Source organism: Crotalus tigris, unplaced genomic scaffold (assembly GCF_016545835.1).
Source record: "Crotalus tigris isolate CLP2741 ecotype Arizona unplaced genomic scaffold, ASM1654583v1 scf7180000024401.5802323, whole genome shotgun sequence".
Classification (NCBI taxonomy): Eukaryota; Metazoa; Chordata; class Lepidosauria; order Squamata; family Viperidae; genus Crotalus; species Crotalus tigris.
Genome location: NW_024100569.1, coordinates 979004 through 1123182, shown reverse-complemented (window position 1 = coordinate 1123182; position 144179 = coordinate 979004). Strand labels below are relative to the sequence as shown.

At 38.2% G+C, this 144179-nt stretch overlaps 1 protein-coding gene across 3 annotated transcripts; it reads right to left on the bottom strand.

The window, feature by feature from the left end:
- Positions 1–24056: 24056 nt before the first annotated feature.
- Positions 24057–143098, bottom strand: NR5A2 (nuclear receptor subfamily 5 group A member 2). Of its 3 annotated transcripts, none has more exons than XM_039329568.1 (7): positions 142786–143098; positions 124055–124173; positions 122160–122301; positions 116698–117347; positions 65978–66097; positions 55492–55639; positions 24057–28838 (listed from the first exon to the last, which is right to left on the bottom strand). In XM_039329568.1, the coding sequence occupies exons 1-7, from the start codon at positions 142847–142849 to the stop codon at positions 28591–28593; spliced, it is 1491 nt and encodes a 496-aa protein (XP_039185502.1). In that variant the 5' UTR covers positions 142850–143098; the 3' UTR covers positions 24057–28590. The 3 variants fall into 3 exon arrangements, with proteins under 3 accessions (XP_039185502.1, XP_039185505.1, XP_039185504.1); XM_039329571.1 differs by lacking the exon at positions 142786–143098 and adding an exon at positions 129966–130449; XM_039329570.1 differs by lacking the exon at positions 142786–143098 and adding an exon at positions 125831–125975.
- Positions 143099–144179: the final 1081 nt, after the last annotated feature.

Here is a 144179-nt window from a genome sequence, read left to right as displayed (position 1 = left end):
AGCAGGTTGTCTTGGCGTATAGCTGTCCACATTTCTTCCCAGGATGTGTTTTCTATATGTCCTGTGTCTTCAAGGTGTCAGCTTATCAGACCCTGGCATAGCCTCCATATATTCTTGCTTGACAGAGGTCAAAGCTTGGGTCTTTCAATGAGTCCTTGGAGCCAAATTGTCAAACCAAATGCAAGCTGCTCTACTTCCTGTTTATGCTGCTGCTGAGTTACATATCCGGACTTGCTTGTCTTCAGCTGCAGGTTTTTCCATACTCCTTAGGAGATCACTTTCTTATAATGGTTTCTTATCACTTAAGTAAGCTGCTGGAAGTTTGCTGAATCCTGTTTTACTTCACCCATGCTAATTATTGAATTCACTCAAACTATATTGCATTACAAAAGTCAACTCAGCAGAAAAGATGTTAAAAGAAGTATTTTTACTTGAAATTTATACTTCTCAGTGATACTTCCTAAAAGTAGAAATTAGGTACAAGTTGAAGCTTTAGATGTAGATGAAGAATATTCACTATTTTATAAATGGCAGCATCCTTAAAAAGGTTGATTATACAATCCTTACTGCTTCAACTTTGTGTTTTGCTGACACCCCTGACTATTTTAATCACATTTGTTTAGATCTGGGTGCATTCCCCAGTTAGTATATCCCATCCTACACGTGGGCATCAAAGTTTTCAGTTAAGTGATAAAAGAAATTCCTACTTCAGGTGTTGATGGGGTAAACCATGAGGACTGTAGAAGAGAATATCTTTAGCTCAGGGTTGAAGTGTGGAGTCTTTGGTGCTCTCTGAGTTTGGTTGTTTCATTACCCAACTAGGTAACATCATCTCTCTGAGTGGGGTGGTTGCTTTCTGTTTCTATAGAATACCTTGCCCTGCCAATATTGGTGGTGTGATTTTTCTTTGATTAGAGTATTGCTTATCTGCTTGATTGTTTATCTCTTTATTAGTTCCTTGATTAAGGGATGTGGATTCTAGTCTATAAGAGCTCATTGATTTACTCATAACTTCCAGGAGCTGAGGCTTGCAGACCACAAGCAGCCTTAGCTGTGTACAGCATCATTCCAAAAACTGTTATTAATATACAGTTATAAAATGACAAAAGAAAGTTAAATATAGAGGGAATCATAATATTAAGTGTATTTAATTGGATTTAATATTAATTCCATTTCACTGAAACAAAATGAAATTTGATTCTTGTCCAGGTCCAATCAATTTTGGGGAGCATAATTCCTGGCATATCCTTCAAATGTGAAGTGTGACCCATTGTCCGAAAATAGGTTCTATATCTCAATCCTAGTATCTCAGCATCTCTTTTAATTTGGGGGTGGAGGGTATACCATAAAGATTCTTTTGGAAGCATATAACATAAGCTACATCTTTGAGCCTAGTTGTCCTTCATATATTTTGTGTAAATATACAAAGGTGCAAAACTTAACAACTGTTTCACTTAGCAACATAAACTTTGAGCTCAATTGTGATCCTAAGTCAAGGATTAGCTTTATAAGAAAAACACAGCAGTGCTTTTGAAAATATTTGTCAACCAACTCCTTGTTCAGACATAGAATACATTTTAGTGCAATCATGGCTATTTTACATTAGAAATTTACTTATAAAGGGGTAGGTGCATCTTTCTTACATAGGAAAACATCATATACTCTAAATCACATTTGTCAGTTACAGGAAAAGATAATATACAAAGAAAGTTTCCTTTTGAGAATTACATAAGTAGAAAAAAATGAGATTATTTTTTAATGTTTTCTTTTTTACTTTCCAGTTCCCAAACAGTCTAAAAACTATGCAACAAAATCAGTATAACTAATTCTCATCTACCCTGATTAAAGATGTGTTCTCATTAATAAATCAAGTAATGATACATCTTCTCATTAATCCAAAAAGAAAATTAGATGATTCGAGACATATGGGATTAATTTCTTTAAGATATAACTATAACTTTTCTTGGGAAGCTACAATTAAGGTTGAAATCTCTTTGAGATGGCATTTTGATTTATAAAAAAGAGAAGATTAAAGTTTGAAGGATTTTATTAGTTGAACAGCAAATATAATTGACACCTGGTATCTGCCCAGAGACTATGTAATAAAAAGGGCAAGGTAATGTGGGCACACAGAGATTGAAAAAAATCCACACATCTCTTCCTTCCTTCATAAATTGTGACCCCCAGATTTCATATTTAGCTGTTTGAAAGAGTCATATGTCATGTTTGAAAGAATCTTCTACTTCAATTAAATAAAAGTTTCCAGGTGGTTCCAAACCCTGTCGTTGAAATGCAGTCACAATAAAGCAGAATAGAGAAATTGTAACCGTTGGTATTAAAAAATTATGAAAAATTTACTATGAGAATTAGAAACACCGGAAAATATTGCACTGCATTGCATTGCAGTGCATGTTGAAAGATAACATAATAACAAGACCCTGGCTCAGCATACAACAATCTTGGTCAAAAGAGAGGGAGTGCCCCAGTGGCAGGCAGAAAGGAGGGTGCCAGTGGGTGCCATAGATTATTTGATTTTTTTTCTACCACAGTTCCAATCAGCCCTGGACAGAGTCACCACTTATATTTTCTGCAAACTATTTTGAAACTAACATAGTGACTTCTTCAGTTGTCATACCTCAAGCATTTTGACAAATGCTTAGGCAAGAAAAACCAAATGTACAACTACAAATTAGGTGAAACTTGGTTCAGTAGCAGAGGGATCTTGGAATCTAGTGGACAATAACTTACCTATGAGCCAGCAATGTGTTGCAGCCACCCAAAAAGCCCAGGCAATCCTAGACTGCATTAACGGAGGGATAGAATCAAAATCATGTGAAGTGTTAGTACTGCTTTAGGAGGCCTTGGTAAGACCACATTTGGAACACTGCATCCAGTTTTCGTCACCACAATATAAAAAAAAAGATGTTCAGAGTCTGGAAAGAGTGCAGAGTCTGGAAAGAGTGCAGTTAGGGGGCTGGAGGCTAAAACATATGAAGAATGGTGGCAGGAATGGAATATGTCTAGTCTACTGAAAAGAAGGACTGGGGTGACAAGATAGCAGCGTTTCAATATTTGAGAGGCTGCCACAAAGAAGAGAGGTCAACTTATTTTTCCATAACACCAGAAGAGAGGACAAGAAGCAATTGATGGAAGCTTTTTCCTAAAAATAGTGTGCTTTAGAAAAATAGGTTATTTGTTTTAGGTTATTTGTTTTAAAGTCTGAGTCTAGACTAGATTTCTCTCATCTAATGCAGATTGGGAGTTCAAGGCCCAAAATTCTCAGCCAGCATGGCCAAGCAATGTGTTGGCTGGGAATTCTGGATGATTATATGTAACTTGTTTGGAGACTTCCAGTTGGGGAAGGCTGGGCTGGATTTTCTCTTAATAATTAGTGCTGATCACAAGTACCCCTTTGATCTTCTGGCCATTTGTCACAATGCTTATATTTCTTTTATAATAAAAATGTGTAAGGTCTTTTTAAAAGCAAGCTGGAATGAAAACAAACATATCTACCGGGTTTGGCAGGCAGATGAACAATTTGTTATGAGTTTCAAAGCCTTCCTCTTTCATCAATGGTAGGATAGAAAAGGAGGCTGGGAAAATCTGATTTCCATTTTTATAGTTGAATGAGCAAGTTGATGGACAATGTCAGGAACATTCAGGGGTGTGCGGTCGATTTGTTTACAAGGGAATCTCTGGTCACAAATTGGGTGGGGACAAGAATATATTTTATTTGGTGGCCCAGAAAAACAAAGTTCTCCTGTTTATTTCCTTTTCCCTTTCCTGTTGATGATTTGGAACCAGGTTAGATGAGAGAAATAAGAAATATTAATACTGCCAAGTAATAAAAGCTGAGCCCATTCTCTGTCTGGTTACTTCTCAAGTGGTATCCCACCAAATACCCTTCTTGGAAGATTAAGCTTCAGACCTTGTGGCAACCAACTGTTCCTTTTTATGTGATTAGGGATAAACCCTGAATTATCTCAAGGTTCTTCTCCACAATGTCTTACTGACTTCCATCATAGTGTTAAAATTTATTTTTATACTGGCTTCAATTCCAGTCTTGCAGACCTTTTAAAGGTATCTATCACTATCATTAATTATTGTTGATTCAATATTGTTAGAGAGTTGGGAGGGGTTGATAAAAATACAATCACTGATACCATTAAGATAAACTACAGCATAGTGTAGTGCTTTATAGTCTTATGTGTTATGTTTTCAACTGATTTTATTTTTTAAATTTGCTCATAAAATTCATTCAAGTTTCTTGCATTTTCTGTATTAATTTCAGTAGCTTTGCTAAAATCTATTTCTTGAGAAATGCGGTGCATTTCTATAGTTCAATATGTTTAGTGTTGTCTAAATGTGCGTAAGTTCAACATCCAGTTTATTTTCTAAGTGAGCAAGAAATATGTTTACTCATTCAGAAACTTCTGTTTACAACAAAGTTCTTGCATTGAGTAAGTATTCCAAATAGCTAGAAAATCATCCAAAGTGAATAATTTTAAAATGCTATCCTATACTCACTTATTTGGAAACAAAGTCACTGGGGTTGTACTGTTACAAGAATGGTTTGTTCTGTGGTTTATTCTCTACTCCAGCCTTTCCTGTTGATTATTTGATTTGATTTTCCTAAAAAGTTAAATTCATAAGAATAACAAAATATATACTACACACGCAGACCCTTTGTAATTTGAAATGTTCCCTCCCCCAGAGGGATAAATAGACTTCTCCATTTACCACTGACACATGTGTGAGGAACAGCCCATAATGTGATTGAACTCCATTGATTTTTCATAAAAGTTTAATAAGATGATACAGGTCAAAAGCTTTGCAAAATTTGCAATAAATTTTGGCAGCCATTTGAACCTAACTTCTCTGGGAAAACTGATATAAGAATAGTACTCTGAAATGTTTGATCCTTGCTTTAAAAAGTCAATTACACTGACATGGTCTCTCATCAAATAAAATTCTTCGGTATTGAGATTTCATCCACTGGATAATAGATTCTTTTATCCAATCATCTCTATTATATAAAGCCATCTTCCTCGGAGTGCTGTAGATGGCCCCAAAGGTATTTTTGTTTACAACGTTTATTTGTTCTTTATTACAGTTATGCCTTCTCCTTCCTCTAGGAACTACAATAATGAAGAGACTTTCTTCTTTTTGTATTCAGAAGAATCACCTAATGGAACTAAGGAATAGCAACTACCTCTAAATACCCAAGAAATCTAATGGCTAAATACAACTTAGGATGTTGTATCTTGGAGGCTGTTCAGCCAAAACTGTTCTGATCACTATCTTCAGTTGGAGAGTTGAATTATTATTATTTCAGGTTCTTGCTGGTTTACTTGAAATTGAAAGAAATCTTAATTTTTAATGATTTATTTAACATTTAAAATTTATACAGCACCCATAATCAATGAACACTCTGGAAGGACTCTGCAGAGTTTAGGGATGCGTTCATTCTCTAATAGGGGAGGTTCTTTTTTTGTTCAGAAACCTGCACTTACATATATGGAAAATGTTGGGCTGAACACTTTCATCCTTTTTCCCCATGAAAAGTTTATTTTATGAGATATACAGTATATTAAAAGTAGCTGACAAATCTGCCGGGTTGTTTTTTTTTTGTAAATTGGATTATTAGTACTTTAGATTTAGTTATAATGTAGGTAATTACAGATAGTCCTTGCCTTATGACCACAATTGAGCTCAAAATTTCTGTTGTTAAGCAAAATGGTTGATAAGTGAGTTTTGCCCCCATTTTACGACCTCTTTCCACAGTTGTTATGTGAATCACTGCAGTTGACAAGTTGGTGACACGGTTGTTAAGTGAATCTGGCTTCCCCATTGATTTTGCTTGTCCAAAAGGTTGCAAAAGGTCATCACATGACCTTGGGAACAGCAACCATCATAAATATGATCCAGCTGAATTTTGATCACATGACCCCGGGACTGCTATAAAGATCGTAAGTGTGAAAAATGGTCATAAGTCGCTTTTTTCAGTGCTGTTGTAACTTTGGACGGTCACTAAATGAACTACTGTAAGTCAAGGACTACATGTGTAACATTTTTGTAGAACTTTTAAAAAGTAGGGTTACCTAACAGCACTTTTTGATAGTTTAATTGTGTGCATTTGCTTGGGTATTTTGAATGAAATACCCAAGCAAATGATTGGAGCAATCATTTGAGGCCTCAATAAGGCAGTGAAGACAGTTTATGAAATTGAATTAGACATTTACATGAATTCTGGAATAATGAACTTCATTGTTCTTTTTTCTGTAAACCTGTAGAAGATTACTTTAGAGAATATGAAATTAATTTCTTTTGACTTAAAACATTAGAAAAATTGTTGTATAGTGGAAATCTTTGAGTTTCTGGGACACAATCTCTTATACTGGAGATACAATTTAGAAACAGATTAAGGCAGTGATGGCGAACCTTTTAGAGACTGAGTGCCCAAACTGCAACTCAAAACCCACTTATGTATCGTTGGTTGCTGGGAGGGCGTGGCCCATTGGGTGGGCGTGGCTGCGGTGGTAACGGCAGACTGGGTTGGACTAAAAAGTTCAATCAATCAATTCCAACTTTGCGAGATCTTTTTTTCCCGCGAGAAGTTGAAATTGATTGATTGAACCTTTTTTTTTTTTTGCACACGGTGGCGGCCTAAAGCGAAAAGGTTTTATAAAACCCAGCTGAAAGCCTAGGACTGGGGCGAGGGCGCGCGCGCCCACAGAGAGGGCTCTGCATGCCACCTGTGGCCCTTGTGCCATAGGTTCGCCACCACGGGATTAAGGCATTGGTTTGATTGTGTCCTAACAGTTTATAGAGGTAGTCCTTGTCTTACAACTATTTTTTAATGACCGTTCAAAGTTACAACGGCACTAAAAAATGTCTTATGACCATTTTTCACACAACTGTTGCAGCATCCACCCCCATGGTCATGTGATCAAAATTCGGATGCTTGGCAACTGGTTCATATTTATGACATTTGCAGTGTCCTGGTGTCATGTGATCACCTTTTGTGACCTTCTGACAAAGTCAATGGGGAAGCCAGATTCACTTAACAACTGTGTCACTAACTTAACTGCACTGATTCAGTTAAAGTCATTTCTAAAGCAGTGTTTCTTATAGTATAGTCCTAGGATGCCTGGGGTCAAGGGTCAAAAAAATACTAGAATATTAAAATCCTATCAAGCAATCATGCGAAACAACAGGGGCAGCAAATGTGTCAATTTTAATTTTCCATATGATAAATATTGATAAATATAACCCATATAGACCAAAGCATTTTTGATCTGTATAATATTTAAAAGTGGGAAGGGGGTCTTGAAAGAAAAAAAGTTTAATAAATTTTATTCTAAAACAGGTTGTTGGAATGGGCCAAGAAGCAGGATTCAGACTTTAAACAGAGCAAAGTATTTGAATTGGTCCTTAGTCTTCATGAGCAGTGTGTTATGCTAACTCTCAACTTCCTGAATGGGTTGCCAAACAACTACAGCTGGAGATAGTAGGAACTTTTGGCTTACTGATAACAGCGATGCTGGCGTGATGTCCCTTTCCAACATCTATCCGGAAGGCATGTCTTTGCTGAAACTTGTGTGTTGCTGAAAACAACCCACAAACAAGCAGAGGATGCTAACACTAGCAGGAAGGAAGGCTAAGAACAGACAAAAAGGAAACAATTTCACTGGGAAACTCCAATTATGTTTGCAAACTTGGATTATGTTTTGCGAGAAAGAGGAGGAGGAGGAGAGATGGGAAATGGCCTTGAAAGATCACATGAATTAAATTTTATGGAGATGGCCTTATAGCATGATTATGGCAGCCTTTTCCAAACTGGGTGCCTTCTAGATGCAACTCCCACAATTCAAGCTAAAGCTGAAAAAATTATAAGAAAAAACAGAGGGAGAGGAAATCCAGCTTCTCTGAGTGGTAGGAATGTGTCTTTCACAATGGATTTACCTTCAAGCAATGCCTCTGACTAAAGAGCTTAGCAGCGATTTGAATATTCAATAAAGCTCTAAAGCTGATGTCAGAGATGATACATTAGCCATGGTTTCTCCAAGTCCTTCTTCTTTCCTTCATCTCATTGGTTTTTCCCTATATTGATTGGATTTCCACTCTTGATTGTAGTTGGGAAAGGTGGTGGGGCGAGAAGGCATTGAATGGGGAGAAGGTGCAATAGCTGATTTGTCTCCTGCTTTATAAAGATATTTCTCTGTATAAGGCTATTGTTAAACTACAGGTGATCACTCAGTTTAAATTAGTTTCCTCCCAGTCTGCTGCAGGACATTAATTCCTGTAATCCCATCCTGCTTGACTAGGCTCTGTGGCAGATGGAAATCCAGCACATCTAAAAGACATGAGTTTGGGCAAGTGTTCTTTACCTTCTGGGCAGCAATGTAGATCAAGTATGGTAACAATATTAGAGTCTCCTTGGTTATGCTCTCAAGAAGAGTTTGAAGATGTAAATCTTGGTACAATATATATAAGGAAATGCGTGGTACTCAATTTATGACAATATATTAGGATTAACTTAAAAAAAATGCCTGGGTTTCTCTCCCATCTTTCAATTCTACTATATTAGCTTTTAAGTCTATAACTCGATTCTTCTGCAACATAGAACAATTTTAGAGATTAGCTGGTGTTAATCAGGGGCTAAAATGTAGATGTAGGATTAAAAGAGAGTTTCACACCACAGTGGAGTATCGATCATAGAACTGGCACATTGGGGTTTTTTTTAGGTTGAAATTCAGTTCCCAAACATCTCATATCAAGTCTAGCTTGATCTGGTATTGCTGCATAACATTAAATGTTGTTTTTTTTTTTTAATTGAGATTTTCTAGATTTTCTATCTTTAAATGAAAAACTGCATAATCCTTAGAAAGCGAAGACTGAGAGGTGGATTGCATTTAGTAGATTGAGTTAATTATGTGTTTGTAACACACTGTATTTATTTAATGTTTGTAAAAAAAAATCTTCCTTTCATATAATCTGGTTATCTCTTTTTCAGCCTCACATTTGTGTTCTTGGTTAGACTGTCTTAATTTTTTAAAATTCTACATTTCAGCAATTCTTCATTTCCCCCCTCTTAGATGTTTTTCAAATATAAAAGGGGTATCCATACTCTAAATATGCTTGCGTATAATACTTCATCCAACTTCCTACTGCTGTATCCATCCATCAGGCTGTTGATTGGTCTGCCAATGAAACAATGCAAGGAAGCATCTTAGTCAGAGCAGCTTAGATTGCATAGACTGTCAAACTTATTTAAATAATAAGATGAATTGCTGAAGAGTTTATTTAAAGAATTCACTTTTGCCTTGTTCCCATTTACACTGATGGTGAGTCTTACTGTTCACCTCTATAGGAATGATTGAATAGGACCAGGCTGGACTGGATTTATACCATATTTATGCTGATATTTTAAATGCTATCAATTAACTATTAATTCAGTTTATACAGTCACCTTTCTCAAACATATGACTCTAGGTCAGTGATGGCGAACCTTTTAGAGACCGAGTGCCCAAACCCCTTATTTATCGCAAAGTGCCAGGGCCACATCAGCATTGTGGTGCCCTCAGGAAGGGAGGGGGGCATGGCCTACTGAGTGTGCGTGGCTGCAGTGGTCACAGCAGACTGAGTGGGCATGGCCAGGGTGGGCGTGGCCAACTTGATGTTGCTCATGGGGGGATCCTGTGAGGGCTGGGCAGGATTGGGGGAGATCCAGGGAGTCTCTGGTGGGTGGGGCAGTGGGCAGGAGGCTCATCCTGCGGGGTGAGGCAGGGGGTAGGGGGTGCCATTTCTGTGGGACAAGAGGCAGGGGCAGCTGCTGCCTGACACCATCGGCCCCTGCACACAGAGGCCAGCGAGTGCATGGGGGCCTGCTCTACCACCTTTACTCGAGCTTGCTAGCCAGCTGCTTCGCCTCTTTTGTGCTGGGTGGGGCTGCCGCTCTGGGCACCAGCGGTGCCCTAATGGACCTGTGCGAGCTGCAGCGGTGGCAGCAGGTGTGCCCACAGAGAGGACTCTGAGTGCCACCTCTGGCATGCATGCCATAGGTTCGCCATCACTGCTCTAGGTGCCGAAAACAAAATTAAAAGCAAGGTAAAGATAAACAAATAATAAATATAGGAGTTAAGAGAAAAAGCAACCAATACCATCAAAGTACAAATCAAGTAAGGTACAGTTAGAATAGGTCCCTAATGCCTCTGTCTTCTTATCCTGACTGCACACAGTAGATTGACATAATGAAGTCCATGGTCCTAATTCAGATTCAGATCTACCAAGTTACCAATGACACAAAGTGAACTCATCATATTAGTGATTGCCCAACACATTCATTTTCTTATCAAGCTAAGTCACCCGTTGCTACATAATAGTAATAACAGCAATTTTTCCCACATTGATATAACAGTTCGTGCATCTGAAGCATTTGAAGAAACACAGCAAAGCAGCTTATGGTGGGAATGACTGCTGGAGTAATGGTCTGATTAAAAAAAAGAAAGTGAGTGAGAATGTTCAAATGTTTTGGAGCCCAACAGCTCACATAATATTTTTGGCCACGTGGGGAGTTCAAAACATCTGGGAATAATAAAGTACCCTAACTTACTTAATCTCCCAAATAGGCACATGGTACAGCTCTACTTTTGAAGTACTGTACATCTGAATTTTTTTCTTAAATCTATTTTTCTTCAAAGATCCACCTAATATTTTGGGGGGAAAAGTAATTTCAAATGTAGTGTAACACATAGTGGGTATGACATTAGATGCTTATCGACTATAGAACAACAATGATAAAACTCTTGAAGTAATTCTCATAATTTCTATTTTAATCTTTGCCACATTATCCAGGGGTTTTTGTCTTCAGCATTGCCAAGTAGTAAGCTGCTAACATTTGTACTGCGGATTTGGGAAAACGATTCTATTTTATGTGCGTGGGTTTGTATGTGTGTTTTCTTAAGAGACTTTAAAATATCAAATATGTAAAGTTGCATCAGTATAAACATATTATTGGTGTAGGAGTATTTTTGCAATACATGCTAAAAGATTTTTGGCACACCGTAATTGCAAACTTTGATAGGTGGGGTAGAAAATAGGGAGTGCAGTTTTGTCACACAAAGTATCATTGCTATCAATGGAGCTTTTTCATTGGCTTTATACAGGGCTTTTTTTTTTCATAGAATGCTCAGAATGGAGTTCTGGCACCTTTTTTGGATGGAATCTTGTAGGGTAGGTAAGGCGGGTTGCATGACGTGTGTGAGTTCCGACACCTTTATTTTTTATTATTTTTTTTTACAAAAAAAAGCACTGGCTTTATATAGATTGTAGTGGAAGCAGACTCAGGCTGGAAAAAAAAATCCCATTTGTCAGAATTCAGTGGAATGCATAATATTGCATAGAGTCTGACATAAAATTTTATGTCTTTGGAACATTATGTAAACAGGTGGTGATGCCTTCCCTAATGCACTTAGTAAATTAGATTTTCTGTAGAGCTTTGTTCCTGTTAAGATGTACTAGTTTTTTAAAAAAACATTTTTCTTGAATAATCATAATGTTAACTACTAAAAGAAGACACACTAACCTTTTGAGAAAACTAAGACCCGCACAATTTATTCTGATCTTTCTAAGTATTGCTAAGTATTTGAGTAATATAGTGTCAAACCTATGGCATTCCTAGGATGTATTAAACTCATACTTCACAAGTATGCCATAGTCCTGAAGATATATTAATATTATACATCATTAAAGCACTATTGCTCTTTTGACATATAGCTCAAATAGTGGCATACCTAGAGCATCTAGTTTTGATAGACCTGGCAAGGTAAGTATTTTTTTTTTTCTGCAAAGGAGATGCACAAATATAGTTAAATTAGATCTGTGTGGAGGAACTAACACCATACATGACTTTCATAAAATGAAAATAAAAAAAGCTAGAACTAAACTTAGAATGCCTGCCTGAAAACAAACAAAAGACATGCAAAATAAAATTTTGTTTCCTAATCAACAGTGCATATCTTATAAAGATTTCCACAAAGATATCCAGTATCTGAATAGCCTCCTATGGGTAAAATACAGTAGAAACTTGAGGCAGAATCAAGAATTCTTACTGGGAGAATTTTACATGAAAATGTATCTAATTATCCCCTCCCACCCTGTAAGGTTCTTTAGCTTTTGTTGAGGTTGCTGCTGCTACTGTTTTACAGGAATTGTAAAACCCTAGTCATTATCCTCTTGTGACACGTATGCTAATACTGTCAGGATGTGCAAGATACCTATTGCCCTTTATATGATTGAGAGAGAATCGAAAGCATCCTTTCTAAATACCACCATAGTTCAGAGTAATATTTGAAGTTGAATTAATATCTTTAGACTTGTGCCTCAGTTGTATCTGAGTATTGTAATGTGCTCTATAATAATCTAGTAGAAGAGAATATGTTCAGCTACTTCCTATTGTGGAATCCTTACTCTCTAAGCTTGGTTGTTTGATTGTAGATATTTCATTACCAACAGATAACAACAGCAATGCTGGTGAGTCTGGGGTTTACTTAGGGAGGTGGGAGTGTGGTTTTCTCCTTGGTAGTACCTTGACTAATCTACTGTTTCTAAATACAGAGCAAGCCTCCCATTCACAAGCACTGATGATGCTACCTAGCTGGGTAATGAAATGTCTGCAAGCAGAGAGCATTAAGAATTCCATTCTATGTAAGGTGCTTTGCAATGATCTTCAGAAATTTCTACTTTTCCAGGATAGTAGTTCTGCTTGGTACATAGCTGCATGAGCCTATGTACTATGCCCATTATTAATGCATTTCTGGGTATTACTACAACTCTAAATAAATGGTTCCAAATTCCCATTTCATCTCACATGCCTAATAAAATATCAAGGAGGATTTGAATTCCATTTTTTGCATTGCACTATGGGTGGATGCTAACTTAGTTGGGATTTGTAGACATAAAATTTTCTAGAAACACCCCCTCCCACCCCAGTTATCTAATTGGCTTCTTTTTTTAAAATTTCTCAATCAACAGAAATGAAGCCATTTTACTGCTGCTGTTTGTATTACCTAGGTCATCTTTCCATTCATTGTGGTGTTTTGAGCCGAAGGCTTTACTTCATCTGCTGTGCCATTCCTAAATTAGTTACTTTTTTAAATTTTTTAAAATGATTTAAATATTGCTTGCTTTCTTGAGTGGGTTAATATTTTTAATTGCTTGACCCTTTATGAAAAAAATATCAGGTTACGATAAAGTTGCAATCTAAGGATTCCTGGGAAAAGATTCCAGGATCCCAGTCATTTTCTGTTCTGTCTGCAGAGAGGGAAATCACTAAGGATCTGCTGCAAACCTCACTGTTACGGGGATGAAAAGCTTGTCTGGATCTGCTAGAAAGGGATCAAATGGATCAAAAATAACAAGGCAGAAGAGGAGGACAAGGAAGGAGAAACTCTGGCAGTAGCAGCAGCAACAATAATAGGAGCCTGGCTGGGAATTAGGCTCTGGCGACGCTTCAGTCTTGGATCTTCTCCCTTCTCAGCTGGATTACTTTCCTCAAGGAAATCTGCAGCTTTGTTGTGCCTCTGATAATTGCTTATGCATTTTCCCAGTTAAGTTCAACCTATGATGTGTACTTGTAAGACACTTTGCCTGTTTAGCAGGAGAAGGCCATTGATGCTACTCATAAGTTCTCTACTGCATCTGAAGCAATAGCCGCAGAGTTAGCTGTAACATCTCTGTCCACATTATTCTGATGAAAACCACTTCTGTAACTCATACCTGACTCTCTTTTGCCGATTCTTTAAAGATGCTTGGATTGCACAGAGTGTGCAAAATTTTCTGCTTCTAAAATAGCTTTGTCAGTACGTTTTTATGATAGCATGTTAGTCACACCTGAGCTGCTTCCCTTTGGAATATGAAAAAAAGAAGAAAGAGTGTACGAGAGAAAAGACGATTCTAATCACTCAAATTACGTTATGTTGCTCTACTTTACACATAGATTTCTTTGTTTCCCCATGTTTAGCTGCTGTAGCTTAGCTAGGGGACAAAGACAATGCTCTACAGAGTACTCACGACTTTTAATCACAAAGAAAGAGAAAAGACTGCCATTCAAAAGATGAAAAACGGGGGGGGGACCTTTTGCTTTTCAGTTTCATAGGTACTTCCCCCCCATGTGGTATATCCTTGTAGATAACACAGTGGTTCAAAGTAGTCCTTCTCCACATAACTCTACTCGACATATGTGTGATGGTTCTTGAGAGCCTCTTTTTTTGGGGGGGTTTTGACAGCAACTTGAGTAGGGTGATAGTTACAAGTAGCTGTGATAGGTCACAGACAGCTTTGACAGTTTGGCACATGTGATGATGTGAAGCAGTTCCTTCGGCCTAACAGATGCTGTTCCGCTATTCTCTTTGATCACTACATGGCTGCTTAAAGAGGTCCTGCTGATGTAAGTGTGTCATTTTCATTAAAGAGGCGGATGATTTCTGATATCAAGTGACCACCTCTGGGACTGAAAGAGCGGGCTGTGTTCCACAGGAAGAAGGCGTGTCCTTCGGGCATGTGATAGACATAATACAGAATTCCCTCTACCCTGTTTCTGATGGAATGTTTACATTGAAAAAAGAGAAGGGATTAGCAAAATGCAACCTCTTTGGGAGAATGTGAAAGACCTCTTGAAGTTAGGCTAACAAATAAACATACTGGCAAGTATTCTCAGTGGAAGGCCAGATTTCTCTTTTCCAAGTTTGTGGAGCTTAGATTAAAAGATGCAAATTAATCACATAGACCTGGCTTGGGATCAGACCACGAGGTTTCATTTTGAATAGACTTTTCTTAGCATAGCGGCAGTTTACCTCTTGAGTTCCATGAACAGTAGAAAGCTGATATAAATAAAACCACTGATATTACAATGCTAAAGGGAAGAGGGCAGCATCTAGATTGAAAATAAAAATTAAAATGGTTTAGGTTTGCTCAGACACTTGACGAATATATATATATTTTCCAGCAGCAAATCCCATGCATGAGTATCAGATCTTGTGTTTGAAAAGGGATTCCCTTGTCATCCCCACATGGCCTCTTATGGGAACTAGAAGAACTGACTGTTTGAGAAGCCCAGAGCCAAAACTGTTTCATTGTTCGATCCAGATGGTGGCGCTAAGAAAACCTGTCAAAGCAAGACTAAACCTCCAAGCCAATCACCTTCATTGTCTACAGATGGGCATCATCAAGTGTTAAAGATCCACAGATGAAAGTTCGATATTTCTGTTTTCCAATTTGTAAAGCTTCCCAGAGTTGCCTGGAAGGAGATATCGAAACAAGAAATAAAAGAAGGAAAGAAGGATGGAGGGAAGGAGGAAGAAAGGAAGAAAGGAAGGAAGGAAAAAAGGAAGGAAGGAAGGAAGGAAGGAAGGAAGGAAGGAAGGAAGGAAGGAAGGAAGGAAGGAAGGAAGGCCACAAAACCAAAATAGGTGCAAAACAACTTTGGGAAAAAAATTTAGAGGGATTTTTTTTTTAAAAAAAAAAAATCTTCTGAAGAGCACCTTTCCTTTGCTGCTTTAGAAATCCTATAAGATTACACAGGGTTGCTAAGTAGTACAAAAGCAGGAGCTTAACCAATAAGACAAAACCTTTTGAAAGTATCGATAGAAGAGAATATCTGTAGCTCTGGATTGAATTGTGGGCTCCTTGGTGCTCTCTGAGCTTGGTGTTTTTCTTGATGTTACTTAGTTTAACAATGAAACATCTGCAAGAAAATCAAGCCAAGCTGAGACAGCATTAAGAACCTCACTTTCTGTAAGTGCACTGAACTGAATCCACCTGGTCTCATATGTCCCATTTTTTCCCCTGAGTGTTCAAGATGTCTCACAAAAGGATCTGCATTAATTTATTCACTCCCTCCACCCAGCTCTGGGAGTTTGGTTGAATTGAGAGAATATGACTGGCCCAAAGGCATCTACTAAACTTTGTGATCTAGATGGAGACTTGAACCTAGCTCTCTCCATCTCATATCATAACTGCTAACTCTATATTGGGCATTTGGATTCCAAGCTATATTAAAAGACAAAATGTTAGAAAAAATGCTATCTCTTTTTTGTGGAGTGGAAAAATCCAGCATATAGCAATACCGATTCTACTGAAACTGATCTTCAGAGGGATCCATTCTAATTTTCAGGCCTTTTCTTTCATAGGTTGGATCCAGTTTAAGAAGAATCTTGCACAAGATTATGAAGAATCTTGCACATGTGAAGCTGCCTCTCCCTCTTGTTGAACCCCCCCTTCTTAAATATTAGAAGGAAAAGTAGTAACTTCCCAGGCGAAATGCTGTCATCCTGACCAATGACCCTGCCTTGTTTTTTTGGCCAGATTAGTCATCCACCTAGCCTGATAACTTTTATGTGTTGTTTTTCCTGTTTTGACATTTTCTGACAATTTCTTTATTTGTGATTCCAGAGCAAGTTTCCCCTTTTCATTCTTGAGTCTATTTGTTGGGTGTAAGTATGTGTAATGGTACCTTCCGCTTGTACTCAAGATAATTCATATAAGTGATTTGTGGTCCAAAGAGAGAGAGAGCGACAGAGAGAGAGAGAACATGTTTTAAAAAGGAAGGGGAAGAGAATGTCTTCTAGGAAGAAGGAATCACAAAGACGAATCTGAGGAGGATGAGCAACAGGAAAGTTTTATGGGGCTCTAATTAAAATATTGGGAAGAGGATGCGGAAGAAAACCAAAAAAAGAAAATAACTTTATTTATTATTTATTTATAAAATTTATATAGCTGCTCATCTTATACATGCAACCCTGGACAGGGTACAATAAAACAGAGCAATTAAAAACAAAACTTAAAAAACTGAATAATTGAAACATAAATTTAGAATGCAAGCACATTTTATGCCAGGATTCCAGAAATGGCAAAATTCTAGTTTTGCAGTCCTGAGGGGACATTTCATAATTGGAGCTCTAAATGTGGAAATCAACATGGGAAAACTAAAAAACAAATGTTGTAAGCTTGTTAATATCTACAGCTCTCTTTAATTTTTGGAAATTATCTTATGGAAAATTTCACAAGCTTTTAACCAACTTTTTAAAGTAAAAATATTGAATCAATAATTTATCAGGTACAAATAATTAAGTCCACAAGTAGATGTAACAGTTAAATTAAGGAAAAAAATAAAATCAAATAGAAGAAAAAAAAAACAAATCCTGGAGATTATATACTGTAAAAGCGAAAAATTTAACTAATATTTTAATTCCTCTTCTTTGTTTTTTGAGAAGAAGGTACTGCCAATTACTATTAGAAATGAAGTGCAGTCGTATATAAATCATTTAATACTAAACAGCAAATATCATCAGTTTCTAAATTCGCACGCATGTCAAATATTGTCAGAACACTAATTCTGTCCCAACGGTGCTTTTCTTTAAAAGGCAACTGGACTTTGTTTTTTTGCTTGAAGATGTTTTGCTTCTCATCCAAGAAGCTTCTTCAGTTCTGCACACCATGCAAACCATGCGCCTTTAAAGAATAAGCAAAAGAGGGTCAGAACTGAAGAAGCTTCTTGGATGAGAAGCGAAACATCTTCAAGTAAAAAACAAAGTCCAGTTGTGCCTTTTGAAGAAAAGCACCTTTGGGACAATCATGACTTGGATGACTGAGTATCTCCACAGACAATACTAATTCTGACACAACAGATTTCAAATTTTAAAAAAGTAGCATGTAATTCTATCAATATTCAGATTTGGTAATATGATTCAGTTATAATCAGTTCCTGGAACTCTTTACCTAAAATAAACTTCTCTGATTTGCTGCCTTCTAGTATGACAATGCTGCTTGGAGTGATGGAAGTTGCTGCAGTCTAACACATTTGGAGGAGACCAGATTTGGAAAGGCTGCTCTAGATCAGGGGTCCCCACCCCCGGTCTGTGGACCAATACCGGTCCATGGCATGCCAGCAACTGGTCCACACCATCTGTGGAATGCAGGCAGCACACAAAACCATGCATTCTCCGGTCTACAGAAAAAACTTTCACCACAGAACTGGTCCTTGGTGCTCAAAAGGTTAGGGACCTCTGCTCTAGATTATCTGTTAACCTTGAACCATTATCCCATTAAAAAAGCCCCCAAACCTTCCATTTAACCATGTCCATTTGTCGGAGACTGCATGAATAATTCTTGCAGTATTCTTGGCACTTTCCAGGAGTGGTTTATCATTGCCTTCTTGAGTCACCCAGCTGGTTTTGTGCCTAAACTAGGACTAGAAGTCCTGGTCTCTCAGTTTATAGCATGATGCCTTAAACACTACATCAGTACTACAGGTAGTGCTTAACTTACGACAGTTCAAACAGCACTGGAAAAAGTGACTTATGACCATTTTTCACACTTACAATTGTTGCAGCATCCCCATGGTCATATGATGCAAAATTCAGATGCTTAGCAACTGACTCATATTTATGATTGGTTGCAGGGTCACCTTTTGCCATCTCCTGACAAGCAAAGTCAATGTGGAAGCCAGATTCACTTAACAATTGCAGTGATTCCCTTGACAATGGTGGCAAGAGAGGTCGTAAAATGAGGCAAAACTCAATTAAAAACTGTCTCAGTTAGCAATAGAAATTTTGGGCTCAATAGTGGTCTTAAGTCTAGTACCTGCACCCTCAGTAACCCATTACCTATCCTTTCATGTCAATGAGATTCTTCACCAGGAGGACTATGCATTTCACTAGGTCAAAGTTTCAACAGACCTGGCTTATGCAACCTTCTGTTCATACAGAAGAAGACAATGACTTCTAAATTGCTTCCATATTGTGAAGCACATGAACACCACAGCTTCAGATGTAGGCAGTATGTTCAAGAAAAAAGGAATTCTGTTTTGGAATGCTATTTTCATTCAATGGGTATAAAGAGACTTTTTGAACTTCATTCTGCAAAAAAGTAAGAGTGGAATAATTAATCATTCTAATGTCTTCTTCCTCAAAGTTGGATATGCCAAGTAAAACATATAATGTCAGATACAGACTAATAACTGTGACATGATATACAGCTCTTTAAAACATAGACACATATTTTTGCTAATATTTCAGCACAGTTGTAATACAGTTTGCTGTATTGTTTGTATTTCTCGGAGATGAAAAGAGAATCAGGTTAAACACAGTGTAAATGCATCTAATGAATGTTGTGCTTGAAGATTTTGTAAATTTTCTTTGTCTTTTCTCCATGTTATGTCAAAACAGAGTATCCGATAAGATGATTGAAAAGTTTAGGTCATCCGGATGAATGCTTTTAATCTGGGATATTGATACAGATTGTTTTTTGGACCATTTTATCCTCTAGTCCAATTCCTCCAATGATCTTATGAACAGAGTTGCGAGGTCAAAAAAGCAATTGATAGACATGTTTAATAACTCCAATATTAAACATGATTTTTTTTTGCTCTGTACCTCTTATTTCTTTATCCTAGTCCTACCTACATTTTGAGATATGTCTTAAAACTTGCAATCGGATGACCGTGAAGAAAGCTTCCTGCTCAGAGACCCAACAGAGTGGTGATGCTGATTGCTGGCAGATGCCCCGACAATGAAACTGCTTCTGGGGGCTTAGATTCAGATAGCAAGTTGGAGTTCCTGGCACCAGCCCCATCTGTCTATCTGGCAGTCTCTCTGGACAATTGTTTAGAAAGCTCAAGAAATGTCCTTGGCTCTGCCAGGGATTCATATTGCTAGGAGGTTATTTGAAACGTCTGAGATTGCTACCACTGTTCATTTATCTAGTCATTTCTTACTCCCTCCTACTGTTGGTCGTGTCCCATAGGGAAAACTGAGAATAGGCTTTTGAGTTATATTTACAATGGAACCTTAAGCATTTGTAATACACACACACTCTCTAAAGTAATCCTCCAGAAGTTCTTTCTCAGATAAGTGGATATCTGATTCCAAGCTTTAGACTGTGCATTGAGCATGATTTGTTTAATCAACCTTTAATAAATACACCATATGGTAATTCAGAAACTATGGCTTTACAAGCCATTATGATCTGATTCATAAACCATACAAAGTCCAAACTAAACAAACTATATTACAGTTCAGTTTAATGGTCCCTAACCTGTGTTTCACAAGCACACTGCAGGCCATTCCTGGGCCACTGGAAAGTAATGCAATCTCAGCTCATGTACTACTTATGCATCGTGAGCAACATTACATTATTATTCACACTGCAGTTTGATTTACAAATATCCAGGCATAATATAATAGTCTTTGAACTGTAGCCTGTTTTTGAGCAAGCATGCTGAATTATTACAACATAACTATTTTTTAAAAAATGACAATGTTATGTGGTGCACAGAGTCTCCAGAAACATTCAGTGTAAAATGTAAGTCTAATCTGGCCTCTGCAACCTCTCGTTCCAACTTTTTGACAGCTTCACATGATGTTGCAGGAAAAGGCTCCTAAAATAGGAACATAGGAAATTGCTTTAGTTAGACCATTAGTTCATACAACGTAATATTGTCTACATTGACAGTTGCTCCCCAGAATTTGGTTTAAGTTGTAGAAATGACACAACACAGGTCTTTTAATGACTGTCTTTTTTTTTTTTTTGCAAGGTGCCTGTGTGACCATGAGGAGCTTTGGACTCTTTGCAAGCATTTAAAAAATATTTAGTAGCAGAAAAGTCAGTATTTTTCAAAGTCTGAATTCAAATTACAGAGTTTTAAAAATATCTGAATTATAAATAATATAGTACAGCATAGATTCCTACCCTTATCACTGCTTTTTGTTTGTTTTCTGGTAAATGTACCAAGTCATTGATTGATTTTTGATTGATTCTGATTTGATTGATTAAAATGGCATCAAGTTGATGTCAATATTTAGTAACCACACAGATTTTCGCTAGAGATTTTCCCTAGACAATAATAATTACCCTTAATTCAGATTTTGCATTTTTGTCTTGTTTTTCTTTTAAAGGCAGCAATCTGTTCTTACCAGGAAAGATCCCCAAGGCATACTTCTTAATCTGACAAAATTAGAAATTAAACAGACCTGTTTTACAAATAGGGGCTGCTACATAGCTTCTAGAAGAGTTTGAGAATAGTTCTTAGGAGCTAGGAATTTGGAGAGAACAGCAAGGGAAGCCTCCTTGCAAACATGGTGTGATCTAAGTCTCATTTGTAATCCAGAGTTTATTTGGATCTATAATGGAGGAATGGATTTTGAAGATGGCGGAGTTTGCAGAAATGGCAACATTGACTAGTTCGAGCAGGGATAAAAGAACAGGTACCTTTATAATAGACTGGAAAACTTTAATGGACTATTTTTCTGAAAGTAAAAAAAATGAAATGGTGATTTTTGGATTTGTTGATTAAAAGAGACAGAAAATATGGGACAGAAAACACAGTCTGATGTACTCATAGAGAGGAAGGAGGAATAATAAATTGTTTTGTAACTGCTGTAAAAAAGATTGGAAGTAACTACTTTATATTTTTCTTCTTTATGTGTACTGTCTCTCGCACTTTTTTCTTAACTCTCCTTTATATATGGTTTTAAATTTAACCTTTATTCATGTAAAAGTCTTCAATGAAAATTAGATATGTAACCAGAGTTTATTTGGTATAACTGAAGAGGTAACAATTATGAAAGATGAGCTGCATAAACAACAGACACATTATTTATCTCTGATAGAAGAGAATGTAGTTCAGGGTTGAAATAAGGGGTCCTTAGTTCTCTCTGAGCTTGGTTTGTTTCCAAACTAGGTAACATCATCAGTGCTAGTAGGGAATGGGATTAACTCTAGCACCAATAATGTTATCTAGTTTGGGTAATGAAACAGCTCCAAGAAAACAACCAATGCAGAGAACACCAAGGATCTCACATTATTTAATCTGTTCTATAGATTGCATATTAGGTCTTCAATCTAGCAAAGGGAGAACTAAATGTTTGAATAACCTCCCATATTGAAAAGCACCTCCATAGGAATACATAAGTACACCTCTTCCTCCATATAAACATAAGAAAATGATGCTTTTGAGTTTCTGGTTTTTAAACTCAGAAACTTATGTACAAACGAGAACAATTTCCCTCTGTCAGTGGCTGAACCACAGTGCTTGTACCTTGTGAGCCTGTTGAATGTGAGTGTTGGCTCTGAGTCATGTTATGATATATTTGAAAAGGCAAAGATGGGACTTTAATTTCTTACTTTTTAAAGAAATTATAAAGGATTTTTTTATTGTAGTCATTATTGATCACAACAGTGTGAGGTCACAGTTGCCAGTTCTTTAGCTGTTGTTGGTCTTCATATGCATCTGAGTTCTTCCAAGAACTGAGGATGTCATAATGTATCTGGATTATTATGGTTTGTTGCAGTCAGCCAGATGTTTAGACTGGATTTGGCATGTTTATTCACCTAGTGAGTCCTTCCCAAGGACCTGGGATAGGCAGATATTGTCTGATGATATTTAAGGTATCATCACAGGATGTTAGCTGTTTCAAGCAAAGCTGCCTTTTCCATTTGACTGATGGGACTGATGGTGATTTTGTCAGTGTTAATGGTGTTCAAATGATGCTTCATATGCTTTGGGATTGCACCCAAGATACCTATTACTATTGGTGCTATCTTTTCTTTCTTTTGCTACAGTTGTTCTACTTCTATTATTACTCTGCTTAACATTGCCTGGGGGACAAATATGTACTGTAGCTCTCCAGATGCTGATTCAATTCCATGGTTGCTAATCACTACCAAGTTGGATTGTTGCAAACTATTTCCTCTCCAAGAAGTAAATTTCTGATAGCATTCATAAGTCTTTCTTGCCCAAATAGGTCTAACAGTAATGGTTCATTTTCTCTGTTCTAGTGACTACTGGCAAGGGCTTGACTACCAAATGGAAAGCTCCTAGGAAAATCAATCAAAATATGGCATAAAGCTTTTATATCTTTCTTCCTTCAATGAATTTATTTTCTTCTTTCCTAGAAAGAGAGAAAATATAAAGGGCAGTGGAATCAACACAAGCAAGTTATAACATCCCGTTCTGGACCTTAAGAGTCCATTAGTAGTATTAGAATCCTTGCACATGAAAGACCCTACTAGAAACAGTCAATGTTATAAGGTGGATCAGTATCAATCAATCAAAATGTATTTATGGTTCAAGAACAAACATGTTGATCAGTGTGAGAAAACCAGGTAAGTTAGAACTACTTGAGTCATATGCATCCAGCTTTCAATACTTAGTTCCTCTCCTGGTTTTGGTAAACTGTACTTTGCTGGCAAGAATCAAAAGACAAGGGAATAAGAACTTACCTTCTGATCTAAAATGTCTGATTGATGACTGGCATTGCTTGATTGATCAAAGCTGGCAATGGTCTGGTACGAAGGCACCAAGAGGATATTGCCAGGAATCAAATCAGCAACACATTTCTTTTCTGAGAACTCTAATCCAGCTTCTCCTTCTTTAACCGCTTTATAATAAATCAGCCCAAAAGCATTGGTCTACTTAGTCAAATTTGTTACTACTCTTGTCCAGAGGAGTTTTGTCAGTTTTACCATCTTAGGGACTTATGTTCAGGATATATATATTTCCTGAAGTTGGGTTATATATATATTCAAGTAAGAGCAGAAAACCCATGGATGTAAGATACGTGGTATATATACATGGCTAGAGAGGATGACAGATGTGAGAGTGGGCGAACAGAAATGGAGAGTGGTTGGATCCAAGAGGAAGGAAACAGAAACTTCGGAGGGCATCAACACAATAAAGAATGTGGACCTTTTAAGAAACCAGATGGAGAGACTGGATGGACCGGTAACCAGGTCAAGGAGCTGAGTGCAAAGCTGCCCGGCAGCATAAGAAGGACTCCCAGCAGTCTTGCATCATGCTCTGATGATGTCGGTAGTGTTGACTGATGAAAGACTTAGCTTTTAATTAAACAAGTTTTGTTTTTAGTATTATCTTGGTGTTTGGATTATTTTATAGCATATATATATATATATATATATATATATATATATATATATATATATATAATAGTTATTAATGTTTTAGTGATATCAGAAAAACAATTTTAAAGTAATCAGAATGGCCATATCAATATTTATTGAAATTCTGGAAATAAAAATCCATTAGTGTTGAGAAAATTCCTGGCAAGGACTGACATGAAACAACATGAACTTCACAGATACATTCAGAGAACAAGTAACTAACTGCACAGTTTAAAGAGTTGCATGGATTCAAATGCCAGGTAGCTGCAGAACATAATGGTAATACAAATATTCAGACACTACAGTTGTCTGATTACAAACACTGAAACAACAATAAGAAACCAGCCAAAGCAAAAACCTTTGCATTTTAGTCTGCTTTTACTAATATGTAATCAATAAAGCAACTGTAAGTTAACTGTCTTGTTACAAAGTGGTTAACAATTAAAATTTATTTTGCAAACTTGGGCAATCAGATGAATTCCTGGAATCTCAGATGTTGGCTAACCTGTGTGATAATTTATTTGTGACTTTGTTCAATAAATATTCTTGGCTCTTAACATCCACGTGAATGATCTGGTTGTGTCCACTGAAAATTGTGCTCTGTTAGTGGTTTTAGTTTGTTTTCAGCTTTAAAATGGTATCTGCCACGGTGTTTCGACAAAAAAAGTTAAAGATTTTACAAGACACCCATGTGAAAAGTTTGAATTAAATATTTTTCTAATTAGCCTTAAATACCACAGATGATTATTTGAATTTTTAAAGGAATCTTCCTTGTATTCATCGGAAATATAAAGAGAACTATTAACATAAGTTCCCTAAGATAGAGCTGTTAGTAGTTGCCACTGGAGAATTATAGGAGAATTCCAGAGTACTGGGCTTCATCAACTTTCTCAGCTTCACATCCCCACTTTAATGACATGTACAAGAATTCTAGGCTCTTTCTAATTAGAAAATAATTGTCAATATTACTTCAACCATATTAACGTATGTAGGGCATTAAAGATGGAGATATTTAAAACTTTTGAAAAATGAACACATTTGACTTTTTGGTACCAAGATAGTATATTAATAAAGTTTATTTAATATACCGTGGGCCTGGATACCAAGAAGTATGCAGCCAATAGCTTGGGCTTACCTTGTGAAACTTCTGTTTTTTGCTTTTTCTTTCAACAGTAGATTCTCAAATTTATCTTGAAGCCCCTTTAACCACTTTATAAGTTTTTATTTGGCATGAATATTCCAAAGTCCAACCTATTCATATCTGTAGAATGAACTGAATGAGCTGGGACTTGACTATTAGGCTACTACTTTGATTTCTACTTCTACTAATGTAGCCTCTCAGTACAACTGAATTATCCATCTTATTAATAGCAGGTAATTGCAGAAATAAGGTAGGAGTAACTATTTGTATCCAAGAAATATCCTTTTATATAAGCAAAGATGATTTCTCCTTTGTCTCTTCTGACTCCTCTCCATTAAAAGACTGGCATTTTAAAAACAACCAAATTCACATGGTGATAAAGTAGCCTAAAGCTAATACTACAGACATAAGTGTTGTCTTTGGTATATAATGTCCACTGCTTAAAAAAATATCCAGATAAGAGTGCACCTCTCTATGTTCACGTAAAACAAAGAGAAGTGCTAATCACAAAATTTACAATAAGATTTTAAATAAACAATGTTTAGGATTATGAAAATGTATAAACATTTAATCAAAAACCTGATTTTAAACTGAAAAGTCCTTTGAATGTCCCTGAACTATGAGTTGAAGACATGCTGTAATAAACATATATATTTGGTTTCTTTATTCTGCCTATATTTTTATATAAAGATGAAACTGAGGAACAATAAATTAGCATCACAATTGGCTACAATGGAAATGGTGTTATACAATATAAATAAACTATTTAAAAGCCAGCAATCGTCATGAAAACAAATGGACAAATAAACAAGGCTTGTGGATTAGAAGTTTGATACAATTTCTACAAGTGATTGTACAGCCAATAACCCAAACAGAAAAATAAAGTAATTAACATATATGAGATTCCCCTTTTGATTTTAGTGTCTCACGACATACAGTAATTAAGTACTGGTAAAGCTAGTTACCAATCTAGAAAGCAACATTAAGGAAATCATGGTTTTGCAATATTATCATGGGATTTCTCCCTCCCCCAGGACCTCACAAATGTAAACACAATAAAGTTTATTTTCTTCAAAACTGTAAAGTATTAATACTTCCACCCTAAACATATTCGATCCACATTTGTACAGTTACCATTCAAAATTCTGAAATAAGGCAAAGCTTTCATTATGGTGGCACATTTCATAATACTGATAACTTCATGTTGGATAGAATTATTTGTCCTTCTCTGATATTTGTTCTGCAGCGGACTTTGGTTTTACATAGATTTGGCAGTATCGCTCTTCATTTAGCACACCAAAGATTTTTGCTTTAATTCTTGTTTTTAAAATGTGTTTTCATTTCCAAACGATGCAGATTTTTCAGACTACCACTAATAAGAACCAATTGCTGGATTTCATCAGTTGATCTATTTGTATCAATAGGACTAGTTACTGACTTTCAAAACTTTTTGACCCCAAAGTAAGATAAAGCTGAAGAACTTGGTTTTCTGAATGGGTAAAGTGAGAGATTCTTAGTTATCTAGGTCATAGTTGCTTCAACGGTACCTTTTTCTTTGAAAGGCAACTGGGCTGTTTTTTCCTTGAGGAAGAAGAAACATTTTGGATAAGAAGCGAAATGTTTTCTTCTTCTTCCTCAAGTAAAAAACAGTCCAGTTGCCTTGCGAAGAAACAAGCACTTTTGAGGACAAGATAATATTATGGTACTTGGTGTATTGTGCCTCCTCGCATAAGGGAAGTTCTGGACCTTTCAAAAATACATCAAGAATGTGAGATTAAAAAGGAGACATAGAGATCTGGATAGGCAATCAAAGCAGAATGAAGGAATTAGTTTATAGTGAAGGCATAAATGGATACCTGTTGGGACCAAATTCTGACAAAAGTGTGTTAAAGCCAAACATTGGCTGGACTAGCTCAGAAGCCATGACTAGCTTCTGCAACTATCATCCTCAATCATCTTCCAGTTCTCAATGTTTCAGAAGGTTCTGGGTGTTTTAAATTTCTCATTTAAATGCCTCTGTTTCCTATTCCTCCCACAAACGTTTACTGAAATTTAACATTGTGCCTCTTCCATTGCCAAGAGTTAAGGTTTGAGGACCTGGCAAAATAAGAGTCCCAGGAAAAAATTGGAAGATGGTTTTCTTAAATCTGAAAATGCCTTTATCGGATACTTATTCCCCCCACCCCAGCTCCAGTTCTGATTATCTGGTTTTAGATATGAATTCAGACTACTGTCTAGTATGGCCATCTAGACACCTTTAATTTTTTGCTCCGTAGGCCAAATGGGAAAACTAGGATGCAAGGGCTACAATAATGATCTGAAGACTCCAAAGTTATGCTAGCCTGCTCTTGACGTGCATGTGCACATGGTTCATGAGGAACCTCTAACTGAGGGATACGTGGGAAAAGGAAGAAATCACAATGAAGACAAGACAGTGGGATATTAATTGAATTCATTAATCTGGAATTCTCTCAAATCCAGGTACTAGATTGGAGTTCAAGCAAAAAGATGCTACTGCTTGATGTTTTATTTTAGGCTGTGGTTAAAGAGTAGCCATAACCTGATCTGGCACTAAAAGCTTTGAGAAGTCATTCCAATAATATTGAATTTGAGCCTGGAATTAAAGTCCACTATCAATTGCTTTGGAGCAGCTTTCTTCCCAAATTTGACCAGTGGTAGAAGAGAGAGATACTGCCTGGCTGAACAACAAGAACCCAATGACAAAAGTAACCTTAGAAAATATTAAGAATGTCACACCAATTTTATGAATAAAATTTTCTTCTCATAATAATAATAATAATTTTTCTCATATTTGATATCTGCAGGTTGGACTCCCAGACAGACAAAAATCCAGGCTGTATTTATTTGCTTGCTTGCGACACTATTCTGTATGCATGTGTGAGTGTGTGGCTCACTCCAGATTTTTAATGTAGTGTAGATATACAGATTCCTCTTGGAAGGAGAAGTAAGAACTCAGTCTTTGGAAAGACGACACAGGGAAACTGCAGTCTTGCATCCTTTACAGTGTTTTCAGTCTTGCTAACCAATGAAGGGTTGTAGTGCATGCAGATCCCCTTGATCTGTTAGCTGAATAACACAGATAAAACTTGCTGCTAAATGTATTCATAGTGGTCACTGGTAAAGTTTAAAAGTATAAGCATTGTTCTTTCCATTTTTATTTATTTATTTATTCTTTTACCTTTATCGACATGGAGGTTGGTAGCCTTTCCGCTGGCAAATCTCTTTTTATTCGAGTGATAAAAGTCCTATACAAGTTCCTTCGGGGAAACGGTGTAGCATTTCATTCACAGTTGGCAATGAAAATACCCTGATACATCACTTATTTACTATTAAGTATTTTGATTATTATAACATTTTTTTTTTATTTTGCAAAGTTTCTTTAAACCGAGTTATTTCAATTAGTGTCACTCGGAGAACTTTTAGAGTATTTTTCTTTCCGGAAAAGCAGGAGCTGTATCAAAGGCTATCATTTATGCTCTCTTTGCATGCAGCATTTCAATGAGAAGGTTATTACATGGCACATCCCCGTTCAGGTGTTTATAGTAGAGGTACTCTTCGGCCTGCATGCTGATTGCCCGGATTTCTGGGAGTCTCAGCAGAAGCTGCCCAAATTTGTCTGTTTGCTGTGGATAGTTGCACATGGTATAGTCCAGCAAAGCAGCGTTCACTTGCTCTTGAACACCTTCTACCAGCTGGAAGTTCTCCAGGTTTTTGACATCTGAATAAAAAAATAAATATAAAATAAGATTACGAACATGGTAATAATCATGGTGTTTAAACAGGTAGCCCTCAACTTACAACAGTTCATATAGCGACCATTGAAAGTTACATCAGCAGTGGAAAAAAAGTGACTTAGGACCATTTTCACACTTAGGATCATTGCAGCAGCTCCGTGGTCATGTGATCAAAATTCGAATGCTTGGCAACTGGTTCATATTTATGACGGTTGCAGTGTCCTCGGGTCATGTGATCAACTTTTACGACCTCCTGACAAGCAAAGTCAATGGGGAAGCCAGATTCACTTCACAATCGTGTTACTAACTTAACAACTACAGTGATTCACTTAACAACTGTGGCAAAAAAGGTCGTAAAATGGGGCAAAATTCACTTAACAAATGTTCAACTTAACAAATGTTGGGTTCAGTTGTGATTGTAAGTTAGGGACCACCTGTACTTAATTATTAAAATGGTATTTCACTAATATGTTTTCCTCAGCATAAACAAATGTTTTCCATGCCCCTGAATATTAGTTGAATCCCTCTGCCAAGTTTTCTGAAGACTAAAAGTATGAACAAACCTCACCAAGTCTAACTTTGGAATGTCATGTTGAAATTCTGCATAAAGCTTAGATTGTTGAGACATCAATGGATTTTGTACAAGGTCATCTCTTTCTTTTCCATGTATCTTGTGGAGAAAAAGGTTGAAGATGCCTAACATTCAGAATTGTAATATATAGTTGGCAAATGAGTCCCCTGAGAGGAAGGCGTACCTTTAACCCAATATATTACACAATTCATATAATTCTGTATTAATTCTTCTGATCCAAGGTGAAATCTGTGTCCAGGGCATACTGTAGTTAATTCTAATAAAAAATGACAGGCTTCTTGTTTCTTTTTTGACATTTTTCTAAATTATTCTGAAAGACTTTGACTTGTCCATCCTGATGCTAATGAGCCATCTGGAACATTCCAGTGATTGCCAAAACAACCTGCCTGACCCACAAATGAGTGTGTGCGTGTCAGTTTCTGAATCTTTCTCCCTACTGGATGGTTGTAAATACTTCAGACTCAGAATCTAACATAGTTTGCAAATATTTTCATTTATTATATTTATTCCTCTACTTCACTATCAACTACTCTAAATTCTTGGTACAAAGCGATGCCCAACAAAGCTTTTTCCTTACAAGCTTACGGCTCTTCTAAACTGTCTTCAGTCCAGAATTTCTTATAGTAACCTGAAATAGAATTCTGGAGCTCACTCAGGCATAATCTTTGTCTAATAAAAGTTATGCCAGCCAGAATACCAAGACTGGCATTTTCACCTATATGCTTAATTTCTTTGGAACAAAAACCTCTTTCAATTTTCCTTTTAGACTCAGCACTGTCTCCTTTACTGTCTCTGTCCATGAAATGACAGGTAAATCCAACCTTTAATAACATTTTAGTAGAGGGAAAGCAAGAGTTGGTTTGATGTAGTAGTTTATGCACCAGGCTAGAAATCAGAAGACTGTGAGTTATAGCTCTGTCTTAGACCTGGAAGTCAGTTAGGTAATTTTGGCCCAGTTACTCTCTCTTAGCCCTAGAAAGGAGGCAGTGGCAAACCACTTCTGAAAATATTAAGAAAACTTCAAGGACTAGAGCAGACAATGCTAACTTGCAGACATAAAATAATAATAAAAAAATACGATTGAAACATTTTTATACATCTGCAGGATTGTACAGATCCATGTAAATAAATAAATAAATAAATAAATAAATAAATAAATAAATAAATAAGTAAGCAGGTATTAATTGTTTGACTGTGTGCTAAAGAAAGTCACTTTGGACAAGTCTCCTTATTTGGGTTGTCAGGGTTAGGGTTACCCAAAAAAAATCAAATATTTTTCCATTGCATGTGAATTCTTGTGAATGTTCGCCAGTTTCTTCCTCAAATCAATAGAACCGTATTTCTTTTATTACTGTATGTGCTGATTGTACAACATGATGCATTCATAAATTTAACAGCCAATCCCTATGTGCACTTCAGCCCACAGCAAAATCCTTCAAAACAATGAAATCTGCATGTATATAGATGGCACATCTAGAAGGGTCCTTCATTTGTAAAGTATTCCAGCCCTTGAAGGTCATGTTACTAAACTTCAGGCAAAACTCTATAGCTATTGGTAATAAAGGCAAAATCAACTCTAAGGGGAAAAAGTAACCTCTTATCCTAGACTGATCATGCACTCAAATACTTGATGAGCACTCAATTGCAGTGACTCATGATCCTATTTTATATTGGAATTCATCTGTAATTTTGCACTGAAAAATATGTGGCTTTTCTTTTTTTAAAAAAATGCCTTCTGCTTTTTTTCTTTTTTCTAAAAAAGCAACATAATGAAAACAACAGTTTAGTAAGACTCACTGAAAGGAAAATATTGAATAAACTGTGTTTCTGAAAGAACACTTAATGGCTCTTACCCAGATTACCTTTAACCCAAAACTCATACTAAGATTAGTTATTAAACTACTTGAATACTCTAACTTTAACCCTGCTATGCCTTAAATTGTAGATTAACTGATCTTAATTAAACAGTGTGATTATGTGATAAAGAGTAACAAATTTGGACACACGCAAAAATACTTGTTTAACTGAGGCTTTAAAATGTCAAAGCTGCAAAGAGCTTTGATTTATTTACAGAAAATGATTCACCTTCTGGAAGAAAAATGTGAAAACATAATGGTAGTCTTGGGGAAATACAATGCATTGCCAATAGGACTCTTTTGGTGTCAGCACTGCCAGGAAATCAAATCTGTTACTTTAACAAAGTAATCTTTGAAACTTAAAGCTTTTTTTTTTTCAGCATCCAAGTGCTTGGTAAATGGAGGCAGAGAACTGAGAATTCATGAGTTATGTATAATCTAAGAAATCAGCATTTCAAGTTCTGAAAAGCTTGTGACAAAAAAAGGGGGGAAATACTGTCTTTCTTGCTGTACGCACTTTCAATTCAAAGTACAAGAAAGGGGAAAATAGTATCAACCTCTTATCTCTTCCACTTTATTCACTCAGGGACTAATTACTGATTTTTAATATGAAACTGTCTTACTGAATGTTCACAGTGGGACACATCTCTTTTCCCCTCCTTACAGGAAAGTAAACCCTGAAGTCTTGTAGAATATATTGTATTTTTGCAAACTCTTGCAATAGTATTTTTTGTCAAACACAGAATATATCCGTTCTATAATTTACTTCTAAAGATCAGGGTTTTTTTAAAAAACAAAAATTAAAATGCCATTCTCAGTTATGCATTCACTCTAAAAGTCTGTCAGCATCTCCTTAAAAACTCCTATTTCTGACAGTTTATCCCTTTCTCACCAAATAAAGATGCTCAGCTCAAAGTCTGCATATTAAATAAGACTAGAAAAAGAATATGATCCCATTTTTTTTTTTTGTAAAAACACAATAGGTCTTAGCCTTCAGAGAAGAAAAATATTTAGGTTTCACAGAAGCTTCCTTTCCTCATATTTGAAGCGCTGAAATTCAGTGCAGAATTAATTGATAGAAAACTCATGTAGTTTGCAAATTCTGAAAAGGGAAATTAAAAGTGAATGGCAAGTTATAGTTTGAAAAGTGGCTGCTGTGCAAAAGTTGATAAGAAAAATAACTATACTTATTGTACAATTTAGATATCTGACTGCTATTGTCAAGGAACCTAAGGTTATCCATACTCACTTATGTTGGTTTATAGTTGAAATGCTAATGGCCTCTAAGAAATTGATGTCTTGTTTTATATCATTATTTAGAAGGTTGCCACCATCTTCTTAAAAGATTGGCACAACTTAAAAAAGCTAAATTAAAATCAGGGGGAAAAATGCCTGTTAACAAAGCACAAGGCTAAAACAAGCATTAAAAAAAAAACTTGAGGAAAAAAAGGTTTCAAATTTCCTCTTAAACTACAATAAGGAGAAGACTTGTTTCTAATTGAAGGAGTTGGTTGCTTACTATGGGCTCTGCCAAAGGAAAGTAGAAATTACCATTGACGCAACATGAACCTATACTGAAGGCCAGTTTGATGTAGTGGCTAAGAGATTATGAGTTCTAATTTCACCTTAGATACAAAGATAGACTGACCTTGGGCCAGTCACTCTCTTTCAGCCCTTAGGAAGGAGACAATGGCAAGTCAATTCATGGAAAATCTTGTCAAGAAATGGCAGTCTCATGTGACCACACCAACTCAAAGGTATAAACATATATACATGCATGTCCTGCTAATGAGCCAAGAATGTGGGGTGGACCATATAGTAACATATGAACCTGTAAAGCTTTTATGAACATAAAGAATTGGTGGTGGAGGGCAACTGTGAAGCTGTTTCAACATGGGGAAGTGTGGAACCTCAAATAAATCCTATTCAACTACATTGCTGCCACATTCTGGACCATTTGCAATTTCTAGATTCTTTAAGAATTGTTCTATGCTCTTCTCAGTCTTAGAATATCAGCAAATGAATAACCAGTTCTGAGCTCTGAGGTTACCAACACATGACTATTCAGCACATAAAGGTCAAACCCAGACCTCTTTTGGGGTAAGGACATCTCTGTTTTATCAACCAAATTGATAAAAACACTTTACTACTGATATTACATGGTCAAAATATAGCCAAATATTTCAGAACAACACCTTCATAAAGGATGTTTTGGTGTAATCTGGTCTTTCCTTTGACAGCAAGAGCACAACAAACAAACAAACAAACAAAACAAAAAACCAACCGCCCCACTATGATTATGTATAATATTTGCATGGATAACTCATGCACATTGATGCAGATTTAGAGAATATTTAAATATTCACACCATGATATGATACTCAGTCAGCTTGCTGTCCAAATACAATTTTTGATGTGCAGCTTCAAGGGCCCCACTCTTCCTACTAAGCACCTTTAAAATTGTAAAGGCCCTAAATGTAGGGCATTTGCTTCAAATAGAGTTTGGTCCTCTGGAAACTGGGACACACCGTTCTCCTGTATGTTGCTGTTGTTGTTCCTATGAGATAGTTCCCACATAAAGGAGTGGAAAGTTGACACAAATGAACAACTTTCATATAGGTTGGTTATACTTCAGATACAGGTGTATTATGATGGGAATAGGGACTGGGATTGCCATTGCTAAGTGATGCAGGCATAAAGTGTAATGTCAGGTAATCACATCACCTCATGATGGCAATCCTGGGCAATCCCAATTGCCATTGTAACCCCAAGATTTGCAGGTAATTAAGCGGGAAAAGTGAGAATCTCAGGGAAGGAGTGCAGGGGAAAGTGCAGGCAGGGCCTGGGAAGCCCAACAGAGGCCTCATGTGAGTTATGGGAGGGCCCGGTGAGGGAGAGCTGGTGCGGGCCTTGTGTGAGTTGCAGGGGGCCTGATACTAACTCTGTGCCAGTTGTGAGAGGCTGGGGGAGGTTCTGGGAGGGCAGGTGCGACTGAGCATGGATGTGATATCTGTATGCTATGATTGGAGAAAAACTAAGACAACTTACTGGAGTGTCCTTCCCTTCTGGCTTCCCCACTGATGTTGCGAGAAGCTAGTAGGAAAGGTTGTAAATGATGATCATGTGACCATAGCTCCCTGCCACAACATAATTGCTGGCCAGGCACCTGAGCACTCAGATCATGATCTTGTGATTGTGAGGGGTGCTATGATGACTGGAATTTCAAGGACTGGTTGTATGTCCATTTTTTTCAGCAGCGACATAATTTAGAGAATGAGTCAAGGACTAGACTCAAATAACCAAAGAATCATAAGACTGAAAGGGACCTTGGAGGTCTTCTAGTCCAACTCACTTCCCAAGGCAGGAGACCTTACACTATCCCAGACAAATGGTTGTCCAATATTTTCTTGAAAACCTCCAACTATAGAGAACCCACCATTTTGGGAGGCAAGCTGTTCCACCGATCGACTATTTGTAATGCATCACATATAAAATGTATATATTGCCTCTTATGGACTGTGTACCATTAATTAACTGCTTCAAAGGATATCTTCTAGTTCAGCAGATGTCAAAGTGTGATCTTTCAGGAAGTCCGCAAAGTCAATAATGTTAAAATTATTCCATTTAATTTGTAGTATCATAAATATTCATAGATATAATCTGCAACAAAAATATTCTATGACCGATGAGCTCCTAAAACCCTTATGAGATACCTTCCTCTGGAATCCATATTTCTAAAACATGCCTTTAAGCCACTATTTAATTCCTATTTTTCTGTATGTTGGGTTGTTGACTGTTGTACCATGCAAGGAATAAGAACACAAATTCACCTTGAATTGTTGCTTAGCTGTAGTTCCTAGTAATATTCATCAAGCTAACTAAAGTTGCTAGGAGGGGTAACAGCAATAACAACATGGAAAACATGATCCACATTCATCTGCTATACAGATTTTGTCCCTTGAGTGGATATTAACTATTTCTCAGAATTCTGAGTAAGAGCAAGGAAAACTCATTGGTGGACAATAAAGTTTCACAGACAACATAAGGTAGAAAGAGTGGACCAATGGAAATGGTACATAACAGAATATCCGGAAAGCTATTAGCAGCTCTTCAGGAAAAAATCAATGAAAAAGACATGATTATGATGATACATTGGTCTAAGGCAATTATGTCCTTTATGAAAAATGTAACATAAATGTAAATGCATTAATTATGTTTCAAGAGGAAAAAAGAGTCAAACTCCCAGAAAGTGAGCAGGAAGCTTTGACCAATGTGCAACTTATAAATTATGCCAGTGGTTCTCAACCTGTGGTCTGCAGACCCCTGGGGTGTCCATGATGTCATCACAAAAGGCTTGAAGAAATGTTATGATTTTAATCTTGAGTTAAGTCAATCAATCAGAATAGAGCTGGAAGGGATCTTGGAGGTCTTCTAGTCAACCCCCTGCTCAAGCAGGAGACTCTATACCATTTCAGATAGGTGACTGTCCAGTCTCTTCTTAAAAGCCTCCATTGATGAAACACCTACAACTTCTGAAGGCAAGCTGTACCACTGGTTAATTGTTCTCACTGTTAGGAGGTTTCTTCTTAATTCCAGGTTGCGTCTCTTCTTGATTAGATTTCCTCCATTGTTTCTTGTCTTTCCTTCTGTGCTTTGGAAAATAGGTTGACCCTGTCTTCTTTGTGGCAGTCCCTCAAATACTGGAATACTACTATCATGTACCCCTAGTCCTTCTTTTCTCTCCAATAGCCATACCTAATTCCTGCAACCATTCTTCATATGTTTTGGGGGTCCATGGCCACAAAAGGTATTTAAAGGGGGTCCGTGGTAAAGAAAAGGTTGAGAACCACTGAGTTATGCTAAGTAAGAAACAAGGATGATGGTCTTTAAGATTTATCCAGAGTCACTCACCAAGAAGAGCGAACACACAAGGTGAACAAGCTGGCCAAAGAAAGTACAGATACTTAATATGTTTATTACCTGCCTGAGCAAGCTTTGGACACTATCTCTTTTATTGTGGCCATAAAATATTTTTGAAGTTCAATGAAATGTTAAATAATACTTAAATTGTTTTTAGAGATTTACCTTTTTAAAGTGCTTTACAACAACTCATGAGTTTCCATTCAAGCAGAAATAATAGGCTGGATTCAATGATACTTTCTCTGAGATGCAGAATAAGATGCTTACACAGTAAGGAAATGCTGGAATTATTGGGCTGAATCCTATTTAACTTCTAACTATTAAGGATAGTTAGAACCACAATTTGTTACAGACCACTTCACAAGTCAAATAAAAGCACACTTTACAACACTTTATGGCATCAAGCTGCCAGGTGTATTGTTTAAAATTATATTTCATTTTTCTCTCCTTTTTTCTTTTTTTAAAAAAGCATGGGAAATGGTACTTTTTTATATGACAGATCAGCTACGCCACCTTTCCTTTGTTAAATTGGAAATGCTATGAACCAGGAAAATGTCTTTTGAGGTCAAAGGATGAGAGTTACTCTTTCGTTCACCCCTAGAACATGTTTTCCCTAGCAGCATTTTGACCGTGGTCAGAGAAGATACGAAGGAGAGAAAAGAAATGGGAGGATTTCATTGTCCTCCCTCCCCAGGGTATTAGTGAAACTATTCAAATGGTTGGTAGGATTGGAAAATAGGACTGGAAACCATACTTGGGATTTCCCCCCCCCCCTTCTCCCTCATCATCCTGCCTTCCTTGTTTGATAAGCCTCTTAGATCTATCTGATAGCATTTGCCTTTTAAAGCAGTGGTCCCAACCTTTTGGGTATCAGGGACCGGTTTCCGTGGAGAAAGATTTTTCTGCAGACCGGAGGGGGCATGGTTTCACATGCTGCCTGCATCCCACGGATGGGGCTTCACTTGTTTGCACGGCCCAGTTGCTGGCATGCCGTGGCCCAATGCTGGTCCACAGACCAGGGGTTGGGGATCCTTGTTTTTAAAGCTAGATTGAAATAATGAATAATATGAAAAAATTCTTTCTGCTCCCCTGGCAGAATAGTGTTCCCTAAAGAAAACATGGAGCTAACAGAGTTGTCCCTTTTGTCTTATAAAGACCTTATATAAAGATTGCTTAGAGCAGAGGGTCCCATAAGCAGAGGGTCCCAATCTTGGCAATTTTAAGAAACCTGGACTTCAACTCCCAGAATTTCCCAGCCACCCATGCTGGCTGAGGAATTCTGGGAGTTGAAGTCCACACAATTTAAAGTTACCGAGGTTAGGAACCCTGGCTTAGAGCACCCATTGAGGCTTGTCTGGATTGTGCAACTGAACAGCAGTAAGAAAAGGGGCATAGCTGTGATTGTGAAGCTGCAAAAGCCATCCTGATTTATTTTTTTTTACCTTTGCTGTAGTTACTTTGAACTGGAATTGTAACTTTTAATTATTTTGAATTATTCTGATGAATTTCTAAGAAGAAATACAAGGATTTCCATTTACTTTCTGAAAACTTTTCTCTAGATGCATTTTTCTTACATTAAAGCAAAGCCTCTTTTTAGTATACTGTGTGCGTTCATAAAATCAATCTATATCTATTAAATTAGGGGAGGGGTAGAACTGAAGAACACAGAAACAGCTTTTCCTAAAAGGGGGAAATCTTACCAGATTGGAAAATAAACCAAATATCAATTTTCTTTTCATTTTCATTGATGAACTCTTGTTTGTTTCCCTTTTCACTCTCTTTCCCCCTGCTTCCAAATTTTTTAATGCTCTTGGAATAAAGTTTGGTTTGTTCAGGTAGTCCAGAGTCAGACTATGAATAAACTGACATTCTCATATAAAAGAGAATTTAAAGAGGCAGATCCAAGTGGGGATATATTAAGCCAAAATACAAGCTTTAGTTTCTGAATTTAGCAGGCACTAGATGTCTGGCTTGCCTCAGGAAAAATTCAGCTAATTGAATGAGGAAAACAGCCTCCGGTGTGATAAAAATTACAAGAGTTTTCAGTCAAACACTTCTTGTTATAAACATTAGCTTAAAGGCATTCTTCTGGTTCTTGGGAAGAGAATGATATTTGCATATCATTATGGCATTCAAGCTTTTATGAACTTGGCTAAATACGTTGGCTTAGATAATTATTTCATGGGACTGGGAATTCTATCCTGTTGGTGACTTTACCAAACAATACGAGATGATTCATTAGACAAATCTGAGAAGCCACAGGTGTTACATGCTGAATGCAGGACATGTCAAAATGAGTGAAAGGAAAGTTTATATCCATTTTTTTCTCAAATGAAAATTGCATGCTGGTTTCTTGATTCTTTCTTGGGTTTGTTTTAAAACTCTTATGTACCTTCTTGACCATTTTTTGGGGGAAAATTATTATTTTAATTCTTTTCCCACATTTAAGCTTTGAGGAGGATGATGAGGTGACGTCGTGAAAGCAAACATTCCTGTCAAAGCATCCACAAAGTTTTTTTAAACAGTTTCAAACAGCATGCATACTTTAAAAATCTTTTGGAGAAGTTTGGGAGGATTAAGAAAGGATGCCTATCCATATTACACTACAGTGATATCAAGATGATTTAAAAAAATAACATCAGTAAATAAAAAATAATTTACTGTTGCTTCAGTTTCCTCTAAATTTCAACAAGCCAATATAGAAATGGTCTGGTTCTAGCCAAGGGTCTTTTATCTATCAATTGCCTAAGCTACCTTTAATTCTGTTACAGAATTGGAAGAAAATGTTTCATCATTTGTAACCCCAGTTTGCATTAAGGTAAGAATGATTAAGCTTCAGGAATTATTATGTGGTTCCTCTTCCTTGAAGGAATAAGCCTATAAGCCCATGGTGGCAAACCTATGGCACACGTGCCACAGGAGGCACGCGGAGTCGTCTCTGGTGGCACGCGAGCCATTGCTGGGCCGAGCTGCTCCCTCCTCCTCTCCGTGCATGCGCAGCTTTCCATAGAGCTGCACATGTGCAGCTCTCCGCACATGTTCAGTCTGGGACTAGGCAAGAGCTGTGGGGCCCAGGAGCCTCCCCCATGTCCCCCCACCCGCTGAGCAAGTTTGTTTTTGTGTGTGCGCATGTGTGCAAGTAAGGCATACAAAGGTCACCAATTTTGTTATTCCATTCCCTTCTGATACATGAACAGCTTTTGCAGAAGGTTGTCTAATCTTCTGAAGCAGAAAGGGGGCCCAGCGAGGAGCCTGTAGGCTGGAAAAGGTTCATAGTATGTGCGAAACACACATAAGCCCTTGGATCTTGGCCTATGTAAATTAAAAATGTATGTAATTGCCATGGGAAATATATAAATTTGCCCTATACAGAGAACATGTAGAATAACCACAGAAAGCTGACACTTATATGGTGGGTTATTTGGGACTGGGTTCAACAAAATGAGTCATTTAAAAAAAGAGCTAGAAATAACCAGTTTTTTCCATATCCTATTCCAAATTCAGAAATTCTGCTATACTCCTTATGATATTGTCAGATACACAATATAATCTTTCTCTTGCTTCCATCAAATGAGTGGTGTTAGCAAAGCAGTACCAGTTCAGGTGTCCTAAAGAATGAGATTTCTATATTTAGCATCTACATGTAAGATTGTGTCCATCAGCTCACAAAATGTTGGAGGCAACTGAGAGACTGAGCAACAAGATATTGGAGAGTCTTTGATGCTGCGTTGACGTTATTGTTACTACTGCTACAATGCCACTGTCAAGGATTTATGGGGCAGGGTTAATACCAAAAACAGAGCTTCACATTCTTACATTTTAATTTTATGAATGAGTCACCACATAAAAATTAATGGAGAGAGTGGTCCCTTGAAGTGATGTTACCGCTTTAAAATATTAATCATAGAAAGACAAATGTCTATACAGACAATGATTCCTAAGGAATTATCTGACTTTGAACACTGAAATAGCAAGAGAAATTTCCCTGGTGTCTCCAACTACTTTAAGTCTTTAGGAATGATAAGGTGTTCTTGAATGTAATCTCAATAAGTGGTAGAGTAATTCTGAAACATGGATGAGAATTAGCAATTCAGCAATCACCACAGAGACAAAGGAATCTTTCCCTACATGCTGTCCTACACAATATATTAAAACATATTAAGTCCAGGAAATATGGAAAATAGATAAAACACCCTCAGATAGCATTGGTAGCCCAAATTCTTTCCCAAGGCATTCCATTATTGATGCCAAATGCAATTTCCACCGTTACATTAAGACATTTTAAAATGAATCTTTGACTTAGTTTCTCCTAACTCTTGCTTGTCAAAGTACTCAAGACTGAGATGATTGCTCTGCTCTTACTAGAATAAAGCACCCTTTTGAGACCAGTGAACCTCCCTACAATTAAAGTGTCCAGTTCAGGCCAGGTGAGTGTGGCTAGAAAGATTGCAACACAATTTACAGAAAAAACACCATCTGCCGTTCTTATTTAGCTTTTTTTGTTTTCTCTTTAATCCAAGTTTCATTGTGGGAAAGACAGATTAGTTTTGCTCCTTGACTCAGGGAAGAACTGTTAGCTAAGCTAACCTGACCTAGCTTTGGTTGTCTCCAGAATTGGAGATGGTTGATGTTTCAAATTCAGACATCTTTCATTTACACCAAAATAACAGACATTTATTGTGTACCTTGCAGTCAGTGACTATTTAACAGCAAGACTCTCACAGCGTGGCCCTCTTTTACTTTATGTTCTCAGTAATGAAAGTCCACTATTGATTTTTCTGTAGCTGCTTGTAACTATTATAGTTGATACATCAATAGAAAAGGAAAGCACAATGTTTCATAGGGAGGCAGAAAATCAGAGGATACACCATGCTGAGACTGTAAATCATACCATAATCTCTAGAGTTGATAGATGGTTACCGCTAACTTGAAACCCATGGCTTTTTCTGAAAAGACTAGCCTATAATCACCCAATATGTCCTAACAGACTGAATGCCCATAATAGCACCAAAGGACATAACACAATCATTCATTGTGTGTGCATGTGTGTGTTTAGATTGCCAAACTTTGTCTATTTTATATAGGAAAAATCAACTCACTATGGTTTTATATCTTGCCGCCCAAATAGGAAGGCAAAATTAAATTAATCAGAAGAAATTACTGGTGGATAAAATGCTCCTGAAATTTACAAATTTATTTAGATCTGGATGTTTCTTCATGAATCTGAATATGTCCTTTTAAAAAGCATTAATTTAGAAGATAATTTTTTCCACCCAGCAAAATGGGCATGACGGAGTAATTATAGGTTCAGAAAGTTATGGATTCTACTACTCTTACTACTCTTCTACTACTCTTATGGATTCTACTACTTACTCTACTACTCTTTCTTCCTGAGCAGAGTTGTGTTCCCTGCACAGAGATGGTCCACAATATGGAGATTCTCTGAGACCCAAGACTCTTGTTCCATGGCCAGGTGAAGCAAAAGAGCCTTGGCTTAGATCGACAGGTTATGCAAATTATAGCCTTTCTTGGATTGGAAAACTTTTTTGATGGTCACTCATGGCTTTATAACCTTATATAAGAACAACTGCAGTATACTCTACATGATGTGCCTGTCTTTATCTAGAAGCTGATCTAGAATTTATCTTTATCTAAATTTGCTGATCCAGAATACAACAATCCAAGTAGTAACTGGGAACAGGCTGTTTGCTGATGACACCGCTACAAGATTTGGGAGTTGCACTGATTGCCAGTAGGCTTCTGAGTGCAGTTAAGGTACTGGTTATTATTTTAAAAATTGTTTATGGCTCAGGGCCTGGGTATGTGCAGAATTGGCTCTCTGGGTGGAATATGCCTAGCCAGTAAAACTGAGTAGATGAGGTTTGTTGTTCCTCTAGAGTTGACATAGAACTCTAAGTATTCAGTGGTATTTCCAGACATAATAATGGAGGGAAATTGGGATGTGGCTCTTTTTGTGCTCTCTGGGGATAATATGAAACTAATAATGATGTCTAAAGATTATTGGTGATTAGGAGAGTTTTGGTTATTTTGTTTTATTTTCTTTGACTGAGAACTTGATTGTGACCTGAATTGTACTTTTTAAATCTTAAAAATTGTACTTTTTAAATCTAATCAATGCACTCTAGAGTATATGTTACAGATAGAATCGTTTTTTAAATTGAAGGCACATATGTGCCCTGTATATAAAGAAATACATTTTGATTCAACAGAGAAGATAGGTCTATGGGTGCAAATCTATGGATACATAAATCTACTGAATTGATTTCTGCAGTAGAAAAGCAGAATTTCTTACCACGGCTGTAATCTAGATTAAGACTCTCCAGAGCAGTTTATTCAAAAATAAATATGCCCAATCCTAAAGTTAGAATTTCAATAATCCTAAAAATGCATTGAAGCCCCTTCTAATAATTAATTAGCACAAGATAAAACCATTAACATTGGATTCATTTAACACTAATGTAATTTTGTGTTTTAGCCAGTATTTAGCTAAAGGTTGATTTTTAGAAAGCAAAAGCTGACAAAATGTGGGGCATATGTGACAAAGGCATTCCAATTTTTTTTCTCTTAATTACTGATGCAAATTAAAAGAGATTTTAAGATCTTTAAGGCAACCAAATTCATTCATTCATTCACTCAGTCATAGCAGCTTGCAGGTCTCTGAAGAGCTATTAAAAATCGCTAACCATAATTTTCTAACCACCATAGCTTTTCTACATGGGCACATGTCAACAGAGCTTCTCCCAGTTTGAGTAACCAGATATGGAATATTTGATCCCTTTTTAATTCTGATCTGGCAGCAAGTGAACAGGAAGGAGGGGAAGCTGATCTCTGGGTTACAAAAATTAGAAGCTCACTTGCTGCCATATTTGTATATTGTATACTGTGTACTAAAAGCAAGAGCTTGATCTCTGGCTTTTAGAAGCTTCATTTCTAAGTAAAGCTTGAGAAAATCTGATGATAAGTGGCTATGTTGGTCATTAGAAACCAGTGAATGTTGCTGAGAAATCTTCGAAACAAATGAAATGTGTAACTTCTCATCTATCAGTGTTTTATCTCCCGGTTGTCCTAATTCACTGTTTGCCTTCTAAGACTTTCATGCAGTTAGTTGGTAAATATACAGAATGTCAGTCAATATACAGTAGAATTGTATATCTCCTACTCGTAATGAATGAACACTTAAAGCAGACTAAAATATATATTATTTATAAGTCACGGTATTTAAAATTTTACATATGTAATCCATGCTCTATTAAAAATTCTTAAAGGGTTTCGATATTCTGTGTTTGTCCTACATGTCATTTCATGCACCAACCTGCCCGTGAAGAGTTAGGCTGAAAACCTGGAGTTTAACAGGAATTAAACCTCACTTGCAAAAGACTGTGTTGGATTCTTTACTAAACATTCACTGGAAATTTGCCAATGATCTCATGGGATATTATTCATTTATTTATTTTAAATAAGAAAATATGTACATACAAATGGAATTGTCATTGGGTAACATATCTGACTAGCTACACTAGACTAGACTAGAATGGTATTTCTGATTAGAATATCAAATTTAGTCATGTAGTAGTAGTTTAGAAAAAAATGTGATAAAAATCTTTCCCTTGGGGTACACAGGACAAGAAAAGGTCCAGTTTGCCATACTTTATTTTTAAATCTGCCATTGTTTCAGCTTTGTTGCCATTAAAAACTTATATAAGATATGATCAGCAAAATAACTTTTAAATATTTTATGGTAAATAATTATGTGAACCATTTCCCACCACAAAATAAAAATTAAGCTTACCAGATTAGCTCCACTATCATAAAATAGCAGAAAAATCAATGAGTTTTGAGAAGAAATCATTAAAGTCAAGACAGAAGATTTTCTAATTAAGGAATGGGAATAAACACAAAAGGGGATAAACTATTCAGAATAAAAACAATATAAGCAAAGCTTTCAAAAATGAAGCCACACAGAAGAATTGCAATATCGTTTTCGACAAGTAGAGAAAAAAAAGATGACTTTGGTTCAACTGCGTAATTTAACAAGTGATATAATTCTATATTCACAGTATTCAGACAGTGTAGGTGATGGTGGTTTAAATTTAATTTTGTTTGTTTGCACAAACTACTGACAAGTTTTGCTATGTGAACACTGAGGCTTTTTCTGTGTTCAGTAAGAGCCTGTTGTTTACCATACATAATGATTAAATGTTTATCATCTGTACAAGTTCCAGTTGTCTCTTGTTAAGTGAGACGTGGATCAATAGTTGCTCTGCAATTATTTGCTCATTGATAAAGCCTTCATTTCTTAAATGAAGTGCATTTATCTGTAGTCTTGACAGTGATAAGAAAACAGTACACATCAGTAGGTTGCCTATCCTAGCATTAAGTGACCAGACATGGGTCAAAAAATGTTCTAACTTTCCTTGTATTGGCATTTCACTTTACAAGCTGTTCCAGTGCAGGCCCTGACAAATCATCCAGGCTGACTTCAAGTAAGGAAAGCTAGAAGGACAAATGGAAAATTTGGGAGAAAAGAAAACCAGGACTGAATTCCTGTGAACATGGCTGTGGCTGCCAGAACGAGGACAAGCTAAATAAGAGAAAAGGTTAGGCATGCCCAAGCAAGAACAGTCCAAAGGAAAAAAGGTTTTATTTTTTCTTAACTGCTTAAAAGAACACATTACAGATGGTCCTCGGTTCAAAGTGACTTATGGGAGTTTTTCACACTTACGACTATTGCTGCATCCCCGTGGTCACGTGATCAAAATTCTGATGCTTTGCAACTGGCTTATCTCTTAAGACGGTGGCAGTGTCCTGGGATCCTGCAATCCCCTTTTGCGACCTTCTGACAAGCAAATTTAATGGGAAAGCCAGATTCACTTTACAACCGTGTTACTAACTTAACAACTGTAGTGATTCATTTAACAAGTGTGGCAAGGAAGGTTGTAAAATGGAGCAAAATTCACTTAACAAATGTCTCACTTAACAACGGAAATTTTGGGGTCAATTGTGGCTGTAAGTCAAGGACTACCTATAGAGCTTTGCAGTGGCTGAATGACTGTCTCTCCCAGATTTATTCCCCAGGGCAACCTTGGCTCTTTTATGACTTGTGGACTTCAACTCCCAGAATTCCTGAGCCAGCATGGCTCAGCATGGAAACATCTCCATTTCTCCTCAGCATGGATGGCTTAGGAATTCTGGGAGTTGCAGTCCATGAGTCATAAAAGAGCCAAGATTGCCTACCCCTGCCTTAGGAGTTTTCTCTTCTTTTGAAATGATTTAGGGGAAGTTTGAGCAACGCACACAATGTTTTCAGGTTTTTATGCAAATCTAGGAGAAAAAAAGCTACTCTTTGAAGTTAATGCTGCTTTTTAAAGCATTTATTTATTTATTTATTTATTTATGAGACTTATATACCGCTTTAAGTGCAAGCACCCATCTTCAGTGTTTTGCGGGCTTTGTGGATCCCTAAGGAAAAACATGCAGCTGCTTTAATGAAGAGCAGGAAGGAGCTATGTTTTACTTGCGCGAGGTCTGATTTACTCTGTTCCCCACAAGAATACTTAATTTTGAGCTGAAATGTTATGTTTGCCAAGAAAAAAAATGCAATTAAATTAAATTAGACTAAGTCATATGATTGTTCTCCAGATATTTAATACAGGTAATTCCCAACTTATGATCACAACGGGGAACAGAATTCATGTTGCTAAGCAAGGTGGTTCTTAAGTGAGTTCTGCCCAATTTTATGAGTTTTCTGGCTTTGGCTGTTAAAGCAAATCACTGCAGTTGTTAAATAAATCATGAAATCATTAAGTGAATACAACTCTCCCCCCCCCACTCAAGGATGGAGCCAGGTGGGACATGGATCTAATGAAGAGATGGCTATGCTTACAGCCTCAAGCACACTTCCCCTTCCTTGGGATCAACAGGTTCAAATTCTTCTCAGATAACACATCTCAGACTGCATTTGTTCCCTATTTGTTCCCTACAGCCCAACTTCACAAACAGGATCTCATATCAGATTGTGGAATAGTGCCTCTGAAAGTGGAAGGCATCTCTAGGATAACGAGACCAACTCCTCCACTCCTGCTCTAGAGTCATGGCTGATGTCACACTCAAGGTAGATACATTCCTGAGAGGGAATTTCCCTTCTGTGCCTATCAAGGTATAGGTAATACTGTAATTATATCATATATACTTGCATATAAATCCATCGGTGGATAAGCTGACCCTCATTTTTTTTTTGAAATTTTCACAATTAGCTTATCCATATTTCTCATAATATTTTGGTTTAAAATGTGAGAGCCTGCTTTTATCCACAGATGGGATTATCCTCAAGTATATAGGGGATATACAGGTACTTTAAAAATATTTACTCCATATGCTCCTATTTGTGGATAAGACAAACTTGCTTTTGAGGGTGTATTTTGGCACCTAAAATTCTTGGCTTATCTAGGAGTATATTTTTTAACATTTTGTATTGTTATTGTTTTATCCCATTTTGTTTCTTTTATATTGCTTTCAGTTCATTTTGCTTAACTTTTATAAACATTATATTTTAGAAAAATAAACATCTGACTAAGAGAACAAAGTTGTATTTATAATTCACATTTTGTTCCTCAATTAACATGAAGCCAGGTAGTTTAAAAAAATAAGAGCAATGAATAATAACATTCATTCTAAATGAATGAACGTACCTGAAGTGGCCGATGAAAATGACAACATGTAATAATTATTTAAAATAAATGTGAGCATTTTTCAGATATAATTCAGATGTTCAGCTGTTTAGAATATCACTGAAGTATGAAGACTTGCTTTAAATATTTCATCACAGAGCAAGCTACATAACTCCTGAGACATTTCTGCTGCATTGCCTAACATGTGTGAAAATATCTTACATGCAAAACTATGGCAAGTGGTGTTGTGCTATCCAGCTAGTTAATTTATAAGAAAATAATAATTCCTCTATAACAGTACTGTTTTTATTCCCCAGTCATCAACATCTGGAAAGAGTCAGCATTTCTGAGTTTTAAGATTAGCTGATGTTTAACTTTGTTCTATTTTTTAAAAAGATTTGTGATTGTACGAAGTTGATGCATATAATTAACAAAACAGATTTTTAAATACCAAATCTATATGGTATTATATTTAACAATATAGATGCAAGATTAAGATACCCAACAGATTTTCCAGGATTCCTAAATTCTCTGGACTGAAATTACACTGCCTTTGAAATGGAAAAATTAATTCCATTCTAAGAGAGGTGAAAAACTAGCAGAAAGCAGTGGGGACAATTTTAGCAAGATTGGCCTTGTATCCAATGGTGGGATTCAAATATGTGAACAAACGGTTCTCTGTGTAGATGCTGCTTCCGGAAGTCCATTTTGGGCCTGGGCAACAAAAAATTAGCTACCAGTTCTGCTGAAGTGGTGCAAAGTGGCTGAAACCCACCACTGCTTCTATTTGATTACTTGCCACTACCTTCCAGCATTTGCAGTCACAGTAGTTAATTGACTCAAAGGATAGAACCACTGTGTTTATCCACTGATTAAATGTGAAGACTCCTTTATACTTAGCAATGGTCTTGCTCTCCTCTAAATAGCCAGTTAAGCCCAGTGATTAAAGTGCCAGTCTAGAAATCAAAAGATCATGAGTTCAAGTTCCTTATTAAATCATGTGGGTGACTTTGGGATTTGGTCACTCTCTCTCAGCCCAAGCCACCTCATGGGGTTGTTGCTGTGGGGAAAATAGGAGGAGGAAGTTGTGTTGGATATGTTTACCACCTTGAGTTATTTTTAAAACTAATAATAGAGCCAAGGTGGCGCAGCAGTTAGAGTGCAGTACTGCAGACCACTTTAGCTGACTGTGTTCAGCAGGTCAGCGGTTCAAATCTCACCGGCTTAAGGTTGACTCAGCCTTCCATCCTTTCGGGGTAGGTAAAATGAGGACCCAGATTGTTGGGGGCAATGTAAATATATATATCTACATTGCTTACTAGTGTACACCGCTTAGAGCAGCGGTTCTCAACCTATGGGTCGCGACCCCATTTGGGGTTGATCGACCTCTTTTGTGGGGTCGCCAAACGCGGCGATCCGCCATTTTGTCCCCTCCGGGGGCGCGCCGCGCCTCCGGGGGGGGCAGTGCCGCGCACGCGCGCTGCGCGTGGGGGCGGCGCCGCGCCTCCGGGGGCACCACCGCGCATGCGCGCCACGCGTGGGGGCAGCGGCGCGCCTCCTGGGGGCACCACCGCGCATGCGCGCCGCGCGTGGGGGCGGCGGCGCGCCTCCGGGGGTGGCGCCGCGCATGCGCGCCGTGCGTGGGGGGTGCCGCCGCGCATGCGCACCGCGCCGCACATGCGCATAACGTTTGTGTGATGGGGGTCGCCGTCACACAAATGTTGAGAACCGCTGGCTTAGAGAGTGCTTGCACTTAAAGCAGTATATAAGTCTCATAAATAAATAAATAAATAAAATAAAATAAAGGTAGGGTACAAATAAAAATAAATAATCAGCACTGATTACAGACACATCAGCATGCTTCTATGATATAGCATTGCATGTACTTTCAGATGGGTTGGAGAGGGGGTTTGCCTTAAATTTGTGCCTAAATTAATGCATTGTATCTCTCTGTGGCATTTTGATTTAAATGCTCTTGGCTAAATCAGAGGCAGGTAAGACTTTTCAGAAGTTGCTGAAGTTTATTTCCAGCAGTCCCAGCCATAAAGGATCATGGCGAACAATGCAGGGAGTTGTAAGTTCAACAACATCTCAGGTGAATCTGCCCACCACGGTTTATAATACAGACACAGACAATGTGGTTGGTCATGCTTGCCACAAGGAAAAGTGAGTTATAAAAGGAAAGTCTGAAGAGTAAGCCAGAGTTTTTGCAGTTTTGTCACTGTATTTCAGGCAGGATTAAAAATAAGTAAAAGTCTGAGGGCAGACTTTTTAAAGCAGGACAAAGTGCATTGCACAGATCAATGGCATCAGTTGCCTTCCACTGCTAGAAAGTTATTTTTGCATTTTATTTTATTATATTTTATTATTTTATTTTATTTTATTTTTATGTAGTATTTAATATGTGTACAATAGCAACTTCCAACCATATGGAATTTACAATAGTATATATGTCATTTAATTCTGTTTCTTGCATACATTTTAGGGAACAATTCCTAACCCAACCAAGCCCTTTCTTAGTCACCAAGCTAGTTAAAATTAAAATGTCTTATATAAAATCTAGCTATGTAGCTAGCTAGCTGCATTAGCTTTGTTAGTTGTAGTAGAAAGTAGACCAAGGTGGATATATATTTTAATTAGTGCAGTTTTATGAAGATCACTGTGGGGAAGATCACAGAATTCTAGGACCCTATGGATCTCGGTAGGCAGAGAAGCACCCACAAAGAGAGAGCTTTGCTGTGGAAGACCCTCTGACCAGCAGCAAATAAAACCTAGTTTCCTTGTTTGTCATACTAATGCACAAAACAAACAAACAAACAAACAAACAACTTTCAACTTATTTTGTGCATAACCTATAAACCTATATAACCTATAAAACCTGAATCTCGAACATGGCAGTTTTGTATGCCACAGTGTCTACAGGAATTTAATTTTCATTTTTATTGCTTTGAAAAAAAAAAAAAGAACTTCACACATTGCAAAGCATAGCAGCAGCCTCAGGCATAGTCTGAAGTTCCAGGAAGATATCTATGCTTTTGAGAAAATGAAGTGGAAGCACGCTGGCATAATGGGGGCAAAGGTTAGAAAGGAACATCATGAACTTGCAAATATAAGCATTTTGTAAGAATGCCTATCGGATGTTCATCCAACATTTGACATGGGTTTTCCTCTCTTTTGGAAGAACCTATCAAAATTGATATTAATTATGTATCATCAAGTGCTAAACAAAGAATCGATCAAATGGTGTATATAATCAATCACATACTTTAAAAAAAATACATTAATTTAATTTAGGAACTTTTTACTTTAAAAACTGTTTAAATCCTACCTTGCTTTCAAATATATCAACAAACTGTCATTTCGCCAAGAGAAAGAATAAAAAGCAAAATTATAAACCAAAATTGTATGTAATATGTGAAATATCTAAGACACAAAGGTGATGTTTCCAGACTCTAAATACTGGAGAGAAAATATGTGTAGCTTTCTTTCCACTGTGCTCCCATGTTGCATACAGAGAAATCTTACATCAACTCTATATATGGAAGCTGAAGGGGGAGGTCTCTAGTTGACTAACAGAACAGACTGCAATTCTTCAGACTGAGAATATGCCCAAATATCTGTTTAACCTATTTTCCTGCAGTTCATGAGGTGACACAAAATATGCCAGCATAATTTTGTCTGTCCCAGCAGCCAAACTCAGTTTTGCATTGGTAACAATATCAGTTAGTGACACTGTATTGGCAGCTTTTATGGGAAACAAATTAAGGAACGTGATTGATGGACCTCTTGCTGATGAGAAAAACATCATTCATTTGTTCTATATCTATCTATCTATCTATCTATCTATCTATCTATCTATCTATCTATCTATCTATCTATCTATCTATCTATCTATCTACCAGCCAAATTTCTATACTGCCATCCTATTTGCATGACTCTGGTGGTTTACAAATAAAACAATAACATCGTAGAAAAGCCATACTTATAAACAAAGTTAAAAACAGAATGAAAAAGAACAATTGAAAAGTAAAAAGGGACCATCCCCAAGGTTGCATGACTCTCTTAGACCACCATGCCAGTTGGCAGAGCTCTATGGGCAAGATGTTCCGTGGTTCCATAGTTCCAACCCTATAGGGCAAGGTGGAACTTTTGACCATTGGTTTTAATTGCCTGTCACAACTCAAGGATGACTAGAGGTTTCCTGCTTCTCTTACTTTATTGGGAACCTGCACTCAACCCCTGATATGGTAGCGCACCCCACCAACCCTGTAGATAATTTGTGGATTATCTCTCTTGCTTCAGCTCATATGTCCTTCATGTTCTTTTACTGTCATGCCTCTCTTCTATTGTCAATTTGCTGCTCTATATTTCTTGCTCCTCTCTTTTGTCCACCTTTCTCTTATTTCTGCTGTACTGCCTTGCTTCTCTATTGCTCTCTTTCTTGTTTTCCCTCTCATTTGCTGCTTCCATTGCTCTTTTTGAAAACACCTTTTGGGAGACTGTTAAGATGAGCTTCTGGGAGGGTTCTGGCACTTCAGATTTATTCCATTTGTATATTAACTGGGCAATGATTTGTCTATAAATATAAGAAGTTGGCATACAGAGCTTCCGGTTAGGTGTTGCAGCATGATGAATGCAGGAAGACAGACTCAGTCTTCCACATTTGATTTCGCCCTGCTGGGGACCCTAAAAAGGGTCAAAAGTCACCCCAGAGAGGTGACAAAGAAGGAGGGGATCCTTGTTGACTGCAGAGCGGTGGCAGCCCTTCTGTTTGATCTGGTGGGGAAAGACTAGCTACATTCATGTGGCCAGTCAGAAGCTGCTGACAACCAAAGAAAATAAGTACTAACGATCAACTTTTGAGCAATGTGGATGGAAGTGGATGACACTTTATTCTCTCTTTATGACTTTAAGACTTTTTCCTGGAAAAAACCACCCAAAGCAAAGAATCCTCCCTGATGAGAGAGGGAAGGGGAATTTCCACCCCATTCTCTCAGGAAAAGAAAAGCGGCGAACTAATTGCTTGGGGGAAAACAGAGAAAATTACAAGATTAATTTGGAATCAATACAGATATATAGCTTTGAAATTTGGGGACTAAAAGTGCTTTTGAGACTTTTTTGAGACTTGAAAAGCTTGCAATATATGAAAATATATGAAAAGCCGAAAGCCGGCATCAGTGACATCTAGTGGCGAACCATGGCACTACAATTTATTATGCCTAAAGGAAACTTGGTTTGAAGCTCAGACCCAGATAAGATTTTTATTGTCCTTGGAAACTTTTACTTTTGAAAACTACAGCTGGGAAAAGGGAAAAAAAACTCTTGGGCTGCTTATCTGTGTGGCAGAGACAATATAAACTATTTTGAAACTGACCTGCCTGGATTACAAATACAAATACTAACTGACCTTTAGAGCAGTGTCATGGAGCTATTTCCCTGTACAAGAAACATGCATTACTGATTGAGATGATGGAATACTTTGGATTATAAACCTTTGATTGATGAACAACTTTTAATTGCTTTTTTCTCTCTGGACAGAAAGGATATGTTTTTCACTGGACAGAAAAACTTGAATTTTGCTTATATTTGTTTAGGGGAGGCTTAAGGATGGATTGCTAGGTTGGCTGGATAATTTGGAGTTCAAATGACAATTGACTGAAACTTTTTAAATCCCTAAATAGATTGGACTATAAAGACCATATACAAAAACAAAATGGATGTTCCATACTTAACCTTAAATGGTAAAAAAAACCATCCCTAACACCTGTCTTCAAAGCCCCCAACTTGACATACCAACAAGAAAATGTTGATGAATCTCAGAAAGAAATTCTTTCTATGTTGAAATCAATACAAGAGACAATTGCCTTAGCTCATGATGAGACTAAAAATAATGCAAAGGAGATAAAAGAACAAATTTCTAATCTAAACCTACAAATTCAGAAAATAACTACAAAGAAGGAACTAGTAACCCAGAAAATAGAAGGAAAATTAGAGGGAGTGGATCCAAAGATGGAGGACTTAAAGGAAGGAATCAACAGACAAACTCAGACAAATGAAGAATTAGATGACGTAGCGATAATACCGAAAATGGAAAAGATATCTTACTTGTCAAGATCTCAGAATACATTTGAGGATAAGGAAGAAGAACTGATCGAATGGAAGATAAAGCTGTTAGGAGAATGGTGGAAAATTGGAGAAGGAGAGAGGCTGTTTACTGAATATAAATGGGCTGAGCATTCTTCCAAAAAATACATTAATCAAATTGTCTTTCTTATTCCAAACAATATACACAAAAATAGAGGAAGAACTACTTGATGATTCAAATGCATTGACTTGGAAAGTTAGTTGGCAAAGGAAGAAAACTACAGTAAGACTGAAGAAAATAGAGATTTTGACCCATTAAATGGGATATTATACTATTAAAGATGTTTGAACATGGCTAAGAGAATAGATAATTGTTAGAAATAAAACTATCCTAAAAAAATAGGATCTGCAATTAGAATACTATATTTTGGTATGAAAAGGAAATATGAAATGCTAAAAGGGTCTGAATAAGGCAGGGCTCAGCAACCTTAAACACTCAAAGAGCCACTTGGACCCATTTCCCAGAGAAAAGAAAACACCGGGAGCCGCAAAACTTGTGTGCGCGCGTGCGCGCACGCGAGGGGGGGAGAGCTTGATTGAAGAGTTTAATTAAAAAGAAATAGAGGCTGATGTGCATGAGTTCTCATTCTCTCTCTCTGCTGCTGTTTCCTGCACACACACACACACACACACACACACACACACAGAGAGAGAGAGAGAGAGAGAGAGAGAAGGGAAGTGCAAGTGCCTCTCTCTCTCTCTCTCTCTGTCTGTCTCTCTCTCTCTCTCTCTCTCTCTCTCTCTGCAAATGGCGGAGGAGATTGGGAGCTGCAGGAGAAGGCTCAAAGAGCCACATGTGGCTCTGGAGCCGCGGGTTGCTGACCCGTGGAATAAGGGAAGCTTTTGGTTACCCAAATATAATTTATTATGAGAAAACTATAAGCAATAGAGACACTTTGAACATTGATGGGAAATCAAAAAATTTTTAAAAAGCGAGAAAAACAGAATATTAATTGAACAAATGGATTTTAAATGTAAATGCAATTGAGATATGTTTTGGTTAGAAGAGATATTTTAAACTGACACTATTGATATTATGTATAATATTAGAAAAATGTGATAAAGATGTTGATATTCAATTGTATATGTATTAACAGCAATAAGAATTGTATTTGCCTAGTATATACCACCAGAAGAAGAGAGGATGAACTGGATGGTGTAGTATTGGATCTGGATTTAGGAAGTTAATATGTACCACTGAATTACTAATGGACCCAGACAACACGTTGTTTGTTAAGTACTTATGATTGTAAAACTAGAAAATTAATAATATATATATATATATATGTATGCTATGTGTGTGGGAGGAAACATGACTACACATTTTTGGAAAAATTATTTTCAGTGAAGATTTGTGATAGTATCTGGACTTTAAAGGATTACAGCAGAAAGATCAATTGGGCTCTGTACATAACAAATGGAAAACCTGTGCATATTTGGAATATCAGAACATCTTGAAAGGTTGACTTGCTATCAATTTTGAAAGCATGATTGTGACAGTATGTATATACCAAATTTTCTCTGCTCAAAACCCAATTTTGTTCACTTTTCACTTTATGGGGAAAATCAATCAAGGGACACTGAGCACTGTTTCTATGAAATAAAACGAAGAAGATTTTTTTTTTTAAAAAAAGAAAAGAAATTGGCATACTATGCATTACATGCCCGATCCTGATATTTCATGATACTCAAGCTAAAATAGTCATGGAAGGAAGCCACCAGTAGTTAAGAGACGAGGGTTATGTAGTCCAACCTAACCAGTAGTTGCTTGGCAGACTCCAGCCCCTGCTGCACCATTAACAAAACTGTCTTGCATAAAATAAATCTGTGGTTGTGAGAAAAAGATCGCTATCAGATCTCAGCTATGGACTAAGAATGAGATGAAAGCCAAGTCATTTTAAGACCATGTCCTTAAAAACATTTTAACATTAGGTATTTTCAAGTACAGTTAGAAAGATCTGTAGATGAGCTTTGAGTGTGTGCCTCATCTGTGGATGAATGTCGAATGGCATATTTTATCCTCTCCTATATAACCCTGTGAAATAGAACATCAACAAAGGAATGAACCAGAACTCTCTTTAGAGATTCTCTTCTCTTCTCATTCTGTTGCGTAATGGAAAACTTCATAATATATTGACTCATGCTGCCACTGAGAGCTAATATATGTCCAAAGGAAAAAGACATGATCCTATTCTGTTCAATTTTCAGAGAGTAATCTTGCTGATGGGAAGAGTGAGAGGGGAGAATGAGAGAGAAAGGGAGAGAAAGAGAAGAAGAAAGACAGAGTTTTGAGCTCTTTTATAAAATTGCTTTCTAATATTTTGCTGAGCTGTAAATAATAAAAAGAACTTGTGTACACAGTTGGGAAAGGATTAAATAGCAAAATAAAGTCAATCTATTTTCATTTAAATAAAAATCATATAATAAGGGTACATACCTAAACTGAATAGCACCAAAAATTTGAGACATACAAATTCTCGTAGGTCAAACTGCAGAGATCGTAGTTTAGCTACCAGCTCCTGTGCATGGCTCATGAGACTGTTGAGGGTGGCACCTGCTTGAGATGCGATTACGGAATAATCCACCTGTAAAAGGGCATCAGAATTTGATTGGCTATAGTTAACCAGGTACATCGTTTTCTAGTTCATACATTTGTAAAATGGATTCCTTTTACCAGTGAAGTGCTGAGACACAAGGAGGACGAGGATAAAAATATACATCTGCATATAGTTTTCAGTTCTGATCTGTTCTTCATCTGAAGAATTCTGCACCACACCTTTCAATTTTGATGAGAATCATTATCACACATTCAGTACTTTGTTTCTGATATTTTATCTAATTTAGGCAGCAATATACAGAGCTCTCTCTCTCTCTCTCTCTCTTTGTTCATCCATCCATCCATCCATCCATCCATCCATCCATCCATCCATCCAGTTGTCTTCCCAAAATTTAATGGGATTTAATTGTCAGTTCACAGAAAAAAGATCAAGCTATCTAGATAATATCTACTTGTTTTTGTGAGGTTATTGTGAGGATGAGAACAATTAAACATGTATCTCATCCTATGTTATCTACTCTTTCAGTTCTCAAGAGGCAGACTGAAATAAAATCTTGACTTTTCTAGATAAACATACTGTATACACATATACATGACTGTTATACAATGTTTTTAAACTGCACTTTTTATCTGTTCATGTATTGTTTTGTTTGTATACACCATTTGGGATTTATTTTTCAAACTGTGATATGAATACTATTGTTTATGTAGCCAGATTATATCATCCCAATTCAAAAGCAAAGTATGAACAAGGTATGGAGAATCCTAAAGCATGACTAAATATTAAAAATCAATAAAGGTGGGGGGGGGAAACAATAAAGGAATTGGCAGTTGTAAAATCAGCAGGGAGGTGTAGGGATAGATAGGACTGACGTTGTTTTTTTTTTTAAAGAGGAATGTATAGCTGAATGACCGAGTAGTGAACAGAAGTATTTTGAACTACAACATTTTATTGCAGAATCACTTATTTAAGTCAACTTCTACAACTTAATGAGTAACAAATGTGCTGGAGTTCAACTTTCAGAAATAAGAAGTAATTGTATATTAACAGAAGATTTGTTTATTTGGATGGTCTGTTTAAATTATCTTCATGACAGTTCTCAAAGCTACTGTTTAAATTTACCTGGCTTCAGTGTGATTGTCTGTCTTATCTTAAGACAATAGAAAGTATGGTCTTTTTTTTCACAAGTTAGAAAACCAAGAAAATCACCTTTAGGTGGGGAATGAAAGCAAACTCAATGTTTTAAGTTAAGTTTATGTTGAGGTGCCGTTCTTCTCCCTTGTTCTTGCTCATGAACTTTGGATGAAATCAGGTTTGAATATATAAAGGTTCACAAGTTCATTTCCAGCATAAATAAATGATCCTAAATACCATGGCCATTTAAAACCTTATTTGTCGGCTGCAACTAGCAAATCTAGGATTGCTGCAAAGACAGGTGTATATGCTACCAATTTCCTCCCTGCAATTTGTTGGGAAAATATATTGGAAAGAGATTGTCCCTTGAGGAGGTTCTCAATTGTACTCTCTTGCTTGCTTGCTTTATTTATATCCCATCTTTATTATTATTTTCATAAATAACTCAAGGTGGTAGATGTCTACGGAGATTCTCAGTCATCCAGGTCATGGATTTTCTTTGTCTTCTCATCCAAGAAAGCTTCTTCTACGATCAAACAAACTAGCGGCTCCTAATGTTCTAGCTACAATATTAAGACTTGCAGCATAAGCTATGATGTTTTCACACCCAGAAGAAGCTTCTTGGATGAGAAACAAAATGTCTTCAAAATGTCCACCTTGGGGTCAAGATGGTAGACTTATATAATACTCGTTCCTCCTTCTACTTTCCCTTCCACAATGAACCTGTGAAATGGGTTGGGGTAAGAGAGAGTGACTAGCCAAATGTCACACAGGCAGCTTTAAGAGAAACTATTGTCTTCTCTTTCTAATAATAAATCAAGATTTTCCAATTAAATTCATGAATACTGGAGCTATACTCTTCCAATAATAATGTAAAGGGAAACCCCAATAGATAGATTCTCTTACCTACTGCTTCTAGTGGATTCTTAGGCACTAACTTCACTTTGAGATGCATTTAATATTTGCTGAACCAGCAAATTTGTCTGGGAGGCAAGTCTTCATCTGCCACTCAGCCAAAGCCGACTGTATTAAATTTTTATATTTATTGACATTTCATTACCATAATTGACTGCACTTGGTTCCCTAGTAGAAGGCACGGGGATGCCTCCTAAGCAGGAGAATTGGTCCCCTGGGTCAGATTTGCAATTAAAAACAAGGCAGAATGGATTTTTTTTATTGTGTAAATATGATGAGTTGAATTTTCAGCTTTAGCTAGAGAATACGGATAGCCAAGAAAATCTTTTTTTCCACGAGTGAGCAAAATTATGACTCAGTGGAAAGATGACCCCCCAAAGGTGTCAATCAGTTTATATAAACTCAACAGTGCATGAAAAGCCCCGATTAATGTCTCTTGGAGTAGGGATAGGGGAGAGCATTCCTGTTAAAGAGAATATTATTGCTGCTAGCTAGTCAATGACCTATTTGTCTATGGAAAAAACCAAATCCTTTGGAGCTAATATTTAGCTCAGAATGTATGATTGAAAATCATGCGGGGGGGGGGGGGGGAGGGAATGCAGGCTGAATCCTGATGTTGATCTAGAGAGGAATTTTACTCAGGTATTTAAGACTTATCCTTAACAGTGTTCATTGAACAATTCCTTACAGAACAACCTCTGTGAGATGATTTGTATGTTATTATATTGCCATTAACAAAAAAAAAAAAAGAGAGATTTGGATTGCTCTTTTGGGATCCCCGAAACAAGCTATAGGATAATTCAGATATTTCCCTTTGAGATCCAAGAGGAATGACAACCTCAGAGTGGAAATGCACCACTAAAAATAGTAGGGATTTATAGGAGTTGCGGTACAATATAACTGGACTGCCAGTGGCTGGAAAAACTGTATTCATCTTACTACATTCATCTTACTATCTTATAAGATGCACTCATCTTAAATGATGGAATCTCCCAGTTGTTAGGATGTATTAAGAAAATTTCAAAGGAGTATGATACCGGATAGGTGAGGAACGGGTAATTACAAAGTTCAGCTATCTTATCCCTTCCCAAATCCCATCACAAAACAAGGCTTATAAAGTTTCTATGGGCAGAAGAAGAGAGGCCTCTAATTGTAAGCATTTAATTGAAGGATGATAATGATTATACTGATACGCTGTTGGAAAATTATTTCCCTAGAATAAACAGAAGTGGGAATTGGAAGTTAAAATTAATGATCCATTTAGTTAATGAGAAAGTAGTAATTTATTTAATTATTTTTTGGAACCTACCTATATATTGCTTTCCATATATTTCCAGTAATAAAAATAAGAAGTACCTTGAGACAAATCCATATTTGTGCTTATTTCACCGTTTTTATCTATGATTTGGTTTCTTATGGTTACATATTTATAAAATAATCAGCTTCTTAACACTTTGACCAATACCTGGGTTTGGAATATCGAATATTCATTTCATAATTAAGTTCATGTGCTTGATTACTTAGTGTATTTTTTGTTCACTTTAAAGATGTGTAGGTTTTTTTTTGTTTGTTTGTTTTACCCAAAAGCAGTTTGGAGGCTTTCTCCTTTTGACAAATAATTTCAATTCCAAAGATTATATTGATCAATGAAATTAATTCATTATTCCATAAAGTCAAACCTGCATTTTGAGAATACATTATGCAGATTATTTAAATTATACAAAAATATATTTTTTCAAGAATTTTTTTTTAAAAAAAATACATTTTAATTTACAAAAATATTTCCAGCAAGTCATTTTGGGGAACAAAGCAGAGTCTTTTCAAACCTTTTTTTTTTTGTGAAAAAGAGTTCGGTCTATACAGGGATACATCCTACACAGAGACAGCAGGCAGAATAAAATCAGCTTTCATTAAATTAATTAAAATTTTGATGACTTGTACAATATACGATGCCTGTCATTTTAACATGATATGCCAATAACAGAAGATAATGAATTAAATTCTGCGCAGACTTCTCCCTCTGGATGATGTTAGAGAGGTTGCTAATTAGTTCTAATATGCAAATAGTAAAACTGATAACTCTTCAAAGTGATATAAAACATCTAGTATGTTTATGGACTGTGATTATATCAAGAGAGAAATTAAAAAAGAAACCTAGTCCCTGCTACATAACTTCTATCTCATGAAATGGAGATTAGTATAAAATTGTCAATCTGTGTGTAAGTTTCCTTTGTTTATACGTAACTAGATGGACATATCCGTAGCTCCTATCTTGATTTATTTAACCATTTTAAATCTCTCCTTTTCTCATAGAACTTTTTTCATTTCAACTGCACAAGGACAACTGAGCTGAGGAGAAGTGACTAATTTGAAGTTATCTAGTATACTTCCATGACTAAGGGCAGATATGAGTCTGGCTCGTTCATCAAATGGGTGAGTTAACCCCAACTCTTTACATAAAGCTGTTTTGTTTGTAGTGTCAATTTGGTAAAGTTGTGGCCCATCAAACAAACTTTATCTCACCAGCCACATAAGAAAACTGATGACAAAAATTCCTCAGATGCAGATACCAAGCATTCTGCAACTTAGTTCTACTAAACAAAATAAAGCTTGCCATTGTGAGGAAGGCCAATGATTGTTCATGCCAGGTGCTAGGGCTAGATTAAGAGACTGGCAGTGCTGTGAAACTGGATTTGGAGGCATGCCTGCTGGTGTTATCTGCTTGATTATGGGCTAGACAGCTGAAACAAACAGTGTGAACAGTTCATCATCATTCAAAAACTGTTGGCAATATATGGTCAGCCTTGTGTGAACATTTGTTGGGATGGTTACCTTTGGGGGACATTTAGAGCATCGGTGGCTATTCCAAAATGGCACACATGTGATCAAATCCATGCATACCATATCATATGGCAGAGATAAATCTTGCACATCTAGAAACATGGGGTACAAGGGTAGTAAGAAAATAAGCTATGGAACAAAAGGAAGGAAATCATCTCTCTTGGGAACCATTTGTTTGAAGGCTGGCCCTGCCAGAGGTGGTATAAATGAGGAGCTTTATTCTTGAAACTACAGTTTCAGTTGTAACAGTGGTTGAACTAAGTTATGCTGTGAAGCATAGCTTTAATATGGGACAGGTGTAATATCTATCTTACTAAAGTTAATCAGAAAGTCAAGCATACTAAATGCACTATAGTTTGAAGAGATTTATGGCCATAAGATACTAGCAAAGGATATTGGAGGCTGCTGTACTAGCACAATGTCAGCTGGTACCACTTTGCAAGAAGAAAAAGCATTTAAACACTCGCAATGGCATATGGGCCAATTTACCATCCAGTTTAACTAAAGCAGGGGTCTTCAAACTTGGCCCTTTTCTGACTTGTAAGAGCCGAGGTGGTGCAGCAGTTAGAGTGCAGTACTGCAGGCCACTTTAGCTGACTGTGTTCAGCAGGTCAGCGGTTCAAATCTCACCGGCTCAAGGTTGACTCAGCCTTCCATCCTTCCGGGGTAGGTAAAATAAGGACCCAGATTGTTGGGGGCAATGTAAATATATATATACATTGCTTACTGGTGTACACCGCTTAGAGAGTGCTTGCACTTAAAGCGGTATATAAGTCTCATAAATAAATAAATAAATAAATAAACTTGTGGACTTCAACTCCCAGAATTCCTTAGCCAGCATGCCTGGCCAAGGAATTCTGGGAGTTGAAGTCCACAAGTCAGAAAAGGGCCAAGTCTGAAGACCCCTGAACTGAAGGGACCATTCATGCATGCATTTGCTTGTGGATCAGCTCAGGAATAAAATTTAAGAGTTAGGATCTGGTCTAATGCACAGTAGAGCATTCTGTAGAACTTCCAACAACCTAGGATGGTGCGAAGAAAAAAAAAAGATGGAACATGGCAAAGTTTTTTAATGTATTCTTCAAAGTTAGGATTGCATGTATATGATTTTTGTTTTCTGTGCACAAATTATATTGGAATATCTGATTGTTATGTTAGAGGAATGCTAGGCATTTTTAAGGAGCGAGGATCTTTATTCCCAGATTTCTGTACATTACAGAATTTTGATAGAAAAATAACAGGGATGAAAACAAAATAAATTGAGCTGGGATCCCTCTCAGAGTAATAAGAGTAGCAACTGTGTAGTAAATGTGGCATCTGCTGATTCAACCTTTGTGGGATGGCCATAGCTGATAATAGGGAAAATGTTAATAGAAGATTGCCATTTTGACAACCGTACTGGCATTACACTCTGCAATTTGGAGAACAGTTTTGAAGGCTCATGAAAGTTGAAAGCTCACTCCAATATGAATGAGTAATGTGTATTTTACAAAGAACAGAACCTCTTTTTGAATTTCAGAAATGGTAACTGCAAATGGCAGTGTTTATTGTAGCAGTGGTAATGAGGGAGAGTGGTCCATGTGTAGACCTACATTCCTGTTCTTCAATTCCTGGAAGATTCTCAAGACTGCATTGCCAAAACTATCTTTAAAGAAAAAAAATAAAATGTATTTTTAAAGAATTCTTTAAACAAATAAAATAGATATTCTTATTAAAACTCTGAAATGTGAGTAGCAAAATGAAAAGTGGGACTTAATCATTTTGATCTTGCCCATCTGGTGAAAACCATACCGTGTCACTACCACAAATCCAATGTGTTTTTAGCCCCCCCCAAAAGATTTTAAAAATCCATGTCACTGCATAAATGTTGCTTGTCCCTAATTTAATGTCATATTGGGATGGTTGTAAGGGATGCAAAATTTGATTTCAAGGAACACCTGAAAGGTCATAATTCTTAATGTCAAAATTAGTATATTAAATTTGCTTATTTCCTCTTCCATTCCCATCCTTCTTTCCATTCGTATTTCTAATTAAATTTTAAGTTTATGAAAGAGATTATAGGATGACTAAAATTGAAAATGAAATCTGCACAGCCTTCAAGGTTACTGTGATGAATGCCATCAGAAACATATGTGATGTTGGGTTGAAAATAGTTTGACAAAGCAGGGCCAAAAGTGAAGCTAGTCCAATCTAGACATGATTTTGATTTAACTGGAGACTGTATCTCTGCCTAGGAATAAAAGAAACAAACATTTCTAAAGATCCCTTGAGTTTACAATCAGTGCTTGTGCCTATTATTTAAATGTGACTAAATGCTTTACTGTATGATGTTTTAGCAATCCGTACTCCTTTATTGATGGCTTTGAAAGTGATTTGTGGAAATACCTGGCCGTGTATTTTATTTGGATAAAAAACTTCATAGCTCTTGGAAAATTCTTCTATACGGTACAATTCCTGAGACTGTCATTTTTGGTTTTATAGATTCCAGCTGGGTTGGGAGTACATTACCCAGAATTCCCAAGCAGAACTGAATTTGAGGCATTATAATTGCATCATGTCGAGAGAGTACCTGGTTGGGAAAGTTATAAAACTTTATTGATTGATTGATTGATTGATTTGATTTCTATAGCTGCCTAGGGTTGTTTGCTGAAATGGGTGACTATAGAAATCAATCAAACAAAAAATTTTTCCTAAGAAAGAGGTGTTCAGCTTCCACCAGCACAAGAACCATAGCTTGCTTTGTGTGCAACTTTGGGCATTGCACTCCAAAACTCCAAAGATTACATCCCATTTTGGGAGTGGGCTTCATGAGTTTTAGTGGGTGACATGTTGCCTTAAGGATCTAAGGACCCATTTCATTTTTAAAGATTTTTTTCATGTCGTTATTTTTATAAATACCTCAAGGCAGCAAACAAATAGTCCTTCCTCATCCTATATTCCTCACAACAACAACTCTATTAAGTGGATTAGACTAATAGAGAGGGCGAGGCTGAGGTCATCCAGCTGGCTTTCATGGCTAAAGCAGGACTAGAACTCACAGTCTGCTAGTTTCTAGGCTGGCACCTTCACCACTACACCAAACAGGTTCTTATGGAGAAACTTTTTAAGTAGTTATTTCTCTAGTCAAATGAAAGTTTTGCTTTCGTATCTCAAAAAAGGATGCAGAACTCACTGGGTAGAGTTGCTGCAGAATCTTAATTGAATAAAACAATTCAAAACTTGGCTATTGATTTGGGCCATTTCTCCCCTCAATCCAGACTCTAATGTAGTGTACATTACATTACGTGAGTGTACGGACAGAAAAGCCTAATTTGATTTATTTCTTTGATATTACTAATCATGGTTTATAAAACCCAAGCAAATTTTGTGTTCATGTCTTCCTCTCTTGCTTTTCTTTCCCACCTGGTATTTTCTGAGCTTTGTTTGAGATTTGCATTATATCGATATTTCTTATTGTATTTGAACTTTAGAACTTTGACTAGACAACCCATGCCCCATTGGGTCATCCTTTCAGAGATGTTTCCTTACAGAAACAGACAAACCGAATGACCATGAGTAATTCTGTAAAAAAGCAATAGGAGAGAGAGAGAGAGAACGAGTGGCCCAAGTGACTCATCCCTAAGGTGGGACTAGAATTCACAGTCTCCTGGTTTCTAGCCTGCTGCCTTAACCGCTAGACCTACTGACTCTCTTATCCCTTAAATTTCCCCCTCCACAAAAGAGTCCACATTTCCAGGGGTGCACTGAAGCATGTTGTTTATTGACATCAATGAGTTTTTAAACAGCTTAATTTTGACCATGGCCATAGTTAATGAAGCTGCGATCAAAGGGTTGAACTCACCTGCTTCATATATAATGTATGTCTCCTTTACCTAATGTAGAGCACATACAACAATCCATATAAATGCAAACGAATGGCTTACATGGTTTAAATTAGGGCTAAGACTCTCTATGTAAATTTTGGAGAGCAATTGAGTAATGTGGACGACAGTCAAAACAAGCAACTGTTTCCTCGTATGTATTTAAATTGAGGCAGTTTAGGTTTCAGCTACTTAAATGCCAGTGGACCATCATTTGGTTTCACTTTGAATCAGAAATAAAATGCACAAAATGCACTCTGCCTTCCCATGACACTGTACATTCTTTTCCATTAGAGCTGTAATAAATGTTCAAAGGGTAAGGTTTTGATTTAATTTGCCTTGTCACTCTCATTTATTTTACTTGAAAATTACAAATGAGTATGGCCACGACACAAGGATGTTCTCTTGTGACAACCTATCAAGCTATAGTGCTCTGAAGCAGGCTGCATTCATTTTATTCAGGACGGTGCAAGGGAACTTCCTGAAGGAATGGACCCTATAGGGAATTTTCTTTTCACGTTTAAAGCTGTTTCTGATTCCCTAATTGGGTCTGCCTTTCTCTCCCATACTCAAACAAACCCTCGATTTCTGATAACACAAATGCCCTAACTTTGTCCATTGTTCGGGCACCCGACTACGCTTCAATTGCGGTGCTTGAGATAATAGTACAATAGAGTAGAATAATGTGGATGTGCTGCATGCACCTCACATTTAAAGTGATTAGGTAAGTAAATACAAATTCTGTGAATGCTCTATGATTTATCTTACCTATACGGTTGTGCATGCTGAACAGATGGATAAATACAGTTAACTTCTCCTAATTTATCCTGTGTTTCGATAGCCGTGGAGAAGAGCCGTCCGTGGTGCTGACAGCTTTATTCTGACCACCAGGCCTTCTGCTCAGTCTCATCTTTAACTGTAAGATTTGTGTCAGGGCTGCATGTTTGATTTTCAGCGTGTTTTCTCCCTCTTTATGCCTTAGACATTTTTTGTATTTGAATGGAACTCTGTATTCCGTTCAAAATTGTATATTTGTGGAGTGGGGATACAAGAAGGAATCTTGAAGAAAGTATAAAGATTCCTAAGCTGCAAGTTATATAACTTAAACACTTTCTGAAGGTTTTCCTTCAGTACTTATTATCACAAATGATCTAATCTAGCCGTGTCTGCATTGAATGTTGTTTCCCCAGGGGAGCATATTATCTGCTTTAAATTCAGCTGAACTAATTTTTTTTTCTTTAAATGATGTACAATTAGCAAAGGGTTAGCCTGATCCATGATTTACTTGACATAAATTCATAGAAATAAAGGGACATGGATATTTATCTTGATGTTGTTTCTTCCAGGCATTTTGCTAACCAATTTTGCCAACAAATTTCATCCTCTTCATCTTTCATATGAATACATTTAAAAATTATATATATATATAGTGTAAAATTTGTCATTGGGACAGAGAACCCTTTTCATTTTACTAATATTCTGCTAGAACCTACATCTCAGTTCAGTGGAAAGTGCTTTCAGTGTGACCCAGCACTGCTTCTGATCTATCTAAAATCTGAGTATTTGCAAGGTCATTAATACAAAAAAACTCAGCAATTTTACTATGCAAACTCACTTGTTGCCCAGTGACTAGAAGGATGGAGCCTTCCTTCCCATGTACCACTTGTCGATAAATATGATCTAGAATTAAGAGTTCACTCCAGCAGTTTTGAAGGAGCTTCATTTGGTCATCAACCTATGTACCAAAACAAAGAAACAAGCAAAAGAATACCTTGGGGTTATTTACTGTTGCTCTCTTTTGATCTTTTTTTTTTAATCATGCATTTCGGCCACCATTTAAAGAGTACAAAAAAAAAAAAAAACCATTGAGAGATACTTTCACATAAATTCTCTTTTGCTGCTGCTGTAATACCTTGCGACTGTATTAATGAGTTTTACTACAACTGCCCATTTTGCGAAAGCATTTATTTTCTAGAAAAGGGCACTGAAATTGAGGTAGGACTTTAAAGCTGAAATCATTTTCCCAATTGGGATAGGTCCTATTGAATTTAATAGGTGTTTTTTTTTCCTGAGAAGATACAGACTTCTATTGCAGGATTATGAGATGAATGGATACCAGGTTTTCGTGAGAGTTCATATTTCCAGTCAACATCCTCCTGCTTTTTACCAATTTTCAGTGCGTTATTTTTGTATTTTCCCCCCACTGAACAAACTTTGGCATCCAGTTGAGTGTGCTTAGTCTCTTCTCTTGTGCAAAGATGCACTATGGAAGCAATGCCAAAAGGAATTATTTTTTTTTCTTTGAACATAAACCTATCTTAGAATTAGTTCAAGGTAGCTAATAAGATCAATAATGAAAACCACAAAAATGGTTCAGTTGCAGAGGGATACAGCACAAAACAGAAATAAATGATATGTTGTAAAACAGGGGTGTCAAACTGCCGGCCCACGGGCCAGATGCGTCATGGCAAAACTGCGCCCACCCCATTGCTGGCAATGGAAAAAAAGTCAGGATATGTTGTGACACGTCACGTGACATTGGGAGTTTGACACCCCTGCTGTAAAAATAACACTGAAAGGAAGAATTAATGTAAATTAATATGTTAAAAGATCAGTATAAAAGAGCATCAATAAATTCCCAGTATTTTCATTACAAGCTTCAGCTTTTTATCTTACAGATCAAAGATCATCCTGAAAAATAAACAGACTTTGCCAACCAATAACATTTCAAAACAGACAGGACAAGTTGAATTTCCTTTAATGGCTCAGTTATTCTTGCATGCCTGCTAAATGTAAACACGTTGTGTCAATTAAGTATTAGTTTCAGAAAAAAGGCAACTTGTTTTACTAAAGTACTTTTGTTCTAGGTTTGTATGTAACATAATTTGTGGTTCAGGGGATGATCTATTTCACAGTTTTGTAAACCTCTTTAACAACTGACTTCAGGATGAACTTTGTGTAATAATAATAAAAAAAGAGAACTTAAGGAACAATGTGTAACCCTATGTGAAAATTTTCATATGAATATTAAAAGTGAAATTGCTGTTTGGCATTTTATGAATGAGTTAGTTTGGCTCAACCAATGAAATAAGTAAAAAGACAAATCAATTAAAACATAAATAACATAACTGATAAAAAGCAACAATATTTGTCAGACATATAAAATTTTAGTAGAGACATAAAAATACCACCAATATTTTATTTTTAAAAATTTAACTATAAATTGTTATTTTATAATGTGCTTTATAATCATGTATCTATCTTCCAAAATGATTAAAATATATATTTATTAAAAAATGGCATCAGCATCTTTATTGTTGTTTCACATTGTTTTTATCGTTAGACTTAATATTTGTAAGTAGCACAGTGTCTTGTACAAGTGGGTAGCTGCTGAGATTGAACAGTTTAAAAATAAATATTAGTCATTTGTCATAATAGTGAACTTCAGTACTTCTGTCTTTAAAGTTGTAGTATTATCTTTGTGTGTGTACATATTTATTTTCAGAAAAGGGTGCCATAATGTTATTTATCATTTTAGATATTCACAGTATCACCAAACCTTTTCCCAAGGGAATTTATTAAACACTGGGAATATAATTTTTTTCCAGGCATGTAGAACATCTATTATAAATATTCCTGTAGGTATTTGAATATGCATATTTATCCTGGTGGAATGTGTATCTTTTTATCACTGCAGAAGTATCATCTGGTAGCTTTAAGCAGAGTTTTGGGAATGGTAACTATAACAATAAACCTAAGATTCAGAATAAGGTCAGTCAACTCTCCACTATTTAAGAACTGGATCTGCCTTGCGGCACTTTAATGCAACATCATAATTAATTGCAGGAGGTGGCAGTCAATAAAGGAAGCTGCCATAGCATCTCATGAAGGATTGAATCAAACACTGCTTCTAGATCTATAAAAATGGTGTAAAAGGCACCTCCAGGAGACTTAGTGTACTATGAAGAGAGGTGGTGTAAAAGTGATATATTGGTAAGTGATGGAAAACTGTGATCTGAAGCTAGCTTCTTCCATTGCTGGAATTCTTTCTTGAACCACCCAATCAACTGTACAAAGAACAATTTTGTGTCCACAGCATTTAAAACTTTTAAAGCTAAAGTGTCAAGGCTCTTGCTGTATGCTGTGTAATGTTATGCTTACAAGCAGTGGTGGGATTCAGCCAGTTCGCATCGCATCACTTCGGCAGAACCGGTAGCTAATTTTTTGTTGCCCAGGCTCAGAATGGACTTCTGGAAGAGGCATCCACACAGAGAACTGGTTGTTCACATATTTGAATCCCACCACTGCTTACAAGGCTACTTATATGTTGGAAGCTGTTCAGCCTAAATTCTGCAAGTCTCTACTTTAAGCTCCCTGCATTGTAGCTAATGCAATTTATCTTATTAGTTTTTATAAGCAGATACAGCCTCCCTGGAAGAAAGAAATAATGGATAAATCTGGCTCGTTGTGGGCTCACTCTTTATCTGTGCTAGCCTTGAATAAAGCCAGGAGACTGTTCAGGTAAAGAATTCTCATTTTATAAAGAGATAGAATCATTATTCCCTAATATTTATGTCATTTATTCATTCTGGCCTTTACATTGGCACATCTGAATGCCCTCCCCTAATTGGTACTGTTGGGTAGATTCAATGGTATTTTATAAAGAACATTTATGTATCTGCTGAGATTCTGAAATTGAAACATTAATGCATATATTTCTGAATTGCCCCATTTGCCACTCTTTGACAGTAGAGTTAATCTCTCCTTTGATTATAAAATACTTAAGATAGTTCTCACAAGCACTATTTATTAAATGAACAGGATCAGGCAGTCTCAAGAATTGTAGCTAAAATTGTATGATAGAAATTAAAAGTTATTGGGCTCGATCCATTTTCTAGGTGCTTTCATTTCTCTGCTTGGTCTGTGACTGTATATTTTAATAAACAAAACTAATTAGAGTTAAATTAGGAATTAGGAATTTCATTTGAAATAATCAAGGAAATGGTTTCCAATGTTAGTAAGTCAGAGGGAAAAAGTCATAGCAAAGTCCAAAAACTTTCATTTTGTATGAGCATTTACTTTAAAAGAACTCATAATGACAAGGAAGATTGGATCTCTTTTTGTTCAAACTGGTTTATTATTTTCCAGACATGTTATATTAATATTGAATTCCATAGTTTATATTTGAAGTCATTTTTGGCGAAGGCAGTTGAAAATATTAAAAATTTGACAATTAACTATAACAAAACAACAACAATAATGGCAGCAATAACAACAATAGTAGCAGTTCCAACAGCCATTGCAATAAAATATGATCTGAAATTCAAGCATCTATTTAAATGATTCTTCTCGCACTTAACAGAATAAATTACATGTAGCCTTCGACTAATGAACACAAAAAGCCCAAAATTTCCATCGCTAAGCAAGACAGTTATTAAGTGAGTTTTGCCCCATTTTACGAACTTTCTTGTCACGGTTGTTAAGGGAATCATTGCAGTTGTTAAATTAGCAACCGTTACAAATATGAATCAGTTCCAAGCGTCCAAATTTTGATCACATGACCAAGTTGAGGATTTAAGTTGAGGATTTATATTGAAAGAGATCGCGAAATGTGAGTAAGTAGGATTGCTTTATGATGCCCTTTGGAACTTGGTAATATATTGTTTCTATATGCATCTACTTGTATTTTGCCTGCATTTCTGGTACAGCCAATATTTAAAACATCAACATACGCACATAATGCATGGCAGACTTTCTTTTGATTTCTATTTGAGTGCAAAATGGGAGATGCATACCCCACCCTTTTCAAGATTCTATCAACAGAGCCATCCTTTTTTAAAATCACTTTCTATGCTTCTATACTGAGGCTACGTATTATAGTTGTTACTTTTGAGAAATAAGAAAGCAAGTCAAAAGTCCATGACATCATAGCAACCCAATGTGATTTGTTCCGGAAATTACAGGAACGGCATAGAAGCTGAAGACTTCTTTTTGATGACAGATATAGGTTGAAAATTATTATTTAATTTAGCCTAAGTAAAGAAGAATCCGCTTGGTACAGTGATTAAGGTATCAGATTAGAAACTGGGAAACTGTGAATTCTATTTTAGCTTTAGGCAAAAAGCCAACTGGATAACCTTGGTCCAGTCACTTTCTCTCAGCCCTAGGAAGGAGGCAATGGCAAACCATTTCTGAAAAACCTTGCCAAGAAAACTGCAGGGACCTGTCTGGACATGTCCCAAAGGTGCATTTTCAAAAGGCAACTGGACTTCCTTTGTTTTCCTTGAAGACTTTCAGAACTGAAAAAGCTTCTTGGATGAGAAGTGAAACGTCTTGAATGAAAACAAAACAAAAAAAAAGTCCAGTTGTCTTTTGAAAAAGCACCTCTGGGACAACAATGGCCTGGATGACTGAGAATCTCTGTAGGCATTTGTCTGTACATGATTGAATGGAAAAATAAAAGTAAAATAACTGTTAATTATCATGCTGGGCTTAGCAGCACCACGCAGTAACTGTCAAAGGATCACATGAGTTTTCAACAGCATATAGTATAGTTTCCAGCACAGGAATTTATTTTCATTACTCTACCGTCCACTGTTGCATACCAGTCACATCCCACTTTGACAATACAGTTGGATGAAAGAAAGACGAGTGGGAGATAGCAGATGGATCCATGATAAGTCAAAGTGTAGCCTGTGTTATCACAGGAACAACCTTGGTCTTCCCCCAAACTATATGAATATCACAATAATTCATTTCTACATAGAGAACAGAACAAGGTTGAATCTATATTTTTCAAAGACAACATTTGTTTTGCTCTGTCCAGTTGCATTTCTCTCTCTCTCTATCTCTTGTGCCTGTCTTAACAAAGCCACTGGCTATCTGGAAAAGAAGACTGCAATCAGGCCTTGTCAAAAAAGGATGAATCCCAGGTCCTCAACCTCTCTTCCCCAAATGTCCTCTCAATTTTAGTTTAGAACACTTTTCTCTGCCTTTTTATTGAAGGGTGAAGATAAATTATAACTATATTTAAGACTGATAGTTGACAGGCTAGGAATAAACAGAGCTGTTTATCTACAGCATGTTCCAAAATATATCTTGCAACAAAATGCAGCACATGCCCGCACACAAACATACACACACACACAAACACACACATACACAGTGTGCTGTGCAGCAATCTCAATTTAAAAGGCAAAATACGATTACAATAGTCTGGTATTTGATTATTGCCTGTTGGGAACACCTAAAACAAAATGTGTTTCCTAGGATTGTGTGTCAGTTGTAGAGGATAGCTGCATAACTCTATTCAGCCTACTGCACAGTTATTTTTTTTCTCTCTCACTCTCTCTCTCGTGCTCCTCTTCAAATCTTAACAAACAATGTTACCAGGCTAATGTCATCTCTACATGTAGATCAGATTAAGAAACCTATGCCATATTGGTTAGGGGTACTTTTATTGAAACAGCCATAGTAACAGAATCTGAGCACGCTACCTCCTCCCTCACTTTATCTTTATAAAAATTGTTGGTGAGTGTTAATTATGGAAGATATAGTGTAGCACATCTGAAGAACACCAATTAGTAAGATAGGAATTGGGCTGTTTCATACCTACACAGTACCTATTTATCTATAGATGGGGAAGTTAAAGTAGCATATAATTTCCCTGTAATGTAGGCCATTATTAAACAGTTTCTCGGCATCATGGATTTCTTTTCCTGGGGAAATGTAGGGAGAGAAAGCATCAGAAGTTGATTAAAATAGCAGATTAATAGATAAAAGAGGCAGGGAGTGAACAGAGAAATTCAGACATTGGATAGAAGTCAAATTATTTATTATAATGCTATTTATTGATGAACAGTAATTCTAATTTGTGAGTTTGGACAGAGGAAAACAACTGTTCTTTTAAATATCTAGTTACATGGATTAAATGTGTGAGGAAACACAGAACATGCATTTCATTAATTAACAGATAAAATCTGGCAACCTAAATAGCTTCCTATCAATTGAGAAAATCTTTATTCCAAAATGAACTTTGACATTAACAAATTGTGACCTATGATCAGTCTCTTATGCAATAAAGACTGAGACAGCTATTGCTTTTTCTCCTCTAAGCCTACCTTAGCTGATTATTCTGTAGGAACATCATAATCATCATCACAATCACAGTCACGATGATGTTGGGAGGGACCTTGGAGGTCTTCTAGTTCAAACCCATGCTCAGGCTTGTACCCTGTTTATTTTAATTTTAAAATGCCACTGCTTTTGCAGCCTTGAAAGGGAAGTGATTCAAAGCAGCCAAGATTGGCTCTGATACAAGCCAGGTTTGATGGTTATCCTTTGAAGCACGAATGAGCAAGTTTCTCTTCTTCAAACCATCTTGTGTAGGAGAGGCAGAAGAAAGGCAGGGATTTTAACAGAAAGGAAGTAGCAAAGAAGAAAATTGACGGAAATTCAAACGAGAACTTTAAGTTTCATTATAGTGTCATTCATTGTAACTGATATTAGCATCCTGGGCAGCACAAGAAAGTTTGATTTTCTTGATCCCTGGAAAGTTAAGGCATACTGCAACAAAAATTAAATTAAATAAAAAATAAATCCTTTCCTTACCTCCACCAAAGTCCATCCCAATTATTTGTCAATCATATTTGAAACAATCTTATCTATGTTAATATTTGTGTATGAGGGATGTTTTTTTAAAAAAGAGATGGATCTCTACTTTTTAAAATCTGAAGGTCACTGTTGCTGTAATATCACTATTGTTTTGCTTTGATAAGCAAACGTCTACTTTATAATTAACTCAAGATGGCAAACATACATAATATTCCTTCTCTTCCTATTTTCCCCACAACAACAACCCTGTGAGGTGAGGTGAGCTAAAATAGAGGGACTGGCCCAAAGTCATCCAGGTGCCATAACTTTGCCAAATTTCAATTCCACAGGAGTAATGTGTCCCAGAATTTGGACACATTCTGTAGCTCATTTGAAATACCTTGGTTCAAAAATTGTTCTATGTTGCAGTTTCCACAAAATGAAGGCTACAAACATACATGATAGTTTTAGTAGTGTGTGTATGTGTATAGATATACATAGATGATGGATGATAGATGATAGATAGATACCGTAAATGCCGGCGTATAAGGCGACTTCCGCGAGCGCTGAAATCGGCGCCAAAGACGGGGCCGAGTCGTCTTATACGCCGGAAATACTGGTAGTTTCTGGTGTATAAGACGACGTTCTAGGAATGCGGCCCGGCTATAAAGATGGGGGTCGTCTTATACGCCGGGTCGCCTTGTACGCCGGCATTTACGGTAGATAGATAGATAGATAGATAGATAGATAGATAGATAGATAGATAGATAGATATAGATAAATGGGCTATCCCTGAAGGATTCCTCCTTCCACATGTACAAGAGATCATTAGCTGTTAGTCTTCTTAATGGGTGCTGATTTTGATAGCTTCTCTGGCTTCAAGGCAGTATATCTTAGATGCAGTTGCCAATAGCTGTTGATTACTTTCCATGCTTTTTGTGAGCTTTTTACTTGCATCTGGTTCACCAGCAGTATTTGATAGACTCTTGGCCAGATCCAGAAGATCTTATGTTCTTAAAACTCAGTGTGGATACTCCTTTCCTCCAGGACAATGAAGAGATAACTGTAACCAAGTGTGGTTATGCCAATAGCAAATTGAAAAGCAGTTTAGGGCAAATACAGAAGTGAGGTATTTGCTTGATTATGTTTCACTTTAGCATAAGACAACAGAACTTAACAGCCCTTTTTCTCCAGCTTGGGTAGAGAAAACAACACAATAATGGTGGCAACCAGCAGTTCCTGGTAGTTTTTAGTAGGTAGGAAGGAAGGAAGGAAGGAAGGAAGGAAGGAAGGAAGGAAGGAAGGAAGGAAGGAAGGAAGAAAGAAAGAAATTATATAGAACAGGTAAACAAAAAACAGAACAGGAGGCTGAAGACACTGGAGAAGAAAAAATGCTCTATCTCTTGCTTGAGATGATGTCAACTCTGAAACCACCACAAACTGATGTACTAAAGATTGGTGTCAATTTTTTTTGAATAAAATCAATACCACTCACATGTATTGATTATACATAAATATAGGGTATATTAGCCCCAAGGTAAAAAAAAAAACAACCCTAAAGGAACACTAGACAATACTCCTATAGAGGGAAAACACTGAGAATTTTCTATAATATTTTCACAATTAACAATGTACTTTTGAAATTATGCTTTATCTTGTAGGATAAATCATTTTAGGCAAATGGACTTCTTGTCTATTTTTCCCTTTGGGGCAAATAGCATTTGGAAAACTATGGAGGGAAAGTTATTTCTTCCTCTCCCAGTGCTGTGCAGCTGATAGAGATTCCCTTTCAGCTCTTATTAACACTAAAATGTTATTTAATCATGTTAAGTGTGATTTGGCAGATTTGCTATAAGTCTAGTTGGCCCATTGGAAGCAAAACAATAATCCACAGTATGTCAAGAGACATGTGATTTTTTTTTTTAAAAAAAAAGAGGGGAAGAAAGTACCAGAAGACAAAGCCTTACTCTTCAAATTTCCTAATATGATTGGGAACATATTGGATGTACTCAGTGCATTCTGAATGTACTCAGGCAATTTATTCCAAATGGATAGTTGACACCCTCAATGAATCACAGAAGGCCTTGTTGTAGCAGTCACTAGGCTACCAGAAATTGATGCTTTGAAATATGATTTCGAAAGCCTAAAGCAATAGAAAAACAACAGGGAATTGAATCAAACATGTTAGATGGGAGATGTCTCTTATTTGGCTGACCTGGACCCTATGTTGCAGTGCACCAATCATGCCTATAACAAAGCATGTCATTCAGCAATCTGATGCATATTCTTTTGAGTGTTGCTGTCTATTTCTTTAGGGCCAGGAGCTCATTTACTGGTTTTGTGTGAATCATTCCTTGTGACCAAGACCTATATGTCAGAGTTCGATTCAGCAAGAGCAAAAACAAAGAAAAATCAGAAACTAGGTTCTTAAGTTGTGCAAAAACCAGCCAATAGCAGCCAGGACCTCTAGCCTGGAAGTCTCCAGAGCAGGGGTAGTCAACCTTGGCTCTTTTATGACTCGTGGACTTCAACTCCCAGAATTCCTGAGCCAGCACAAGCTCAGGAATTCTGGGAGTTGAAGTCCACGAGTAATAAAAGAGCCAAGGTTGTCTAGCCCTGCTCCAGAGGTTTATTAAATAATCCTAGCCATCATCAAAGCAACAGAAGGTACTATGGCATTTAAGTTAAGTTGGCCAGAGAAGAGTATCCAACATTTGATCCAGATTCATCAAAATGTTCTTCTGCAAATAATGACCCTGTTGTTTGGGGAATTGTAATAGGAATTGTAATATATGCACATTAAAAAGGTCTGTTTGAGAAAAGCTAATCTATATGGAGATTTGCTTCCAGGCTGATGGATTGCGCACGAGTACTAAACATCCCTCTAAATGTTTGGAGAAATACTGAGTACAACAATCTTATACCAATATAACTTGCTTTCTTTCCATGCTCTTCTTTATGTGTGATGCTGATTTTCAATAGACGTTCATACAAATATAGATTCTGAGCATAAAAGGCCATAGATTTTTTAAAATGTATGTATGTGTGTATATATGTGCATATGTATGCATTCTTCTGTCTGTCTGTCTGTCTATCATCCACCCACCCACCCACTCACCCATCCATACATCCATCCATACATGCATTCATCCATCCATCCATCCATCTGCAGGAATTTGGATCAAGCAAAGCATCAAATGTAGCTCCTGGCATTTAAAAAGTGCTTTTGTGGGCTTTTTGATTTGTGTATGCTTTGCTTGCTAGACTGAATGTAGGTTATTCATGTATAACACTCAGCATTACTTATGATGTATTATAAATATAATTTCAACAGTTTCTTTTCTTTCCTTTTTTTTTTTTAAAAAAGACAGAATTTTAAAAAAGAAAACCCCACTGAAAACTCTGCAGATTATTTGTGCTATTTGGTATAAAAAGTGCTTTGCTGACAGTCTTGAAACAGAATCAATATTTAGAGTTCCTACTCTATTATTATTATTATTATTATTATTATTATTATTATTATTATTATTATTATTATTATTGTTTTATTGTTATCTTGGCAGTAACTCCAATGAGATTATTGAAACCTCAGTTAAGATTACCAGATGTAGGCTGCAGAAATCCAGAAGAATACCATGAATGGCAGTGCAGAGTTTTCGGCACCTCTTTGCAGTCATCTGGTGTTTATTTAAATATTTCTTGTGAAACAGATTTATTAGCATTTCAATAGGATTACACCTGAACAACACAAGTAAGAGATTTTTAGCATTCAGAATGATCATAGACTTGAATGTTGTCCCATGGAAAAGTAAAAAACCAAAACTCTTTTACATGATGAGATCTACCATTTTAAGAAAAAAGTAGCTCATGTTTCTTTTTCTGTACTAGTTTTCTTTGCAAAAGAAATTAATTGTGATTTGTCGAGTGCAGAAGTATAAAAAGGTGGCTTTTGAGCCGCACACAGCCCACCAATATCTCTTTCATAAGTTTTAGAGCCCTCTTAGTAGGTAAGGCCTAACATGTAATCCCACTTTTTGCACTTTGGAGTACCCGAATAAGTGGCTAAATTAGTGCTTTTGGAATATATTCCTATTCCTACATTTATTTATATTCCATATTATTTATTTTTAACAAATAACTCATGCATAATACTCCTTTCTCCCATTTTCTGTACAATAACAATCCTGGGAGGTGAGTTGGGCTGGCAGAGAGGGACTGTCCCAAGTCATCCAGTCAGCTTTCATAGCTAAGGTGGGACTAGAACTCACAGTCTCTTGGTTTCTAGTCTGGCATCTTAACCACTGGACAAATTGGCATTCTATTTCTTGAGATGTCTGAAGAGCTGCTGCAGCCTGCAGTTGATGGCATAATCAGCAAATAGTTAATGAAGGACAGAGTGCTAAGAATTATTATGAATAATGTTGACTGCTTCTTCTCTTGAGGCCCTTGTGAGGCAAATGAGAGAGCTGTGTTGACAGATAACTACCACCAATGAATTTCTCAAGTAGGTTGTGGCTGCTGCCATTTATCTACCAGATCATGTCGCCACTGATATTAAACATTGATTAATCCTCAGAACAAGGCAGGTTTCTGGACTGTAGAGTATCCTTCAAAATAAGGTCTCAGAGAGGCCTTCCAGAGAGACAAGTTACACCAGTGCCATCCTCTAAGGCAGGGGTCCCCATCATTCACACTCATACACTGGACCAGCAGCATTACATTTAAATACATACTAGACCAGGGGTCCCCAACCCCCGGTCCATGGACTGGTACCGGGCCACGGCATGCCAGCAACTGGTCGGCACAAACAAGCAAAGCCCCATCTGTGGGATGCAGGCAGCACACAAAACCACGCACTCTCCAGTCCACAGGAAATCCTTTGTCCATGGAACTGGTCCCTGGTGCCCAAAAGGTAGAGGAACTCTGCTCTAAGGTAACCTTAGACATGGCCTGTGCTTGATAGCATGTGCATTCTCCATGGGTCTCTCATCTGTAATGCTCCCAAGTAAAGAAAAATGCTTCATGGTGAATTTTCCCTGTAATTGTTTCTTAACTTAGCTTCTTCTTCTTTATGTCTAGTAACTTCAGCGAGAATGGCATGGCTTGGCTTAATTGTGCTGCTCAGGAAAAGGGGAGTAATACCAGAGGAGTAATGGATTTGGAAAAACCTTTGCTAGCCTGTCAGCCTCCAGTTATGTAAGAATTCCCAGAATTCCTAGTTGCTGGCATGCTGTCTAATAATTGCAAATAATCTGAAGAGCATCAGGTTAGAACAGAATAAATTCTACAAACGATTACAAGAAAACAGACTGGAAATGAATGAAAAATAAAAAAAATCAGTAGTGAATATATTTTAAGCATATTGGATCAAAATTAGCAATAGGCCATATTACAAATGCTTCTGACTTTTTTTTTCCTCCTGTTTTTCAGTGTAAGGCTCTTTTTTTTTTCCTCCTGTTTTTCAGTGTAATGCTCTCACAGCCATTTTTCAACTGGAATAGGTTTCAATAAATTATATGCAAAGCTTTCCACCACATATTTTAGAAAACAAAGCAGCCAAAATCTTACAGCCTTTCTAAACGAAATGATTTATTGGGTAAAACAAATGGCACTTTTTTTTTCAGAGTAGCAATTCCAAACTTTTCAACATCTCTTCATTTCTAACTAGCCCACCTACTGAGGATGAATTACAGGTCGCTCATAATAAATTGCAGTGGCAAAACGTTAGTACCTGTTTGAAGTGGCATGTCTGTTGTAAGGACCCTTTTTTGCTTTTCCAGCTGAACCAATGCACTGCCCTAGTTTGTATAAAGGTTGCCTGAGTGATAAGGGCACTATTGTTTAGCACCTGTGACATCTCTGGAGGTGATACAATTTTCCTTGCTTTAGTTTCTTTGTAATGAGGAGCACAGGATAAATATTTTTAACAGAACAAATACATAATCAGTGTGTGTCATTTAGAAAAGTGCTATTTTTTAGTAATTAAGCATTACATTCTTTCAAAGGCTATTTCATCTCCCCCCCCCAAAAAACCCCAAACCCCCAAAACCCCACGTTTCAATACTTTTTTTGAACCAAACCAAATAACTTGTATAATGTAGCCTAAAGCAAGTTATCCTTTGGCAAAATATGTCTTTCTTTGTTTTGAGTCTAAGATTGAAATAGACATAATAGCACTTGTATACTCCCCTATAGTGCTTTACAGCTTTCTGTGGTCAGTTGACAATGTCAGCAAATCACCCCCTACAATCTGGGTCCTCATTTTATCGACCTCAGAAGGATGGAAGGCTGCGTCAAACCTTGAGCCCCATCAGGATTGAACTCCAGGCTGTGGGCAGAGTTCGCCTGCAATGCTATGTTCTAACCAATGCACCATGAGAAATTCAACTTCTTGTGATTTCTCAATGCCATTATTATTTTGAAGAATGGGTTTATCCCCTTATATTTCAGAAGATAATACATAAAATTTATTTGCTGAAATATCCTGGTTTAATCCGATCTGGTGAATGGAAGAAAGCTTTGGTATTTATTTTTGTTGCTGCTGTTGTTTTCTTGTCTTAGAGTCAGTACAAGTCCCTACAGTTTTCCAGAAGTGGTTTGCCTTTGCTTTCTGAAGGCTGAGAGAGCATGAATGGCCCAAGTTTATCCAACCGGCTTTATGGCTAAAGCAAAACTACAGCTAAAAGCTAGTAAAAAGTAGACAAATCAGGCTTAGGAGTCAGTTATGCAAAATAAAATAATTAATACAACCCCAAATTGAATAACTGAAACCAATTGCAAAATTTAGGTGTTCTTTTTTTCTCAGCAGAGAATGTTATTTTATTTTAGAGCTTTAGAAGTCAGAAATCATCACGTGAAGTTCTTTTAAAGTTATTATTTATCAGCGCTACCCTCTGCATGCTATGCCATCTTTTACACATTACATGCTTGTATTTGACAAAGCAGAAAGTATGGAGATTGATCAGCACAGCAGCAGTTATTCACACTGCAGGAAAAAAAAGGACCTTTAATGTTTAATAAAATATTTATTATATGTGGATTTCCATAAATAAACATGGATACTGTATATGTAATGTTTATTTGCTTAAATATAATCAATACATTATATATAAAGCATTATATCTGGCAGGTTTATAAATGAATTCGTAGGTTAACCAAGTTGTTTCATTTCTGATCAGCTGACTTTATTGATTTTGGCCTCTGTTAAAAAGGAAACAATACTCAATTGTTCTTTGCATAGCTTCTCTGCTTCAAAAGACCCTGTCAGAGTCTTTGTGGAATTTAGGTATTTTGTATTGTGATTGCTTAGGATGTTACTTATATAAGGTTTGTTGAGAAAAATGTGAATGATATTTGCAGAACAGGTTTGAAATTGTGGAATTTGTGTAAAGATTAAGAATTTGAAAAACATGTTGATACATATGCAAATATACTCTAAGGTAAAAAAAGATCACATTTGTATCCTTTGGCTAGCTCAGGGGTAGGCAACCTTGGCTCTTTTATGACTCATGGACTTCAACTCCCAGAATTCCTGAGCCAGCCTGGCTCAGGAATTCTGGGAGTTGGAGTCCACGAGTCATAAAAGACCCAAGGTTGCCTACCCCTGGGCTAGCTGAAGCCTTGTATACTTTCATATGGGCTGTTCCTGATCTAGGAGAGTTTCCTTGTTTGGAAAAAAGTGATTATAAATTCAGGAAAGCTTAAGAGCTCACACATGCACTCTAGAACTCTCTGCTACCCTAAGGTCTCCCACCTGTAGAGACTTTTTAAAACACTAAAAAAAAACCTCTTGTTTCAATCAAATCATAATTAGCATTAACCAATTTGCTGGGTTCAGAAGACCTAAGAAGCTTTGATGATGAAATACGCTAGAAGACTTAGACTTAAGAGAAAAGACCTCATTCAACCCCCTCAGAATAATCACTATTTAAATGTGACATCTAAACAAAGCTACGTCCATTTAAGAACAGATTCCAAACTAACACCCATACATTGCTTTTAAAAGAGTGAGTAGAACTTTGGACTGCAGGTAGTCCTTGACTTATGATAAGCAGGGCAGTTGTTGTATGAGTCACTCCTGATTTTATGACCTTCTTTTGCCGTGATCGTTAAGTGAAACACTGCAATTTTTAAGACAATCATGTGGTCGTTTAGTAAATCCAGTGTTCTCCATTGACTTTGCTGTTTGAAGCCAATTGAAAGGTCTCAATAGTCATTGGCTGACCCTAAGATACTGCAACTGCCATCATGTTGCCAAGTGCCCGAATTTTGATCACATGACCCTGGGGATGTGTGACTATTGTAAGTGTAAGTCACTTTTTTCAATCCTGTTGTAACTTTGAAAGGTTGCTAATGATCGGTTTTAAGTCAAGGACATATAGGACTTTCATCTTCATGATATTATGATTCTTCCTATATTCTGAACTGGAGCAGTCTATAGCAGCAGATTAAACTGCACAAAATAACTACAGTATTCATCCCAGAAGTGGCTATAGTGTGTAGTTTTGGTTGCAGAAATAAATTTGGGCATATAGCTTCAAAATAGGTAGGAAATCAGAGAGTAAATAGATCCCTAATTCAGTGTTTCCTTGGGAACTTAAATGGCCACTTAAAACAATACTTGTCTCTGTTAGTAAGTAGTCATAGGAATTCTGGGAAATTATGTGTGTGAAACCAAGGGATGTGAATGAGTGTGTCAGGAATATCACCAGTACTGTTATAGCATCAGTAATGCTAATGAAAACCACAATAGCACTTAGCAATAGCACTTAGGCTTATATACCGCTTCATAATGCTTTACAGTCCTTTCTAAGCAGTTTACAGAGTCAGTCTATTGGCCCCACAATCTGGGTCCTCATTTTACCGACCTCGGAAGGATGGAAGGCTGAGTCAACTGAGTCAACCGAATCATGGAAGGCTGAGTCAAGGATTGAGCCGGTCAAGATTGAACTGCTGGCAGCCGGCAGTCAGCAGAAGTAGCTACAGTACTGTGCCATCACTGCACCAATGTGGTTGCTACTGCTGCTGTTAGTATTACTTAAACTTCTATCCTGCCTGTACATTGAGAAAACAATCAAAGGCAGCCTTAGGTATAAATTTTTAAACTGATTTGTAATTAAAACAATTAACTTTGACTTATTTTTGATATTGAATAAGTATTCATAAGTTTACTGCTTCAGATATTGTTAATTCTTGCAGAATTAATCAGAATTTAAATTTTAAAACATGAGATACCTTAGCTTAGCTGGATCCAGTTTAAGCAAATTAAATGAATTCCAAGGGTGCCGTATCTTACACGTCATTCACATGCAAGAGTAAAAAAGTCTACCCTAATCTCATCCGAAACAAAATCCTTGGGGTCAGAGATCTATCAATCATTTTTCACACTTGAGCTAACCAGTCCATGAAGCGAAGTGCCAATGAGGTATTAGATCAATATGATGAAGCATGGAAATTGATCTTATCCCAACCCAACTCCATTAACAGACCAGTAAGAGAATGACCTCTCACCTGCAGTGCAAATTATCTTCAGTTCTTCAAACCACATATCTGAATAAAGGCCTCAGAGTATTGTACTTTTAATAAATACTTTTCATGGTTAGGCAATATAACTGAAGCCAAAGGTAAGAGCAAAATAAGTGGGTCTCAGAGAGATTATTTACTAGACCCAGACATTCAATTTTACCCTGAAATTCACCCCTATGTAAATGAGTTTACGTATGGGTAAATTTCAAGTTTTTCTACACAGCTAGTGCAATACTTGCTACTCTACAGTCCCACTGTTAATGAGGAAAAATAACATGCTAAAAGAGGGAATTGGAAAGAAAAATCTCCTCCCAAGTCCTACGTGGCTCTGACTGTGATATCAAATAATGAGTGCTTTTCCCCCGACTCCACTGAGCTCACATAAGGAAGATGCTCTCAAATACCTGCTCCCTGGAGCATCATGTTAGATGGTATAGGTAGTCTTCCACATTCATTTAGTGGCTGTCTGAAGTTACAATGGTACTGAAAAAAAGTTACTTACAACCGGCCCTCACATTTACAACAGCCATAGCATCCCCACAGTCACGTGGTCAGAATTTGAGCACTTGACAACCAGCGTGTATTTATGGCAGCTACAGCATCCCAAAGTCACCATTTGTGACTTTCCTAGCTGACTTCCGACAGTCAAAGTCAACGGGGGAAGCTGGATTTATTTAACGACTGCCTGATTCACGTATCAGCTGCAGTGATTTTCTTAACAATAATGGCCAAAAAGTTCATATAATCACTTAACATCCACCCTGCTAGCAACAGAAATTCTAGACTTAGCTTTCTAACTAACCCTGATCTAAACCGGAAGCAAAACATAGAACTAACCACCTTCGAAGCTTCCATAGCAGACTGATAGCTAAAACCCTGCATATCCATACCCAGCTTGTTTTCCCAGAATTAAACAAATGCAGCTTCTATAGCAGACTGATAGCTAAAACCCTCCATATCCATACCCAGCTTGTTTTCCCATAATTAAACAATCGCAGCAGTTAATAACTCTCATGCAATGTATCATACAATATTTTTTTAACTTTAAATAGATTAATCATTTGTTTAAGGGGGAGCATGGAACCACCCCTTCAAAATTGTGAATTGCAATCTACCTACAATTAAGCGTTTTTTTAAAAGCCAGCTTTAATTCTCTAGTCATAATATATTTATTAGATGCATCTTTACATTTGGAAATGACAATATTTTGTACTCAACAGGTGTGGGTCTGCCATTTAGTTCTTTTTATTGGTAAATAAATATGTGTCAGAAATTTAATACGGGCAATGCAGAATATTATTTAAACTTTATGACCAATTGGTGCAAAGAATTTTCTTTGCTTTTGTGATTTTTCTGACTCTAGTCTAGTGGTCACAATGATTGTGGATTATGGACAGAATCCTCACTTATATAATCCCAAATTTAAAACTCTAAACTGTGTTGATAGAAATTTTTATGACTGTTGATTGAGCAGTGTTTTAAAGTATTTTTTCTCAAAAATTCTTCCATTATCATCTCTAAAAAGACACCTCAAATTTATAAAACATAGTTTTTAATACTCTGTTTTTACCATACTTTACCCTTGAGAGTATAATTGAATCAATGAATTAGAGGAAGGTTACTAAAAAAAAAGGATTAATGCATTTTTAATGATAGAGAATGATATAACTTCTGTTATTCACTAAGAATAATGGCAGATCTATCAGGTTTGTACAGATAAGAGCTGGGTAAGTTTATCTGAAAGCTTCATAATGGCTCTCATTTAGCCGTAACTGGGAGTGGGGGTGGAGGAGAAGGAGCTGTAGACATCCCATTTACTTTCCGATTCATTGTTTATTTATATGAGTTTCCTTCTAACTTGCAACCACTTCAGAAGCCTAAACAAAGAGATGAAAATTTGTTTAATAAATATACATTATTGATTCCCTTTAATAATATGCATTTTAAGATATTCTTACAGAAACAGGATGTAAGTGCTGAAATGCTCAGGCCACACCATGGGGATTTGTACCTGCACTTTGGGGTTATATTACCTAAGATAATGTGTAGTAACAATGAAAAATATTTCAGTTTATGCAGGATTCTGATTCCTCCTTGCCTTGACCTAGTCAATACGGATCTCTTTATTATTATTTTTTTATATCGCTGACTAATGCAAGCCTTGGAGATCAGAATGCTGTAGCCAACTATTACTATGAGGTTATGATGATTGTTGTGATCTACAAAGACATATTTAAGACACCATGTGTCTCTGATTACTTCTGCCTATCCAATAAATTCTGATAGGATGGACATGTTCCAGTTCCCATCAATTAAGCAGGGTCCTCTGCTGGGACTCAGGAGAGTCCCTGGCCACCTTTCAGATCCCCCTAAGTCAGGGGTTCTCAACCTTGGCAACTTTAAGACTTGTGGACTTCAACTCCCAGAATTCCTCAGCCAGCAAAGCTTTGTTTTGGGAGTTGAAGTCCACAAGTCTTAAAGTTGCCAAGGTTGAGAACCCCTGCCCTAAGTAGTGGGTCAGAGATTTTGTGCCTGTCTTGGTTGTTCTTGAATTCTCCTTGGTTGGGTGAGGTCACCTCAGGTACATCATCATCATCATCATTATTATTATACTTTTCATGTATCTACTACCTTGATTTTCATGTTGAGTGGGAGACCATATATATTGATTCAACCAACCTATGATGACATTTATGAATCATTCAAATTCTTTCTGTAGTACATCTGTTAGAAACTGAGAGAAAAAAGAACTGATCTCATCTCAGATTACAGTGCTATTTTAGGTGGATACAACAATCAAAATTTGCCAGTTCACCTGTATGGAAGCCTATGATTTAATTGAAAGAGAAAATAGTGTACTCCACAAAACTCATTCACAATTTCTCTGTTCATAGTTTGCCTGAATATACATTGTGAATTCCAATGTGCCTTTCTATATAAAACAACCAGGCATAGTATTTGTTTGGATTTCATTCATGTTACCTAACTTATACAATTTTTTATTTTATTCAAAAGATTAAAATACAAAATGCAAAAGAAAAGACGTTAAATAGAGATAAAACATTAAAAAATGTGAATTAAAAATACTTCTTCAAGAATTGCCTGAGTACATTCTTTAAATGGACATTTCTTTTTCTACTAGAAATGTATGTATTTTTGATAATAAAAATTTATTCATAACATTTTTTACCAAGTGGATTAATAGATCGAAACCCAAGTTTTGGTTATGTTCTAGATCCAGCAAGGGGTGAATGAGTCTCAGGAAGAAGCAAATGGATGCCCTTTTTCTTGCTATCACATGCGTAAGAAGGGTGAACTTGATATCAGACAGCAAGTAAACATTGCCCACTGGTCTACAAGAACCCAATAATCCTCAGATTTTACTGGTAGCCTAAGATTATCATTCAAACTGGTGCCATTGGAAGCACACTTAATATGTCAGAGCATGTACAGTAGTGGCCAAAATTGTGGAAACCTTTTGGGAAAAGTGTACAGTAGAAATGCCACCTTTGGTTAAGTTTCCACCAATTTTTCTTCTATTTTTTTAATAATTTTTTATGTAGCCTTGTTCACTTAATAATTCTATTTTACATTGCTTTCTGGGCAACCAGTCAACTCTTTGCACCATTACTTTAATTTTATTACATTTTACAAGCTCACTAAATGAAAGGAAAAAAAAACCCAACCAACTTGATAGCGATCACATAACACACTGACAAATGTCCTCCTCTCAGCTTCAATACATGACATCAATAACTGAATCCTACTGTGATATGATTGGATCATTGCCAAAACAAGATGGCACCTGACTGGCTCTCTAAACACTCATTGGCTACAATCAGATGAAGGAAAGCTACCTGATATCAACCTAAGCAAGTTGTGCTTCCTTTTTCTGGTTATTTGGCTATAACTTTTCATAGAATACAGTACAGATAATTGAACAAACTTTGTTGCATTACATTCTTGATTAAATTATCTTTCCATTGATATATAATTTTATGGTACTACTCCCCCCCAAAAAAGTGATGTTATTAGCCATCAAACCTCAAAAATACACCTTTCCCCAAAGGTTTCCACAATTTTGGCCACTACTGTATATGGTAGACTGAGTCACATGCTGTACTTTGTGTTAATTTGGAGTTTCAGTCTGCACCATTCAAGCCGATGGGTAGAGCATAAGAAACAAAGACTCAGTGTAGCCACTGAAACAAATTAAAATACTGCAAAACACTACATATTGCTAAACAAAGTACCAAAAGTACCAAAAACTCTGCAGTGCAATGGGGATAAATTATTAGGCTGCAAAGATGCAAATCCATACCTTAAAGCAGCTACAAGCAATCTCCAGCCTCATGGTCCATGGATAGCTCTGGAGGCCTCTCCCATGGTACTTATCAAAAATTGATGGTATGGAATCAAGTCATTCTGAATCAGGAAAGCCACAAAAAAATGCTAGAATACACCCAAAATAGACTTAACCCTCTCATTCCTCCTCCGCCCCATCTTGATCCTGCTAACAAGCATCATTGTAGCTGCACCAACCTATTGTGGCCTGTGTCCCACTGCCAAATGTTAAATACCATGACTTACCAAAGTTTGCCTACCACTTTTCTATAGGCAACTTCCACAATGATCAATAAAAATGAAGTTTACCTTCCTCACAACATTTCAAGAAGATAATAATAATAATAGTCATCACCACCATCATCATCATCTCTGAAGAAAGCTAAATACATGCCACTGGCATCGTTTACCTCCCCCTTCTCTTTTTGTGTAAAAGCTCTGTCCTTAATTATTTTTCTATATTAAACTATCCATCCATCCATTTTGCATCCTGGGTGTATACAGTATATACCCTCATTCTATGTGATGCACAATTTTATCTACAGTAGATTAGAGAACCTAGCCTGCATAGAATAGGGTCAGCTTGCTTGGATTAAAACAGGGCTATGCTTGTGGTGTAACAGCTAAAATGTGCTCAAACTAACCAGTGCTATTTTTACCATGATGTATAGGTGGCATTGTAAAACTAAGGCTGGTAACTAGCTTATATCTTCTCTATTTTACTAAAGCTGTTATGTGTAAACCTTGATAACAAATGAAGGCGAATATACATGTCCCAGGACAATTATGTTGCAGGATCCAACCTGGGTCGGTCACCAGGGCCAGAGATTTAGAGAGATTTAGAGAGATTTAGAGAGATTTAGAGAGAGAGAGAGAGAGAGAGAGAGAGAGAGAGAGAGAGAGAGAGAGAGAGAGAGAGAGAGAGAGAGAGCACATTCCAAAAACTTGGAAGACTAAAACCCTGGTGACCGACCTACATTGGATCCTGTAAACCTTGATTGACTGAAGCTATGATAGGCAGCAGAGGTATTCATCTATGATGCCCATCTAATAAACCTTTTTTTTAAAACTTGACCTCAGTTTTTTTGCTCTGCTGTTTCTTGCTTCTTTTCTGAGTTCTACATGAGATTGCTTTCTGTGAGAGGGATACTACAGTGGGCAGCATGTATGTACCCTGCTTTTAGAGCATATGCCTTACTCGGGGTGAGGTGGGGGGCTTAAAGCATTTAAAAGTAATGTTTTTTAATAATTAAAAAAACCAGAAAAAATTATCCGAGAAATATGCTAAAAACTTACATTAAAAAAAAAGGAACAGAAGTTTCTAAAAAGAAACAGAGTAAAGGAGATAGCATTGAAATTACTTGGGAAAAGAATGCCTTCTTGAAAAACAGTTTTTTTGATTCTAGTTGGACTGTTTGACAATCTTTCTCTGCCCCAAATCAAACATTATTTTATTGTAGTCAAGACAAAAGAAAAGACATCTCCATCAGAATTTAGGAAGCAATGTCACCCATATGGCAGGAGGCAGTTCTTGATGAATCTGGGACCTAAATTGTTTTAGGACTATAAAAATAATGATCCACAATTTGAATTGTACCAGAAACAAATTAGTAACCAGGGCAGCCCTTACAGAAATGAGTTATGGTTCTAAGAGCAAGTATCACCATCATTCTTGCAGCTGCATTCTGGACCCAGAACATGTGTTTGTGAGTGAATAATGAATACAAAAGTAGTGTCCTGCCCTACACTCTGCCCCTTTTGTAGGTATATTGTGATAAGTTATGCCTCTATGAGAGGTGACAGCTTGCAGTATGCATCTTGATCAAAGCAAAATCATGCATTCACCTCCATCTGGACTAACTGCATTTCCCAGAGATTTTTTAAAATGTGGCCCCAAGTAAAGCACTGTTGCAATAACCCAATCTAGATTAATCGATGCCTGTGTCCCTGCAGCCAGTTCTGATTACATCAAGGATAGAGGCGGCTGATAATTTGTTCAAAGTAAGGAGAGGAGATAAGATCTATACATACAATGTCTGTTAACTACTTGAGTAATACTTCCAATCAAGTCTGGGGCTGCTTTTTGCATTTACCAGAAGGAGAGAAACTTTGAAGAAAGAGCTATCTGCATTTGTTTATCATTTATCTTGCAATCTGTATAAAAAGCTTTTAAAAGGACATCAGAAATAGACATGACTAGCCACCTGCTGATATACGGTGACAAATTCCACTGACACAACCATGACCCCCAGTTTGTCAAGATTTAATTAAGGATATAATTAAGTCAGTGGAACAGAACACTAATGAGTAGTTCTCTTCCTTTTTAATATGGGTAATTACACCTAAGAATATAAAGTAAGGCAAGGCTCTAAATATGTCATTAAAATGAAGAATGCAAGTTTCTACTGGCCCAGTTTTCACAAAGCATTTCCATTTCAAGCTAGCTAGTTTTGTAGCCATTTCAAGATTAAAATTCATTCAGTATCTCTGGGAATTTTCTCAAAGGGAATCTGGAGTATGTCTTTATCAACTTGTTTCTAACCATAAAGCACATTGTTATTATATAAATGTAACACACAGAGTTTTTATATTAAAAATGTTGCTGTATATTCTTCATGAAACTAATTGCCAGTATTGCTGAGCAATTGTTTGGATTTTAACAATTTTATGTACATTGTTTTCAAGAAAGAGAGGCACACACCTTCCCAAAAATGTGCCACTATTGCTCTTCTAACCCTTAGTTCTCCTTGATTAATGGCAGCTGATAGGTGAGATGAATATTAAAGGTTTCATATAACACGTTGATTAAAATGGTTTATGTAACTAGCCTAGTGCCACATGAAGTAACTTAAAATTGGTAATAACCTATTGTTCAGTTTTGACACATTTTGGCCAGTATACTACAAGTGCAACCAGAACTGATTTATCCCAAGCACATTCATGTTACACTATGGAAGTTAGGATCTCTAATCTAATTTAATAATCATAGTGGTAATTTCTATTTTAAATATTCACACTACAGAGATATGAAAGTTCAAGTAACAAATGAATTGATTTAACAATTCATCAGATTTTTATTTCTAATCTCCCAAAACTCATGCAACGGGCATACCAATCCTATGAGATTGATTAGAATTATCAATTTATGTAAAACCTCCCAATGAGAGCTGATTCATATTTTACAAATCAGTTGTGTTATAAGGACATTGATGTTTCATTAGACTTTGGTATGGTAGCAAATCTCTTCCAATACACAATTAAATTCAAAAGAGAACCACAATCAATCATAGCTTCATAGAATGCTTACTCTATCCTGGTTTTTACAAAGAATAGATGAGGTCAGCAAAGCTGCATTTTCCGTATCATCATATCAAGATCATATACAGACTACTCCTTAAATAAATAAATAAATAAAATCACTTAAACTTTTTATTCTGATGTTCAGCTCATTTTAGTATGGAAGAGCATCCAAGTCATATAAACATCTACTGCAGCTTTCAGTAGTAGTAAGGAATCACCACACACACACACACACACACACACATGAAAATGGCCCACATATATTTAGCAGCTTTCACAGGTTTAGTGCAGCAAACAGTGACAGTTTGCAGTAAACACAGCACTACAAAATATGTGAAGTGCGGCTTGGAGACCCTTATCTGTAGATTGATAAGAACTGGAGAAAAGTAGGGATGGGGCACTGGGGCATTTGAACATTGTTACATTTCAAAACTGAAAGCAGTTTTTATGCACTATATCAGAGGTCCCCAACCTTTTGGGCACCAGGGACCAGTTCCATGGAGAGAGATTTTTCCGCAGACTGGAGCGGTGCATAGTTTTGTGTGCTGCCTGCATCCTGTGGATAGGGCTTTGCTTGTTTGTGCAGACCGGTTGCTGGCATGCCACGGCCCAGTACTGGTCCACGGAACGGGAGTTGGGGACCCCTGCACTATATTCTCATCTCAAACCAATTCAATATTACTCAAATATGGCTTCTAAATTCTAACAAGATTTGATCTTTGAAATATCTGTAATGTGAAATGGGCCAAACAAAGCAATTCTTTACATTCCAGCATTTTCTCTCCTTTGGGAGCTAGAATGGGAATAAATTATGTCATTGGGCCAATCATAGAGCTGGATGATATAGTGTAGTGGTTCTCAACCTTTTTAATGCCGTGACCCCCAACCGGTCGTAAGTCGAGGACTACTCAACCGGTCATAAGTCAAGGACTACTCAACTGGTGCAGCACCATTTGCAGAATGGGACTTTTGGCAGGCTCAGCAGGGCAGAGACAGCCTGGACAATTCCTATTGGCTTTTGAAAGCCAATAGAATTAGACTCCATTCAAGAGAGTCTATTCCATTGGCTTTCAAAAGCAAATAGAATAAAAGGGAGTAGCACAGCTAAGGAAAAGGGGGGAAAAATGGTGGACTGCATTGTTTGGGGACCCCCGTGAAATGGTCATTCGACCCCTAATGGGGTCCCGACCCACAGGTTGAGAACCACTGATATAGTGGATGATAAACCAATAGAGTAAATTTGGACTGGCCTGGCCTATCAGAGCGCATGTCATTCTACAAATTTGAGAAACCCTGCTTTCTTAAGCCTTATCTGCAAAACATATCTGATTTATATCTGATATTCTTATATCTAATCTGTCTTAGTTTCCATATTAGGCAGCATACTATTTAAATTTGTCTGGTTGTTGATGAATTTCAGCTGTTCTAATCCCTGGATGTAAAAAGATGAAGGGAACCCAGTGCTATCAATCAAAAAGCCCTTGTGCAACTTTTCCAGGTTCTCTTTTTTTTCCCGCTTTTTCAAGAAAAAAAATATCTAAAAGAAATTATGGGAAAACCCTTCAAAAATTCCATGAATGTCGTTACTCTGTGGAAGTCTCAGTGGAAGGAAATATCTCTGCTTTACATTGCCACTGTTAACATTGTGAATTATTTCTTGAATTCAGCACTAAATGCAAGAAGAATAATCTGAAGCTTGTTCTAGGCATCGAGAGATGCTATTATGTTGCCAAACTGATAACATGGTATTTCAGCACTGCCTTTTCAGTTTAAGGAAGCTAGATAGAAATCTAAGATTCATCAGAGCTGCTGAACGTGCCGTTAACTTTAATGGCTTTTCACCAATGTTACTTGCTCACAAATGGCTTCACTATTTGAAGAATCACTGCTGAGTGATAGGCAGCCATATAAATCACCTAAATCAACAAATAAAAGAGGGGAGGGGGTCTGAACAGATTAATAAGCCTTTGCTAGATTGTTCTAATGTATTATACATAGACTAACTGTGAAAAATGCTCAGAAACTTCATCTGATGCAGCGCACAATGATTAGCTCATTAAATGGGGCAGCACAGCAGATACCATTGCTGTCTTAGCAATAAAGAGATCTACTGTTACAAAACAGGCTGCGTGGCCATTGTTATTGTTATTATTATTTCTTCTCTGACACGAACCAGTCTGCCAGTTAAGATTCTCCTTTGATGTCCTTCTCTAATAACTTCTATGTTTGGAAATTAGATATATTCTAGAGAGGACTTTTCAAGTCACTATATTACATTTTTAGATATATTTTCCTTATACCCACTCATGTATTGTTATCTTTCAAATAGCAGGCACTCTGTTGTGTTCTCATGAAGTTTTGATAGCTTTTAAATAGGAGTCCTACCCCTTGACCTGGCTTATGATTATTGTTTTATCAGCAGTTTCTTATCATTGTTTTATTGCTGTTTGCTTTATTGTATAGTATGGTATTTCTTATGTGGTTTTTTTTGGGGGGGGAGGGGGGCAGAAAGTCAACCTGATGTTATTGTGGAGTGAGAACTGTTTGCCACAATTAAGAATCAAACAAATAAATGCCCAGGAGACTCAGTTGCAATTATAATTCCTTAAGCATTCTGGCCCTTTATCATTCTGCACAGATCAACCTCTTGAAATCTATCAAACATGACTCTATATTTCACCTGATGCTGTAGAATTATGGGAATCTTCATTCAGTGGAGTGCTTGGTCAAAGAGCAAAGTAGGGTCAATGAAAAATTAATTGAAAGAGAACCTGTAAGGCTTCCTCTATGGGAAGGGAAGATGGTTTCCTCCCGTCCCCTTCTCCAATTGGGGAGGATGTCTGTGATATAAACAACTCCTTTGTATTCTCCACAATAGATAAGGTTGATATGAAAGTTGTTTTCTATAGTACTGAGCAACCAGTTTTTTCTGCTGAGATTATACTATTCATTCCCAGCTGGTAACTTATATTTCATGACGGCCTTTTATCCATTATCAAAGCCACAAATAGAAAAGCAGATTCTCCTGATCTCCAATGCTCTCTCTCTCTTTGGTTTTCTCTGTAGAGTTGGACGCTATATCTTCCTGTTAACAAGCCCTCGGATTTCCTTCTGTGCTGCTGTCTACTCTAAAGATTCTCTCTAGTGTTTAGCTTGCTTGTCTAACCTAAATGCATCAGAATTCCATGGGAATGGAGAATCATTTGTTTTTATGACTGTATATTATCTAGAATCAGGGAGTGGGAGAGGGAAACCGTAAGAGATCACCCTGCCCCTCCTGAAACTGTGGTATGTTTTCCCAATTGATTGTAGCGGGAAAAAGGAGTGTACCCTGAAACGGGGATAGGTAAATTTGTACATAGCAGTATATCTCTTTGAGGTTTATGGCTGGGCTGGCCTGCTCTTATCAGAATTTAATATCTCTTAACAACCCATGTAGAACAGAGCAAACAGAAAATATCCAGAGAACAGAAAGGGCATTACTCTAGAAGAGATGGCTGTACTATTGTTTAGATGCTCTAGTGCAAAACTGGCAAGGCTACAAATGCCACAATTTCCCATACTCTTAATTCGGAACAGAAGCATCGTAGTGAACTGACCATTATAATTCAGAACATTAAAGCATCTTTAATTCACACTCAGAAGATATCTGCTTATATTCATTATAGAACAGCTTCAAGCCATATGAATTATTCAGTGTTTTTTAGTTCAAAAGTACGCAACCTGTTTGGACTAGAAGACTGGGCTTTGATGGGGGCTATACTCAAAAAGTCATAGGGAACAGGGAAAAAAAACTAAGTCTAATTAATTAGATTTAATTAATTTAAATTTAATTAAAGCCAGATTACATTAATTGAATATATTTAGTATGATCATCTGCATGTGTTTAATCATTTTTCCCTGTCACATTAGAAATAACAGTTTGTGACAACTTTGGAAGGTTTCATAGGCTGCGCTGAACAGGGATTTCAAGTTGTGTATCTTCAATTTACTGTTTGGGAAATACAGCAATGAAGTCGGAAGAAAGAAAAACAATGCCACCAAAATGTTATACTCGTAAGGTTTTCCTATGGTGTTGCCCCAACCTTGCTTTGTTTTCCTAAGTTGTAATAGTGGAGCTTTGATTCAAGGACTCTCATTGTAATTGGGACAATTTATTTTATATACTGGCAGCAGTAATTATGCATTTGATCTTTTGCTTATTAAAATGTTTTATGTTTTTAGCATTTTTCTGTTTTTAATTTTTTTAAAATTGGCTTGGGAATTCCTGTTATTGGGCAAACTAACAAATGAAATTAAATAATAAAACATTTCAGAAGGCAACACTTTCCAACTGTTGCGATGTTTGCATTAAGACGTTTGCTCAAAGGCATGTTTCTTGCAGCATAAACATAAACATGCAGCATAAATTCTCCTCACATTTTCAGTAGGTGTCATCCTAGGTCATCATGTTTTACTTATATTAAGAACGGTGAACAGTTATTTTTACAGCAGCTATTCTTGTAGTAAGTACCAAAATGCTGCACTGAAATATATTCCCTAGCCACTACAGTTAGGATAATATGTTCTAAAGTAGGAGGGAAAGGAATTAATACGGTGCGAATTTCTAGAAAGGCCGTAAAATGGCACAAAATTCACTTAATAAATGTCTCACTTAGCAACGTAAATTTTGGGCTCAGTTGTGGTTGTAAGTTGAGGACTACCTGTACATAAGCTGGAGTTTTCTTCAAACACAGTTTTGTTAATATAAAATAATCCAAGCCAATTTTAGTGATGTATACCTGGTTTCTAAACCCAGCCCCACAATAACATTCATACACTGAGTGTTCCAGTCTGCGGGGCTACCTACCATACTGGGGAATCATACTGGTACAGCTATGGAGTTTCACTACGTTGCAGCCTGACAGATGGCAGATATAACCAACATAGAGATGCAAGCTATATACCAATAGGGTACACAACGTTTCCCACAGTACAAAGTGGAATTCTATATTGTATCAAGGGATCCTCTATTGTATCAATCTTGGTTCAGCGGATCTTCATTAATCTTGGCATAGGATGAACTATGCATCTAACTTCCTAAAGAAAGTCTGATGCAGTCATTAAGGTGCAAGCAGCAAGTTCTGTGAAGAAGGGAGGTGTCAAACGTGACAAGGTGGTGGATGAAAGGTTGTCCTTTTAAACTTGCATGAAATATTGCTGCAAAAGAGCTGTGCTTTGCACGGTAACTCTCTGTATAGCATCTCACTAATTTGATCTGCCCTGGGGATGTCTCCCTGTACATGGATCCTAAAAAGAGAGCTTGCTGGTCTCAAAAGAGAAGTTTGTGCAGTACCATGAAATGAACGGTGTGGCCTTTGAGAATCAGAATATTGCTAGGGTAATGTTTGTGCTTCAAGAAGAGCTCATGAAGTTTCCTTTCTACAAGTTAATCACTGTCAAGTGTCCTTTGATAATAGAAAGTGAAAATATCTCTTATGCAAAGAAATATTCAAACTCAGTTATCCACCCAGTCCACAATTTCAAACCAATCTTGATACTCTAGGTTTCAGGCTATGGTCTGTCCAGAGGCTGGATGCAATCTGGGTATATTTTCCTAGTATGTACTCTAAGGCTAGTCTATCTCCAATTCTGAATGGATGAAAAATGTTTGAAATTTATTTATTCGGTCAATGACCAGCAACATCAAATGACAAAATGAGTGATAAAAAGCAGGAAACACAACCTGGATCAAAAGAAGGTGCAGCCACATACCAGCAATTACAAAAATAAATCAAACAACACTCTGTCCACCCATCCAGCACCAACAAAATCAATACAATAAAAGTATACAACCAAAATAAGCAAAGAATTAATATGAATAAGGATCATTAGTTCTTTAGATGTTTTCTTTATTAAGAAATAGCACAAACTTTTGCTACTGCACGAGTGATGACTAGATTTGAATCTTGAAGGAGATGATTTAAGAATTAGTGGATTTAACTATACTTAGAGTAAATTCACTGAAATTATCAGGTTGGCTTCCTTAAATTTCATTGATTATATACTGGGTCTACTCTTGCGTCACTAAGTTTGGGTTCTGCCTGGTAAATTGATAGGTAGCTAAATTCATTGGGCTCTGCTCAAATGTTAACTACAGGTAGTCCTTGACTTACCCCCGGTCACTTAATGACTGTTTGAAGGTATGATGGACCTCCCCAGAACTACTTATGACCTGTTTTCTAAGCTATGACAGCCATACCCCTCCAGTCACGTGACCACATTTTGGGTGCTAGTGAACTGACTCACCTTTATGATATCCCATGGCTGTGACTGTGTGGTTTGCTGGTTTCCAGTATTTACTTCCAGTTTCTGGCAAAAAAACCCCAACACCCATTGGAAAAATGAATTCGTTTAATGACCCTGGTGATCACTTAATGACCACTACAAAAATGTTGAAACATTGGGTCCTGTCATGTGATGCCACAACTTATGAATTGAAAAACTTATGACCTCAACAACTTATAATTGTAATTCCAGTTCCCAATTACGGTCATAAAACACGGGCTAACTCTATTGTCTCCATGCATTGCTTGAAAACTCTTTCTTAAAAATAGCCATGCTGGAACTTCATTGAAGGAATGATAGAAACTGATGAAACAAAATGCAGATAATTGAGCTGAGTTGTCCCACTATGTTATTCAATCTGAATCATATTTCTCTCTCGCACTTTTGTTAGCAGAATTATTATTTCCTTATACCAGACTTTTAAAAAATCCAGAAATATAAAACATTTACAAAACAATAACACATTTTTTTCTAGTAAAGAGGTTATGCAGGGAGTTATTGCTTAATATTACAAAGGGAAGAAAGAACCAGACTGCTTAGCATTATCAGAGTGCTAAGATGTATTAGCATCAGTGAGATTTGTTTCCAAACATGTAAGTTTTAATAAGCTTTTTAAAAAGGAAAAAAAAAGAAATGATACTTCCTATTAACTAATTTCTGGATCAGGATTATTTGTTCAGTCATGCTGAAAAACAAGGAACTAAGATCTCACACAGAAGCCACAGCAATTGTCAAAAATACAGAAGGCTGGCTTATTCTTGGAAATCTAAAATGTTTTTTTCCAAGCATTTTGATGCACGCAATGGGCTTTATAAAGCCTTTCATTAAAGATTCCTTCTTCCCAGCACAGGGAGACGCAGGCACAATTGATTCCTAACATTGTTTCTGTTTTGCTTTTGCAAGGCCACCCCTTATCAAGTTATGTATGAATGAACAGAAGGGCCTTTCATGCCCCCCCTCCCCCCTCACACAAACTTGCCTTGGTGTTTCAAAAGGAATGACTAAAATAGCATCGACAAAAATCCAGCCTACAGCCTGCCAGAAGAACCCGCACACACGTCCCATCCTTAAGGCATGTGAAAGGTTGAAGAGCTCAGCGAAAATTTTTTATGTACGGGAGCTGGCCCAAGGAAAACTCACACGCCATAACCAATTGTGGACAGAGTATCATCTATCAGCAGACAAATGCAGGATCTCCAGAATGTCTCTCCTCAAATGAAATAATATATCTTTGAAAGCCAATGCCTGTTTTAGGCCCGTGGCCCATATATCAAGCCCGAGAGGCTTGTGGATACGCTCTACGGCCATTAACCTTCCACCTGTTTCCCCTTGTCCTTCAGGAGGAGACCCTGCCCTTGGTTTTACTCCCTTCCCTTGTTCATCTTCCGACAGAGTGCAAATGTAAAGCAAAGGGCCTGCGAAATAATTCAAAGGCAATGGACCAGGGACATGGTTACAAATCTCTGCCACTGGCACTGTGACTTATGCAGGCAGTTTGTCACACATGAGCCAGGTGACCTCTATGACATAACAGAGAAAAATATGGTCAGAGATCAAAAAAGGAGACACGGAGCGCCACAGCTAACTTCGGGAGGAGGGGGGGCAGCTTGCAAAGTGGTATTAAACAATATATGAATTGTCCCCTTTTCTGAAAACTCCCCTTCCCTCCCTTGATAAGGGAAGCAAAAGTGCCCTTAACTGCAGATATTTTTCTATTTAGAGAGGGAGAAAAATGACTTGTTCAAGTATTTAGGGTGATTTTCCCCCTCCCCCCCCAATTCAGTCTGATATCCCTGCAATAATTCACAAATGGAAATCTTTTTTTCAATACATTTTAACATCTTCACATTCTTACAATGAAGATAATTACCTGAAGGACATACATATGCCTATAGAAATAAACAGCATTATAGAGGGCTCTTAGTCAGCTCCGTGTGTGTGTGTGTGTGTGTGTGTGTGTGTGTGTTTTGTACAGCAATAACCTACTGCCGCCTACTGCTGTTGCTAATAGCCTCTATGAAGCAGCCTGGATCATTCAGGCTTCCTACAATATTAAATCTCAGTGTAATGGACCTGCTTATATTTCTAACATAGAGGTATCTGAAATACAGCCAGCAGCTTTTGCTACACTGAATATAAGAGTCAGAAGGAAAGAGCATGTTGGTGTTACGAGTCAATGCATATGCAGGTAGTCTTTGACTTATGACCACAATAGGGGCTGCTCATCAGAGTAGTGAGTTTTGATGGTTGTAAAACAGGTCACCCACATGACCTATCCAATTTTATGACTTTTTGTCATAACATCATAAAACGTGGTCACATAACCACCAGACATTGTGAATGGCTGTAACTTTGGCCAATTCAAATGACCATGTTGGGACACAGCCATTGGAACCAGTTGTAAATACTCCAGGGAGGTCTGTCTTCAGTTTGAACTGTGGCTAAGCAACCGGTCATAAACTGAAGTACACGGTTCTATGAATATGTGCTAGATGTACCTCTGTTTCTCAAGGTGTTTCTCATCATTTGGAGATTTGTATTCCTAGAGACCAGGAGGGAGAGATTGTAATCAGACAAAACTAAGCCTGATGATGGTTTGAAAAGGTAGTGCCACCGTAATTGCTCCAAGAGGTAGAGAGAAGGGACAACTCTCACAGAACACACTTACACACACACCCTACGTGACAGACAAGATAGTATAGTGTAATCCTAAGGTGCCTGATTAGGACAGGGGAAACCCTGGTTCTGTTCCTTCTTTAGGCACAGAAGTTAGTTGGATGATTTTAGACCACTCACTCTGTTAGCCCTGAACAGGGAGATAGAAATAACAACCTTCTATGGACTAATGTGTTAGATAATCCATCATTTTCAGTGAAGTGGGCTTCATCTTGCAGTGGATTGATTCAAGCTGATAACAACAACACACATACGGATACCGTATGTACATATATATATATGCAAATATTCAGAATAAACACATGGACAGGTACAGATATGCAAAATGTGCTGTGAACCAGATTCCCTCCCTTTTTCTGTGTTCTGTGAAAAGTAGTAAGTCTATCTATAGTGTGGTGGTATAGGAGCCATTAAGACAGGGGTGTCAAACTCAATTTCATTGAGGGCCACATCAGCATTTCAGATGTCCTCGGGGGGCTGGGTAGGTGTGGCCAGGGTGGGCGCGGCCTACTGGCTGGGTGTGGCTGGAGTGGGTGTGGCCTACTGGGTGGGCGTGGCCAGCTCTACATCGTTCACATCAAGGGTGCCAATGAGGGCCTGGGCAGGAGTGGGACAGATCTGTGGGTCTCTGGCAGAAAGGGGTGGGACCAGGGCAGAGCCCATCAAGCCGGATATGTGAAGTAGGCGATGGCCATTTGCTGGCCACTTCCAGGCGATGGTGTATTTCTTCATTCCTCACAAAGGGTGACACCTCCCCAGCATGCACCCAGGGGGCAGGGCCGACACAGCAGGGGCTGGTTCCTCACTGTTTCTAGACAGCCTTGTGGAGCTAAGACTGAATGTGTTTCAGCTTAGATGGCCACCACAAAATTGTGGTGCCGGCTGACCTGGGCCAGGGCCAAGGCAGCAGGGGCCATTCCCTCACTGTTTCCAGGATGGCATCGCAGGCCACATGAAATCACGTCACAGGCCACATCTGGCCCCTGGGCCTTGTGTTTGACATGTCTGCATTAAGGAAATCATTCTAAAATCATTTGAATTCTGATTAGTCATACACTTCATCAGTATGCTTAGGAAAAGAAAAAATGGGTGACTCTGGCTTTTAATTTTAAAATTAAAATTACGGTTGCAGAATGGTCTTATCTTCTGTTACGAATATGATGCAGCTAGTCTGATGAAGAAGGAAAGAGTTAATTAATTAATAAATTCACAGTGCATAGTTTCCCATCCTTACAACCATTAGCTTTTTTTTTTAATGGTGATTCAAGTATAAAATATGGGATCCATGGTGATCTCTGAGCTGGGATGTTTTTTTGCAGAAGTTTTATTACCCAACTAGGTTAACATCATCAGTGCTACATTAATATGTAATTTTAAAATCATATATAGAGAACTGGGAAATTGATGTACATATCCCCTCTGGTTATATGTCTTTCTATCTTGGCAAATGACAAGATAACCATAATTATGAAATATTACGAATTATGAAACAGTATGATATTATTTTCAAAATGTTCTCATAAACCTGTCAAGAGTTTTTGTGTATGTGTGTGTGTGTATGTGTGTATGTATGTACACACACAAACACACACACACATGCATTCTTAAGATTAAGTTAAATGCATTTCAAGGAATATTTTACAAAGGGATTTGCAGGCAACAGAAACTTTAGTCATGCTACCGAAAGACAAAATGCTGTTTTATACATGTATGCCAGGTAAACTTATGGCCCTGATTTTCAGGAAATGGTCATCCAGAAAGGAACAAGGCTCAATCAAAATTAATTTCTACTTTCAATTCAACAATTCACGTTGTACAATATATAAAATTTCCCAGCTGTTATATACATTGAAGAATTTCTCTGCTGGATGCAGTTGAAAGGAAAGTTCTTATATAACCTTCCTTTACCCCTGCTGTGACTTTAACGGCTTGTCTGGTATGGACATTTATTTTTTTTCCTTTTTCATAAATTATTATCTGCCATTATGATCCCAGATATGGTGATGATAAAATTTACATTCTAAATGTAAATGTTATCACAGTTCCTGCTCAGAGACTCAAGTTCTTTAAATAGTGAAAGTCTAGTTAGTTTAGATATCAGAGAAATAAAATGCCCATTTTTTTTTCTTTTAAACGGTGCATCACCAGTTGGAGATGGGACTGTGGCATTGCAAACACTGTATGATTCTTTTTTTAATTTGCTTTTTCACAATATAAAATGTTAGGAAATGTGTGCTGAATTGCACTGACACATTTTCTCTAATGGAACAAACAGTAGTTCCAGAAATTAGAAGAATGTATTTAAGGAAGATGCCAATTATAAGAATGTTCCTTTATGTCTTTCTAAATTGTCTCTTTCAGATTTTTTAAAAAGATAAATATTAATGTGATAGAAGACTTCTCAGTTATCTACATCTTGTTTAATAAGGCAGATTTACCTATTACTGTTGCTCATATTACAATTTTATTTTGCCGATCGTGCTACCCTAAATTTTGCAGGTCTACAGGTCTACGGTTAAAAAGAAGACAAAAACTCATTTTAGGTGTAAGTGATGTACAAACTGGCAGATAACAAAAAGTGACACTTTCTAACAGACCTAATTCTGTCGATAAAAGTACTTTCAGTGTTGAATGTTATTGCCAGCAATGGCAAAACCGGCCCAATATGTTGCGCAACGTCACGTGACATCACGAGTTTGACATGCCTGAGTTAAACCAAAGAGACCAACCGCCTCCTTTCTTCATTGACATAAGGCCTCATCCAGAAAAAAAGTATTAGGACAGTGTTGGTCCTTGATTCTGGAATGAATTCATAGAATCTTAAATGACAGAGGATTTGTCTAATGGCTGTAGTGATAGACACTTTAGATGATGATTTACATCAATTCATTTAACTTCAAAAAAAGGTAAACTTGGTCCTATTGCTATTTTGGGCCACCACATTTATTCTCCTAATGGAGTCATCCACCTGCCTCAAAAACCCAGGGTTAATGGACCGCCACCAAAAGGTTGTCTGGGGGAGATTCATACATGTTGTTGAGTTTTCCATTTCCCAGTATCATAATCAGTCATATCCTGGTCACCTCATAGCTTAACCACTTGGAAGCTTCAATTAGTCCAAAAACAGTGGCACCGGCAGTGATGGGCATGCCTTGGTGTGCCTGTGTAATACTTCAGCTTTGCAAGCTGCACTAACTCCTGGAATGTTTCCAGATGCTGGTTGTGACCTATAATGCTATATATGACATAAGACCAGGATACTTGAAGGACTTGCTGTCTCCTGTGGTAGCAGCCAACCAATTCAGTCCAATAGGGCAGCCATACTCCAGATCCCTTCAATTAAGCAATATTATCTATTGGTACCCAGGATACATGCCTTCTCTGTTGTAATGCCTATCCTTTGAAATAAGGATCTCCCTGATAGCCATGTGGCTCCTAACCTGACAGCATTTCGAAAAGCCAGAAAGATCTAATTGTTCTCCCAGGCCTTGGATTAAAGGGTTGGGGTCCCTGCAGAATTATTAACAGAATAACAGAGTTGGAAGGGACCTTGGAGATCTTCTAGTCCAACCCCCCCCACCAACCGCTCAAGTTGGAAACCCTATAGCATTTCAGATAAATGGTTGTCCAGTCTCTTCTGTGGGTAGTCACATTTAGCATCAGTTTTTGCATTAATTTATTATTTTCATAGCGTATTATTTTTTAATTGTACACAAATGCAAGTAGATAAATAGGTACCACTTCAGTGGGAAGGTAACAATCTTCTCTGCATCTCGATGTATAGTTCTGCTGGCCATATGACCACCAATGTCTTTGGACAATGCTGGCTCTCTTGGCTAAGAAACGGAGATGAGTACCGCCCCCTATAGTCATTCACAACTGGACAGGGGAAACTTTTACCGTTTATATAGCACCCAAAGGTGGTTGAGAGCTGGACAGGATCTAAATTGTATAAATTAATTAAATTAAATTATCACACAATTACTATAGGTTTTCCTGACTCTGTCTTTCCTTTGCTTTCTTTCCGCCTTTACCCACCTTTCTCTTTTTGCTCTTTCATTTCCTCTCATTTTTCCACGCTAGGTAACAGCGCAGGAATGTTTTCTTCTCTCAACTTTAAAACATGGAGTGTGGGCAAGAATATCTATATTTGTGACTGTCATTTTGCATTCTCTGGTTTTAGAGGAGCAGAAAACTAGAGGTGGAGTAGGATTGTACTTCTGCTTTTTAAAAAGAAAAAGAAAAAAGAAAAATTGAGAGATGCATCTACGACCCTTTTCACTTTTGCCCAATAGCCACCTTCAATGACACAAAAGCCTAGTCTATTGGTACTACTGTTCAGAATCCACTTACAGACAGTTTCAGTTTTCAAAAACACCATAATATAGTTGACAGTAAGCTGGATTCCTTAATGTTTGAAAAGTAAATTAATAATTTACTTCTTCAGTCTGAGGAAGTTGACTAGAGGGATCCCAGGTAAGTGCTCCAGAGTGATTTCATTTCTCACCTAATCTGAAATGAAACTACTATCTATCCTGGTAGATAGTAGTTTCGCTGCTTATCCAAGTAGCTTCTTCAATCTGAGCAAGTTGGTAGAGGGACCCCATTAATGTCCTGCAGAATAAATGTCTATGTCTATGGAGATTCTCAGTCATCCAAGTCATGGCTGTCCCAAAAGTGCTTTTGTTTCAAAAGGCAACTGGATTTTGATTTTTCCTTGAAGACGTTTCGCTTCTCATCAAGAAGCTTTTCCAGTTCTGAGTGAAGAAGTCGGAACTGAAGAAGCTTCTTGGATGAGAAGCGAAACATCTTCAGGGAAAATCAAAGTCCAGTTGCCTTTTGAAACAAAAGCACCTTTGGGACAGCCATGACTTGGATGACTGAGAATCTCCATAGACATAGACATTTATCCTGCAGGACACTAATGGGGTCCCTCTACCAACTTGCTCAGATTGAAGAAGCTACTTGGATAAGCAGCGAAACATTTTCAATTAAAAAAAAGAAAAGAAAAAGACAAGAAGTTTAGTTGCTATGACTCAACTTCTGGATAACTGTACCTGAATGATGGAGAATCTTGATTGACATAGTAATTTAATAAAATACTTAATCAACCCTTCCGCAACTGCCCGATGGATCTTTTGCTGTGGATCTTAACAATAGCGTATCTATGATGCACTGATGTGGCCCATTTCTGGATTGTCCTTATTTCTGCATAAAATTATTATTTATTATATTCTAGAAAATGTGCCTAAAGTGAAATATTATAGGCCAATTTCTGAAGATGTGTCTCTCCACAGCAATGATGGGACTTCATTCTTTCTCTAAAAAGTGATAGAGATAAAATGGCTGAGTTTTAAAAACTCACACTGAAGCTTAACGCATCTAGCATAGCATTGAGCTAAATAGAACCTTTGAGATGGTTGTGGCCATCACCTCTTTTCAGTATCTGCTGGTTTATGGCAATGTTGCTCAACTTTGACATGTCTAAGATTCATGGACTTTCACTCTGAGAATTCACCAGAAAAGGTCTATGCATCTTAAAGTGTGAAACATTGATCTATGGCAGTGGTTCTCACCCTTTTCTTCACCACAGACCCCCTTTAAATACCTTTTGTGACCACAGACCATGGCCATGGACCCCCAAGACTTAAATCATAACATTTCTTGCATGGACCACAGGCTGAGAACCACTGGGCTAATGGAAGGTTTAGTCTAAACCAGAGGTGTCAAACTGCTGGCCCGCGGGCTGGATGCCTCACATAATCCGCGCCCACCCCAGCTCCAGCAAGGGGGAAAAAGTCACAATATGTCACAACATGTCACGTGATGCAGCGAGTTTGACACCTGTTCTGTCCCAGCCTACCTGAGTCCTTGTTATGCTCACAAGGAGAAACCCCTCTTCCAAGAAACAGGCAGGAACCGCAAGAAAAAACCAACCCCTTTTATTCTCACAGACCTGATTCAATGTCCAAGGCAAACAAACACAGTCCACAGAAATTCAATCCTCAACAGGAATGGTTTCCTTCAGCAACTAGCACCTCCCACACCTTCCCTTTTATAATTCAGCCAAGGCATGGCTTCCTAATGCCTTCTCCTTTGCCTTTGGAGCTACACCATTGCATTCCTCTGTCCTACTCGCTTCTCTTGCCTGCGCATTTGTGCATCTGGGATTTTTCCCAGCTGTTCTTCATCACTGTCCAACTCAGGCTCCCAGCACAGCTGTGTCTCAGCCTGAGCGTGAGTAGAGGGGCCAGGCTCCTCGTCCAACTGTAAGTCTTGGAGCTCATCAGAGCCTTCCTCTGACTCTAATGTCACTCCAGGCCCCTCTTTCTTATCTGATTTCTCAGACTCAGCTGCCAGATCCACTGGCTGGTGAGGAATCACAACAACACCCATGGTCTAAACCTTCCTCAATGCTGAAGAAGACTGATCTCAAAACCTGAACAGCAAAATTTATATGTTATGAAAGTATTCCTAAGCGTCAAAGCTATGTTATCAGACAGGAAGAAAACATAAAGTGCAGCAGAGGTTGGACTGATGTAGTAAACTGGGGATTTGGGAGAGAAAATTAATTTGTAGTCCTGCCCTCTTGTTGTTTTCTTCTGTTGTGGGTTCCATTAGAATTAACTCTCCTGTGAGAAAAATGACTTTAAAAAGGAAAAGGAAAAGGAAAGAATCGAAAGAATGTACTTTCCTTATTCACAAGGCTGTAGTTCAAATCTTTTTCCATCCCACTTTCTTGGGAATTAACACAATTCAGGATTTTTTTGCCTAGTTTTAGCTTAAATTGAGGAACCATTGCAATCAAAATATGCTCATATGCCCAAATTCATACATTCCTTCCTCTTACATAAATCTTGTTCTAATTAACATTTACTCCTTCTCTATAGAGTGCTCTTGACTTAGTGGTAGCATTGTGGAAGCCTTTACAACTGAAACTTTTCCAGAGGGACATTAGTGGGTCATTTTTGCCGTTATGACGTGATTGTTCACTCATTATCAGGTTGATAAATTACACTTGATCTTAGCCAAAAAGCTGAGAAGTGATTGGCTGATAACTATTTTTTCCCCCTTCTGTCTCTGTGTTGTGTTACATCTTATTCTAAATTATTATTCTATCTTTAATTTTTTTTTAATCATAATATTTTTCCACAAATTCAGGGTCCATTTTGAGGGGATCGAATGAGTGTTGATTCACTGGTTGTGACAGGAATTAATTGACTGGCTTGTCCGAGAGAGAATTACTGGCCCAAAATCATCCATCCAGCTTTCATACCAAAGACATGACTGGAAGTCACAGTCTCCTGGATCCTACCTTAACCACTAGACCAAATTGGCTCTCCTTATTCTATCTTTAACATGCCATCATACTTTGTCATGATTCTCAAAGATTCAGCAGCATAGAAAATTGTATAATAACAACAACAACAACAACAACAACAACCGCAACTACAACAACAATAATAATACCTTGCCAAAAATCCTTTTTAAGAACAAGATTATCAGTAAAATAGTGATGGGAGGTATGGCATGATTAAATAGCCAGCTGAAATTTAAAAGAAAGATGTACATATACCTACATTAGATTTTTATTTTTATTTATTTATTTTTGCTATTTGCATGACCCAAGAAACCTGACTGGTATGCTTTATACTATTTCTCATTATATTATTTGTTCAATTAGAGTAGAAATAAAAGTACAATAACAGTGGGAGCTAAGGTTGTCTCCAGCTTAAAATCTAAGTTACTCTTAAGGAGTCTATTGGAGTGGGCAGACCAATACATTTAATAAATTAATAAAAACATTTTAAAAAAATTGAAATTAAATACTGTTCCAAAAGTTGCTGAGAATGGCAATCACACACAGGGTCACCTGACGCTGTATTATCATATGCCAAGGCTGTTATAGTTCTGGAAGAATATGATTGTCGACATATTCCATATCCAAGATGATCAGAAGCTTGTTTTGATTTCGCCAGTTTGAAAAATCATTTCCCTTGCTCTCCCATTTACCACAAAAACATTATTTTGCCATTTCCTCCAGGAAGTTAACAATCATGTCTGGACATGATATCTAAGTTTGCTGAAGCTAAGGTTTAAAGTGAATTTTCAAATGATGGTTAACGGTCTAGGTTTGTGTTAGTCATTGCTTGTGTCAGTACATGTGTAATACAGAAGGAGGAAGGAGAAGGAGAAGGAGAAAGAAAATTTTTGACTTATCAATGAGAGGAGAAAAGAAGCCACATTCTCCAAGACTCCAATGTTGATTTGCAAAGCCTGATTTAAAATAAACCAGATTAATAACTGCGTTAGGCAACATTCACCCACTGCAAACAGATATCCTTTCAGATCTATGCTTTCCATTATCCAAGTCGTGTGTTTATTTATTCTGTTCTTGCTACAAATGAAAATAGAAAGTGAAGGAGGGAAGCTGCCCATCTAACGGAAATCATTTAATGAAACCATCGTTTACTGTCAACAATGCACTCTGAGATTATGTCCATCATTATGAAGATTTCTGGAAACCTGAACAATCTTTGAAAAGGATGATGTGGCAGATAAATATATAATATACTCTGAAGTTCACTTTCTTCCGACAAAAAGCATTTCTTGTATTCTGTAGCAAACATTACTAAATGATATACATTAATATATCTGGCTTAGAATGCTTCCATGAAGCCAATAAACATAAATGCCCTTTTAATAAAAGAAAATAGTAAATTCTTATTTTCCTGGCGTTGTAAGTTTCTACCCATATCTGAGCTTTGTAACGACAGATGAATGTTAGATCAAAATATCTATTGTGTACGGGTAGTCCTCGACTTACAGCAGTTTAATTAGTGACCGTTGAAAGTTACAATGGCGCTGAAAAAAGTGACTTATGACCATTTTTCACACTTATGACCATTGCAATGTCCCCATGGTCATATGATTAAAATTCAGATGCTTGGCATTTGGGTTAGAGTTAGGGTTAGGGTTGGGATTGGAGTTTTTTCAAGTAACATTTTCAATATTTAGCAAAAAGCGTAATGTTTGGGTACATGTATTTAACTAACAATAGTAGATATAGTTAATTATCATAAACAATATGTTAATTCATCACTCAATAGCCTTCTTCTTGCTAATATATATTCAAAATTACATATCACATTCCTTTCTCTCGAACTCGTTTTTCTAGCCATTGATAGAAATTATCCCATGTTCTAAAGTACACTGAGTCTTCTTTCTCTTTAATCTTTAAAATCAATCTTTAAAATGATTCACTTAATAAATGTGGTAAGAAACATCGTAAAATGGGGCAAAACTCACTTAACAAATTTCCCACTTAGCAACAGCAATGTTGGGCTCAATTGTGGTCATAAGTTGAGGACTACTTTTATATCAGAGTGAGTGTTGCGATTGCTTGGCATTTATCTTTTATCAGCTGATTAGCATTTTAAATCATTTTTTTAAAAAATAAAGTTTATATACTCTGTTGTATAAACTGAATCATATATAATGGGAATTATAACTCGGTTCTCCCAATGAAATAAAAACTATACCTAATATTTATATTGTAAATTATACTGTATATCTTTTAAACATAAATACTTATGGCTGGGGGAAATTATGCCAGATTTTGAGAACGTTTTCTGCATTTTCTCCAGAGTGAAATACAACAATGAGTTTCTGAAAGTGACATGATCTGGAGGATTTTTTTTTAAAAAAAAAAGCTTCGAAAGAACATAAAAACGGTATGTATTTGGATTTCTCAATACAAACGTTTCATTCCATTGAGACTGAACAAGATAGATTATTTTTACCATAGCCAACATTTAGATCGCAATCTTTTTTTTTTTTAAAGCCTTCCTGCTTTTAAATGATATGCCTCTGTGGGCTTGCTAAATCGTCCCCTGTGGTTAAATTTACCGTATGTCCACGCCTCCCCCAACTAAAATCAACTAGAATAAAGAAAATTGAAATTTGGATTATTTGGTTTCCTAAGAATTCTGGGAGCAGAGAAAGCTCTAAAAACAAACACACAGGTACACTTGGCAAAGTGTTTATTATATGCTAATCAAATCTAAGTTGCCGATGCACTTCGTTATGATTGCTAAGGCCGCTCCAGGGTCACAATTGCTTCTTCAGAATGGGCTCTGCACCCAGAGAGAAAGAAATATAAACCCCTTTGTGATATGATTCTCCCCCCCTCCCCGTGCCCCCACCCTCACATTCTTTTCCATCCACAAACAATTTCCGTTGGGAACAGGGCCATGTAATATTGACAGTGACAACAAATTGTATAGCCTGGTGAACATCTGTTTCCCGGCTCCCTCACTGATACTGCAGGTTGGTTACTGAGGAGTGACTTTGTCTTCACAAGTTGTCCAGCTACAAAGGAACTGGAAACTGCTGCTACAAAAGCGACAGGCTTTATTATTGGAACACAGGAAAGCTTTATCAGCGTGCTGGGATGTTCTGTATCTTTCTCAAAGACTAAGAGCTGGGGTTATATTAAGCATGTTTGCCTACTGGAAGATTGCTTCTAGTGGAGGTATGGGGGGGGGGGAGAAACAGCTCCTTGTGCCAGCCATCCTTGAAGGAATTTGGATACAAATATAGCATAAATCTTATTTTACATTGGTTTATCATGCCACCTAATTTTTACAGTGGCAAAAATTGTAAGAAAAGCTCAAGATGCGATGGAGACTCGCAGTCTCGACTTACAACAGTACATTTAGTGACTGTTCAATGACACTGAAAAAGGTGACTTATGACCATTTTTCACACTTATGATTGTTACAACATCTCCAAGGCCACGAGATTTACATTCAGATGCTTGGCAACTGGTTCATATTTATGACGGTTACAGTCTCCCGGGGTCACACGTTCACCTTTTGCAACCTTCTGACAAGCAAAGTCAATGGGGAAGCCAGATTTACTTAACAGCCGTGTTGCTAATTTAACAACAGCAGTGATTCACTTAACAAATGTGGCAAGAAAAGTTGTAAAATGGAGCAAAATGCACTTTAACAAATTTCTCACTTAGCAACATAAGTTCTGGGCTCAATTGTGATCTTAAGTCGAGGACTACCTGTATAACTTCACCCTTCTTTACCGTATCACATAATGCATTTTGAAGACAACAGCAAAGTGGCTATAGATGTTGTGTTATTGTGACACAACATGTGAGAATTACACAGGAATCTGACAAGACCAAGTTGGAAGGAGCTTTTTGCTACATTATATTATGATTTTTGAATCAATCTCTTCTACTATTTAAACCAACTAACAGTTGGCATTCAAAAAGTACAACTTCAGGGTGAAATATCCCTATAAATTTTAGGAGACCCTTCCAAGCCAGCAAATCAACAATGCGGCAGCCACAGAATGAAGATGGATGTTGCCATCTCATCCAATGAAACTCCCGGAGGCTGATATTTCCTCTGTTAGGCAAACAGGCCTGTTAAGGAATTTCCTTGGCAAACGGACAACATGGAAACATCCTTCAACCCCACAGAATTCATGAGCCAGCTAAAACCATTTCCTATGCTATGGCAACAATATCTGCGTAAGGTTAAACAAGACATTTCATGCTATCCCTTACTCAGGCCACCGTATCTATTTCTGGATGTCTTCTTTTGTTCAACCTTTGCTAATAATAGTGACCTAGCTTAGGTGGTATTTATAGCCTTTAAAGACTTGTTGCCTGCCTTTTCAGAACACTTTATTCATGCATATTTCCTTTGTTTATTGTTACCTCAACATTTTTTTTTTAAAAAAATCATCATTAAGATGTTTCTGATCCAAGATTTTTATTTAGCAACTCATTTTCACAGAGACCTTTCCATTCTCCAACGAGCAAGCCAGCCAGATTTGGTCAAAGCCTTTAACTTCACTCTCCGGTAGACACAGCCTATGAGTGTTTTGTTAGAATGTCCCCTGAGAAAAAATGTGGGTATCACTTTCATGTCAAGGAAGATAGCTTTCTGTTTCTTCCCAGTTGCTAAGAGCAGAGCTAGAACTTGCGGCAACAAGGAAAGAATTTTGCTAAAAGCTTTCTGTTCACCTCACCAACTTTTTTCATAGATACTAATTTGCTACATTATCCGGTTTGAATCCTATTTTACCAACACAATCTTAAATTGTGGCAGGGCAAAAAGAGGCTAGCAAAGCAGTCAAGATCCTAAGCACTTCACTCTAAGTCAGGGTTTCCTAACCTTGGAAATTTTAGAATCAAAATCACGTGAAATATTAGTACAACTTTATAATGCCTTGGCAAGACCACATTTGGAATATTGCATCCAGTTTTGGTGGCCATGATATAAAAAGATGTTGAGATCCTAAAAAGAGTGCAGAGAAGAGCAATAAAGATGATTAGGGGACTGGAGGCTAAAACATATGAAGAACGGTTGCAGGAGTTGGGTATGTCTAGTTTAATGAAAAGAAGAATTAGGGATGACAGGGTAGCAGTGTTCCAATATTTGAGGGGCTGCCACCAAGAAGGGGGAGTCAACCTATTCTCCAAGGCACCTGAAGGCAGAACAAGAAGCAATGAATGAAAACTAATCAAGGAGAGAAGCAACCTAGAACTAAGGACAAATTTCCTGACAGTTAGAATAATTAACCAGTGGAATGGCTTGCCTTCAGAAATTGTGGGTACTCCATCACTGGGGGTTTTGAAGAAAAGATTGGACAAGCATTTGTCTGAAGTGGCATAAGAGCTTCTGCTTGAGCAAGGGGTTGGACTAGAAGACATCCAAAATTCCTTCTAACTTTGTTATTCTGTTAAGATTGGTAAACCCGGCTCTAAGTCCTTAAAAACTTGGTTGAGTTGTAAATCTACTGTTCTGCAATCTACAGTAAGTTACATGACTACATTCCTACTTCACACTATATTGGAAAAAAAACCAAGCTTGATGTGATGCATAAATCAACATCATAAATGTGACTCTTAGGTTAGGATTGCCGTCCATACACCATAAAAGTAACCATTGTGCTATTAAACAGAATGAGAAGTCCTACCTACCACATTTAGCAGACAGGTTAATATGTATTTATCACTGAATCCCATTTGCAGGTTACCTCGGGAACAATAATGGCTAAGGCTGCCCCTAAAAGAAACCTAAAATTTGTAATTCTACCAACTTACAAAGCTGGTCTTTTATAAAAGTAATTCAAGAGACAAAAGGAATTGGGCTACTGCTTTCTTCTGTCTCCTTGCACCAATCATTTAATATGGGCAAAATGCTAGTCATTCACTAGTCAAGGGTGTGCAAAACAAACATTCTAGAAAATTTAATTCAGATTTTTTAAAAATCTGAATTCATAATATATAGAAGAGAGAGATTGATTCCTTGCTTTATAGTTTGGCCATGATTGGCCCAGAGAGCTCATACAGAGAGAGTATGGCCATGTAATTTGAAAACTGCCTGGATCTTGTTGTCATCACATTTTAAAGGAAAAACCAGTGAAATCTTCATGCCTGACTGCACAGTGCTGTAGTTATCATTATCTCCTAACTATTCTTAGTTAAGATGGGATATACAGTGTGGTATTCATGGACACCATTAGACTTATAGATACACCCCAAAGCACCTTCCAGGTTTTAATATTTTTAAAAGATTTATTTAATTAAAAAGCAGACATATGCAATCTCATCATAAATGGATGTTTTATCACTGGCCACACCCATCACAGAAGCCATTTTGTGAATATAAAAATTCTTTCCATGACAATTAATTAAGAAGGTGTCTTGCTGTGCCCTTAATATTCCAGATCTGCTCGCTAATCTAAAAAAAGCAGTTTTCCTAAAATTAAGGAAGGAAGCTGAAGATCTCTCTGGAACAGCAGCTTTAAAATTTTCCATGGCATTTACATAAAAGAAGATGGTGTTTCACGAACAATCTCTTACAAAATTTATTACGTCAGTTAACATAAATAGATGGGAAACCAGTGGAAAAGAATAGCAGAGAAGTGGGTGAGATTTAGAAATGTCCTGAAGATGTGTGGTTTGGGAGTACATGATATCATAATCCTGCTACAACTAAGCAAATTCAGCCACTGATCTCTCTGGATCATGTACGTGCTGCTTTGAATTTAATTGATGACTGGGAATAAAAAATGAATAAGGGAGCATTCTGTAACAAAATGTTCCTGCTTGGAACATTTGGGTTCAGGATATATTCTATGTCCATTTCCAAAATAAAGGTAAAGGCATGCTCACGGGGCCTATTCCTAACCCAGATGATGAAATGTGTATTGCAATGTTGCAATGCAAGACCTGCCGTTTCATACTTGTGTCATGATGTCACATACTGGTACACAAGGGCAGTGGTGGGATTCAGCCAGTTCGCACTACTTCAGCAGAACGGGTAGCTAATTTTTTGTTGCCCAGGCCCAGAATGGACTTCCGGAAGCTGCATTCACGCAGAGAACCGGTTGTTCACATATTTTAATCCCACCACTGTGTAAGGGGCAGAGTTTCTGTCACAACCTTATACTGCATATTTAGGCGCTTGCGCCTACGAAGACACCTATGGCAGTTTCTTTGTAGATGAAGTAAAGAGAAGATTAACATCATGCATGATAGCACTGAGTAGGTTATGCAAAGAATGCACTGTATTTCATTCACATCGTGATGCAATCGGCGTAGATTAGATCATCTGCGTTATTTGTTTGATGAAGCCACAATGAATGCATGTGATGTTATGGATTCTATCCAATGCATATAGTGAAATTCAAACACTCCATTCTCACTATTTTCCATCAATATTTGGGCCCTACCTCTTAAACATAGACATGGTGTGTCTATGACTTTAATCAACTCTAACATTCTTTCATATAAAAAGTAAAAGATTATCTGCAAACCTTCCAAGCTAATAAGAGGAAAAAATATAGCTGTACTCCATAACATGGTAATTTATTATCACACGGCGACTTCTGATTATGCAAAACTTTAGACCTTCCGAGATACATTCCAGAAGGTTGTGACATAGATAGCCTATAGCTTTGGTAACCATACATTGGGAATTTCTGGGTTAGATGATTACAAATGTTTTGAGAAGATTTCCTTAAAAATAGGTTTGTTTTTTTTTAAAAAAAGCGCTAAATCAAAATTGAATGGGTAAATTATGTGCATTGGATATTCTGATCATAATCTGCTTCTACACTGTGTCTTTTCTGACAAAGGAATATGTGTGCACATCAAAAATTTTAAAAGGAGCAATGTGGGTATCCTATTCCCCAGATGAATGGAGAGAAGCTTCTGTAGTGGCATCCCAGTTACAAAATACTATTTCTAAAAACTCTTTGCAGTGCTGGGTCTTTAATGTAGCATCTTAAGTTCTCAGTTTAACCTGGTTTTTAACACCTTGCTTTCTTTTTCCTTATGCTTCCATTTGAATTAGTCAACTGCACATTATACTGTATATATACTTTAAAAACCTTCTTCAGCTCTTTTGAGGTAGTAAAAATAACTATAATACATAAAATCAATATGTACACAAAATGTGACCCGTAGTGGAAAATAACTCTTGGGACAGAGGATGTTATAAATTTTAGGAAAAAGAGAAAGTAAGGCTCTCGGCAATAGGGAACAATTTACTAACTAAAAGATGATGCTACAAAAGTGCACCTCTAATTTAACTGCTTTTATTTGTTTTTGTTTATTTATATTTCATAGTTCTAAACTGTCCACCTCCCTCAGACACTGACTAAGGTTTGTCTGCTTCTGCCTTTCCTCCAGCTTTGGGAGCAGAAGACTTAAAAATGAAGGGTTCTAAAAGGCTGTCTATGGAGATTCTCAGTCATCCAGGTCACAGTTGTCCCAAGGGTGCTTTTCCACGAGACAACTTGACTTTCTTTTTTCTCTTTGAAGATGTTTTGCTTCTCATCCAAGAAGCTTCTTCCATTCCCCACCACCCAGTCAGAGCCGAAGAAGGTTCTCTAATGAGAAGTGAAACTTCTTCAAAGAGTAAAAAGAAAGTCCAGTTGCCTCGTGTTCTAAAAGGCTGTTGGTTCTAGTCCTTTATCCTAGGAAAGGTTGTATAAGAGCTGTGAAATCTGAGATCCTTTTCCAAATATCACTCAAAGGCATTGAGAAAAGTCATTCCCAGTGACTTCCAATGCTTACTTTTTTTTATGGGTGGGTAGTTTACACAGCACTGTTTTCCACCAATAAAAAATATTTTTTCCTGCTATTTAATCCCATTGTCCTTTGTCCTGTCATCAGTGGATTGCAATCCTATTTCCCCACTTCCCTACAACTGTCTTCTTTAAAACAATCCACCTTCTCATCCTACATTCTTACTTCCATTGGTCAAAAGAACTCAGTAATGATTTTGTTCTGATTCTTCTCCTCAGTTTGCTCACCATTAGCTTGCTTCTCCAGAATATGGATTTTTGTTGGGCTTCAGCAATCTGTCCAGAGACCTGTTTTTGCACCATTTTTAGAAGACTCTGGAGTGGTACAAGCTAACAGGATACATGTTTATATATTAAAAACATATATAATACTTGTCGATCCTGAATTTCATCTTGAATATACTGCATATATGGAGCCCTAAAAGTACAATTATTTTCAGTAATAGAACTGTTACTATTCTCCTATCTAACAGTTGCTTTTTTTGCTCAGTGAATCTTACTGAATCCAGCAAGTAGAAGAATAACTCTTATTTCATAATGCACCTGATCACAGAACTAGGCTTAGTCTTAGACATTTATTACTTTACGTAACATGTACAACACATAGTCTTTTTTGCAGTATAGTTGAATGTTCATGGACCCATATCATTTTTTTTATTTTATGACTCATTGACAATAGCTTAAAGGATAATCAGTGGAGAACTTATGGCCTCCAGATGTTGCTAGAGCTTCATTGGCCAACTTGACTTGGGCTTCCAGAAATTGGAGTCCAGAATATTTGGAGATTTTCCAGGTTCCCACTTTTCTTGATCAAAGTCAGGTTGGCCAGTGAAGCTTTAGCAACATCTGGAGGCCATAAGTTCTCCATTCTAGTTCATATTTTTAACTCTTTCTTTCAGGAGTCATACACTAGGACCTATAAAATCTATTTTCCCCAATGTTGCTTCCAAAATATTTTACCAAAGGCTTTTTTGTCTGTTTCTCTATCAATAGTCCTCTTTTTCTACCTTCCAAGAAAGAAACAATGGGCAATAGGGCAGCAAAGGGCTTTTCATACTCATTGCTACAACTGTTCTGGTCTATTTCTACTAATGCTATTATTCAACAGTAGCCTATAATCATGATTAAGTTAAGCTAGGCAAGATCTCAGAATCTCCTGCCCTGATTTTTTTAGGTTTAGATAAAAATATTGACTTAAACATCCAATTCAGCTTTTCCATTGATAATTAGTGACATTCAAATGGTCATAACATTTTGAAATGTTTCTCTCAACAGCTTTTTCTTAAAGAACAATACACAAATATAAGTTGTATGAATCAAACGCTAATCAGGTTTTCTTATATACCAAAAACTCTTATTTTGTTTGTTCACTTATTTGTCCAATTCAGTTACCACCCACCTCACTCTCAGAGTGACCACAGCCCATGAAAGAATTGCATGACATACCTTAAGTTCTCTGAAGAATATGCTACTCCTAGCCCACTCGACAATTGAGAAGAGGGTTTGGTCAGCCATTTTGCACATAAGCCCAAAAGTGTTGAGCTTTTCATGCTTGCTTCTGTTGGCCTGCTCTTGCTGCAAGTAGGCCATAATCTTAGCTTGGACTTGTGGCTCATCTGGCTCACACTTCAAGAGTTCCAAAATCAGGTGAGGAATACTTGCTGGTGAGCTGGTCTGATGGTAACCATCCATGTAAGAGTAGCCCATTATCGACTCTGGAGAACTGGTATAAGGATCAGGGTACTCAGACTTGATAGCACGGCTTGGAAAGTGACTGTAGCTTTGATAACCTTGCAGGCTACCATGTGGTGGCATTGTCATACTAATTGGAGAGGTGACAAAAGGGCTTCGGTCATAGTCTGTGGGAGGCAAGGCTGTGTGGTTCAGAGGTAGGCCCTTGGAGGCAGAATGGATGTTCTGGATAGCAGAAGATATTGTGAGATCAGTGGGCATTGCTTGAATCACCTGAGTCATGGCTTCTAATTTGAGTCCATTGGCTCGGATGAGAGCTTTCTTCTGCTGCTTCAGTGCCCTGTCCCTCTTGTACATGGGTCCAAATTTGGTCCGACCTCCACGCATTCGGTCAGCTCTCACGGCTGTTGAATGTAGTGGTGAAAAAAAAGAAAGTTATAGGTGTCACATTGCAGACATGATACAAATACAAATATTGACAGGAATCTCATCATTTTCAGTCCTTGATCAATCTGTAGCACAAGTTTATGTTGAGTATGCAGTAGCTGTTTTAATGGTTTTTATTTTATTTTAGTGTGCTGTGGTGGCGCAGTAATTGGAATGCAGTATTGCAATCTAACTCTGTCTACTGCTGGGAGTTCGATCCTGATTGGCTCAAGGTTAACTCAGGCTTCCATCATTCTAAAGTCAGTAAAAGGACTTAGATTGTTAGGGACAATATGCTGACTCTGTAAACTGCTCAAAGAGTGCTGTATGAAATGGTATATATTAGTCTAAGTGCTATTGCTATTTATTGTAATTTCACTTTTGATGAACCACCAGAGAAGGTCCAACATTGTGAATAAACATATTGTATTAATTTGCAAGCATTTACTGCTTTCTTGTTATATCGCTAGATGAAAGCATACTGGTGAGGAATCTAAAAGAGCATAATTCAAGCTTAGTGTATTAAATTTTCTAGTAAATCTAACAGGTTAGGTGTAATAAATTCTTCTAAAGGACTCGAAATTGCAATGTTTGGCTGGGTAACAGCTTTTAATAACAGCTTTTATTTTTTTCTAATTGTTATACTCTTTTGACTTAACCCATTGAGTAGATGTTATTTAAAGGCAATTTAATGCTCTTCACATTGGCCCTTATTCTGAAAATAGGAAGCTTGCCAATTTTGCAGAGAGGTAATAAATTGCACTGTTGTTATTTCCTCAAGTTGATTGCCTATGATAAAGAGCAAAGTGTCACCAATATGAAAGGATTTTGCAACTTCCAATGCAAATCATATCAGAATTAAGGTTGTGGAGAAAAAAATGTTAGTCTGGGTTACAGTACTATGTTGCTAGAACATGTTTTAAAAGCAGCAATATTATACCAAGACCTATACCTTCCCAAAGGTATTCAAAGAAGGGCCTTTGACAGCTTGGTGACATGCTGAGATAGCTGGAGGTTACGTTACTAAGCTTTTATCTCATAGATTAGCATGCCATTAAAAATGTATTAGAAATCCTAGATATACAGAGACCTATAAAACTATCATAAAGATGTTAACAATTAATGATTTGATCCTAAAATGTAATTTATGAACTAGAATGCAAGACTATGTATCATAATCAAGGAAACATGCATATAAATATTAAAAATGTTTATAGCTGAAAGCAGGAGTTCCTTCCCATCCTGCTGATAACAAAGAGGAAGTCTGTTAATATAGGACAATATTGCTAAGTAATCTTTAATAAATAAATAAGAAAACAAATATTGGACGGAAACATATCCACTCTTATTTTGCTGCTGGCAAAGGAAAAGTAAACAGAAACGCCTAACGAATTATAGTTAAATAGTTTTATCTACACTACTCAACCATGCCACATTCTGGCATTAATTTTTGATTGCTTTTTTTTTTTTAAGGAAAGAGGTGAATTCAACCTCCTCCGATTATGGATTTTCCAAGATATATGAGGCATGTAACACATTCAAAGAAGATACACGGACCTCTTTTCTTAATTATCGTCTCCATACAAGAGCTGTAACAACCCATTCGGCAAAGAAGTCAAGTCACTTTTTTTTTTTTTTTTTAAACTAGCATTAAAGGTCTCTGAGCACATTTGGTATGCTTCACCTCTGTGTATCCCACTGAACAACTTGTGAAAGGTTAGGGCTACAGCATACAGCATGTAAAATGAATAAATGGGATTCCTCAGTATATTCACAGAAGAATAAAGGAGAATATTTGTAGCCTAGGGTTGAAATGAGGGGCTCCTTGGTGCTCTCTGAGCTCGGTTGTTTTCTTGCAGATGTTTCATTACCCAAATTAGATAATATCATCAATGCTAATGACTAGCACGGAGGAAGTCTATGGAGACTCTCAGTCATCTAGGTCATGTAAGTTCACATGGTGCAATAAGATTGTGTGTTTGCTGTCATTGTGAGCTGTGTCGGGGTGGTGGTGGTGATGGTGCACGAAGGGAGGCTTAGCCAATCTCATTGTACACATATTGTACTCTGACAATAAAGGTTGATTTGATTTGATTTGGTTTGATTTGATTTGGTTGTCCCAAAGGTGCTTTTTCAAAAGGCAACTGGATTTTGTCTTATCTTGAAGATGTTTCTGAAGATGTTTCCCTTCTTATCCAAGAAGCTTCTTCAGAAACATTGTCAACAAAAAACAAAAGTCCAGTAATAATAATAGTAGTAAAGTTGGAAGGGACCTTGGAGGTCATCTAGTCCAACCCCCTGCTCAGGCAGGAAACCCTACACCATTTCGGACAAATGGCTGTCCAGTCTCTTCTTAAAAACTTCCATTGTTGGAGCATTTACTGCTTCTGGAGGCAGGCTGTTCCACTGATTAATTGTTCTCACTGTCAGGAAGTTTCTCCTTAGTTCTAGGTTGCTTCTCTCTTTGAAAAAAGCACTTTTGGGAAAGCACTAATGATGTTACCTAGTTTGGGTAATGAAATGTCTACAAGAATACAACCAGGCTCAGAGAGCACCAAGGACCCCTCATTCATAGAAGACTTTATGTACATGCATCCTCCTAACATTTCTAACATGGTTTCACAATATGCATGTTTTCGGTGACACAGTCTGTCACGTTCTTCTGCCATACTCTTGTGTTCCTTATTGATTTTTTTTTTTAACGGAAAGACTATTAAGTCAGTAGTAGACATCATAGCTTCTCTGGATAAAACAGAGGTGCAAAATATCAAAACATTTCTAGGCAATGCCAGTATAGACAGAGAAAGCACTTTTGAAAAGAATTGGCAAATAAGGGCTTACATCTTGAGTTCTTGCTCCCATTCCAAATGTTCTAAATATTTTTTGCTCCTACGCAAGAAGCAAACAAGTATATGTGTCTGTGTGACTGACCTTGTAAGGTGCATTTGCAAAAGAGGAGAAAAAAGTATAGAATCACTTGAGAATGCTTTCCTACTACCTATCCATTCACATTGATTGTATTATCATTATTTTGGGAAATGCAGTTTTCAAAACAGACATTTGATGTAATAACTTTTATCTCCACCCTGATATTATCTGTTGATTCTTGCCTAGGTTGCTGTAGTTCAAGGGGGGCTTGAACAGCTCTAAAGTTAGGTTTAATTGGCATAAGCAGAATTTATTCTGGAATGAGAAGTTTATGGATCGTAAACTCTATGGGCTAAGCTGTTCACAATTTCTACATCTGCCCATAAGGAAATAGTGAGGTTCTAATGAGCAACTTAGCTGAGCTGCAGTCTTGAGCTTGAGGATTAGTGAACTGAACCAATGCTGGTGATTTTTTGAAAGGGAAGTAAACCGTAAGAATGTTTATAATCAAATAATAATCACTAACCCATTTTTCAGACAAGTATTTTACATTATTTCAGAATTAAAGCAACTTTAAAAAAAACCACCCAATGTCTCTACCAATAAAATTTAAGTTACTCATTAGCTGTCTAAAGATTGAAATCATTAATAATTATAGTTCCACATCTTTAAAAAAATATGAAAATTAAAACTAATAAACAGCATATATATAATATCCCAATTATGGAAGCTCCTCATTGATATTTAACAGACCATTACAAACACAGCATTGGGAACATCCCATTGATAGCTATTAGTACTGTGCTGTTTATTAGTTTTAATTTTCATATAAATTAAATATACAAATACTTGGCATAAGAATTTTCACTCCTTTCATTGATATTTGAATTCTTATCAACTAATGAAAATGACATACAGTATTTCAAACTAGCAATGATTTAGCCTAATAGAAGTGGAACCACATAGACTATTGAATTTGTAGTTACAAAAAAAAAATAATAACGACAAAACGGAATTCCATCAATAATCCCTGTTAAAAAACATTACTAACTGTCTACATTAGGCAAGTATTTATCAGAAAAGTTTTAAAACTTTTTGACAGCAACATTCATGGTTACAATATATATTTTTCAAACTAACTTTTGTTTCCTTGTTTCAGATTCTGTAATAGTAATTTACTCTGAACAGAATAATGTGACAAGATGTACCCATATTTTATGAATGGGCTATGGAGCATTATAATATGCCTTAATAATTTCATAAAAACTGAAAACTATTTGTACTGGATGAGTATTGTGGGTTTTTTTTTTTTTTTTAAGAAAACCAAGCCCTCTTTCAATGAAGTGCTAAATCATTGTTTAGTCAATGATTAGCCCAGCTGCATAATCCCTCCCTACAAGGAATTCCACCAACAATAATGATCAGTTGCCCCTGAGAAGGGGGAAAATGTCCAATATGCTATATTGAATTTATAACTCTCGGATATGCCTGAAAAGTTTTCATTTTAGAAATCACTACAGCATCAATTTTACTTCGATTATTTATTTTGCCTGCTCTGATTGAATTTTGTTTGTCTAAAGAAATCAGTGTTATTTGTTCTAAGTATTTATGATTAATTCCAGATAGTCTGCACTCTTTGGAAATACCAGGACTGTACAATTATACATATTGACCCTGCATGTTCTAATACTTACATCTGAAATGTACATCTAAGTACCACATCAGCATGTGGGACAAGCTCTTTGAAATAAACTTCTGGTTAGCGAATCGTAAGCTTCAATTCTTTATGATCCATCATAAGCAAATAGTTCTTTGAAGTAACATCTCAAATGACAGCAGTCCAAATAATGCACGTAGAAGGACTTGTATTTAATATGTAATTATTATTTTTATTCTTATGTAGGAACAGTCGTAGACCTTACCTTCCAACTTCATCCCAACACTTAGACATTTTTGAAACCGACAATAAGGGCAGCGTTTTCTTTGAGTTTTGTCAATTTGGCAGCTTTGATTTTCTATGCATGTGTACCTTTTGTTATTCTGGACTGTTCGCTTAAAGAAGCCCTGTAAAATAGATAGAACATGTTTACAAATTTGGCACAAAGGGCCCGAACCAAGAATTGACTTCAGATTATGAAAACATTCACCAAATCCTCTCTTCTACTTTCATCCTGCTAGTTCAGCATTTATGAAATGGCTGGTTTGGTTCCAGATTTCCTTGGAGGAAACCCACTAGGCCACAGGCAGAATTTTTCTGAGGCTAGTCTGTGCTGGCATTGATTTAATCAGATCCTGGCAAGGCATCTTTGTTGTTTCCCTCGCCATCATCTACCAGTAGCAATTTGAATGAATTAAAATTCTTTCAAACGACCCTAATTTTTGAAAGTGGCCTTTCAAAATCACCTAATGCAGAATTTTAAGACAAATCAAATTTGTATTTGCCTATTATTATTATTTTTTAGACTTCACCAATAGGAATCCTAACTCAGTTCTAAGTCCCAAATGAAAGAGTGCCTCGGTATGTTTCCCCAATCTACCACTTGTTACTCTGGTTACTCCTGCCTCTGCTGGTGTACTATTCTTCACTTTATCATCCATCATTACTGCTGTCATCTTACTTCTCTGGTATTTAAAACTAAATTTTAAGCTGTCTCTAGAGATTCTCAATTTTAAGCTGAATTTTAAACTCTTTGGGATTTAAAAAAAAAAGTTATTTGCAAGGCTGTCTTCCTTCTCCCTTCCCTCAACACTAAGTACAGCTGCATAAAATATTTCTGGTGACCATGATGATTAAAATCATGTACTAAATAACAGATATTCTAGTTCTTACATCTCTTTGTAGTCTGGGACTAGTGGATGGTAAGCATAAATACATGGGGGTAGTATTATAATGTGATTAACTTTTGATTCAGCATGAATACTGACTTGCTCAAAAGTTCCCTTACCAAATTTGATTCATGTAACTCTAACAGATATAGGTTCTTACTGCATAAATATTTCTATAGAGTCCTAAAATTATATATGTGTTACTCCAGAAAGCAGTGTTAAAATGATGTTGCTTCAGTACTAATTTGCTTGGTTTCTTTCCCAATACAGAAATATTTTACACAATTGCAATGTACTCCAGATCTAAGGCAAGTCTGGTTTTACTAGCTGGTTGCATCGCACTCCTCTATAATTTTGAGACTCTGGCTGATATAAAATAGAATGCATGAGCAAAAAATATTCTTCATAGTGATGAACAGCATTTTAAAACCATTTAATTGATTTCCATTTAATCACCTTGCAGATAAATATGGACATAAAATGCTGTGTATGTAGGAGGGTGTACGCACATTTATAAGCATGTGCAAGCATAAAAAGAATGTCAGGAGAAATTTACATTTGCATCCTGAAAGATGAAAAACTTGAAACAGTTGCCTTCAACATTGTAGCCCTGAAATTTATCAGGAACAAGATGCAGCAACAATAATACTCAATGTATATAAATCAACTAAAATCAATATTGAGGACAGCTGGGAATGAAAGTCTCCCTACAACTACATCACTTCACGACAACCAAATATTTAAAGGCATTAAATATAGCCGCCCTATACAGAATACCGTGGGCAAGTTTTTCTTTCCATTAAAAGAAACCCTTCTTACTCTTTACTCTTTGCATAACTTCTGCCTTCCAAGAATGCTACTGCACATCTTCACAATCTTCTTTTACCATTAAAAGAAAAATAACAGAAGCATGATTACCTAGCATTTTTCTCCATCTGATTTTTTTCAGCTCCCTCCCCCACTTTTTCCATGAAAATAAATTGTACAAAACCTTGCAACTTTCACAGGTAAGGAGTCCATAGTGATACCCAGACACTTTATCTCCACAGACAGGACAAAGTTCTTCAAGATCTTCATCATAAGAGTAATTCACCATTTTAAACTGAGACACTGGGGGGGAAGAAAAGAAGAAAAATAGGGGGAGGAATTAAACCCTATGAGATTGCATACAAAACATTTGATGCATTATTTCTTCACTGGGGAAAACAATTCCAGGACATCCAGGGGTTTTTTATTTCCCTTTAAATCCTCAAAACAGGAAAACACAATTTTGAAACAACAGATTTTTTTTTTAGTAACCAAAATTATTCTCTCCAAATTCAATGTAGCAGAATAAAACCTGTTAAAACTAACCACAGTTCTAAATACAGCAAGCATTTGATTGTACTAATCCCCAAAACTGGGTTTTCCAATATATTAAACTCTTAGTTCACTCCTATCTGTGCTTACACATAAGTAGGCAGGACTAGTTTAAGACATCCTACTCTGAAGTTTACATGCCTGAGGCTGCGGTCTTACTTTTCTTCAGTTTATTATTCTTGGGATAAAGATCACCATTTATCGGTAATATATTTAAAATGTAATTGCATTTAAAAATTAAAAAATCCGATGACTAAGTGGAAAAGTAACTTTTCTCTGTACTTTGAAAGTTCGTCTATAACAAGTCACCTTAAAAAAATGTTTACCTAACCCCCATTTCGAATTTACAAAACTAGTAGTCTGAGTGGGGGGAAAAAACCAACAACTTACAGTAAAACAGTATTTTAGAAAGGGAGATGAAGAGAAGGGGGAAGGGAAGGAACTGCAATTTTTACATATTTTACAATATTTTTTTTTTAAAAATCATTCTTCTACCTTAACTCTTTTTTCTTGCTGTTTCAACCGACCAGAGAAAATACATAAACTGCTCAAGGATTTAAAAAAGACTCTGAAGGCTGAGCTTGCAAACTCTTGCAAACTCCTTCAAATGCTGGTAACTAAAAACAAAGAAGAAAGTCTTAGGACAACTTTCCTTCCTTCCTTCCTTCCTTCCTTCCTTCCTTCCTTCCTTCCTTCCTTCCTTCCTTCCTTCCTTCCTTCCTTCCTTCCGTGGGGAACACAGATCTTTACTTAAGAGAGCAGAGAGAAAAACCTCTTGGCGCGATCCTAAGAATTAGTTCAGTGAGATGGAAAGTCCCAACTGATTTAGGAGCGAGATCCTCCCGAAAGAATCCGATTCCTGTCGGGGGAGCGAGGGAATCGGTGTCCGAGCGACCCCGGAGAAAAAAGAGAGGGATGTGCGTTTGGGGGGGGGGGGAGGGAGAGGAGAGGGAAGTTCTCTTGGCCAGGGAGAGAAGCAGCTAAAACCTGAACCCGGATCCCTGCCCTCCCCCTCCGTCGAGAAATGGGAACGCGAGGCGTAATTTCAAAAGTGCGAGAGAAGCGGGAAATACTACTAAAATCCTTTCCCAGATTTTAGGCACACCGGAGCAGCGCAGGAAGACCATTGACCGGACACGGCTACTATTGGAGGCGCTGGCTAGTCGGCCCTGAACTTTCGGGGCGGGAATTTTAGGTGGGATCTAGGAAGATGCCGTGCGCCCAGCCCGGGATCTTCCACTTATACGCGGAAGTTCGCTTTCTCTCTTCTTCCTCTTTCGGACAGGAGGAATAGACGGGACCAATGCAGGGCGCGACCCCAAATTGTTCGGTACCCCAAGATGCTTAATCTGAGAGAAGTAAAGACGAGGTTGGCTGGGTAGCAAGGGGCCCAGTTTTGATTTCGGACCTTCTATTTAGGCCAGAGTCGGAGATTCTTCTCTTGTCTCACGCACAGATATTGCCCGATTTCCAAGTGGAAGCGAGGCAGATCTGGATGCCGACTGTAAACGCGCGCGCGTTTCTTTCCGAGGCCGGTTCCCAAAGGGGGTTCCTTTCTGAAGGAAACGAAGGACTGAAGCCGAGAGAGAGAGGGAGGGAGAGAGGGAGAGGGAGAGGGAGAGAGAGAGAGAGAGAGAGAGAGAGAGAGAGAGAGAGAGAGAGAGAGAGAGAGTGAGGCGCGAAAGCGGCACAGTCCCTCCATCTCCAAATCGCTGCGTTCCCGGGAAGCCACCATGGGGAGGAAAGGGCCTTAAGAAGCTTCGAAATCTTAAAACTACCCACCTGCCCTCCCCCGTTTGCCGCTGAGGCACCCACGCGAATCCCCGAGGAGCTTCGTACAACCCCGCGCCCTTCTTCGGGAGTTCCCGAAACGGGTATAAAGGGCCGAATCGAGAGATGGGAGGGAGGGATCTGGGCAGAAGCGGCGAAGGAGCCGTCCAAGAAGCGAGGGAGGCCAAGGGGCTTCGCCTCTGCATCCGGGATGGGCGCCTGCCTGCTCCATCAAAGAGGCCCCCCTGAGCTGGTGGGTACCACCTCAGCCGGGAAGAGGCTTTCAGCGGCTCGTCCGCCCCTTCTGACTGGAGTTTTCCCGGCAGAGCCGTCAAAGCAAGAACTTCAACTGTCAACCGCCCCGGAGAAGCTAGCAGGACCTTCCCTAAGGCTTGCCTCAGAGGAAGCAAAAGAAGGCAGGGTTACAGCCTTAAGCTCATTTACCTGCGAGCATCTTCTAGCATCCTCCAGCCGTGGACCGCACCAGGCTGGTTGGATGCCTTCTAGCAGAGGCCATGAGCAATTATTGGGGGCAGGTCAGGATTTATAATTGCCCGGTTCAGATTTGCCCGGGAGAAAAGTGACCTGCCCCTTCCACTGCTGCTACCCACGCTGGACCCAACTCTCCGCGTCCTTCTTAACGCCGAAATAAAAGCAATTCCCGCCGACACCTCCTTACAAAACAAGTCACTCTGCGGTCGGACAATTGTGTTTCCTAAGGTGGCAGGGATTGCTTTAGGAACGGGCATTCAGGACACGGCTTCATTTTCACAAGGCACCCGCTTCGCCACGTTTCTCAATGAAATTCATGCTCTGGGCTGGCCTAAGCCCTTAAAGCAGAAACTAACCTAAAGGGCTAGTGTTTGCGTAGTACTTATGGACCCCCCTTCCCAAAAAGCTTAACCAAACTGAACATCAAACTTGAATGTTTTAGTGCGAATGCACGCACTAAATCTCTACCCTCAGCTTCTGGCGCTTAATGGGGGGGGGGATAAAGTGTGTGTGTGGGGAATACAGCCACTTATGTTGTCTACCTCAGCAGCAAATCGCATTATCTCTTCCTTCCTCCACCCTCCCCCCCCCAAGTCAAAAGCCGCGGCACCGAGTTATTTTGAGACATCGAGGCTAAAGTGGGTTGGTTGGTTTTAATCCCATTTCACTTCTCCTGGCTGATAAATGGTTTATCGCTGTTTTCCGCCCTGTTTTGATCCCACTGGTCAGCCTTCGTTTTGCATAATGGGAGCTTCCCCTTCCATCCGATTTGAAACCTGCACGGCTTCCATGCCATTCAGAGGCTTCCGCGAATTACTTGGCCAAGCCCTTCCGGATGGCGCGATGTTTTGAGGAGCTCAGAGCCTTCAGAAACACGCCGATTCCTTTTGTCGACAACACTACTGGGACTTCCAGGTTTTTTTTTTCCCCTTTCGAATTAAATAATCACAATTAAGAACTTAGCCTGGTGTGTCTTCGGGGTCAAGGTAGGGGGGGGGGGAACCCGATTAAAAAACAACGGATCGAAGTTTCCATCCTGAATACAGAGTTAGCACCACGGACTTTTGCCCCTAAGAGCCTTTCCTAAGTATATAGACAGACGGGGGATCTTTCCCTCCCTCCCCCCTTACTCGAAGGCTCCTACATTTGTAACTGGTCGGCCGCCCTCGATCAGAACTAGGGAGGGTCTTAAAATAGATATTAAACTCGCCCTTTGAATTTCCATCAAGGAAACCTAAGGGGGCGGTGTGCCTGAAGAGATTGCCGGATAAGAAAGTGAAGAGAGGCGCTCCTGGATTTCCCGTAGTAGTTAGCCCATCCCCCATCCCAACCCTACTTTCTCTCTTCCCGGCCCACCTTAGCCATTCTTTCTGTCCTGTCTTTTGTAAAGTTTCCCAGGGACTTTGGCAAATCCTTTCCGAAAGAAGCGAAGTCCCTTAAGGCGTTAAGTACTGATTCCTCACAAGTATTAAAAGTAGAAGCCAACCCACTGTCTCCAAGGTTTTATGTTCCCCGCGTCCAGGACTCCGGGGATAGCAACCTAAGCTCCGCAGTCCCGGCGGAAAGTAAATATGGCTTCAAGCACAGCAACAGGGCTCAAACCCCAAGTCACCGGGGTGTGTGTGAGGATGGGGGACGGGAGAACACGGAGCACTCCCGCCATCTGCTAGGGGAGTTTCGCTCCAGAGGAAAGAAACTTAGAAAACTCCGCGCGATGTTTCCGCCCTTTCATTCCCTGCCAGCTTCCCTCGCTCCCAGTGGTCGTTGGGATCCGAGAAGGACGGCGCAGGATCATCCAGATTCCCCCTTCCCTCCCGAACCTGAAGTCTCTTTTTCCATCCTTTCCCAAGCCTAGAGATCTGTAGCGATTTCCTCCTTCGGCATCTTCGCCTCGTCTGATCCTGGTAAGGGATACCCCCTTCCGATCCAATGAAGAGCGCCGGGGGTCATTCCTCCGCCGCCTGGCCCACAAGCAGGGCTTTGCTAAGGCTACAGCCTCTATCTTCTGAGGCGTGTGAAGGGCACGCGGTTAGCAGCCTTCAGACACCGTTTGGGAAAAAGCGTGCGCGCACACACACACACACACCCCTCTTGCTTTCTGTTGGGGAAGTTCCCTAGTTTAATCAGTCAAACTCCCATTAAAATAAACAAAAGAAATCCCTGCCCACACAGGCAGAAGAATGTCCCCAAATACGTTTAGACATTGCCTTTTTTCCATTCTTCCTTCCTTCCTTCCTTCCTTCCTTCCTTCCTTCCTTCCTTCCTTCCTTCCTTCCTTCCTTCCTTCCTTCCTTCCCCCCCCCCTTCCCAATATCAATTATACTAAAGCGCACGATTCGGAGCGACCCTGTTGGGATGGCTGACCCTCTGATATTGTTTGCAAAGCGGATTATCCCCCCTCCCCAAAAGATTTTAACACCTCCGCAACTAGGAAAACAAATCCCACGAATTAGTCTGCAGCGTGGCAGTTGATGGATTTCTGCCGTCTCCCACCCCGCGCTCCTTTGAAGGACGCCGACCCCTGAATATAAGCATCGCCCGGATCGCATTTGTTTCTCATCGCCCCCGCCCGCCCCCCCCGGAAGAGATGCCAATCGCTCGGGTCGCTTGTCAGCCTCCCTTACACACAAGAAAGACGGTTCCCAAGTCCTTTCCTTCGGGCAGCCTCCTCTGGTCCTCCTCCCCCCCCCCGCCCTACACCTCCCAGGGAGAGAAGAAGTCCCCCCCCCCAGGCCTTTTCCAGGGAGGAACTTCTTTCCAAGTGCGCCTCCGGCGGCCGCTGCGCCCTCCGCGCGTCAGACTCGAAAAGTCCCTCGGCCCGACTTTCCAGGCGTTTGACTTTTCGTTTACTTCGCAGTACTTAAAAGGGGAGCTGGTGTATGTGTGTGTGGGGTGTGGGGGGGGGGAAAGGGTTGAGCGCCCGGCGGCTTTGACAGCAGCCCCGCCAATAAGCCGCTGCTGCGATCAAGGCTGCCGGGAGAGAAGTGAGCCCCACGTGGGGGGGGGGCGAGAGGCTTCTCCCCCCCCCCGGGCTGAAAGCAAACCCGAAGCCCTTGGAAAGCAGGGCTGCCTCTCCCGTGGCGCAGAAGGAGCCTCTTGCTTGCTTGTTTGCGAGCCAGCCCTACCCGGCAGGCGGGAGAAAGAGGAGGCTGGGGGCTTGGCTTGTTCTCGCCCGCCTTTCAGCTGGGCACATGCAAGCTCCCCTCGCCGGCCAGCCAGCCAGCCAGCCAGACAGCCAGCCAGCCGGCAGGGCAGTCCGCTCGCCCCCCCCCTCTTCTTACCTTGCATGTTTTCCGGCATGTGCCCCCGTTCCCCATTCGATCGGACCAGTCCCAGGGCTTCCGTCTCCACTTTGGGCAGCATGTCAAGGCGGCCGCGGACAGGGCTGGGCGGCGCGCCGGCTCTGCCGCCCTGGAGGCTCCGGAGGCAGAGCAGCACCTGGAGGCGGGCTGGCGAGGCAAAAGCGGAGGCAAAGCGGCGGGAAACCGGGGGAGGCGTAAATGGGAGAGTCCGCTCGCACCGTCGCCGCCGCCGCCGCTCTCGGCCCGTCCTCGCAGCCGGTCGCTCGGCAAACCTCGCCGGGGAGGCTCGGAGCGCTCCGATCCCAGGTGGGAAAGGAGCGCTCGGGCTCGGCCGCCCAGCTGTCCCTCGGGTCGGCTTAAAGGGGTTGGGAGGAGCGGGCGGGAGCCAGCGGGGAGAAGCGCGACCTGCCCACCAGCCGGGCCCCCTCGGCCTGTCCCGAGCGCCGCAGGGGCATCGCGAACTTCCAAGCCTCCCTTACTCCGGAGTCGTTCGGTTCTGCTCGGCAGACGGGCTTCCCCGTTGGACAAAAAAGGAAGGGGGCGCTTCCCAGCCGAGGGAAGAGGAGGCAGGGAGGGTCCGGGCCGAGCGTGTGAACGTGGAGCGTTTGTGTGTCCAGGGGGTGGGGAAGGAGAGGAAGGGGAGCGCTGACACTGCCCGGTTGCAGCCAATGAGAAAGGCGCCCAATCAGACAAGGTTGTTAAACCTGACGGACGGACAGACGGTCCGATTCCCAAGGGAATGAGGAGAAACGCGCGCGCGCGCGCGCCGGTATTCTGTCCGGTCCGCGACGGCGGAGTTTCTTTTTCTTTCCTAAGCTCCCCTCCTCCCGCGGCATTTCCGTCCCCCTTATTCTGCTAGGAATGTCTAAGGGTAAAAAGTCCGTCGGGAACGCGAATTAGGTCCTTCCCCGGCCAAACAAGGATCGGTGTGTGTGTGAGACTCTTTCATTGATTCCCCCCCCCCCCCACGAGTTGGTCCCCTGCTTCCCCACTGTCGAAGGAGTGGCGAGGGAAGGCTACTGGACCTCTGGCCCTGGTCCGCGTTTGCTGGGAAGGCGTTCCCGAACGCGAACTCAGAGAATCTAGGTCGTTCGGAAGAAACCTACGGAGGGCCGGGCCGCAGCCTTTGGATTTAGAGGGATCCTTTTCTGAACCGCGGTCTACTAGGACCCCCTCCAAGAGACGCGGGGCGAGGGAGGGAGGGAGGGAGGGAGGGAGAGAGAGGGAGGGAGGGAGGGAGGGAGGGAGGGAGAGGGTCGGACATCTATTGCTCCGAGAGTAATGGACTTTGGGGGCCGAGAGTCGTCTCCGAACTCACACTGAACTACATGCCTGGAGAACACAGAATGAAATGAGCTCATTAATTGCTCTCTCTCTCTCTCTCTCTCTCTCTCTCCCCGTCTGTTTGAAAGAGGGAGGGAGGAAGGGAGGGAGAGAGAGAGAGAGAGAGAGAGAGAGAGAGAGAGAGAGAGAGAGAGAGAGAGAGAGAGAGAGAGAGAAATCTAACCCTACTCTTTCTCAAAGCCCGTCTCTACCACTCCCTGTCCCTTTTGGGTTCTTACTCTGACGCGGAAATTTGACATTCTCGTTACGTCCCTGGATGCTGCAAAACTGATCTTAACGCGCCCAGAGATTTTCGTTTCCACATTCTTCTTATCCACCTCTTAATGTTTCCAGGACTCAGTTTGAAGAAAACGTAGGAGTTCGGTCCATAGGCATCTTCCTCTAGAATTCCGCCTACCCAGCCCGGGTGAAACGCGTGTGTGCTTTCGATAGCTTCCACACGGGCAAACGAGCTTAGTTGCTTAGTTCCAATGAAATCAATGGGACTTAAAAGCTGCTAGCGCTTGCCCCATAAGCTGCCGAAAAACAAAAGCGATAGGAGAAGAGCGCCAATTGGCCAGCCAAAGCAAAACTCTGCTACGCTCTCCTGAAATCGCTCAGGTCACCAAAGAATCTGTTTGGCGTTTATAGCCTGCACTCCGAGTCAGCGTGCGCACTTTTCTTCGGCCGAGGAAAACGTCCGTTCTCATTTGGGACCCAACTTTGGGTGGCTCCGAGCCACTTCCAACGTTTGGTTGTCATTCTTATTTTTCATAGCACTTTAAGACTTCTCCCACCGTTCAGATTTGAACAATAACACACCACATTCTACAAAACTGAACATTTGCTGGCGAATTATGGATGATTTTTTTAGGTTTACCGACAAACAAGCTCGACAAACAAGTTCGTACCGAGATAAAATCAGTGTTGCTGAAACGAATACCCCTTCAAATCAAGCAATCTTCCTATCGTGGTATCGAAACCCCAGAATTTATTGCACGGAGTTGTAGGAAACAAATTTCTAAGTATCAGCCAAGCAGGTACTGATGTGCTCATAAAATTGATATCACTAACAAAACCAGATCAGGGCAGACTAATGACTACAGGACTCAAAACTGCTTGCAAACTTTGGGGTTCTTCTCTAAGGCTCTTTCTTAGTTGAGGGGTTAAAAAAAAGTAAGGGGAAGTAGAGAAGTATTATTTATAAAGTAATAAAGACAGAAGAAAAGTCTGAAAAAAGAAGGGGAGGCAGGGAAGTTTGGGCTATGACCCAAACTTCATGGCTTCTAAGCCCCATCTCATCTGCCTTGAAAAGAGTCCCCAGAGAGCTGGGGACGTTTACACAGAATATTGTGACTATTTTTTAAAAAAATTATCATTGCTTCCAATAGAACTTTCCAATAATTCCGTCTAGTATGAATTTTTCATACTGGCTAGAAAAACCTTCTTGGCTTCTACAAGGAAATTCACTTAAGGTCCTGATCTTTGGTTCTTTACTCAGTGGGAAGAGACTCTATTTCCCATAAAGGACTTCCCTCCCTTCTTTCCTCTTGTTAACTTTCCTAGAAGTGAGAGGAACCAGCTATGCAGCAGACCTCCGGATGGTGGCTCATAGCGCAAATTAAGACTGGCAAATTAAGGGCAAATTAAGACCGCCAATTAGCAAAAAAAAAAAAAAAAACCCTTCTTCAAAGGATGCTCCTTCCTTCTTTCTTTGCTTTCCTACTGTGTTCAGCGATCTCTGCTTCCACATAACCAGAGAAGTCCATATTATATGCTCAGATTCAAAGTCAAGCACAAATACTGTTTTCCCATTACAGCGTATGTTATGCTATGCCCAAATCTTTCAGTGGTTTTGAGTGCTGGCCTGATTCACACAACATGTTAAGACCAAGATCAGACGGGATCACAAGTTAGCCAGGTGTAATTTTATCTTGGTCCAGCATGTTGTGTGGCTCTAACCTATATGCCTTGTGGTTATCCTTGGCATCATACTTTCTCTTTTCTTTCTTTCTTTCTTTCTTTCTTTCTTTCTTTCTTTCTTTCTTTCTTTCTTTCTTTCTTTCTTTCTTTCTTTCTTTCTTTCTTTCTTTTTCTTTCTCTCCTTCCTTCCTTCCTTCCTCTTTCTTGCTTTCTTTTTTCAGACTTTTGTTCTTTATTACTTTATAAATAACTGAAGGCAGCAAGTATATATAATACTCCTTCCTCCTCTTATTTTCCTGTGAAATGGGTTGAGCTGAGAGAGACTGACTGGCCCAAAGTCACCCAGCCTAAGGCAGAACTTGAACTCATTGTCTTCTGCTTTCTAGACCAGCACTTTAATTACTAGGCCAAATTGGCTATAGCTGCAGCATAAGTACATACAGAGAAATACTATTCAGCATTGCCCCAATTCCTGTGTATTTGTATTAAATGGCCTTTCTTCCTAAAAGCAGTTCCCCCCCCCCTTTTGGCCATTTCAGTGCTAACAAGCATGGATCCAGTTTATAACACCCTCCCCTGCCTTGCTTCAAATAATCTTTAAAAATTGGGTCACAGCAGAAAAAAATGCCACAGTGGGCTGTGGATACACCAACTGGAAAATACACTTGCATGCTACACCAACAAGACTTTATCACGTTTTGCATACTGAATCACCTGGCCTGAATCAAAAAGGTTTAAATCCTCATCTTTGGAACAGTATGGCTGGTGACCACCACCTGCTCTAGTAATAGTAAGAGAGGAACATGGGAAACAGGCCACCAGGCTTGGACAATAGCAGTGTCTACCGTCAGCTCCTAAATATTACATGGCATCTTCAGAACCTGTGTGCAGAACCTCTACACAAGCTAAACCCTAAATCTTTGGAGAAAGACAGCGGTCCTGTTACCTCTTCTCCCTTCAGGAAGAGGCAGTGGAACCATCTGTGGGGTGAGTATATTTGACAGTCAACCTTCTTTCTATGCCACCCAACAGGAAGTGTTTCTCTGTTCCTGCCGAGAGGCTCCAGAACAGAGGTCTCAAAGACTTTCTCTAGCTGACAAAATCTGCAGGATTGTAGCCAGGAGCATAGCTCTAGACAACCAGAAAAATCACAGGATGGTGGAGACTTTAATCTTCTAAATGTCTAGCCTTCTCTTCTGGGTGATTTCAGGCCCACAATTAGTACTTCTCTCTTCCCTTACTTTCCCAGGGAAATGCTGATAAAATTTTGTAAAACCTTTGTGCCCAGTGCCAAGAAAGAAGAGCAGTGAGTTTCTCAATGAACAGCCCCATACATGCTAATTTGGATATTTGCACCAATAGGCACAGTGGGGCTTGCATCGATCAGCTAGGTTTAACACAGTTAACAATGGCACCTTCTCCACAGATAAAGAAGATTTCCTAGGAGAAAAGACTAGGGTGGCTGAGTAGCTTTGGCTACTCTTTTTGGACGGCTGCCACTCTAAAGAGCTTTGAACTAAGGTCCACAGCATGAGGTTTCACTCATCCCCCAAATTATTTCTTCAACGTTTCCCAACCTTTGCAGTGAGCTACAACTAGGACTATCTGTTCACATACACACACTGTGTTTCATGAAACAGGCACAGATTCTTTGGCCTGAATGGGTAAGGTGTGAATTCCTAATCCATCAGCCTGGCATGTCCAATGGCAAGAGATGATGATGATGATGAGAATCACACTCCAGTATCATTGTTAGTCTTTTCAAAGGAAGACTTATATGGGACACCTTATTTAATCCAATAGCTAACTAACTGGGAGTGAGGAAGAGGAGGCGAAGGATAGCTACCCAACTTTCAGGCCTCAAAGGAAGGGAGACCCCACACTTAATGCACCAGCTTATCCAGCTGCATTAGTGCAAAGATGTTTTGCAGCACAAGGGTCTTTCAAAGCTGCCTTAACCCAAAGCCAGAACTTTCCCACAACTTCTACAATTCAAGCAGTATTTATTATTATTATTCTTGCAAAGGTGCTTCTTTCCTCACCCACCTCTTCAAACTTTTCTTCCTGTTGTGATGCATCTTTTTCTTGGTTGGTTGACTCCTGACTCATTAAAAAATATATATGCTGTATGGCAGATCAAAAAAATGAAGGCTGGAAAGCCTTTTACCCGGAGGAGAAAGTAGGGATCCATTCTCCTTTCCTCTCTAGGCAGAAAACCCCCATCTAAAAGTAAAGATCCCCCTTGAAGTGAATAACGTGCATTCTACTTGTAAACTGAGTTCTCTTGCTTTGGAGTGCCTTTCAGTGGAACCATTGAACTTATAAAACACTCCCACCTCCTAAGAGTTTCCAAATTTTGTTATTTACCGAAGTCCTGAAACTCAGCTTAGAGCTGATCATTACCATCAGCATGCTAGAACAGATGCCCAATTGTAAGTGGGGTGATCCACTTTCAGGCTCACTCCCTACCCCATTCACCTGATTGGGCTGCTGCAAGAGGAAGCAAGTATCCTTATTGCCTCCAAATGTTTTAAGAGTTTGCTGTCCAGCTGTTGTAGAAATTGTAATTCAGTAACCAAATGGCCACCACTCTTTGTAGCTCCCCGTGTAATTATTCGGCAATGTCCCACTACATTCAATAAGAAATGATGGAACTGATGCCCATTTTCAAGCAATGGAGCTGCCAGGACTGGACTTTAGTAGATAAGAGCCTAAGATGGCCCCAAATAAACCTCTCTTTCCCCACACCAGGGGTCTTCAAACCTGGCCCTTTTATGACTTGTGGACTTCAACTCCCAGAATTCCTCAGCCAGGCTGAGGAATTCTGGGAGTTGAAGTCCACAAGTCATAAAAGGGCCAGGTTTGAAGACTCCTGCCCCACACCAAATGTCAGCAAGAAGAGGCACTGAAAGCATTAGGACCCCACTCAGCATATCATTTTTAAATTTCTCTTATTTTAGAAAAACAGTGGGGAAGGGGTGGCAAGATGCCTCCTCCCACATTGACCATTTATGATGACAAATACTCTATTGTATTAATCTTTAATTAAACGGTGCTTATATTGAATGTTAGGTGATTCCCAAGTAAGTGGTTCAGCATCAGGGAAGAGGTGCCAAATCATGTTGGTTTTTTTGGGGGGGGGAGGCTTGGTGACTCAAGCGCTTGAGTTTGATATGTACTATATGCTCAGAGAGGAGGTGTTATAAAATCATTAAGTCCAGGGAGGGCAATTTCCTGGCTAAAGCACACAGTGTTTCCATGAAAAGAAACATGACAGGATTTGGACAGTGTGTGCCTTACTTCTGGGTAAACATAGAGAACATGGGCAGGAGGATGAAAACTAGATAATTCTAAGGAAAGTAGCCTATGAAAACGTTGAATACTTCAATGTTCTTGAATATAATAGATATACTTAATCCAGGTAAGGTCTGCATTTTATTCTCTGCTCCCATTTGGCCTAATTGTCTATAAGTTTACTTAGATCTCCATTGAATTCAGTGGTCAACTCTGAATAGTGCCAAGTTTGGTTTCCACCTATGAGTTTGTTTCATAAACTGATCAGCTTTGATAATACTCAGATGTGAAATAAGCAAACATTTCCCCTGGTTTCTTTATTACACCAACAAAGATGGGCATAAATGAGAAACTGCGGGGAACAGCATTTTTCCTTCTGAGTATAGCATTATTGCAAAGTGGAAGAAAGACGTTTTACTGTATTTAATCAAAAATAGTAAACAGTTCTCAGATAGAAAATTTCGGTGAGTTTCATTGGAATTCCAAACAAATATACTTAGATCTGTGATGACATCCTAGCATTTTCCAGTTCTGGATTTACTAACCAGCCTTGGATATGTCACTTATCTCTTAACCTCCGCTGTCAACTTGGATACCGGTGACTTACACTTCCCAGGACTTTTGTAAAAAGGCACATTAGAAGCACAACATTTAAGACAGAAAGAAGTGCGGCAGTGGCTGCTAAACAGTTGATAACCCATCTATCTACTCTCTTTAAATAAGCAAAAATGCATATCTATTATTTACTTCAAAGTTCCACTACAGAATTTAGTAAGACATATATGGGTAAAAATACTTAGGACTGCAGCCTTATTCACCTTTCCCTGTACAAGTGGAATCTCTCTCTCTCTCGCTTCTTTCTTCCTTCCTTCCTTCCTTCCTTCCTTCCTTCCTTCCTTCCTTCCTTCCTTCCTTCCCGAATCACCAGGCATTTTATTCCATTCATTCCCGAGTCATGACCAGGGATTCCCCCCCCCCCTCCATTGGGCATTCGGGCATACCGCAAATAATCTGCTTGCCAAGTTTATCTGCGTCCGGTAAATTTCCCCGAAGAAGACTCAAAGTTCACATTAGCACACAAAACACACGCGCAGCGGGGGGGGGGAGAGAATCGGGGAGCGGAGTAGAGAAGATCGCCTTTTTCTTCGGCCAGGCGCGTGCGGAGGAGCCCCACTTCGTTGCTCCGTCCAAGAGCTTCCCCGGCGCTCCTTCAAGAAAACCGGCTTGGGGAAGCACGCAGCAGCCCAGGAAAATCGAGGAGCTCCGAGTAACTTCGGCTTCTCAGGCCCCGCCTCCGATTGTGGTAGTTTCCCCCCCCTTCCACCTCGCCCCCCCCCTCCGTACTGTAGGAATGTCTGTTGAAAGTCCGCCTCTCTCAAAAAAGGGGAAAAAAAACACAACACGTTCCACTCTGAGCTGACCTGCTCTGAGCGGGCACGTAAACGCCGGCGCGAAGCGAAACTCCCAAGGCGCGTAAGCACGTCGGGGCCTTAAGAAAGCAAAACAAAGCCCGGGAGAGCGCAAAGGCGGTAGCCCGCCACTACTCGGTTTTTTGTTTTTTTTTTCGCCATCGCCTAAGATCCTGCACCACACCTGCCCGATCGCCCAGTTGCTTATCCGGTGCAAATGCAAAGACAACTGGCCCTTTGAAACTTGCGTTTAACTGCATCCAAGTCGGTTTGTCAGGGAAACGTTTCTGTTCCCTATCTCCAACCTAAAAATGTGCAAGCTCCAAAAGCAATCCTAAAATGAGGGCATGTCTCCTCAGAAATGAGCCCGAGCCCCGTTGGCAGTGTGGAAAACTTGCTATCAGGCAAAGAGGGGTTCAGGCGCTTGTTCCTGGATAATGAGGAAGAGTTATAAAGCGTGAAATGTGGAGGCAAAGGCAGTTGAAGACCTAAGTGGGTGTTAAGGCTCGCTTTGCAAACCATTTTCAAGTTCTCTCTCCCTGCTCCCATGCAACTAAAGTTATTTCCAGTGCAATCCTTAAAAGCAATAGGAGAACCGAGCTGTGATTAAGCAGAAGCTGTGAAAATCACTCAAGTTACAGGATGTGACAGGAAGGGAAGGAAAGCTTTTCTCCAAGAGAAGGAATCTTGTCAGTCAGGTCTCTTTAGACCGCTGGATGGGGGATGCCAACAATTAGGAGAGTAGTCCCCTTAAGGGTCTGCTACAATTAGGACCTGGTGAGAAGGGAAACCTTTCTTCAAGGGCAACAACCCATCTCCAAACTCTTTGAGTTCCAGCTGCTCTAGTATCTGTAAGGGTTTGTGCTTCCATTGATCCAAAAATAAATTAGCTTGGCTCCCGAAAAGGAATAATATAAGGAAGGGGTAACCTGTGTGAAGTAGATTTGGAAGCAGCCAAATACACAGTTTGTGTGGAAATGCCCAACTACAATCCTGTGCCTTTTTATCTGCAAGGAAGTCCCATTGAAAACGCACCTTTATTCATAACATGAGATGGCAATAAAGATCAGTTTCCGGTATCTCTTTCCTGCTCTCTGTTAGTTATATGAATTTTTACAACCCACATATAATATGCCTTGATGAGACTGGGATCATAAGGAATTTTAACCTATCCATCTTCAAATTGCTGCAATGAAGCAGTAAATATGGGCAATAAGCCACAGTGAGTGAGAAGTTTAGGAAACATCTTTTACATCACACTTATTGGAAGGATAACATCCACAAAGGGGGCAGTTCTTGAAACTAACTTGGATCCTTAATGCAATCTTTATCTTGGTAGGAAAGGTTATGATTTTAATACTGCATGCAAGCCACATTACAGTTTAGGATGGAGCACAAATTCTGTCATTGATTTAGACACGTTTTGACATGTCCACAACTTCAGCAAGACCTGACATTTATTAGTATAATTAATAATTCTCTTATTTATATGACTGAGTTATATTTCTTGCTAATCATCAACCCTTTGTTTACAAAGCTAGCCTAGGACCTGCCTATCAGTGGCATGCAGTTTTAGGATAAAAAAAATAATAATGTTGCACCTCGTCTATACCACCACACTTTAAATCATTTCTGGGAGAAATGCAATACATGATGCAGTTTAAAGCAAACACATAAATGAAGTCAAATCCTTGCCCAAGCACTACCTCTCAAGGATGGTGCTTAAAGGGATCTGTTTGAAAAGTCTCCTGGCAACAGGCAAAAGCTTTAGGCAGCCATTTGTATTGACTGGATGGCCATAAAGTTTATACAAGCTGTAGAATTTCACAGCAAAAGTGACTCTTGTTTGTTTTCTTTCCCTACCTAGCTGACTTTATTGCTACCTGATTTTCTTTCCTCCTCTTTTGACAGTGCTGGGGTTTATCCTGTTAGCCAAACAGTCAGCATTCCTTAATATTACAAATATTTTATTGGAAAGCATGTGATTTTATAAGGGTTGAGGAAATAAAAAAACAAATAATAGATTCAGTGTTTTAGAAGTTCATGCCAGAGGTATGTCGCTGGGTATTCTAAGAGTTGAAATCCACGTGTCTTAAAGTTGTCAAAAGTTGGGAAACTTGCTCTATTGTTTTAGAGCTCAATATTAGAACTGGAATTTTAAATTAGGTGGACTTTGATCCGATTGAATTCTTAACTACTTATCCCATGCCAAACCCACACTGAAAATAAATTTGTTGGACAACACCAATCAAAGTCAGTTTGTAGAATGATTACAATTTTTTGTCACATCTTGCATACTGCAGGAATTAGATATATGTTAACTAGTGGCAATAGCAATTCTATTTGAAACTGCAAAATTCCACTAGTTAATTCTAACACTACTTCTTATGAAGGTCTAAATCTAATAAAAATGATATTGTTGAGATACATAAATAATAGGAAGCCCTGGTGCCCAGTGGTTTAGAATGCAGTCTGCCCACAGCCTGGAATTCGATCCTGACAGGGCTCAAGGTCAGAAAAATGAGGAGCCAGATTGGTGGGGGCAATATGCTGACTCTGTAAACCACAATGATGCGGTTTATAAGTCTAGGTTCTATTGCTATTGCTATATAATTATGATAATGTACATTAAGACAATTAAAATAAAAATCATTCTATTTACTCCATATTTTCTTCTATTCTTTTACTGTGATAAAAGAATATCCAAGTTTTATATCAGTTGGTTTAATATAGAATTTAATTTAACGAAATTTATCACTTTAAAATTTCAAGAGTAATGAGAAAATATCCAATCTGTATTTTCTTCACTTGCATCATTCTGCCCCCAAGCAAATTGCTGAATTATTTTCTATATCTAGAATGAGAAGTCAAATCTTGGTTTGGTCCAAGGTTACAATTGGTCTGCAATTAATGGGTGAATAACAACTCCAGAAAGTGGGAACAATGATGATAAAAACTAAATGTGGTATTATCTAATGAATCAAATAAAATTAATCTATGTTTCTTTCTATTCAATCTTCCCATCCTGACTCATTTAAAGTTATAACTCAACAACATTTGAAGAACTTTTTCAGGTTCCAATGAAGGTATTTGGGTGGAGGTCAAATGGCTACTGATTGTACATGATTACTGCAATACAGTACACACCCACACCCACACCCATGCCTACACTCCACTGAGAATCTGATCTGTATTCAAAAAACAGGTGGCTAAATAAAAGCAACCTCCCAACCTGGGTGGCCTATGGATGTCTGAGTCCCAGAATTTCCTGGCATGATTGTTTTCTAAGATTTCGCAAGATTAAAATCCAAACCTGGTATCCAATTCGAATAAAGCTGTTCAATAGTATTGTGCATTTCAATTGCCATCAAAAGCATGGCTAGAGAGTATGTCAGAACTTGCCAGAGTAATGTCAGCTGAAATTTGAAAATAACATATGCTGACATAATTTATAAATAGCCATTATTTGTAATAGTCATTATTCAAATCTATATATGTAAATTCAACTACAGTGCATAATATGGTTGCAATAGGTTTCATTAAGAATGAGGGAGGGTGTTAAATTATTTAGGAAAAAAACCTTGATCATATATTGATCGTTCAGGTTTATTTCCACATAGCATTCACAGACTTGAGTGGCATATCTTGTGTTCCTGCTCATTTTGTTACAACCCATTTTTCATTGTAACATCTCTCCAGCTGATGCAACAGTTATGGTGGAATCTTTGTAGAAATTAAACATAAGATGTCCACCAATAAGTATACGCTACAATTAGGACAATTGCTTGCAACTCTATTAGAGGATGCTGCAAAAGACTGGTGAATAAAAATGCCAATGTTTATAGACAAAAAAAAAATGATGAAAAAAAGACTTTTAAAACAAGATTGGAATTTCAGTTTTAAAAATTGGAAGATCGGGCCTGATTAGGAGAGTGTAATAGTCTTCTTGTAAATATCCATGTCCAAAATAAATCCTAAATATTTGTTTTTCATTGAAATAAAAGATAACGATTCCATTTGTTTTGTTTCCAAAGTAATACATATTTATTACATTGAACAATTACGTGCCTTGATTTTCATTGCAAGAAGAAAAACTATGACTTAAACAGTTTCCCTATCAGAGCAGTATTATGCTTATTTACTCAGAAGTAAATCCAACTGTGTAAAGATCATTCCTGTACTGAGGCACAGATTAATAAGAATCAAATATCTTGCAGTAACTGGCAAAGAATGTAGTTCTTTATATATTACTTGAAAGTACATTCAGTATTAAAATCTTACATTTTGTTGAGAGAAGTAAATATCTGAAGATAAATCTATTGTCCTTAATTTTGTTATATTTCAGCTCGTCTGTAATTTACATATATAGGAAACTGACCCAAAACAAATTTTTGGACCACAAACCCAAAAGCATTGCAATCAAATGCACACACACAAACACACAGATTTCCAGCCCAAGACCATGGATAGGATAAACTGTCACTACATGAAAGTACTATTTCACGTCAATGAAATAAATCTACAAAATATTTATCCATGTTCCTTTCAAATATATCCAGCTTAAAGTGAAAGTATACAGAGCTTTCCTCTTGATTAAGCTAATAAATAAATTGTAAACATAGAATGTTTAGCAAGAACCAAAAGTGGGTTGCAAATTGCACATGAAAGATAAAAAATAACATACAGCAATATTACAATCTAAAATGATACTATACAGTCTTTTGGGGGTGCTTTCTCATTCCTGTTTAGTATTTGGTTGGTTTAAAATCAAACTTAGATTTTGGCTAAGGCTTGGGATTCAGTTTTGTCTGATAGGGTTTATCAGAACAGTCGGAAGAAGTCTGACTTACCACCTGGAAGAAGCCCATGTTTTATAGGTTCCTGAGTGTTGCTGGTATCCGAACTAGAAGACATAATTAAGCCCAAATATATAGTGCCCTTGAGTTGCAGGTATACAGCATTGAACACAGCAAAAGGTGAGGCTTGTAAACTTCTCTGGCCTTGGGACAGCGGCTACAGTAACCTTCAGTGAAAGTCAGGAAGCAGTCCATCAACGGTGCGCACACACACAAACACACACATGCAAACGAAAAATCCAATAATTCAGAAAGTAACAGGCCGGGCTTCCAATGGACTCTGTACTTTTTCCAGCATTAGTGACCCTCTGTAAACCAGCCATCCCATTTCGTGATGGTCTCTAATCAGGAAAATCAGGAGCTGGGATAGGCTGGGCTTGATCACATGACCCCGCCCCCCCAACAGGTTGATAAGCAGACCCTGTTATAAAGTGACAGCAAAAAAGAGATAAGAACTCTTGGCAGATAGCAGCAGAGAAATGATTAACTCTTGTGTTGCAGAGGTGCTATGAAGCAGAGAGAGGAAGGCTGTAAACCTGTGGGGGGGGTGGTCAGGAGATCATACCTATGGATAACCTCCCCCGCTTCCATCCCAATTTAAATGGTAACACCTATAAACTCATGTTGGTGACTGGCCTCTTGATGTCATCATTTCTTTACAGAGTGGACAACAGCACTCAGCTTTTTAGGCTTCTGTAAATATCTGGGGAAGGCAGAGCAAGCAAACATTCCTGCCTTAACTTGGGCCTACAACATTTATTGCCCTGTATTCCAAAGCTATACTGTGGAGTAAACCTATGGTGATTTTCTGTCTGACACAAACATTTTATTGTACCTATTCATTAGACAGGAGACTAATCCCAGCTTGTTTGTCTGATAGCCAGCAGTTAAATGTACAAACTCTCTTCTCCTCCTTCCCCCAATAAATTAAAAGCCTTCACTGCATGCTTGGATATCATTTTCCAGGGAAAATAATGGCACCCACACAGCTGCATTGAGTTTTGCTCTTTGTTTGGCTATCTGAGCTGAATGACATATGTCTCCATGTTTCACAAACCTCAAACATTATACTGAGATCCCAGCAACAGCATTTGTGGGTTAGGGGTGCTCCAACACGGAAGGTTTTTAAGAAGAGATTGGACAACTGTTTGTCTGAAATGATATAGGGTCTCTTGCTTGAGTAAGGGAGGCCACCAAGGCCTCCTCCAACTCTGTTGTTCTGTTCTGTTTTACTTTTCCTAAATTTTATATCAGTCCAGATAGGATTAGAGAAAAACTGTGTCCAGGTAGACAAATCTGGGTTGGATAAATAAGGGTTTTCAGGTCTATAAGGCAGATTCTTATGAAGTGATCATTCTTTCCCAAATTACCACTTCATACCCCTGTAG

Bases quoted from the DNA above. Each gene is read 5' to 3' on its own strand.
- NR5A2 (XM_039329571.1), bottom strand. From the start codon at position 130,047: ATGCTGCCCAAAGTGGAGACGGAAGCCCTGGGACTGGTCCGATCGAAT. The intron at 117,348-122,159 runs GTAAGGTCTACG...TACATTCAACAG, and splicing joins TGTTGGGATGAAGTTGGAAG to CCGTGAGAGCTGACCGAATG. The intron at 66,098-116,697 runs GTATGTCATGCA...TTTGGTACATAG, and splicing joins TATTCTTCAGAGAACTTAAG to GTTGATGACCAAATGAAGCT.